The 144,179-nt window shown below is 39.0% G+C and overlaps 3 protein-coding genes across 3 annotated transcripts in view; all 3 read right to left on the bottom strand.

The window, feature by feature from the left end:
• ppfibp2a (PPFIA binding protein 2a) overlaps nt 1–11,021 on the bottom strand; it is a 21,975-nt gene extending 10,954 nt beyond the window's left edge. The window contains exons 1-7 of the mRNA XM_059324045.1: nt 10,958–11,021; nt 9,134–9,381; nt 6,180–6,266; nt 4,969–5,082; nt 3,088–3,219; nt 427–714; nt 13–105 (exon numbers count right to left, since the gene is read on the bottom strand). Of these exons, the coding sequence (XP_059180028.1) occupies nt 13–105; nt 427–714; nt 3,088–3,219; nt 4,969–5,082; nt 6,180–6,266; nt 9,134–9,381; nt 10,958–11,021 (1,026 nt within the window). The remainder of the gene's footprint in view (nt 1–12; nt 106–426; nt 715–3,087; nt 3,220–4,968; nt 5,083–6,179; nt 6,267–9,133; nt 9,382–10,957) is intronic.
• A 4,615-nt stretch (nt 11,022–15,636) lies between these two features.
• Nucleotides 15,637–40,056, bottom strand: syt9a (synaptotagmin IXa). Its single transcript, XM_059359286.1, has 7 exons — nt 39,370–40,056; nt 30,333–30,801; nt 29,116–29,671; nt 19,908–20,028; nt 19,646–19,817; nt 19,260–19,389; nt 15,637–16,348 (listed from the first exon to the last, which is right to left on the bottom strand). Exons 1-7 carry the CDS (start codon nt 39,515–39,517, stop codon nt 16,280–16,282), a joined length of 1,665 nt encoding a protein of 554 aa, XP_059215269.1. The 5' UTR covers nt 39,518–40,056; the 3' UTR covers nt 15,637–16,279.
• Nucleotides 40,057–66,404: 26,348 nt separating this feature from the next.
• On the bottom strand, nt 66,405–143,953 carry spon1a (spondin 1a). The gene is made up of 16 exons (XM_059354293.1): nt 143,553–143,953; nt 142,406–142,512; nt 137,548–137,681; nt 128,488–128,561; nt 127,936–128,058; nt 121,788–121,936; nt 90,899–90,963; nt 82,684–82,885; nt 78,547–78,687; nt 76,156–76,231; nt 75,863–76,045; nt 70,315–70,485; nt 70,043–70,210; nt 69,485–69,649; nt 67,415–67,681; nt 66,405–67,321 (listed from the first exon to the last, which is right to left on the bottom strand). Exons 1-16 carry the CDS (start codon nt 143,785–143,787, stop codon nt 67,158–67,160), a joined length of 2,424 nt encoding a protein of 807 aa, XP_059210276.1. The 5' UTR covers nt 143,788–143,953; the 3' UTR covers nt 66,405–67,157.
• Nucleotides 143,954–144,179: the final 226 nt, after the last annotated feature.

Here is a 144,179-nt window from a genome sequence, read left to right as displayed (position 1 = left end):
ACTTTCTCTTACCTTTGTTGCTTTGAGTTTCTTCTCATACTGTAACTTCTGGTCCTCCAGATGCTCCACTTTGTCTTTGAGAATCCTGAGCTCTTTCAATAAGCCCTGAAACAGAATAATAAGAACACTGAGCTAACTTTAAATATTCAGGTGATAGCAAAGCTGCACATTGTTCTTTCAAAGCACACAATATTAAATAATACATTAAATGCATTCATTAGTGGTGTCACACACTGATGCATAACTGATAAATGCAATTATTTTTCCAAACAGATCGACCAAGTTGCTCAGTGACATTTCGCACTGCTGAGGGTATTAAGTAAATGCCTGTTTCATTAACATTTGAAGCTAAGGATTCCACACAATGAAGTGAGACAACCCATGCTGAACACAACATTAGAAGACATGCAGGCAGGCTGTGCCTACACTTTCGTCTCCACAGTGGTTCTGCTGCTCTGCATCTGAGCTACCCTCTTCCAGGCTGTGTGTGTTCCCATCAGGCCCATCTGGAGCCTCTTCTAGTTTGTGCATCACCCCCGAGGGTCTGTCACAAGACGGCCCGGGGTTTGAGTCCTCGTCCTCAGTGGGGCACGCCACTGGAGAGCTGCTGTCAGCTGGGATCTCCAAGGCCTTTTTCTCCTGGATCTTGCTATTGATCTCCTCCTGAAACCTACACATCTGCTCCTGCAGCTCACTAATGAAATTCACTACAGTCTGACAGATGCAGATGCATGGGGGGGGGGGATAATTGAGAGAAATGTTTAGAAAGATAAGAGGAAATACTATGGAGTAGGTGTGTACTATAGAGTAGGTGTGTATGTGTTTCTCCTCCACCTCATGTCTACACGTTTGGTTTTGAACCTGAATACATAAATATGCTAGTGGGTACAGACATCTGGGCAGGTTACTCCCAGGTTTTGTTGGTCACAATAATCCTGCTCCCAGCCCTCCCCTGGTGTAAGCGCTTTGTGGTTCAAGACCAGCTAAGAGTTGGTGCTTCTCTTGAAACCAGTTTCCCGGTTCTTTGTCTGTCTAAAAGTTAACTGGTACAAGATTAGGCATTGGCTCCAAACCAGCCATGGAACTGCTTTGGCTGAAAAGGGGTACATGAGAGGATAGGAATGAATAATGTGGTTCTATGCTTGGGAGGACTTGTTGTATTATTTTGTATTCATTCATGGACCTGAATCCTTTCTTTGACCATAACTATATTAACATTATGCTGTGCCATATTCCTGATTTCAAGCATATCCAGTTTAGATAGTTTGCATTGGTAAACTGTAGGATGGGTCAGTCGGTTTGTCATCTTTTAGAGTTGATCCGTGTCCATGTTCCTTCAGAAACAGTGTAAACAGCAGCAGAGTTATGCTCGGACTGTGGACAGAGGAAGTCTCACTTGGGGTCCGGTACAGCGGATATGACAGATGATATGGAGTGCCTGCACGGCTAAATTTAACTGTGCGCTTACTGGCTCCACAGCAAGGAGCTCCACATGCTGTGTGTGTGTGTGTGTGTGTGTGTGTGTGTGCGTGTGTGCGTGTGCGTGTGCGCACAGACATACATAAGTGTGGCCATGTTTGTGTAGTGGAGGCAGCACGTGGGAGGCCAGTAAAGTGTTCAAAGCAGATTTTTTCCTGTTTAAGTCCTGCTTAAGTCCAAGCAGCTGTTGTAGGGAAAGTTGGGTTTGAGCACATGATGAAAGCAAGATTAAGAAGGTCTGAAACATTGCTGTCGACTAGATCACACAAACAGTATGCCGTTACTTTCCGATTAGAAATATAAATCAAAACAATCAAGCATATAATAAATCCTTTTCTTCATGTACTTCAGGGGTGTCAAACTCAAAAACCCACAATGGGCCAAAATTTAAAACTTGAATAAAATCGCGGGCCAACATTGAACAAATAAACCTTTTAATATATACCAAACATGTTTTGCTTTAACATTAAATATGGAACCAGCAACGCTTATAAACATACAATATATAACTAAATAGTGCAGACATGCAAAATCAAATTTCAAATAAAAAACACATCAATGTCATTAATTTACAATACTAATATAATAATTTGGTATTGCCTCGCAGGCCAAATAAAATTACACTGCGGGCCAAATTTGGCCCGCGGGCCAGAGTTTGACACCCCTGATGTACTTTATATGGGTCAAATGTTTTTGACATGCCTCCACTAAGGAAGAGGATTCTTTTTTCAGAATCCAAAGTGAACCTTTAACCACCACCAAGAACAAAATTCTCTGGGCTGAAGCCTACACACACTCATATTTGGCCCACCATCCATCATGCCAGCTCTGCAATGCAGGAACTCTTTTAACCTGAGGACACAAAGGCTCTTTGACCAGCAGTGTTTTGACAGTAACTACATACATTACAGTATCCTGCCTGGTACCAGTGCTGCTTTCTCTGCTTCCCCTTTATCCGATTCATACGGTCACTGAGTGCCCTGGATGTCTGCTGGTAACCCAACACATCTGTCTTAAGCAAATACATGATTCAGTTTGAACTGACAAAAAAAAAATTAAACCCCTTGGAGACTTTTTTCCTGTGGACTTTGCCCAGGAACAACAAGAGCCAGGGTTTGGGTGAATGTTCCCCTCCATCCGTCCAGAAAGTGTTTATGATCTTCCATAAAATCAGCAGCTGACTTCAAGGTTAGATCCATCAGAACACAAGGCAGAGATTTGTGTGTACCCTCTTCATTCCTGGCAGGGCTAGCTTCAAATTTCCGAGGACTAAAGTAAAATATTCATTCTGGATGATTTTAGAGAAACTTATTACTCTTTGCAAACAGTCCTCAGTGAAACAACCTGTAATGTTATAAGTTAAGAGGCATTCATATTTACAAAGCTAAGAATAGGAACTTGCAAAATTATCATCAGCATGAAATGATCTATCCTGCAAACTTTGGAAACTTTGCTTAAATAGAGACATGTGTCAAGTCCATCTGTACTCAACATGGCAAGTGTGTTTTACTGGCTCTAAATAAGTTCTGACAAACACCACAACCACACGTTCTGTATATAAAAATTAAAACACCACAAGAAATATTTAGCTCGATGAAAAAGCCCTACCTCTGCTTTCTGCTGCCTTTCAGCCCCCTGGCCCTGTTTTCCCTCCATGTCTGCCAGCTTTAGTTTCAGGTAGGACACCTCCCCCATAAGATTCAGCTTCTGGGTCTCCAGTGACGTCCTATGCAGGAGCTCCTGTCATCAACAACATACAATGAGAGCATGAGGCAACACAAACAGACATACAGGTACAAACAACAATACCTAAATACATAATCCCTTCAATGATATGCAGTGCTCAATACTTACTGAACAAAGGCAACATTTAGAATGAGGCAGAGCAAGCTTCCAGTTCAGTAATGACAGTCCCCTCAGACAAACCCACTGGTTTCAGACGCTGTTTGAGTGGCTAAATATACACAACCCATGACCACTATTTATAATGCCTATTTCACAGCTCACTCAAAGTACACAGCAGAGGGGGAGAGAGAGTGAGAGAGAGAAAGATACCAAGAGCATGCAAAACATTCATAGAAAGAACATTAAAATAACTTTGACAGGTGCATTTTCCTGTCACTGTGAACGGCTGCCAATCAAACCTGGTGCGGAGGGAGACTATGGGTCTGCTACACACTTCTGTGACTATCTGTTCTAAATGGCTGTCAGTCTTGAGAATTATTAAGCCTGGCTATGCAGGCAGACGCATTACTAATTTGGTTGATGTCAAGCAGGTGCTAAATCACTTAAAGTCCAGAAATGAGCATTGGAGGAAGGCAAACAGTACATATGGATACATCCATTTAAAACTCCAGCTTCGGAAAAATCTCTGGGCTTCTTCTGCAGTGTACACATGGAAAATATTAGAGCTTTGTCACTAGGAAGAGATTTACGGCTCAGGTCCAAAGCCTCATAATGACCATGTCTCCAAGAAACCAGCCCTGGCTGCCCTTTGATACACTGCACACATATAGCACTGTGCATACACACTGAGCATTAAGTTCACAACTCATCAGATAGTTAAAAGACACATTCCTGACACTCGAAACTTAGTCTGAATATGTTGCTTTAAATGGAAAGTTCACAAGAGCAGCGTCATAAGAATGAGATTGATTCTGTGTAATACCTTGTTCATCTCAGTCCAGTGTCAGCCTGCAGCAAAGGAAGAATAAGTGTGTTTCCCTCATAGACGCAATGGTTTCTAGTGTCTTGTAGTTTCAGTAGATTAGTTTCATGCATCCATTCAGTTTCTGTTGTAGATTTCAAGGCTAAAGCAAACAACTGAAAGTTGCACACACACATCTAGCTCTTAAAGGAGCACCACCCCTATTCTTTCTCCCTCCCATCTCTCCACCTTTTTCAGCTGTTTCTCCCTTACTCATTTGTCCCTCTCTCCTTTCCTCTGTTGTCCTCCCTCTCTCTCTCTCTCTCTCTCTCTCTCTCTCTGTATGTGTGTGCATATGTGTGTGAGGGAGAGAGCACGCTGGGTTGTGGTGGTTACAGGTTGGAGGTGTGGCTATCGGAGCTGTAATCACCTGCCCAGACAGAGCAGTCTGGCCCTGCATAAACCAGAAAAACACTCTGAGACACCGCCATGGAATGAGTCTGAGCGTCCTAAATATTTTGGTTGTCAAGGTAATCCGCAGCTAGAAACACTGGAATCTTAGCAAGGAATGTGTTCCCAGGAAGCCAAACTCATCCTGAGTTACATTCTACTGCTTATGAGAAAAGATTGAATCTGCAGAAGAGATATTTAAAAAGAGAGATGGACAGACTGGAGCTTTGTCACATCTCATTAAATGGAAGAACAATATTGATATAAAAGCCTTGGATGTCTTCTTATGGAAGTCAGACTTTCCTGATTTTGGTCCAGTAATACATCAAGCATTTGCTGATGGGAAAGTTCAGCGTAGGATATTTTTACACACATTCTTTAAAGCTGTGTACCTGCTGTAGCATCTCCTCTGTGGAGTTGAGTTTGTGCTGATGCTCCACCAAAGAAATCTGAAGATCGCTGATCTTGGCTCCTTGAGCTTCCACCTGGTCCGTCAGCACGCTCACCTGTGTGTATTTGTGTGTGTGGACAGAAAGTTAATAGAGATTAAAGCATGTTTTTGTAACACCAAAACATAACAATAAAACTGTTTTCCCATCATTTATTTCCACATATCATGCAGTTACTGCCATGCCTAGCAAAATTGTAAAGGCCCAGATGCCCTCCTGTACTACACAGCAGAGTTTCTCACAATACACACTAATATCAGCTATTTCCATTTAATTGCTACGCTCAATTATGTTGAGATTTCTACATCTGTGCCAGATCAAACAGTGCAAAAATTTCCTCTGAGAAGAAATGAATGAGTCTTTGTGCCTCAGTAAGTGCATGCAACACTTCAGTGACTCCAGTGATGTCAGCAACTTAAATGTAAATCTCCAGAAAAACTATTAAGTCACATAATAGCTAATCACATGCTAAAAGGATGGTCGGACCAGCAGAGTGGAGCCGATTTTCTAAAGGAATGTTTTATAAAAAGGCCTGAAGAAACAAACGCACCTGCTCTCTCACACACACCTACACGCTACAGTACATAATGGTGCTAGCCTCAACCTGTCTGAGATAAGCACTTGTTCAGCAGTGCTCATAACTGCACACACCTACACATACACAGATGAAGATATTACACAAAACAAGACATTCTAGTGTTGTAACCGCACCAAACCCAGCTTTATAACTGTTGCTTCGCCCATGCAAGAGAAATACAGCAATTACGCAACATTTACAACTCTGCTCTACCTTTGCCCTTCCTTTCCTCGTCTCTCTCCTCTCACGCTGTTATGTGATATGGGCTGTTTACAATCAGTTCCCACTGACAGTGTGGTGTTATATGTCTTCTTATATTTCAGCACTCTCATATCCAGTTGATTCACCTTTATTAACAATTTTCTTGAGCATTGTGTTTCTTCCTTTCTCTTGTTTTTGTGAATGCATACTTTATACTGTTGAGGCTCAGTACAAAAAAGAGGTTGAATAAATAATAAACGAATGTCAAAGCATGCTAGGGTAATACCTTTTTAAAGGTCACACAAATCTTACACAATAAAGACGAAGAGAGAGCACACTGTTTTGAGTTTTGAATTTTAGGAGTGACTAATCTCACCTGCAGGATAAGTGACTCTTTGTCTCCCTCCAGACGTGATAACCGGTCCTGGTACGACTCACTATTGCCAGTTGAATGGAGGTTTACCTTCAGAATAAAGGTCAGCTATTAAGGTCAGTTACAGCGCTGTTAATACAAAACAAAGTTGCCCAGTGGGTCAGCACACACACACACACACACACACACACACACACACGCACACACACACACGCACACACACCTCAAACTTTGTTGTGTCACTGGATCATGTGTGGAAAAGTCTGTAAGAGGTTTACAGGTCTTTATCCAGTATTAAAATTTGTTTACAACATTTTATACCTGGCTGATTAGTGGAAAGAAAATGTAGGGTGTAAGTCTGAGCTCGGGGCTGCCTGTGCAGAGCCATCAGTGTGCAGGGGAAGCAAAGTGCAACCAAATGGGCTCAAATTTCTCAGAAATCCAGGCTTTCAACCACAATCATGGAAACAGTATGTAGACCAGCTTCCATCATCCTGCGCCAACAAGTGGTTTGCAATAATAAAAAAATACCATTAAGCCTTTAATGCACTCTTTGCATCAGAATACATCTGTTTTTTGCAGTATACTATTTGAAAGTACACTATGTATGCTTTAAGTGTTATTAAAATGTTTGTTTACTTAACTTTTTTTGTGATAAGTAGCATTTGTGTCCCACGGAGTCCCATGATATTTCTTCTTCAGTTCTGGCAATAAAAGTCTGTATCTTATTTTTAGTTTCCTTAGGTCTTGCTGTGTGCTTTAATTGTTTTCAGCCAACTTGGGAAAAAAAATCCAGACCTCAGCTTGTCCCAACTACAGACACACTGTTTATCCAAACTATCTTTTACTTCGAAAAAAAAAACATGGTGAGTCGCAAGTGCTTCACAAACTTGGACAATAATACTTTACTACACTTTTATTAATACAATCATTTGCATTGGGTGTATGCTTTACACTCAGCACTGACCTTTAAGAGTTAAATGGAGAGGCCACCATTATGATCATTTGTAAAAGATCCTTACAATCCAAAACAATAGTCCAGACTTCCTTTGTGAAATAAGATCATAATCCATATGCATATTTGACTTGAACAGTGCTTTAAAATGTCTACTTACTATCCCTACTTATTTACGATCTGAAAACATTCCAAACATTGTCTTGTCATTAGTCAGATCCATGATTCATTTTGCCAGTGTAACATATCCATGAATACATCATGAACCCAAGCCTCAAAATTGTATGTAACAATGATTGACAAGTACATGAATGAAACTGCTTCCTCTATGGATTTAACATTCAGTAAGAATTATAACCTAATGGAGGCAGTGAGGACTAATGCCTTCTTAATGGTAGCAAGATGGTATGTGCTGTCCAAAGAGTCCCTGTGGGTTCAAGTGGCAGGAAATGATCTCAGCTAACATGCATATCCATTTATCTTCCACCTCAAACACTTTCACCTTGTGACCAGTTAAGCGGAACTGTTGTGCATTCACCAATTCACCCATGTGGTGATCTCTAGCATGCATTTCTGTATAGCAACTTCTTTTCTCATATAACTTTATCCAGTCCACAAGGAGCTTGTATAGCAGAGTGAATGTGCTACCTCTTCAACACACAATCAAAATCTTCCTCCGAAATTATCTACCATGGCAACCGTAATTATGCTGTAAAAGCAACAACACTGCAAGGGCAAAATAAACAACCCAGATCCGTTGTGCAAACTGTGGTGCAGTATAAAGGCATGAAGAGCAGACATGCAAGTGGAGAAAGTCTTACCTTCCTAAGCCAGGCAAAATGTTTGTAGAAGTCAATATCATACTCCATTCTGCAGGCCCATTGTACTGTAGGTCTGGTTGGATACTAACAGAATTGAGCCTCTGCTATAAAGCAACAATGAGGATGAACAGAAAATCCACATTGAGACAAAACAATGGCTTTTAACTGTGCTGCACTGTCGATCTCCCTAAATCCAACTGTCCTTTTACAGAGCCTCCATATTGCAGTTGTAGAACGAGCACAGAGGACCTCAGTCCGTGTGGTTTGGAGTCTGGGCAGCCTGAGACTTTTAGAGCTGAGGCGAATAACTCAAACTCTGCCAGTTGGCTGTACTCCCTTTCTTTCTTCTCTTCACTTTTTTTTCTACCTCTGTCTAACTCCCTTTTGCTTTCTCCTGCCTTCTCGCGCAAGCACACTCAAACTGCTTCAGTATTTCTGCTGTACCTCATGATCTCCCGTCTTTTTCTGTCCCCCCTTTCTTTCTCCCGTACCTCTCTCTGTCTGTCTCCAGCCCTGTCTCGCTCCGTCTGAACTACCTCTCGCTCTGGCTAATTTTGTGGGTCTTCCTAAAGGGGTACAGGGGAGAGGAAACTTTCTGCAGCACATGCTTGTCAGATGTGGTGCAGAGCAAGAAGTCAGTAAAGAGGACGCAGAAGGGGAGGAGGAGGAGGCGGTGGAGGAGACTGACAGCGAAGTGTAATGTTGAAATACCAAATTTAAGTAGAGTAGAAGAGAGAATACTGGTGCTGACTAACCTGGACCAGACGGCAAACTGTTGTTGGAGAAACGGGAGGGCAGGAGTAATGTAGGGGTATGAGAATGAAGGAAATAAGCGAGTGAAAGGGGGAGCAACTGCTTGTACTTTAAACAGGAGCTCTGGATCTCATTACCGGTGCAGTTTGCAGTGCATCCAGCTTCCAGCTCACTACTGCTCAGCAGACAGGAAAAAGCCCTCCAGATGTGATGGCCAGGATCAAAGACCACCATATCACGCCACTAATGAAACCCATGGACCCATTGAGAAGCAGAATCTATATGCCTTTGTGCATTTCTCTTACATAACCCTTCCTTCAATATTTCAGATTGTGTATTGCATTTGCATACTGGGTGTTATATAATGCTGTTCTGGTCTGTCAACCATCCCTGTGTGAGTGTCTTCAGATGTGAGACACAGCACTCACCTCATCTCTCTCAAGCCATTTTAGTATGGTATGTGCCGTATCAGTGGAGACTTGTTTCCTGAGGGAGTCCTGTTTTTCCTCACTCCCCTGCCCCTCCAGCACTGCCCTGAGGGCCTCAGTCAGCTGGAGAGCCTTGAGGGCGGGGTCCACGAGCGGGGCAAGGGTCAACTGTGAGGTACATTCTGTGGCTTGGCAGTCCTGCCCCCCTAACCGCATAAGAGCACCAAGGAGCCCTTCACCCATTTTGCCTAGAGGTAAGGAAAACAGAGAATCAATAAAACAAACTGAGGAAAAAACAAATAACAGCATCTTAATTACTTATTTTATTTATCATTTATTAAGCCAGGAAAATCCCATTGATTTACAAGGTATCTTCTTCTTGGTCAGTTTCACATAAATTACAATTTAACATTTTAAAACCTATACAATACATAAAAGCAACACAAGGGAGACAGTAGAAGAGCATCGGCATACAGGCGTTACCAACGATATCCATAGCACATTCCACTGAGTCATGGATTATGTGAAACAGCAACAAGTTTCCTTCAGGGCAGTTTGTAATAAACCTTTAAAAAGTATTCAGAGAAGGCAGTACTTCTAAGGATATTATATTTTGCAGACCATTCCATGCCCAGGGTGCATAACAAGAGAAAGCAGTTTTGTCGAGCTCGGAGCGCACCCTGGGGACATTGGAAAGAATCTGATTTGTGGATCCAGCGCTGTTGTTGACTGTATGAGAGGATAAAAGGCTGGCCATATAACTAGGTAGTTAACAATGTATTGACAATAAATAGTAACATAATATAGAGAGGACGGATGGAAGGCATTTTTAGACAGAAAAAGGCTAGTTCAAGCCTAAGATTTATAAAAAATTATCAATATGTGCAGTAAAAGTAAAACTTTTCATCAAACCATATGCTACAGGTATTTGTGGGAATTATTAAGAGCTGACTGGCAAGCTGCAGTACAATAAGGGTAGTTCCTAAAATAACCTCTAGAGGGTGGTATTGTGCTCCAGTGAGGTTCCACTGGATGTAAATAGCATCAAATGGCTGTACACTTTGGATTCTGAACCCCACAAATTAGAGGTTCAGCTTGTAGGTTTCTGTAATCATCATGTCTTAGCTGCAGAAAGAGCTTTTCATATCTGAAGCTGAATTAAAAGTACAGCAATGCAGTCAAGACACAATGTGGACGAATGCATAGTTTTGTAACATACAGTGACAGTGTGAGATTATTAGTTGTCATCTGTGTTGTAGTTTGTCACTAGAGTGTGCTAATGGTGGGACTGTCACCTCTATTAATAGAACATTGTCTTGTGACCCTGTGCAAAAACACACAGCTGAGGTTGTGACAAACAGCCCTGACTAAAATGTATCACCTCTGCATGAAAATACAGAAGTGAAAACTCTGGAAAGTAACTTGGAGTTGATGCAATAAGTGCACAGCGAGATTTAGCAGCACAAGGAGAGCAATAAAAGTACACAAGCGTTTAATTAAGTGAGTGCCTGATTGAAGAATACGAAGGAGAAAGATTACAGAAAAATACTCGTCTAATCAAAAACAAGCTCACTTCTTTTTCAATTAAACCTTTCCAACGGAAACAAACTGATCTCTCATCCTCAACAGATGCTTTACTAACTATTTTCTGTTCTGGCTCTTGTTTGTAACTCATCCATGAAAAAAAACCTTCAAATGTTTTTTTTTCTTCTGTGTACTATAAGACTATGTGAAAATAATGTGGGTAGGGCCAGTTATGTGGAGGCCCGCAATTATAAACCGGTCAGTCTATTGAAGGTCTTATAAAGAAACAGAAACTCTTACCAGCAATAATGTCATCCATTTGCTCCAAGGCAGCCTCCAACATGTGGCTGGCATTTGACGCCATGGCAACAAAGTGTTCTATAAAAGCAGCGTTAATAGATCTGCATTCACTGGCATGAAGAAGAGTGTCAGCCAGTGGAATGAAAGCGAGAAATGAGAAAGATCTTACACAGAAAGGCAGAGTGTTGCAGACTACTCCCCTTTCTTGTCGCACTTAGATCCTTTTAGAGTAAAGCTACAACAGCTGTCCTGACATCTGAGTGACTTCCAAGTAAATAACCTCCTGAGTGTGGCTTTTGGGTTTAAACTCCCCTTTCATTTTGTGGCAAGAGCCATACTCATTGTCAGCGATGCTATCCACATGAGGCCAAAGCTCATATTTAGAATAGTTTGTTTGTTTCCTTCTTTTAGTGGACATTGTTTGTTTGTATACACTCACTGCACATCAGCTACATCTGTGAATTAATTTTGACCAATGCTGTGCAAAAGACAAAGTGGAAGAAGTGATAACCATGTATTTAGGTCAAAACCAACAGTTTTGGTGGAGCCACAGAGGTCACATCAGCACATTGGACCGTAGTAACCTTATCTTGATTGACACTGATGACAGAGAGCTCACTTCATAATGATAAGCAGTGCACAATGAAGCTAGAAAAAGCATCAGCTGACTGAGCAGTTTGGTGTTTGGTAATATTTCATTCATTGATTTCATATTAGAGTTAGAGTGTTTTGACATGCATAAGATAAAAACAGTCCTGGCAAATTTTCTGATTATGCTCCTTGTAATGCATTACTAACCTTTATAGGGAAACTTTATTTGAACTGTACGCTTATACTTATATGTACTTATATGTAGACTTTTTTCTCTTTAAATAAAACTACTTTAATATTATAAATGTGTCCCCTATTAAAAAATTACATTGAATTGAATTGAGTTGAGTTGAGTTGAATTGAACTGAATTTAATTTAATTTAATTTAATTTAATTTAATTTAATTTAATTTAATTTAATTTAATTTAATTTAATTTAATTTAATTTAATTTAATTTGAAAAAATATATAATGAGAATTAGTCCTAGATAGATTTTGTGGGGTTTTTTCATAACATCTTTATTAAGACTATTGGAAAGAAAACATTTCAATACACATTAAGATGTTTATTTTACTAAGTCTATTTACGTCATGGATTTCTCCTCATCTCATCAAAAGTTAGCATTAAATAATGTCTCATTTGCATATTTAAACATAACATATCAGAAAACTTGTAACACAAAAAAAAAATGTCTGAATATAACTCACCAACTAGGGAAGCTTCAAAGTGATATCTACTAATTAAATTTTAGTTTGAGGTCATAAACTGTGCTGTTATATACAGTACGGCCAACAGGGTGCATCACTAGCCAAGAAAAAATGTCTTCATAGAGAGATCTCTCATAAATTAAGATAACTTTAAAAGAGCATAACTATGCTGCTGAAATATAAAAAAAATATGGACTTACTTCATATGAAAAATATGATTTTAAGAATATACTGCAGGTTTCCAGCATATAGCTAAATGTGAGATAGTTTAATAGCTGTTGGGACAATACACATTGGGGATGCAAGAACAAAAATGATTTGCACGGCTTCTATAACTTTTATCTTATTGACAGATATATTATGAGAATGTGCATGTATTTAAATAAATAAGTCAAATATACTATGTATATACCATTCATTTGATAAATGCATATTATCTATTTGCCCACAATATCAGTCCTTGCAGCAATGTCTTGGCTAAGCACCGTGTGAAAGTGCACAAAACTGTTGTTCTACCACATTCACACTGCTTTGCTACTTGGTGTTTAAATTCCCAGAGCCCAGATGTTAGATGCCAGGAGGTCAGAGTCATGCCTTGTGGTTTGTTAAGGGTCACTCTCTTGGTCAAAAATAGAAATATATTTCATTGTTTAAAATAACAGACCAGAAAACATATGTATACACTGCCATTCAAATTATAAAGCATTATTCCTTATGAACTTCTTCTGAATATAAAACATTGAAAATGAATAAAAAATAGAAATCCCACAGTTTCTGCTATAAATGCATAGAAAACACTATATTGTAATAATTGTATTTGTGCTGTATGTTTGATCAGAATTTCCTATTCACTGTGAGTTATTCTCTTTCTTTTCCTTAAACTATTAGTTTGTCTGTGTGCTTTGGCAGCTCGAAGGTTTTTATATCTTGCCAATGAAGCAAGGGGAAAAAAACAGAATCTGCATTTGTGTGCTAGTGCGTGTCAGTGAATGGCAGACAGAGAGACAGTGTGAGAGATACCTGAGGCAATGTGGTCAGGTGTGTGTTCAAGTTTTGAATAATATGTGATGAGTTCTGTTCCAGTTCTCAGCAGAACTGTGACATGATTTCAGACTGTAATCTTGGATCACCGCAGGGTGTGTTGCAGTGACTTATTTCATTTTCCCCTTTGAAGAGCATTTGCTAAACTGTGAAGACAGTCATTCCCAAGTGTTGTTGCACCAGTGTCAAACTTTATACGGAATAAAATGTAATTCAGCCATGATCATACCAATTATTTAGCCAGTTGTAAGCCAGGTGGTTTAATGGCAGAAAATGAGAGCAAACCCACAGTCCTGTATGTGCACTGTGTATAGAGGATACTGGGAGATCTTGGTCTCACCAGTATGTTCAGGCTAATGTAGTTCCCACAGAGGAGAATCGATCGTCCTGAGGATCAACTACAAAGCCATCGTCAGTTTAAGGATCGCTTGAAGCAGATCCTGTCCCAGCTGATGGGAGCAATTAGTGCGGCAAGTGTGGAAGGAGGAGGGAAATGCACAGTATGAGAGGTTACGCTAGTGCTGTGTTTATATTCATCACAGTCACACAACACTAACAAGACAACATAAAATGGAAAAGACAGTTCTTCCTGAGGATGAGATATTCTTTTTCTGTCTCCCTAATCTCCCTCTTCTATCTTTTTGTTCTCTTTCTGTTAGCTCCTTTCATCTTTGTCTCTCTAAATTAATTACTTAGAAGTAGTGCAGTTATGATTAAGTAAAAGGATTAGGGTCAGAAACTGTGATACAACTATTTTTTTAATTTAAGTTTCCATGTATAGATTGACCTGGGTACAGAAAGAATATGGAAATTGTGTAATTTTAATGCTTGGTCCACTCTATATTGTTTTAATAACACACAATCCAGCACTTAGTATTACTTCATGAACAGTCAACCACAAATGCCTTATAGACCACATGGGCAGAGGGAAAACAGACCAGGCACTATATAGTCCCGTATAGTGCAATGAAATGTTTTACTGAAGTGAAAGAGCACATTAATAGTGCGGTATAAAACCAGCCTTGAAGAAGCCTAAGATGTGATCCTACCTCAGTGTATTATATGTGAATGTAGGACACTGGAATACATAACGAGAGGGACTCACATCAGGAGATGACAACCCGTCTTCTGCATAACATTTGCATCCAAGAGAAGATATTTCTGAGATTTTTGACAGTTTTTCATTTAACTGTGAACCAGCAGCATAAATAAAGAATATGTTTTGTGAGATATGGATTCTTACAGTGTTGCTGTATCATTTATAGATTAATTATTGTACTATAAGTGTTCATGGTCTCCATTTCTCAAAAGTAACTAGACACCATTAGCATAATTAGACCAACATACCACAACATGGCATTGAAATTCTAATCACCAACAAGAAACCAAAAACCTCATCAAAATGTAAAATAGTAAAACAGACCGACCTAGCATGCAGCCCAAATTGCAATATACTGTCACATCTATTATAGATTTGCAGTGAATAGTTAATCACATTATTGAAAGTTCACCCTTTGCACTGCAAAATCTCATTTTGTTTTCTTTCTTATCTATGTCACAGGTTTTGAAAATAGCTGATAGTTGAAATATTTTAGTTCTCCTCTAGGAATTTTGTTAAATTAAATCAGGGAAGCCATTGAGTTCTGCAATGACTTTGTTTTTCTTCATAATGACTTTGCTTTATTTATGTGTTCCCCTGGCTGTTATAGTCTACAACACACAAGATTAACAGACCAGTCACTGTTGCATCAACAGCATGGGGACCAATCTCGACATAAGCAGCATTACTAGAGACATATGGCTGCTGCAGCTCAGACATATTTATGTTTTATACCATAAGAGCTAATTTGGCAAAGGTTCATTTCAGAGCTGTGCCTACAGACATTCATAATCTTCTCAAAACAGCCTTTTTCACAAATCCTCTAGGTTGTCTTTTTATGGATTGCAGTTCTAATAAGACTAATCTTAGACAGCAATAAATTGACATGCTACAAAATAAACTTTACCAACGTTATTCAAACTATTTTAATTTTATTTCTCTAGTCATTCACCATGTAGAACTCCAGCCAGCCAGAAAAATATGTTCATGAATGAGTCATTTGAATGAATCATATCTGACAAATGCTATTGTGAAGGAAATATAATCAAAAATAGTGATTATTTTCCTTTTCTCTTTTAAAGTTTTGTCAAATATAAACTGTTTGCACTAACTAGATCCTGTAAAAACATTGAATTCTGCTCTTCTCAGTGCAATTGGGATGTGACGCTCAGCTTAGACAAACAAAAATCTGCAAAAAAATCCTCTACTGAACCGCAGGGTTTTTACAAAGCAGAGAGGAGAGTGCAAGAAACGTACTAATGCAAACACAAATTGAACTGGCAAAGATCAACACTGTTGTTTTTTAATGGAATAATATTTATTGATAACATTTAACATATTTTTCCTACAGATACTTTGTCTAGAAATCAACCATCACTATACATCAACCGACAGAACGACACATCTTATTCCCAAAATTAGAACGGAAACAAACAAACGAGGAGAAGATATCCCATCGAATCATGACCTCATGCACCGATTCACCACCAAATTAAAAAACATTATGGCAGTTCAACTGGTTGTAAGTACATTGTGCAAATACAGACTCACCTCATTAAAACAAGTAACAAGACTATGTAAAAAACAGGTACTACTGTATAAACCCAGGAATAGCACAGACTTAAAATGTCTGCATACGCCTGTTTTTTTTATTATGGAACATTATAGAAAAGAAAACATCCATCTTTGTGGTCATTCAACATGCAACTGATCCAACTGAGCGGGGCTCTAGACAGTTTGTGTCTCTCTTTTCCACAGTAGTTTATCGATGTCTGCATTCTTCTTTTAGGACCATATGTGTGCAGCACCCAGCAGCACTACTGTCCAAACGTACAGCCAAGGCTTCAGGTTGACTCGTGCTCTTTTGTGAAGTGTTGCTCAAGGCTACGGAGAAGGAGGTGTCTTCAGAGAATTACAGGATCCACCCTGGCTACTACCTGCATTCCCCTGGTACTGCAAGGAAGAGTAAAACAGAAACAATGTAAAAATAGTTTGAATATTGTCTCTCACACAGTCATAGAAACAGATGTACAGTCAAATCAAATAAAACCAGAGCCAATTTTTCAAAATCCCAGCTTTCCCTATTGGAACCGACAAACTAACCACCTACAGTTATGAATTGGGCAGTAAAACAAACAATGGATGCCTCCCATTTGATTTTTGTACAGTCAGTTTATTTATGTATCCAGTCAGTTTTATTGGATTAAGCTGCGCTACTGTGACTTTTGTTTTCCAACTGCAAGCAAAAATATTAAAGTGGCTTACTTGGCAAGTAAGCATGTAAATACACCTGCGTCTGAAAGCTATTGGCATGTTGGGACCACAGTGTTTTACAGTTTCGAGAGTGCTGTTGGGATAAGGGGCTTGTGAAGGCAGAACAACTTTGAATAGTGAGGAAGTAAATAATAAATGGAGTTTCTTGAGGCTCCAATGAAGATTTCAAAGTACCACATACTCGAAAGAAACTTAACAAGCTCAATTTCCTCCGACTCTCACTGTCTCTTTGTATTTCGGAAGACGCAGGCCTTTGATGTGAACACAAATACACACAAAAGAGCCAATTTTCCAAGCTGAGTGCACAGGTCAGAGAAGCCATCCTTCAACTTCTCAGCAAGACTTCTTCTCCGCTGTCAGAGTTTCGGTTCTATAGTCCCTCTTATCTCTGCATCAGCCACTCTTCTGCAAATTCCCAGTAAATCTTTAATGTATACTATGTAGGAAAACAAAATATAGACTCATACAAAAAGAATCCCTCTTAATCATTACTTATGACCTATTGGACTGTGTGGCGGTAGAGACCCTACCATCTGCCTGTATTTTCTCTTCTCTTGTCATTTCGCTGTGTTCAGGACCTTTTTGAGCATCATCCTTTGGGCATGAAGCTACAAAAATAGCGGTCACAGTGCAGAAAAAAATGCAAATATAGTGAGGAAAAATGCCAAGTGGATAAATCTGGTGTTTGCTGTCACTTTGTTAACCCAGGGAGATGTTTGAGTGTTGTTTTTAGAAACAGTAAGCAATGATTGCAAGACTTTTATAAGAGTAGATAATAGATTAACTGCATTTATTTGATTCACCACATATTAAAAACATGAACTGCCCATGCATTCGTCTATAAAAACATGTACCCCCATGTCATCATGTCAGAGCTCTGTCTACTTTGTCTCCCTTGCTAGTTGAATCTGAACAAAGAATGAAGATACAGACAAAGACTGAGTGAACTGACAAACACTCTAGACCTACTAAATTAAACCTGCTTAAACCTGCTTAAACCTGGCCTTTTGGTTTAAAAAAAAAAAAAAAAAGATGTTTCCACTACTGTGCATGGTAACTTTAGCACAAGATGTGATGTCTTCTAGAGTCAGTAATGTTTCTGCCATCAAATCCAGATATGTTCTTTCAGTTCTTTCATGTTCAGGTTTTCAGCTTACTTTTACCAACTGATCAAAATGGCTTCTCTCAAAAGACAGATTTCCCCCCTTTTTTTTTACTTTTTTCTTTCATGTTCAGTAGCTTGCAGCCATATTCCTATAACAGCTGACCAAAAATCTTTTCACAGCCTCATTGTAACAACACACTACTGTATCAGTGCATACTAATGAGCCCACTGTGCCTTAATGACTGGGCAGTGATAAGCTTAATCACTTGTTCATTTACACTTGCTGCAGATTGTCATCCAACAGGCCTCACCAGCCTGGCTGTAAAATACTTGTGTTGCTCATTTCTTTAAAATAGTTTGTTTTTCATAAATGTCAGTGATCCATTTATTTGACTTGAGTAATCTTGTGTATTTACTTTATTTTTAACATGCAATGTGCCAAATATCGTCCCCTGGAAAGCATTTTTCACTCACTTTGCAACACACTTTTTGTTTGAAAATATGCCTCCAAAAGTTAAGAAACTTAACAACAAACATAAAAACTATTTTACATTGACTGTCTCTTGACTAGGGCAATTTACTGAATTGGGCACAGGTCTGAGAGTCTGGTAATAGCACATTGTAAGCATCTACTTCATTTCATTTAGTTTGTTCTTTTGTTGTGAAAAGAGAATAATATGAAAACTCAAAAAACTTTCCTAACCATCTAGATTTGCACTTATCAGGGTGTGCTAAATAATAAATCCCACGTAATCATTATATACTTTTTAAGGACAGGTGTTGTGCTGTATGCAAATACTCTGGGACATGCCCAACATTTGGAGAACAAAAAAAGAGCTGTTAGAAGAAGAATTTCAGCAGTAGCGAAACTGACATACTTTTAAATCAACCTAAATAAGGTAAAAATGTGATCTTCCAGAACGTCAGTGCTGCTGTTACAGGAAAATCAAAAACCCAGCTGAAACATGGAATAATCTAATATATAAATATAAGAATAAATAATCAAAATATGATTTTACGATAAGGTGTGTTTTTTTATGTTCAAATCTCAAATCTAAAATGTTTGTTCCCTTGCATGGGACAAACAACTTGTGGACTATAAGAATGAAATGTTATTTTCTTATCTTGGCTAGAGTGGAGAAAACAAAGGGTACTAACAAAACTATAAAATTGTATTTAATTCAAAAACAACATTCTTGAAAACAGGGTTTTGTATCTGTAAGGAATGTGTTTTGTAAACTTGTACATTTATGTTTGTATCTGTAACAAAAAAAGAAAATGTGTACGTTGGTTCCTGCATGAGACTCATAGTTAGGCTTTGCTCTAATATTTTATCAGCTGCAACAATATTCCTGCCTGAGGGTTTAAACCAACATGTGTAAGAGCAGTTGTGACAGTTTTCATAGCAAATTAGGTTTAGCAGGAGCAAGTCCTCGTGCATGCATGGAAACACATGTCGCACCCATCACAGTAAAGTCAACTCACCTCAACGAGAGGATGCCAGTGGGCGACAGGTTTTCGAGGACATGTGAGCATTTCACTCCAGTGGTCTCGACCGAGGCTGTCTGCATCGTTGCCAACTCGACACACACCGATGACCTCATTATGACCCACACTGTAGGTGCAGAGGGGAGAGAGGGGAACAGTTTTTTTATAATGACCTACAGCACCAGCTGCTCCAAAAATAATGATGGATTACATCTTGAGTGTGAAAACTGAAACTGTGAGAGAAAGCGTCAGAGTTCACTAAATCATTCCACTAAAATACTTCATCCTTTTTGTCCTTCGGCAAGTTTTAATTAAAAATGACTCATGGAAAAGTAATGCAAAATACTGTGTGACTTATATAAAGCTTTGTAAACATTCCTTACCGGTCATAGTCCATCACTGCAATCAAAAGGCTGATCTGCTCTATATTTTCTGGAGGGACATCAAAGACTATGGCCTCATTATAGACTGGATTCAGTGTGTTCCTCTTCGTCGATGTCTTCCTCTTTTTCAGTCTGCGACCTTCACACATTAGTGAAACTTTCACGTACGGATCTATGAAAGAGGGATAAACAGAAAATGTTCATTTTCATTCAGGATACCAGTGAGGCTCTTAAGTAATAGACAGCATCAGAATTTAATTACCAGATGCACCAGTGATATCCATGGCCTTGAGATTGCGGGCCTTTATCATCGTAATGGTCAGTCGGCCAGCAGTGGGCAAGTAACAGAGTGAAAACATCAGATCCCCGAGGTCCACATTGTCCTGCAAGATAGCACAAAGACACACTTACTCTACCATAAGCCTCATAATTTATACTGATATTATAGGATATATTACTATTTTTTAAGTATCTATTGCTTTTATATTGATAAAAGAAACTTGACAGCCACCCTTTAAACGATATTAATGGCACTATTTCTGCTGCTTTTCATCACTGTAACCTACACCAGCTGAAGGTGAAGAATAATGGCATGGCTATCTGACATTTGGTTGCAGAGTTGAAACCTATCTTTCTACCCTCCTCTGTCAAATACAAGCCTCCCACATTTTGCCCGACATGGAGACTTCTGTTGAGCTGCAGAAAAGCAGAAGCTCGCTTATCACTTGCTCTCAAAATAACTCCACCAGAGAAGTGAGAACCAGGAAAGCGCACAAACATGTCTGGTGAAGACAGCTCCTCCTACAGCAGAATCTCTCGCTGATCTGGTGGTGTGTTGGGAAGATTGGTATTTTGAATCAGGTGTCATCTGTTATTAACTTCCAGTGTAATCAATCTGAAAGAAAAGCTCAGTGTGTTTGATTTGTGTGTGAACATAAAACCTGAGAACTAAGCATCAATGGTGTCACATTGCTATTCAGAGCTGCTCCATTAACTGTGATTGAGATAATGAGATGATCACATCTAATTTCTCAAATATACTGGGAGATGAAAGTAGATTGAACAAGCCTCAAATTGTTATAAAACCCTGAATTATAAAGAACAAATAGGAACCTTTTTGTAAATAATGTCAAGCAGGCTTTCACATTTGTAAAATAGTTCCATTTGTATGCTAGGCTAGTCACGTTTGCAACACACACTTTGCAGTGCCCTCTGCTGGAGCTGTTTAGTATAGCCAGATGTTTTTTTTAGCTAGAGTACAATGTGTGTTAAGTACTAACTGCAGTTGACCACTTAGCTAGTGCACTGAAAGGGAGGGGACAGAATTGTAATTGCTGTCCACTAATGAAGAGAGACAGGTCTATTGGATATCTGCTAGAAGGAGGGATCAATGGTCATGGCATTTCATTTTTGCAGAAGAGTGTATTAGGTAATGGGTCTCGGTTGATTGGACTTCATTGTGTGAAAAAAAATCGTTTCTGAAAAAAGGTATACTACTTATGATTGGAGCCTAATACAAGAAAGGGGGTGGATTCGTTTTCAAAATAAATATTAGGTTGTTTTTTTTTAAATAGAGAGCATGGGATACAGCACAGTAATATGCTTAATAACACATAAGTCTTTTGGCTTAGCAGGGTATGAAGAAGTTTAATTAAATTGTAATTTAATTATGAAAATAGGTCAGGATTTAAAAAAAGACATAATATTTAATGTCCTTTTCTCTCTCTTTCTGAAAAAACTGTGTCTCACACACTTCTTTCTTCTTAAAAGGGAATCAGCCCCTTTATTCGAAGTGTCAGCATTGCTCGGCATGAATGTCCTTTTTTGTGATATGGCACTTGTTTTTATCTGCAATCTGTAAGTGTGTGTGTGAGAGAGAGTGAGTTTGAGAAAAAGAAAGCTAGGCAGAGAATAAAAAAGAGTTTAAGACTTCCCCTCCTGAGAGCTGAATCGCCTTGTATCTTGACATGGATCTTTTATTACAATCAGGATCAAGTATTCATCAAGACCATGGTATAAGACATTTTAATTTGCAGGATTGGTTAAGTGACAATCTCTCAAGAAAATGCCTTCCACATCCCAGAAGGATCCTGTGGGCTTTACACGCTTCACAGCCCATGGTCTTTGTGCACACTCAAGATACAGGTGTGGGAAGAGAGCGATTAGGGCTGTGTTTCATGCGCTGCAGAATCCCTCTGAGGCAACAAATGGCATTTAATGCCTGCAGGTCGAATGTCACACTGCAAGTCTCAGATGATCAAGCTTTATCCCTTATGTCACAATTTGCATGCGCTGTACTGTTTTATGTTCCAGCACTTTCAAAATTATCAATCAGAATGATAAATAAAACCAAATATAAGTCACACTTAATAGTAAGACACTTGTTTGTATTGCCATTGTTCTTTTCAAAAGCATAAAACAAATACATACATTATATTAATATTAGTATATTAACAACATGACAGTTCTCCTTAAGTGAAACCAAAATGTGATATGGGCCAAACCAAAAAAATCAAGGTTTACGTAATAAAAATAAATATTAAGTATTTCATATCTTGCTGATGTTTGTTAAAAATTTATTTTTTCTGCTCAGTTTGGTTTTATTAAGCATTTGGTGCTACAAATTGGGGGTGTAATGTCATGATTGACAGCAGTGATTGACCAATGATTGGTCGGGGAAGTGTAAAGGCGGGACCTTGATACCACAGCTTCACCATCCAATCACGACTGCACAGACTGGGACCAAATGACGCCACCAGTACAAAATGGCAGCACCCGTATCCTGATTTTTTTGGCTTCACTTTCGTAGAGTGGGAGTTAAATGGAAGCACATCGTCCATCTGTCTATGATAGAGCCAAACAAGCCGAAAATAGCAGTGAAGCAAACCATATGGCCAATCCCATTAGCAATCATGACTTAATGATAATCCTATCATATCAATTAAGTCAATGAATCAGTGAGGTGGCTATGACAAATGGGCTCCACAGTATCAGATATAAAACGCCCTACTGCACCTCTGTGGTGTCCAAAGATCGTTATCTTGTTTATGAGGGTATTTCTGCAAATGTCTGAGATTAAGCAATGTAACTGTGTGTGTGTGTGTGTGTGTGTGTGTGTGTGTGTGTGTGTGTGTGTGCACGCTAAGCAAAGCTAATGAAAAAACTGAAAATGTGAGAACGGTGTGAGAATGCACTCCTACTGTGAATCTCTGGTCCCCATCGCCACCTGTCACATACCATTCTATTCCAACTGGGTAACAGTGATGAACAATCAATCATAAAGAATAGAAGTGTCAGCACTGCCCCACAAAAGCAGAGGTTGAGATTTTACACTAAAAAATATCAATAATTTTGTCAATATCAATTTCCCTCAAGTTTGTATCTGACACACTGACAGACCAAACATCTTCATGTCATATTCTCTAGACTCCAGATCAGCTAAGTTAATAAATTAATACCTACTTAGAACTGAAAGCCATGTACCAAATGTGCAATTTGTAATTTTCTGCCCTTAGGGAGCTCAATCAAAACATAACAAAAGACGCAGCAATGTTGTCATTGCAGTCAGTTTCTCCTGCAGAATTCCGTCAGTGGTTGTTGTTCAGTATTGTTCTTTGATAACTTAAGATCCAGATGTTCAGGAGGTTTTTACTGGGAGCTGAATTATGCACAGAGGTCTCCTCCTCGCCGAAACAAATGGACCCAGTGATTTAAACTGCCATTTCACTTTAATGATCTCTGTTTCTCCAGCGGTCTCTGGCTTGCCAGCAGCTGCCGCTAATGTCGGCTCAGCTTGTTTCTCTGATAACTGAAGATCAAGACATCCAGTGACTAAAACCCTTCATGCCTATGACACATTTGTCATTTATTTTCTCTTTTAGATAACTTTGTTTTGATTAAATCCAATGTCAATGTTAGAAACAATGTTGTTTCTTTTCATTGTCTTCATATAGGCCTTAGCTTTCAAGGTAAGTGTTAGTTTAGTGGGGAAAAGCACTGTTGCTATATTTTGTTTTACGAGATGTCAAATAGATTGTATTTGAGCATGCCTCTCTACCTTTCAAACCACAATACTGAGTGTGCTGGAACAGCAAACACTCACCCACTCCTACATGACCCGTTATGTGCCTATTAATCTGTCAAACTGGTGTTAAGGTGGTGTAATTGCCCCTGTGAACTTACAGAGCTCATTAGAGACTAAAGCCTGAAAGAAAAAGAATTCTTACACTTTGTGACCTTAGAACTACAAGCACAGGGAGAGCACTCAAAATGTGTCATCCTTCTGCTCCTCAAGCTGTTAATGACTCCATTACATACTACACAGTAACACCACATACTGACACTATACAGAAGCATAGTTTGCCATTTTTTGCAGTTAGTTTACCAGAAACTGGTGCACTTCATCTGTTTGTACAAATATGGCATTTTATCATGATCAAATCATTTTTTTAATTTTAGTTTTTCTTTTCCTTTTCCAACTGTGTTTAAAGAGCTGTGTCAATAAAGTTGAGCCAAGCTGAGTTCAGTTGGGATCAGAACATAACACAAGATGAGTGCTAAAAACCATCAATCAAACAACAACAGCTGCAACTAAAAGTAACATTTTTAACTGCTTCTCCAAAGTTTTTTCCCCCCCAAAAATCTTAATGCAGTTGGCTCTAAAGTCATTCAGGTTGTGAGTATCTGCTCCATTTCCTGTGAGCACTTTGATAAAAGGCCATGAACTATTGATTATTGATGTAATTAACTATTTATAAATTATATAATTACAAATTTGTCTCTTTTATATACTCAAAACCCAGTTAAACTTTTTATGCATCATGAAAGTGGGACACAGCTGCTGACTTTATGGATGCCAAATGTGGATATGATGATCATATATATGGACTGTGTACTGTGTGACATGGCCTACATGGTATTTCAGTGAAGTGTAGCGATCTCCAAGGCTGAAAAATGAAGCCAAATTAGAAGTGTCAGAATCTCTACTGAATCACCATTTGAGGTTGGCTGCAAAAGCGAATCACTCCCAATAGACTGTCATGTTAAAATGTCCAACTTTACAGCAGAAATAAGTATGTTTCCAGGCTTCATTCGGCCTGCTTCAGCTCACCCACACTGCACCTCTTTGCCCACCTCTTTTTTGGATTAGCCGGGGGTTTGGAGGAGTCAGGCACTGCCAAGATGGCAACAGCCGGAGCCGCCCACATTGATCTTCACATCGGCTATCCGAAACTGATGGGTGATGTCACGGAGACAGTGTCCATAATTCATACAGTCTATGGCAGAGAATCTTGGAGCGATCCATGTAACCTGCTTTCAGCATTCACTGGTTGTTGGTGTGTGTGTGTGTGTGTGTGTGTGTGTGTGTGTGTGCGTGTGTTCGTGTGTGTGTGTGTGTGTGTGTGTGTGTGTGTGTGTGTGTGTGTGAGCGAGAGAGAGAGAAATATTCTGGCCACAAGTATTTTTAGAGGCCATGAGTAGGAAGCTGTTAATGGTCTTGAGCACACTATACAGGCTGATATTTGCTGCAACCAGTGGTCTACAGAATAGAAGATATGCACCATGCCACAAATGACAAATTAAGCTCAACAGTGAAGTCACTTACATTTAAAAAACAACAACAAAAACATCCAAATTCAAGATCAATAAGAAGGAAAAAATTACCAAAAAGGCATTATTTCAACGACCTGTTCTCTTTCCCAACCTGTCACATACGGACTGCCGTCACTTTTTAATGCACTGGTTGCTGTACACGTCAAACTTCACTCCACTACAGTCACAGTTTTAAGCATGTGGAGCTAGTGGTTAACCTTGTGAATCCAAACCAAATTACTTGGTTATGCTTAAGCAAGAAAACTACTTGGTTATCGTTAGAAAAAAAGATCATAGTTGGGTTTAAAATGACTGTTAAAGTAATCAACGTAAATACCTCCACTGGTGAAACAAAAATACACTATGATGATATATATATAAATTCCTAGTAGCCAAATGGCCAAGACTATTTCTACTTGGCTGTCTGGTTCTTCATAGTATCACATAGCCACACTTTTCTGGTCTGGCTGCACCTATTCTCATTCTGGGACAAGGGAAACACTGTGGTGTGTTTGTATTTCTTTAAATCAATTAAAGAAAGGTTTTGGATGGCTCTAAGCCAAGGATGCAGAGACAGTGCCCCTGAAGAATAGATAGGGGAGATTGTGGGAGGGGAGGAGAATGCCAGACTTCTACCAACAGACTACATCTGTTGAGTCAGACTAGGTTCTTCATAACTAGCGGCCTGACAGACGACTCCTGCGTTGCTTTGCTTCCTGTCAGACATTTGCCATTATCTGTGGCTGCCTTGCAGCTGCCTGTTTTTGCTTTGCTTCGTTAGATATTATTTTTCTAGGACTGTCAGGAGAGCTCTACTTACAACTGGGCAGAGACATGCAAGTATGACCAAAGGCAGAGTACCTATCTTTATTATAAAGTTTACTATACTATACACTACTTTCTTGGAACAAAAGAATACTGACAACATGTCATACTGCCTTTTCCAAGTTTTGCCTCTAGCAGGTTTACTTGCTTGCATTATGTGTGTGTAGCCAAGTATAACTCTATGGATGTGTTCCTTTTGTGAGCCCTCTTGTGGTTTGTAGCACTGCAAACATATACATATATATATATATATATATATATATATATAATATATATGTGTGTGTGTGTGTGTGTGTGTGTGTGTGTGTGTGTGTGTGTATAAATTGTGTATACACACACACACACACACACACACACACACACACACACACACACACATATTTTCCCTTCCCCTTCAAATTTTCAATTGCAAAATTTAATTTCAGGTTTGATAAAGGGAATCAATTTTAACTACATGTTACTAACAGCGATTTTGAAACTGTATTATTAAAAAGTCCAGTTTTAAACTATGATGATGACATTAGAATACAAGGAAATTGTTTAAATATGTCAGTATTGCACAACTTTATCCCACAGAATACCCGTGTACAATTATATTGCATTTTCTTTATGATCTGAATGTGACTGATTCACATTCACATTTTGGTTGAGGCTGTCTTGTAGAATATGATCTGTTCTTTTTGGTAAAAGAACAAGATGCGCAAGATCTGCTCAGTTAAGTAATTCTAGATGATTATGCAGCTGCTACGTAAATTTACTACTATCAAAACATGTTCAACAGATGCCATTCAGATGTATTTCTGCTCTGTAAAGTAAAACTACCATCTGGCATAAAGATTCATGCACAAAAATTATACACAGTGGAGCAGTTATTCTGAATGAATGAAAATGAAAATTACATGATGTAGCTATTCTACACTGTATGAAAGAACAAGTTTAAAGGGTTCTTTTACTGGCTAAATTACATACATCACATTTCTACGGTGGGTAGCCTAGATTGACAGGTGGACCAGTACGGCACAAGAAAATCAGGTTATTAAAATGAAATGGCTGCAGTGCAGACCATTTATTTGCATATGCAGAGAGAGAAAGAGCAGAAGGGCACTCAGAAAACAGTGGAAGTAGAGGACGATTTGCTTATTAGATCCACAAGAGCCAGACACACAGCTGCTCATGATATGTAGTACCATGATGTTTTTTATACTGGAGAACTGACTCATGTTTTGCTAAATTGTGCCAGGTAGATGACATTGCAGTTCAGCAAGAACCAAAGTGTTCTCTTTCAGAAACCCTGCAGTACTAAATTAAAACTTCTGGTTTCTTATCTGGGCTCGACAAATTGTGATTACATTATAACAGATATAACAGCTGTTGCTCACATTTCTGTATGCTTGAACATTTCTAAAAATAGATCCAACAGGGAAACAAACACGAGCAGTCAACAAACCCCACAAACTTATTTGGAAGAGAAACAAAGGTGAAAGATGAGCCAAACTGTCTATCGTTAACATCTATAACAGTTTACAGTCTAACTGACTGTTTGTTGCCTCACAGGAACTATATTTAGCATGGTCGCCATGTTTCAATCAAGATTCCAGCTATTACTTTGGCACGTAAAATGTTACTAGATATAACTGGGCGCAGGAACCTAACCCACCACAACACCTGCGCCTCATTGATCGTACTTCACTGACCTCCCTGGGATGATTTGTCTGCAGCAATCAATGGCAAGGAGTCTTATTAATGCCACTTAAGCATGCCATGAGGAAAGGGATCAATTGCACATTACAGCACACACACTGAGATGCCTGTCAATGAAGCAATCACTGGAAACATATAATCATAAATATTGATGCATATTCTCAATAACACAATAGATTTGTCAGCTATATTCCAGCTGTACAAGGCCTTGCTAACAGGAAACAGTAAAAAACATAAAGAGTTCTGACTTGTGTGGGAGTGACAAAAGCATAGAAATAGTCGCATTGATGACCTCACCTTAAAGTATGTACTTCTATACTTGTGAGGACCCTCCCTGACATCACTGACACAATGCATTACAATGTGAGGTCCTCTCTCATAAACACACATAGTCAACAATGTAAGGGGCTTTAAATCCTGTTGACCTTAGGCAATCTCGCTCTGGATTTAATTTGCATATGTTTAAAAAATGGGTGGTCCCAACAGACTGTGCTGAATGTAGATAGAAGTAGTGGTGGTAGATGCAGTTAATGTTTTTCCTTATAAAAATGTCTCTCTGTAATTCACCTGTTTCAACTGGCTGTCATGTACAATGAGGAATATGTTTAATTTCAACACTGGGGGGAGACATATTAAATCAGGGGTCTTTGGGGCCTATTGAAGGGAAATATTAGCCTTAAACACCTGCATTCTGAAGAATTATTATGCACCAATTTGTGGCTTATGGACTGGTATAAAATACTAAAACATGCTTACATAACAGGCAGGCTTTGTCTTGCTTATTAATGGCTGTATTAGCCTCAACATCTCTTCCTCTTCCTTCCATTTTATTGCAGATGGCAAACATTGCCTTTGAGGTTGCATACTAAGAACATCAATACATGTTTTTAATATTGAGGAGGGGTATTAAACATATATAAAAGTCATTACGAGTACAGATGCCTGAGATGTATTGATGGTAATGGCTACTGTAGTGCAGTAAAATACTGGGGAAGGAAGCTATGTCCTGTATTGAACAGATACTATACTCACAGCGACAAGACTCTCCATCTCACCAGCAGCGAGAGACACAGAAATCCTCTTCTTCAAAGTGAGACCTATCGACCTTACCTACCAACTAATTATTTTCTTGTTTCTTTTCCGAGCTGACGGCCCAGTGTGTTTAAACAAGCAGTTGACTTTATTTTATACTTTTTACTGTCAGTGAGAGACAGAGTGTGCTGGAATGAAGGAGTTAAATGTTAGCCGAATATGAAGCTCTCCAAAAAGTTTCAGCAAATCTATCAGACTTCATAAAAACATGGCATATCTAAATGAACATGACAGCATATTGAGCATAAGTGCTGACTTACCGAAGAGACGTATTGGATTTCCCGGCAGAGTTTGGTCTCCCTGGGGAAATCTGCCAGATCCAGGAAGTTGTCCACAACCACTTGGCCAATGATGTCATGGCGTGAAAAGCGGTCGAAGTCATAGACACTGAAGTGCAGCTTCCGTGTGGGAAGCTCAGAGTACGCCACGGGAAACAGGAAGACCTCATCAAACACAGGGTTCAGCGTCTTGCGGTGCACCTTGGTCTGGTGCTTGGTCTTACGATCGGGGAGCAGGTAGATCTTAACATAAGGGTCAGAGGTACCAGAGAAGTCCTTGGCCGGAAGATCCTCTGCTTTGTGGATCTTAACTATTAACTGTTCCAGGTCACAGTCAAATTTGAGAATAAAGTGGAGGCACCCACAGCCCCCACCTCTGCGACTGCCTTCATCTCCCTCAAGGGAGCGCTGTTTGTAGAGCTCAGGTTTCAGGCGACCAAGACCCAGCCCCATTCCAGTGAGGGAGTCCTGCCTTTGGAACTGGGCCACATTGAAGTCTGGGTTTGACCGGTTCATATGTCTGCGAATAGACCCTTGTCTGTTGGCAGCGGAAAACAACATTACAATACAACATCAATGGATTGAATGAAAGGCACTTTGGCATTTACAATACTGGATGATTCTGCACCTCACAATTTACACCCAGTGCCAACATAGCATGCCAATGCAGGACAAAGTGTGCCCCATGTATTGAATATAACAAAGCAGAAAGCTGTGTGTGACAAGCTCTCGTGCAGGAGAGCAGATTTTACGTTTCTATCACAGACCTGCAAATTATGTTTGCTTTTTCATGACCTAAAGCAAGTGTTTCACATGTGCTTGCCAAGTTATTGCAGCAACCAGAATCTAAATCAGGCCATTGGACATATCAAAATGCTGTGTGAATTGTCTCTGAAATGCTGGACACCTCAATGGTCCAAAAAAAAATACCACTATAATGTAGTCAGATAGAAGATATTAATGGGTTAATTCATTAGTTTCAATTGAATTATTGCTAATATGCCATGATGTCCACACCTGACTATCACCACCTGATCCCTCAGCTTCCATTAAGGGCATAACGGCCATGCACACAACCCTGTTGTCAAAATATATACAACACTCAGGTATACTACATGGAACTGTACTAACAGAAGTATCTGAACTGAGACACAGTATAGTCGTTCTTACTAAGACAACATCAAAAATCTTATACTGACCCAATTTCAGAGGGTGGGGGTTCGGTGGTCTGTCTCTGAATACGAGGGTTGGTGTGAACCCCATTTTCCCGACTCTTAGTCTGGGCGTCCAGTGGGATATCTGGAGATGTGTGACTGATCTTCATAGCTGCCTCTGGTGTGGCCATGACCACAGGTGGTGGTGACACGGCCTCCACTGACACCACCGACGCCACAGGAGTGGGCTCTCTGGCGATGGAGCATTGTGACGACTCACGGCGGGTGTGCACCGGGGGGTCCACGGCTGTGTAAACTGGCTGCCTGGGTGCCAGCTGCGAGGGCAGAGGGCTCAGGGTGGGGTTGAGGTGCCCATGGGCCTCCTTGGTGGTGGGGGAGAGACCCCGTTCCCTCCATGGTATCCAGCAGAGCTTCCAGGAAACGAACAGGGAGACCCCAAACAGTGCCAAGCCACAGGCAGTCACTACCAGTGACAACAGACTCACCGATATATCTGAGAAGGTAACAAGAGAGACAGGAAATAAGGATCTGACAGTGAATTCAGTTTGCTTCCTGCATGCTCAGGGCTATACCTTTACCACATTATCACCATCAATAGCAGCTGTTATCATTAGGTGATGTATATTTCATCATAGTTTTACTACAATAACAGTAACGCTAGGCTGGTTTCTCATTCACCAGTGGTGTCACAGTAGAAGAATGTCTTTCTACAAATAATGCTTGGTAAAAAATCATTTTTCTTTATCTTTCCATAACAGTGGAGTTTCTATGAGGTTTTCTTAACTGTGACAAAGAATCCCTGACAAGATTAATTAGGATTAACTAAATTTATTTAATTATCCTCTGCAGCCTCGTGTCTGCCCCGTTAGTGAAGAGTACCCCATGTTGTAATTTTCAGTCCTTTTGCTGATAACAGAGTATTCAAACACTGTGTTGAAACAACAGCAGAAGTAAATGCCTGTTACTACAAGCAGTTGAGCTATTTTTTTATTCACAACCATTTAAAAATATTGACTAGTTTTTAAGTGATTAAGCAAACTTAGTTTAAAACCTCTTTATAGGCTATCTATCCTTACAGCTGTGTATTATTGTAAAAAAAAAAAATTAACACTGAGTGAAAAACTGCCAGCTTGTCAGAATGAACACTGAGCAACTTGTTTTATTTGTCAAGTAGATAGGAAAGGTTAGGTTGATTTTATCACATAATTGACACAAACCAAAAAATGAATGCTGAAAGAAGAAAATTGACAAAGTCACACCAGTTGATTTTAGCTCAACAGACAACACAATCACTATATAAAGCATATACCAGCAAATTGGATGTCTGTGTAAAGATAACAGTTTGGTCAAATTAAGGTTGTGTTATTTAACTGTTTTATAAAGCCCAATCAGACCCATGCACTAAACCTTCTGCGGCAGTAGTTACATAGTACAGTATGTTAATGTAGGCTACTTGTGGGCAGGAGTAAAAGCAGTGGGAGTATAAAAACTTTTCAGGAGTATCCCACCAGTTTGCAGTCTGTCAGGTGAGAGTTTATGGTTTCAAAGCATGACGCTGAATGTTTCTGCAGTGCACTTGTTTACACCAACACAGGGTGTGCGAGTCACCATGGCAAAGGAGACAAGGTGTGAACCAACAGTCATCAAGGGCTTTCTGAACCATCTCTGTTTTCAAGTAGTGGGTGACTTTTCCAAAAATAATTCTTGTTTGACTGATAAATCACAGAAACTGCTGCAACACAACAGTTATCAGGTCCGTTTTTTGACTCTTTGCAATAACAGGAAATTTGTAAACTTTTTTTAACCAAAAGAATTTATATCTCCATGATATGTCCAAGAGAGAAAAGGAAAACATGTAACCCTGGTTTTGTTTAATTGTTCTTTACTTCCTTATTGTTTGATATCCCACTGACTCCAGGGCTGTATATTTAAAAGTTGGAAGATTGCTGTTTTTTCCTTTGAGCAATTTTTTTTTTTTTTTTAAACTAAAACTCAATATGTAGGAAAGTATTGAAGTGATAATAACCATAGACCCCAGAGAGATGTAAATCCCTATTGTGCACCCCTTCTGAATAAATTGGCATAAAACTTCAATAACAGAAAACAAAATTAACTTATTTAGGATTCAGGAGGGGTCGTGTTGTGTAATAAAGTACCGGCAACATAAATTACAGTTATAGGACATATGAAAACCTACTGTATTGAAACCCCAAAGAAAAACAGAAGTAATGTCTCGTTTCTTTACAAACTTGAGAAATGAGTTTAAGATCATATTACATGGAAGGCATAAAGTTCGAGGCTGATAAAACATTAAGTAAACTAGAGGGCCCTGAGAAAAACTCACTGTTCTGTTACTAAACACACAGAACCTTAAAGGGATTGATGTTAAATACAAATAAATGGATTTCTAAATGGTGCCACAAAATAATGCCAAGTCAAATGAAGTGTACTTTGATGTGAAATAAAGGTGTAGTAAAGATAGTAAAGAGTAGTGAAGATATAGAGCTCCGGACATCATGTGTCTCTTGTTTTCGCCACCAATTTGACTGGAAAAGTATCAGTAATATCATATATCATATATCATATATGCCACTCATGTTAATTTCAAGCCTTTGGAGTTTACTGTGCACTATAAGTCATTGGACATTGAACGCTGTTGGGATTTTGATAGAGCTGGAAACAGCCGGTTACGTTACAGACCTTCAGTATTCAGACAGTTATCCTATCAACTTTCCCTCATCCTACTCTGGAGAGTCCGTGAACACCTACAAAGGTTTGGAGGGGTTTAAACGGACGAAATCTGTATCTGTGAATTATATTCGGCGTTGGAGTCTAGCAGCTGAAGTTGCCTGGGTAAGTGTTGCTGAAGTAAATGTCGGCATAGCAACAGGCAGTATAACGTTAATGTCACATCACCTCATATATGAAATTAAATGATATTATAATCTGGAGAGAGGCATGGGAGTGTTTAACAGGTTAAACGACCTTCAGTTGAAGTCATAACAGGTGGTCAGGAATGACCAGAATAAAAGTATGTTGACTTAATAAATTGACAAGATATAAATTTCAGTAAGCTTTGTATTCTGTAGCTGATATGAAGTGGTCACTATACATTCCAAATCCGCTGCTTGTGAGGTCCCGTCTCTCAGTTTTTTGTTTGTTTCCAACTCGTTTTGCTACAGTAAATTAATCGATTTGCAGTCAGCAGATGAAGAAACTAGCTGCGGGCAGCAAGATCTTTCCTATATGACACTGTTTTGTTGTTGGTTGCAGTCCATGTTTGATATTTGTATTCCTGAGGTTTCTTATGAAGGCAAAGATTCAGAAGCAGTCCACAATAGTCTTTTCATTAATTACTCCTATCAGCTAAGTTTTTTTTTTTTTTAAATGACTATCTGTCCATGTAATTTTTAAAGGAGTACACATTCTGCTGTAAGTTTTAATGAGGTAAAAAAATAATAATTATTAAGTGCTGATTATTGTATGACAGTAGAACTGAATGCAGTTCACATGATTTGATATAGTGTCTGAACATTGCATCTTAAATAAATCTAATCTGAAGCAGTACCTTTCATTCACAAACATACACTGGAGGGTAAAGTAAAACAGACTGTATCTTTGCAATAACGATGGGTAGTGAAAAAATAACTAGCATTATACATATTGTTCTGAACCTTAATAAGCTTCAGTACCAGCCCAGCCCATTTGGACATCAGGAGCAAGGGGTACAGTTATTGCCATACAATTTGTGCACACTGTATGTCTTGAATTAATTTGCACCTATGGTTTGCACCTAGTTTTGCCATCTGCTTTTCTGAATGGATAGGGCCAGATATTGTTTTTTTATTCTACCTAAACACAATACCCACACATCCATTAAACGAGTAAGAGACTGTTGGTCACTGTAATAATTTATTTTCTCCTAACTGGCTGAATAGTGATCCCTTCCACTTACTGTATAAAATGTGGGCAATGTATGAAGGATTCTTTTACAAAAAGCTGATCGCTGTGATTCATTTTCCTAAATTATGTTTTTTTGTTGTTGTTGGGCCTGCTTTTTCTTTTGTTGCAAGGAATATCAATACGTTCCATAAGATATTTTAAACTTTATTAATTTTCCTAATTCATGTTTTTTTATCGTGCACTCAAGGGAAGATCAATAAAAAAATGCTGTTTCTTTATTCAGCTTAAGAATGCCTTTTATCTGTTTTTGCAAATAAACTCTTGATCAGCCAAAGATAAAATGAGGCTTCAGCAGTTTGAGTTAGACAAATGCTTCTCTGGACAAGCATAATTAGCCTATTCTTTGATAATATAATACTGTCATTTTGATATTTAGGTGCAAAAGTGAACTACAGCCTTGCAACAACTGTGGGAGTTTAAACCTGGTAGGACAGAAATTGTAGGTAAAGGTACACCTTGTTTAAGTAGAAAAACCCATTTAGTAGCAATTTATGCATTGTTCATTGTTGTTAATGAACCACATCTGTTATCATGGCACATGCTAGTAAGATTCAGTATATTCAGAGACACTTTTTTTGCAGTATAGTCTGGGCTTACCATTCTGTGTGTAATAGTGCGCTGATTAATTGCTATAATATTAACTTTGATTCACAGTATTGAGATATTGAAAAGTCCAGCCTCCTGCACAGTGTGTTTTTAATAGCATCAGTCTGCTGTATCATCCTTACCATGTCTATTATTGGCTAAGCCTCGTTCTGTGCGAGGGCAGTGATACAGACTTGCGCCCAGTTTATGTGCTGACTGTGCAACAGGCTATTAGTTGCCTGCAGTAATATAGCAAAGGGATTTGGCGAATGTCAATGTTGATAAAGTTTTCTAAGGATAAAAAAACCCTCAAAATAAAAGTAATAGTTGTATGATTAGTGTAATTATTTTAATCACAGTAATGACGAACATTATCGCATTTCAATTTAGGGACACTAATGATTGATTTCCCGGTAGCAATGCACACATTGTATAGCACAGTGGGTCACTTTATTGGGCAAAAAACTGCAGGATTTCTAAATAAATGAAGGCTGATATAAAGAAATATAATAATCATAACAAAAATAATGAGCACGATAACAAGTAAATGTTCCCCGCACGATTACCAGACTAGAGAATGCAAATAAAAGTATTTTTCATATAGGCGACAAATTTACCATGAATGTTTCCAGTGACAATTATGGTAAGTGAGACAACCAGCGGCTTGAAATAATCACCAATATTTTGTATTTATATAGTGTTAGTGACAGGTAGTGTCTGAAACAGCACGATGATTAACATCAGTGTTTTACAATAAAATCAAATGCATAATTTTTTACTTGGCAGTGCTGTTATTTTGAATAAATACATTAAAATAGTACAGAAGATATTACCATTATGTGTTCTGGAGCTGGAGCTATGCCCTCACTGGCATGACGAATTTGTTACAAGTGAACAATTTTCTATGGTCATCATATATTTCATCTTTGTTCTTTTTTCTAATTCCTGCTCGCAATATGAATAGAATATCCTTGATATCAAGATATTCCACTCCATTTTCAACTGCAAGAGCTTGTTGTTTGCAATTATGCTGTTTAGTCTTTATTTATTTTTTGAAACATCTAATCTCTTTCCACTCACAGCGTTGTTTGCCATTTCCGTGGTGTTTCTGGTTTGAGTCTTTCATGTTGCTTTATCTGATTGATATCAGACACAGGGTTGCTCACCAAGAGAAAAACACATGTTTTTTTCAAGTGTAACTAAAATCAAAGAACATCTTGCAACCAGGAACTCATCTTGAACTCAGTTTTGCTTGGCAAGCTCTACTACACTGATTTATAGCAAACATTTAAGATTGAAACATTTACTAAGGAATTTTGTTAAACTTTGTTAGCTTTCATATTTTGTAAGACCATTAACATGCATGTTGGTTGACAGTAAATGAGACTATATGTTTCACCAGATTTAAAGGCTATCTGTCACAACAAATCTCAAAAGATTTTGACAGTAATAGTTTTGCATTACCTATTTTCCAAATCCAACAGCACTGCCTAATACAGGACTGGTTCTGTGTGTGTGTGGGCGCTGTCATAAGGCCTTGCACAGGAACTCAGACAAACTGTCCTTTCTGTGCTCTGGAGATTCTGTGAATACCAGAGTATGTGTGATTTGGGAGAATAATGTGGAGAAATTGAGGGACTTGCCATCTGAGGACACTGAGCCTACAGTCAGCTTGGCAGGCCGCCTGCAGAGGGCTGCTTGGCGGAGGAGAATCTATAGACATCTGGAAGGATTCAGAGACTGCATCGCAAGAAAGAGGGTGGACCGATTTTATAGCACAGGACCTTTTAAAGGTGCAATAGTGTAGGAGGCAAGCAAGTGCTGAAAAAGCAATATATGAACTTTTACCTCCTGAGATGTTGTTGTTTGCATTAAACATATATCTTTGAGTACAAACTGCATTTCTACAGCTGAACACAACATAGCATACAGTGTGAATGGTTCTGATTGGTTGACCTCAAGGCCCTGACTACTGCTGGTTTTAAGCCTCACAAAGTGTTAGTTGCATTGACCTGATGGTCCGTGTCTAGCTAATTAGATGGCTACAATTAACGGCCGTAGTGCTTTAGATCCTTCTGTGGCAACTGTGAAATGTTGTGCACATCCCCCTTCTTGCCAAGTAGTACAAAGATACCACACACAGGTCTATAGAGTAATTTTGAAGCTATACAGCCAGCAGTTAGTTAGCTTAGCTTAGCCCAAACAGCTGAAATAGGAGGAAACGGCTAGCTTGGCTCTGTACCAAAGGTAACAAAATCAGCCAATCAGAACCCCTGAAGCTCAATAATGAACATATTAGATCTCATGTGTGTGACCCAAAGTATAAAAATTACCAAAAAAAGGTATGTGCTGGGCTAATAATGCATTCAAATTGTAAAAAAAAGTTTCCCATGTTGTCGACTTGTGACCATTCACATCATTGGATGACTCAGGAGGTTAAATTTTGGTTTATTCCTTTGACCGACAGAATTTTACTGATGTTAGGCCTCCATGTTTGTTTGACAATATCCTAGCTTTCAGAAAAAAATCAGATTTCCCAGTGGATATTGACATAAACATTATTTACAACTCAGAAACGTGTCATTTCTGTAACTCTGATGTGACATGAACGCAGTCTAAATCTTGGCCCAGGAACAATGACTTCCTGGACTCTTGTGATTTCCAAAAATGTGCCAGGCAACCTGCAGAATTTGCTGAAAGTCTGACGAAGAAATAATCCTGCCCCTGTTAACCCACAACTTTTTTGTTTTTACACCTTGGACAGAGCCTGGCTAGCAGTTTCCCCCAGTCTTTATGCTAAGCTAAGCTAATTGACTAGTGGCTCCAGCTTTGCATTTAACAGACAGATATGAGATTGGCATAGGCTGAGCTTCTCATCCAACTCTCAATAACAAACATGTTCCCAGATTGTCCAAACATTAATTTCAAGCTTACATTCATTTTGATTATCATCTGAGAGATATACTGATTCATCTTTACACTGCATGGTCATATTACTTGTTAATATATCACTCTGAGTATCCTTCTGCTACCAGACATGTTTGAGTTTTCATTACATCTCCATTATAAGGAACTTTAACCACAAACTACAAAATAGATGGATTGGATTAGAATGTAGTCTGGTTTATTTTAGATTTAAAAATGTAAGTATTTGTTGAACTATAAAGTTTTTTTAATGAATAAATCTTAATACATCCCTATTTGAGTATCACTGACCATGTCAAAAAAAAACATATGTCATGTCCAAAATGTTTGTCAAAAATTGCAGCCCATCCTAAGCCCTACTCACTTGGTGTTGAGGGCTTGATCTTTGATTTACTTTTTTCCTTCTGTAATGCTGGGTAAGGGTTAAACTGGAACTGAGATTGAACCTTATAGGCAAGCCACCCTGATATGTAACTCCACTATAGCAATTCCCCTTTTTTCCAAACTGTCAGTGCAGTGGAAAAGACAAGACAGACCGGGCCTACAGTATATGATGAATGAGGGAGAGAGAGGAGAGAGCTGGGAGATTAGGGAATAGAGGAAATTAGGAGGAAATAAGAAAGGAAAGGGGTGAAGAGAGAGACAGTACAAGGAAGGAGTTGGAATTCATAAAGGGCTTTCATGTGCTGACGAATGATTAATGATAATGCAAACTGATGAAAGCAGAATGAATTGAGTATGTGGAGGGCTGCAGTTACTGTGCTGTCTCGCTCCACTTTATCTCCCTCGTTTTTCCCTCTGTCTTTCGCGCGCACACACAGACACACAGACACACACACACACACACACACACACGCTGACACACTCACACATGCACGCAAACCATTCCGATAAAGATGGTAGGTGTTGGTAATGATGAAACGTGACTCTGGTCACGTTAATTTTTCACATGTGACTGAATGTTTCAAAAACGACACCCTTTTCCCCCCTTGCAAAACAGTTCTATTCAAAGTTCAGTGCATCCATTTAATAAATGCTGTACGTTGTCTGCATGCTTCAGGCAGGAAACTGACTAAAATGTGTTAAACTTTCACAGAAGTAGCTTACTGTGAGTCTGCACGATAGTAACTGCTGCCGGTGAGCGCAGGAACAGGCGCAACTCAGAGCCCCTAGAGGCTACAGCTCTATATGATGTGTCGTTCTGTGACTCCACCACACCACTGCCGGCATCTGTGCACGTGTTAAACATGAACTGGACTAATGCCACACATTTTGAATCGTGCAGAATATCAGCCTGACGTGAATGTAGATTGGCAATAAGTGCAAATTGCAGACCTATAATTTGGCTCTCACTGAAAATGAGAGGCTGTCACCGTCTTTCGTTGCAAGAAAAAAAGGGATAATTGGTAACGTGAGAAAAAAACGGTGCAGAAATAATTTCCAAGCCTATTGGTTGTGAAAGCACTCTCGCTTCGACAACCTATTGACTTTTAGGTGCATGGATTTTAAGTGAAAGAAGTGGCGTGCGCGTTCACTTCAGTTCAATTAAATGCAAATCTTTGAATCGAGCGTGCATATGATGCCTCACCTGAATCCGTATACCGTGGCCTGGCAAGATCTCGGAAATAGTAGATAAAATCCAGGCAGTGTTCGTTCTGCACTTCCCCCTTCGAACAAAGATCTGACAGGAGTTCAAGTGCCTTTTGACAAATCTCGTCATCTCTGTCTCCAGGCATTTCCCACCAGCATCCTTATAAATGGAGGGTCTCTTAGGCACCACCACCACCACCCCAACAACACTCCGCCCGCCTGACAGTCAGCTATTCCACGCTACTCAACACGGCTCCTGGAGTCTACCACGCATCCAGAGGCACGCCTACCCACACGATGGAGTCGACGGACTCTGTGTTACAAAGAACAAAAGAAAACACTAGTCCAAGTGATCCAGAAAGCAAGAACCGTTCCCCACATGTAGAACACAAGGAGGTCTTTATGTAACATTCAGTCAAACGGTCTCCTCACACTGCTGCTCTGCTTGAAAGCCACCGGTTGAATCCACGCATCGCCACTGCGGCGCCGTGCGCTGTCCAGGGTGCTGAAATGTGTGCGCGCTTCAGAACCGGACTCTCGCCACAGTGAATCTTTGCACCAAGCGGCCAGTTAATATCTTTACGCCTTCAAGCGGCAAGAAGCTCAAGAAAAGTTGAGCAGCATCTGACTATAGGGAGAAAAGGGTGGCTTTGAGAGCGGTACTACCTGTAGCAAAAGCCGATCACTTCTCCGCTACGGCGAACCTGGTGTGGTTTTACGTGCCTGCACGTGGCCAATCAGAGGATGACATGCTTTTTTTTCCTCTCGTTTTGTGAAATCAGTCTGTTTTTCAACGACGGAAAGCGAGATAGCAATCAGAAGCCGCGCATGTGATGTTGCATGGGCAAGTTTTGTGTAAATTAATTTAAAGGAACCGCACCATTAAAACTAGTAGAATTGCTGTCACCCTCCAGCTGAGAGAATTTTATTTATTTATTTTTCAGGGAGCTCTTCACATCGTGGTCCTGCCAAGACAGCCGCAGCTATGGTTTCATCTGCAATGACACCCATGATTTGTCTTGCCATACCCTGAGCTGATTAGAAATTAGGGACAGGCGGAGACACACACACACACACACACACACACACACACACACACACACAGACGATTATTTATCTTCCTGTCTTTATTCTTTTATTGTTCCTAATCGTTTCTGGATTGCTCAGGGCATAATTATAATTAACAGCTTCACATATTTCTCATGGGACAATCAATGTCAATATTTCAAAGACTGCTCATTGTTGTCCTGTCATTCCTGCTATGCATTTACTCAACCGATCAGTAAGTAGTCTTTCTGAATGCATACAGTCAATTTCACCTTCGCTGAGTTCATTTCAGTGACTGACAAGCCCAGTAATTACGGCATAGACTTTATGTGGTTTCAGGATGCATACCATAACACTTGAGTGAAGAAAGTAATAGTCTGTGTGTGTGCACCACACCATAACTGTGGAACCATGCAGTCTGAAACTTGCACCATACAATGACATAATATGCTGTAGGCTAGTTTATAATGTTCACTGCGATATAATCTCTTGTATGGTGTAAAATGGTTCTTTTGATGTAATGGAGATGTATAGGAATCATTAATGGTGTAACTGGAAGAAAGAAAGTTCAAAGAGGATGCCAACAAAGGGAAGCGTGTGACTGAATTTCCTCATGTAAATACTTTTTATTAATGTATCAGAGCTCCAGGATGTCTCACATTTTCTGGTAATTTTGAAAGCCAAAAAAAGAAAGAGAAACTAAGAGAAAGGGTTGATGGGATGAAGACATTACAGAAAAATTGGAATGCTGTGCTGGTAATTTTCACGTCTGTTCCAACAACAAAATGCCCAGAAGTCATCTCCCATCAAAGATAAACACTTGCTTTAATGAGCTGTGCCCTGTGTGTGTTTATCTCTTTGCTCTGCTGTCTTACAAATGGCGTATTGTGCTCTCCTACCTTGCCATAATGAGAGCCTAGCAGGCATCTGAAAATACTTTATATGCACAGAAGAGACATTTTAATGTGGTTAGCATGCAAGCTATGTAAAATTCATTTATCCTCTTTGAACAGTAAAGGAGGTGGGATTTTTGTGAGTGGATAGAGAAGTAGGTGATGGTGTTCATGATGGCAGTAAATGTGTGGTAATGGTTTGTGTGTGCATGTGTGTGTGTGTCTTTTCCATTCAAAAAAATCTTCACACAGCAGTAAGTCAGCTTTCTTGGTGTCCATGGCAACTGTAAAAGACAGAAGGCACTCCTCGCCCATTTCTTCTCTTCAACTCTCATTCTGTCAACCACTCTACTCCGCACCATCCATTAATGTTCCAGCATTTTTTTCTGCTCAACCTCCTCCCCATTTAAAAAAATATTTTTTTTGTCCTTTTCTCCCCTTGCTGTCATCTTTCATTGTAACCCTCTTCCTAATATTTCCTAGGTTCCATAGCTCCCACTGTCTCTTCACATTTCCAACTCTATCTCTCTAACTCATTTTCTTTTGCTCATGGACTAATGTATTTTTTGGTTAAAGAGCTAGTGGCTCAACAGAGCAAAAACAGACACTGCATTGACTGCATCCCAACAGGCTTTCTTTGAGCTCAGAGTGGACTGCCACTTGCTCTTCTGTGGTTAAAAGCTATAAGGAGAGTGATCCAAATGATCCACCTTCAGCTCAACCTCTATAACACTGAGCTTCTTGTCTTCCCGGCTCATCAAGCAAATTAATATTCAGTTTGGATCCATGCAACTTGTGCCCATAAGTTCTGCCCGGAGCTTGGGTGTTATGATTGATGACCAACTGACCTTTACGGTTAATGTGGCCACAATTGCCCGATCATTTTGATTCTCCCTATACAACATCGATCAGACCCTACCTGAATGAGCAATCAGCGCTGGTTCAGGCCCTTGTGACTTTACGTTTAGACTATTGCAACTCTCTACTGGCAGCACTTCTCGCATGCACCTATAAGGCTCTGCAGATGATTCCGAACATGTCAGCGCGTCTGGTCGTCAATCATTGCAAAAGAGCATGTCACTCTGTTACTCATCACTCTATACTGGCTCCCAGTTGCAGCCTACATCAAATTCAAAACCTTGTCTCTTGCCTACAAACAGCAACTGGTACAGCTCCTGCCTACTTGGACTCCTTTATTCAGGTCCACAAACCCTCCTGTTCACTATGCTCTTCCAGTGAAAGGCTTCTGGCTGCTCCATCGCTACGTCTCAAACTAGACTCTTCTCCTCTGAGTAATGGTGTCCTGAGCAAAGAATGAAGGCTACCTACTTGTATTTTGTATTGCAAACATCTCTGTTTGTTGTTGTGGTAGCCATCCAGCTGGGCCAATTCTATTGGTCCATTTCATTCTGACTTTACCAGGGCACTGCCTTTTTCCTATCTTTGGACAAAATAGTGCAGTGGAGCAAGATGGATAAAAAAAATGTAAAGGTGGTGCTGAAGAGCTGAAAGAGGAAAGTTTGCAGTGTCCCTGGGATCGCAGCAAACTGAAAATTAAGAAAACACATGTACATAGACACAAAAAAGAATCATCACATGCACAGCATCTGGAAAAAGTGCTGCAAGAAGCTCACAACAATGAGAGTGAGCTGGGTACGTGCTGCTTGTTGCGGATAATGAAATTATTGAACTTGGCTATGCATCAGAGGTGGCGAAAAATGACCTAAATTGTATTTTTTTGGTTTATTCAACATTGCAGTTGCATGATTCAGATATTATTGTAGATATCTATTATTTTTTATTATATTATAAAGATTTTTTCTTTCCCTGGCGGTCCCTGCCAGACATGCAGACACTTAAGTTGGCATCTTCAAAGGGAGAGGAAAAATAGCCTGATTGTCATCAGCATATGGATGGAAAACCATGTGACATGATTACATCACCAAGATAATCTGTGTACTGGGACAAAAGGAGGGGTCCCACCATTGAAACTTGTGGGACAGCCTTTTTTTTGAGGCTGCACATTGTGTTCCTTTCTACATCACTTCTAAGAAACAACTGATGATGGAGGACTGGAACCAGTGCCATGCTGATTCCCATTTATGTTAGCACAGAGAGAAATATCTGATTGTTCATTATGCCAAAGGCAGCAGTGATATCAGTCGGTATCAGGACTGAAAACGGGCCAGCTGTTCTGGGAGAGTAAAGAACCTCTGTGATTGGCCTATTTTGTGAGTGTGCTGTTTTGAACCATGATGGGCTTGGACTGTTGAGGCTGTGTTTGGATTTTCAAGCTTCACGACTCAAGTGTATACACCCATGCAAATGATACACAAGACAAAGCATGCAGTTTGTTATGTAATATAATCCAAAATCTTTTTTATATTTAAATATGTATGAATATGGATTTTATTTTAAATATTCTATTCAGGTTTGCAAAACCATACATATTTTGTCAAGTTTCGTATACACAAAGCAAAATACATGTGCATAATATATACACAGTAAACTAATATTTAATTAATGAGATGTGATGTCAGAGATATGTTTGTGAATTATCATTATATGTCCGATTTGACTTAACATGATGCTTTGTTTCAATAGGGTTTGGTGACCTCTTTCCCATTTTGTATTAGTGTTCGTTTAAATGCAAATGGGCCAGTTCCCTTGGCTTGTCCCTACATAAATTCTGATTGATTTTGTTGGGATGAGGGCCTTCTGTAATGAGATGTATTTATTGTTTTATGGATCCCTTTTTCATTCCATGTTTCCTGTGGTCACAGAAATGGTGGGAGTTTCTGCCTCTGGCTTTGGAAAGCTGAGCAGATAATCTCAATAAAACTGTGGCTTGCTTTTGCTGCCGCAGAATTTGATTCATTCGTTTCAGGGCTTTGGTGTGTTGGTGGTAATGATCTCCTAAACATGTGTTCCACACTGAGTGACTCCTTGAGATGGAGATATCAAAATGTTAACTTTGATTCAACACATAGAGGATCCCCATCACGCAAAATAAAGCTCCCAGTTTCATTTTTAATCAGTAGCTTATCAGATTGTGTGTGAATAGAATTAATTTTAAGATACAAAGTCAAATGGTTTCTAAAAGTGAAGAATGCTGGATAACAATAGTGAAAGGCATAGATGGAGATTTCTGAATGTTCCTTTTAAGTGCAGGCATGAGAGTGAGAATAGGAAGCACTGCTTTGACAAATGGATCCATCAGCCACAGGCAAGAGAGAACAGCATATATGTGACTACATGAGTGTTGAAGAGATTCATTACCCGTTATTTTCCACGAAATCTCACATCTGCTGCCCAAGCCTCTCACAATTCTTTGAATCAAACAAAGTGTGGTTGGGAGAGGAGCTGTGCAGAGAAGAGGAGGAGGATGGGATGATTTTTTTTTCTCATCTCAATTGCTCTTTCTCTGCCTCTATTTTCTCTTTGGCTAAAAGAGAGGCCTTGAGGGTTTGAGCAACGGGTCTCAAAAAAAAAAACAAAAGGCACAAAGGCAGAGCCAATTCAAGATATTTTGGTATGTGTGTGTGAGAGACAGTGGGCAAGTGAGATCATGCTGTGTACTGTATATGAAGAACAGAATAATGGAGGGAGTTCTTGGTTTGGGGGGAGGGGATCAGAAGGAAAAACTAAGTAAGAGGAAAAAAATACACTCAGGCAGTACACAGAGACATTTGGGATTTGTGTGCCATACATTTATTATCCATGGATGACAACACTGCTCCAATAAATTTAAATTTATGGAATAAAAATTTTAAATTTGGATTTATATAGTAAAGTATGCCGGAAACCAGTAATTGGTTTAGTGGTTTCACATTATTTAACTGTTCATCACCTGTATGGCAGGGTTTTTGACAATTGATGACAATGCTTTGGTGTTAAGTGGTAAGTTTATTCATTTGGTCCTTAAACCACAAAATCTTTTTGTTGCTGTTTTTTGTGTTGTATATATACTGATAATAAGACCTTCAATCACTGCCTTATGATTGATTGAAATGTGTTGAATTAGACTTCTGAAAGATCATCATTGAGGCATTATTTAAATCCCCAGTACTAACACATCCACTAATACATCCTCTCTTTTCTTAGAAGTTTAATGCCAACAGAAGCCATCTCTTGCATAACTATACAGTTATGTTTGTACATACAGGCAAACTGACAGATGGAGCTCTTTCAGCTTTCAGAACAACATAAAGTCAAGAATTCGGCGAAACATTGTCTTATGTATATATGAATTATGTTGAAGCCATAAAGGTGTTAAAAGGGTGACACACATTTACAAAACAAAACAAAAAGCTAAACCGCACTTCACTCTACTGTATCTGGGTTATAGGTAATGGGTGGGCAGTATCAGGCCAACATAATCTAGTTTTAGAAAGAACAAAAATGACTCTTCTGCTGTGAACGTTGTGAAACAGAACTTATTTAGGTTTAGCCACGAAAATATCTTGGTTTGGTTAGGAAACAAATGGGCATAGACAGATGTATTATAGAACTAGATATGGGCCACCAATTTTGCCTTGTGGACACTCACGATATTCAGATGCGCCACATTCCACAGTAGTTAACCTGGAAGCCACAAAACTTTTAAGCGTAGCCAGGTGAGCAATTGTCATTTGACTGAATAGGCACAATGTTCTGGGTTTGTATCGCTCCCTACCCACTCTGAACAAACATTCATTGTAAATACCTCACCTAACTTCCTCAATTCCTTTCTTCCTGTTATAATTACAATGACCAATTACACAAGTTATCTGTAAAATACAGTGCATTACTTTTCATAGGTGTAAGTTTGAACACTGAATGAGAACAGCCTGATCAGACAAATATAGCTCAGCTTAGAAAAGCTCAGCTCAGCTCAGAAAAGTAGAACATAGAAAACATGCAATCACATCAGCAGATAACATGCATGGTAATTAGAATGGCTTGAACACTAACACAGCCTAGCTTATGTGACAAGTCCCCCTGGAGAGAGGCACCTGTATATCGTTACAAGTAACATAATGAGTCAGTGGGGGACAGCTGTGCAGGCAGGTAGCAGGGTCACAAGGGTAATCAGCTGATTGGAAGCAGGTGTGCAGGAGCAGGAAGCTCTCCAAAGGGGCCTAGTGGGCAGGTGAGGTACAGCGAGGACAACACAAAATAACATGACACATGCGTAAGCAAAGGGGGAGGATGCAGGAGTTGTCATTGGCAGTTTGGTATTTTTAACCTCAAGAGATTGGCGGGTATCACACTTTGTACGACGCCGTTCTGTGTGCCACACACTCACTTTATCAAATGTACATCAGGAAAACATGTCACAGCTGACTAACTGGCCTGTTTACTCCATAAACAATTCAGTCAGTCCCCAAATGCATATTTATTTATTCATAATCTCATACAGAGTATATGCTTCAAAACATTCATAGCAATCATTTACAAGACAACACTTGGAAGTGAAAAGTACGAAAACACACGACTCACAATTTCCCATAAGACACTGACACCACATTAGTAGATAAACAGGAAGGATCCCAGGTGAGCCAACAAATGCTTCAAAACTGTGATGGCTGTCCATAGGGAGGAAGAGAAGAACACACAAACCAGCTGTGATGGGAAAAGAGGACAGCATTTAACAGGAACCATTCAGTGTAAAGTAATGTTGAGTTTCAACAACTTTAATTATACTGATAGAGTTTATCAGCATCCCCAGTGCTTTCACTCCAACGCTTGTGGAGTTAATGCCCTATGCTTTATAATTATTCCCTTTTCAATTTGACTGAGGCCAATACATTTAATGCACAATGGCTTACCCATTAAATGAGGTGAAACTGGACAGTTAAGACAAAACATTGCTCGCTCTCACAGTATAATCAAGGTTTTTTAATCCATATTATTGCCGCTTTTTCATGCAGATACAACATTAATTCAGTCTCACTTTAGCATGAGCTGGTATAAATGCCTCAAGGGAAAACAGTCAGTTGCCATAATTATGAACATGCTCATGTTGTTTCATTGCTTTTGACTTGGCGATGCTCTATTCCCTATGACCTGGATGAAGATAAAAAACAGTACCTGAAAAATGTGAGGCAACAGTTGTGTGTCCTCACTATCTTGCATACATTAAACTGGTCAGCATGTAATATTCAGATTTGACTTTTTGAAGTGGTATAATAATCTCTGGAATTGTTGCTGCATCTGTGGTTGTTTCACAAAGATACTGGAGTTATACTTTCTCCTTAACAAAGGGGCTTTCCACTATCGCTGCTATGTGATATGATCAGTCGTACACTTAGCCCAGAGGTATCAGCTCAGTATTCACTGGCTCTGTTGCTCTGCTTAGACAAAAAGTCTCTGTTTCTCTCTTGGTTTTTCGGCTTGCTAGACCTGCAAAGAGAGAAAACTGAAGTATAACGCTGAATTCAGCTTCTTCTTGCATTTAGTCTACTGTTTGTATCCGAGTTGTACAGGCCAAAACATAAAGACATACATTTCTCTGTGAGAATTAGGGCTGCTCCAGAATAGCATACAGTGCTGCCACATAATGACTCCTGACATTACAGGAGCAAAATACAGTAATAAACTATTTTACAATATAGATATCCCAGATGTGTGTATAATGTTACTGCTAACTTCACCACCATACACACACACAAGTACTTTTGCTATTAGCCAAGCTAGCATAAAACATAGCAGCAGTGGATGAGAGACTGCAGACAGAGCCGATTGACATATCACTTTCAACATGTTTATGCTTGTTTACATGTATTGGCATTTCACCTGCAAAGGTTTGTTCCACATACAGCAATAAGCATAGTTCAAGGAGGTCAGCATGGGAATAAATTACACAAAAATATGTCAGAACCCTTGTTTTATACCAGGCTGATGCATGCTGTTTTTGCACAGTGGTCACACAAGGGCCTGTCTATTATTAAGGATCACCAAAATAATAACTGTTTTGCATCTTTCGCTAAAATTCAGATAAAATTAAATCTCCCCTCCGGTCATTTCTTTAGTCATCTGCAAATCAGACAGTTTGTCAGGCAGTCTATTCCTCACTTTGAGACAGAGCCCAATCAACACAACTATTATGATCAAATGGATAAAACCCCAACCTCAATTCATTCTCTTTGGCAACCTGCTCCCTCCACCTCCGCTTAGCAACTTATTATATTTAAGTCATCCATTGGTTGCAATTTTCAAAGTACAAATTTAATGGGATCTTTCCCTCAGTCTCTGCTACATGTGATATATCCAAATCCAGCTTCGAGACTCTCTGTCATCTTTTCTGGGCCTGCCCCAAGCTCAATAGTTTTGGGGTTGACATTTAACATCTGTACAGCACAATTAACAATAGACAACTAATGCTCCACCTACTCGATGACTCATCCTGTAGCTTTGCAACAGGCCCTCATGTTTGACATGGTTGTAGCAAAAAGAGTTATCCTAAAGTAGTGAAAGTCAGTTTCCCCTCATTGCTATGGAGAATGGCTAAATGACATGGTTTCCTGCCTATATCTTGAAGAAATTTGTTACATCCTGTCTGATGTCCACCTCAAGTTCCTTAACATCTTGGGGGCATTTATTGAACATATCCGGCAAGAGAGGTCCCAACCTGAGAATTAGATTTGTCAACCTGAATTTTACTGCCTGCTCTGTGTTGTATTGTTTATAAAAAAATTTTTTTAAAGTTTTGCTTTATTCACAACAATTTTACGTTGTCTAATTTGTTTGTAGGGTCTTTCTAGGCTTCACATGGTCAATGCTCGGGGGGTCCTATTCCTTTTTCGTATTACCTTACTTGTTTACATTATATATGCTGTGTAGACTAAATTTTACATGCACTTTCTTTGTGAACTGATTTAAAATGTTTTTTTATGATTATATTTTTCTTTGTACTGTTTGTACTGTTTGTACTGTTTGTTTGTTTGTTTGTTTGTTTTTCATGCTGGAAAAAATATTTTTTCTGAAATAAAGTACAGCTTTAAAAACACTCAATTATTGGTATAGAGGAGTTACATTGCTGAGATTTTTCATATTCTGATCTTAAATAATTCAGATCTTTGGTTCATTTAAAGGTTTCGGTACCCATCCATACTAAGATGTCAAATATATACTCAACCAGTGACAACAGATGTTTTGCAGTAGTGAGCTGGGTAATTGACTGTTTAAAATGTCTTTCACTATTTTCTTTTGGTCATCATATGATTTCTAATGAAAAATGTAAATGAGATAAATAGCCACAGGCATTTAGACTTGACTCAGTGTTGCAGTACTAATGGCTTCAGTGAATAGGTGTCAAGCAGAAGACCACTAGACTGTTTCGATCAATCCCTTTCAGGAGTTTGCGTTGACAGCATGTAATTATAGTAACCCTGAAAATGAATATATATTCATCATTTGACTAATAATTATTGCAAATGTTTCAGTACCAATTAAAATGTAATCAAACTGTATTTTTATAATGTATGACACAACAAATTCACTGTGGATATTCTCATGGTCTCTGTCATATTAACAACTTTTTATCCCACAAGAGTTATGGATGTACAGTAATGATGCCGGCACACTGTCACATTGGCTGCTGTAGTAGCAGCACAGCCAGTAGTGCACTAATGGTATGGAAAATGCCGACTTGTCAAACAGGCTGAGAGTTGTCAAAGCAGCACCTACCACACCACTGAATCATTTTCCACAACTTTTACAGCTCTGTGTCATTATGTGTACAACAATCATACCTGCGTATTCCCAAGCGTGCTGCAACTTGGCTATTTCAAAATGTAATCTAATCTGGAGATAAGAAAGAGTGGTGAGGCTTGCTAATTAAAAAATAGGCAGTTAATTTCAGTCATGAAAGCATTTACTCTGAAAGGTTCAGTGTTGAACTGAATGGAAGCATGGCCACAAACCTCTCTGCAAGCCTGAATGCAAAATAATGTGTGAATGATGCTAAAAATAACCACAGAGGCACATGCTATTCTCTGTAACCAGAGAGAATTGGATTAGATAGAATTAGATATTAGATATTACTCTCCCTCGCGTGTGCTTGCTTTCGAATTTCATTAACTGCTTGGGATGCACAAAATCTCCCAGATTTTTATCATTATATATTTTTTTTTACCATAGGTTGATTGTGTAGCATCAAGTCTGCTGAGATAACTCAACAGCATGTAGGTCCATGTACTTCGACTCAATAAGATGGGGAAAAATCAATAACTTTTATATCAAATTAGATGCTTCTGTCTATCGACGTGTGTGTGTGTGTGTGTGTGGATTGCAGTCTACTGTATGTTTCTTTAACTCAAGAGAACACAGGAGCTTGCTACATTCATAGTTTGTGGGTGTGTTCCAATACCCATACTACCATACTAAGCCGTAATATTTAGCATGCCTGAAATAGATTTAGTATGTCCCATTACAAAGTATTTCAAATGCAGTATGTCAAAAATACCAGGATGTCCTACCACATCTGGTTGCATTTTGCAGGATACAAGCCAGCATGCTTATCTGGCTATTCTGACCCACAATCCTCTGTGCAGCAAAACATAGGTCACATCGACTGAGCCGCCAAGAGAGCATACAGGAGACAGCCTGGTGACAGCTCACTGACAGCTCACTGCTACAAATATATGAGCAATAGGCTCAAAGTTCAAGGAGCAATGTTAGTCATACGTCCCAATTGTATTCATGCTACTGCATGCAACTGTGCATACTTTGTAACTGCAGTATGTGCTAAAATTAAAAGGAAAATATGCAACTCAGCACTAGTGCATGTACATCAAGCTGAAGTTCCAGTGTTTACTTTCTAGTTTAAATCTATTATAGCCACAAATTTAGACCTTACCAAATCTCCAGAGCTGCATTGTGTCGGTGATTTTATATCATTTTCCTGTATGTTGACATGAGATTAGATGTGGAAAGATTTGAGCCGCCTCTCTCATAGTACTGATTTGTTTTACTGTCTGAGCAGCAGGCACTTTCTGAAAATTAGGACAAACTTTCCAAGACTGCCAAGACAGTGGCCAGAGGTAAGAATGTCACTCCACTATAATTAACCATCATTACTGCAGTTGTCAGACGTTGACAAGATAGAGAGCTGACACAGTTAAGGCCAAAATATGCTTTTGATACCCAAAAATTAACACAGAGACATCTAATATGGGGTAAGTATAGGTAGTTTCAAAAATTAGGTCACTTTAAAATTTCTTGTCACATTATCAGGCTTTAAATAGGCAAACCTCCTATGAATAGTTATGCACTCATGGGGAACAAAATGACGAGTGCTTTGCAATATATTGTAATATAGCCTCCCAATTGCTTGTGGGAAGGGAAGTGTTTTCAAGTCAAAAGGCTCAAATCCAAATTAAGTAATTGGTGTTAAGGTCCAAGTTGAGTTACAAGTCTTGAAGTCTTGATCCAAGTTGAATCTTCAGTCATTAAATTTGTGGCTGGAGTCCAAGTCATGTCACTGCTAAGACTATATCCTGTATGGCAAAGACACATTTAGAGCTTTTTACATTACATTACATGTCATTTAGCTGACGCTTTTGTCCAAAGCGACTTACAATAAGTGCATTCAACCTGAGGGTACTAGACATAGACCACAGGAATCAAGTAAGTACATAACTTTAAGAGCCAACTGTAATCGCTATGGGAGTGCTATACGTTAAAGAAGAAAAGAAGAGAAAAGAAGAAGAGCATTTTTTTATTTATTATTATATTAGGTGACCATGACTTAACCGAGGTATTGTTGGAAGAGGTAGGTCTTCAGCCTGCGGCGGAAGATGTCTAGGCTGTCTGGTGTCCTGATGCCGGTGCATGGGGAGCTCGTTCCACCATTTGGGTGCTAGGACAGAGACAAGTCTGGAAGTGGTTTTGAGGCTAGTTGAGCCTCTCAGGGTGGGATGGCTCCAAGCATCACATGACATGTTTTGATTACATTGCAGGAAAATGAGTGAGTAAAAATGAATGTCTCCAGCATCAATGCCAAACAACTGAAACAGCAGCCTGCAATATCCAGACATCTATAATTACCTGATCAACTTTGGGGAATATGGGGATTTTTTTTTTTTTAGCTCCTTTATTATCAAAATACTCTCCCTTTTTAATTGTCCCTGAGTGTTCTGGCATCCTGGCACACAATACCCAAGGAGGGTCAAAAGAGTAGAAGTCACAGGGTCAAATTGTTTCATATCATAGGTGTACACTGCATCTGCACTGCATCAAGGCTCAATAGGTGGTGCATGATTATAGAGCACCATGATTGTGTCAGACTGAGTGCACCCGATGAGCACCTGAGCAGAAATCATCCCTTTATTTTTAGCACTGTCAGCTGTAACTTTCCAACATTGCACCTCCTGTTTCACTGCACATGTGTTGTACAACCAGTGACGGCATATCAACCTGTCACTTCTCCTCTTTTTTACCCTTTGGACATTAACTATCCACCACGTTCACTCTGTATAAATACAGCATGTAAGAGAGAATCTGCTAGGAGTTATTTGCACAGCAATACTCCCATTTCCTCAACTTTTGAATGTGGCATTTTTTTTTATGTTTTAAAATGCATCTTGGGCAATCAGATCACAAGTGGACAGTTGACCACTAGTGTTGAGATTTCGTTACTACCTACGCCATTTCTGCTAGAAGGTGAAATTGCCATGCACCTATTTATTACGTCAGATAACAACAACAACCCGAGTGGCTTGTTCCTATCTTGCTAGCAATACTCTCAGAAACGTCCCAGTTATGATGTGAGTCGTCAAGTTTTCTTTTGACTGAATCTTCTGCCCAAGTCGAGATGTCATCTGGTTTCACACCAACCATCTACATTAGTGCTCCTGTTAATTTTTCGTCCGTTGGCACTCTTTAACCAAAATGACCACTTCACATCCTGCATTGATGATGTATTTTCCTTGTCGGTGATTCATCAGATCATCAAATGCATTCTAGACCACATCTGCAAGTGGTTTGAGTGATCCGATCACAATGTGTCTTGGTGATTGTTTACACTTGTATTTAACACTGACCACTTGTGATCCGATCACCCAAGATGCATTTTAAAACCAGGTGTAAACGGGGTCTCCATGTGGACTTGTGACAACATGCAAATTAATTAAACCTGGTGGTGTTTGAGAAAGATAATGTATTTTATTGAATTACATGGATGGATGACTACATAACAAAAGAGAATACAAAATGGATAAAAAAGTGATTTAATAAACAAATTGTTGTCGAGCCGCCTTATGAACTTACTGAAAAGACAGTGTGGGTTTTTCTGAACAGGAGCAGAAAGTAATATTACTCTGGGACTGAGGGAGACTCATCTGCCCGTCCGTCATCTCCACCTGTGTGATTGGCAGACTGCAAGCTGCTAAGGGAATGAGAAGCGTTGCTCTGCTAGACTGTGTGTTGCCTCAGGAGGGAGCCTCCCAAAGAGAGGTTAACACCTGCTAAACCTACTGAGGCTCGTGGGAGGACGCTCCTATAAAAAGGATTTAGTTGGGAGGGTGGATGATAAACACACACAGCTTGCAGCACCAGGTGACATTTCTACTTTACTGGGCAGGATACATGAAATTGGTATTTGTATGAAATCAAGCATTCAGGGTATTTGACTTACCTAACTTGCTCTTTTCATAGATCTTTTGGACCAAGTTGACAATAAATCTTCAGCAATGTAACTCCTCTATAGCAATACAGTGTAAAATATGTACCTCAGATTTCCACATTATACCTGTTGCTTGTAGAATATAAAATTGCATACAGTAATTACTTTAAAAGTGCAAATATTTTGCCCTCATATTAGCACTGTATTTGTATATATTACTGGTGCTTCTACACACCCCCAGAGCTATGAAATGAAATTCCTTTATTTGTAGACAATAAATTAAATTAACATTTGAAAGGATAGGACCATTTTGCAATGCTTAGTGCTTAGTCGCTCCCTGTTTCATTTAGCCACAAGGCACAAGGGAATGCTGTGCTTTGCTAATCATTATTGCAATTTGAATTACTTGGAAAACACAAAATTGCTAGTAGTCACACTGTCTTTAGCAGACTCCCAGATGCTCCATACTTGGTCATGGTGCATTATAGCAATTAGAAAGAAAATAATTAGCATAAACATGAGGAAACAATGGAGCTGACATTACTGAAATCAATTTGTTACAGTTTGATGAAACAATCAAGGAATGATTAAAATGTTATTTAACATGATTTCCTTTGTGGAGAAGAAAAAAAACACTTTTACTGATGATTGTGTCACTTTATCTTGTTAATATCTAATAAAACACATGTTGAAATGGGATTTGTCCCGCAAAGATGTATTTAAATAGAAAATACTGTAAGATAGGGTTGGGTGAATATGGAGAAAATCAAATTTCACAATATTTTTTGACCAAATACCTCAATAGTGATATTGTGTGGTTGACTATTGGTGCTTTCACAAAATATATACCCAATGACATTTTTGATAAATAATCATCAGTAATATGGATATAATGACAAAGTGGGTAAAAGAAAATAGAAAAACAGTCTGGTAAGTAAGAAAATAACAGCAGCCTCATACATTAGGACTGCCAATGGCTAAAAGTACCAAACTTTCAATAAAATATTCAAGTCCCTCAGTCTGTGACTTTTCCTAAAAGTCTCTCATGTAGCACTCTGTTTTGTTTAAATTGTCAAGATAAAGCCAGACGTAAAAAAAAAAAAAAAAAAAGCCTTTCATACCTTTTAAGTGCAAGCGTGTAAAATGCAGTCCTGTTCTTACATTAATGTGTTTAGATAAACATTTTATGTTGTTATGGGAATGCCCTTTGCCTACTGCTGTGCTTAATAAAGCTACATCATAAATCATAGGATAATCTTCTCTGAACAAGAGAAATAGATTTATGAATGCACATCAACATCATGCAAAAAGCACACTTAGTCTCATTTCTGAATATCGATATCGTATCAACATATTGCCCAGCCAAACTGTAAGCACATAGAGGTGTTGCATTCAGTAGGAGAATGGTTTCACCTTATTATTAGTGTGCAAGGACACTCGTCAACCACACACACACACGTTGAATTGTTTTATGTGCCCACATCCTTTGATTGATTATCTTTTGAGTGATATCCGTACGAGGGTGGCTATCATTGTGACCAATGTAATAACTATTCTCTCAGTTAGTCTCACACATTCCCAGAGCATCAGCAGGTTCACAGCATTTTAGTGAGAGAGCTCTGTAAATAGACTCAGGGGAGCATTGCAGGGCAGGGTTCACAGTTGTGTGTTGCTTGTGTGTACGTGCAAGGATTCATCTGTTTGTGTTAACGTGTGTACTTACATGCACTGCATAATGCATGTGAAGAAGAAGCTCTGGAAACGTGCCCGTTCTCAAGCCAATTAATCAATATAGCAATGCCAGTCCAGGCTGGCTCCAGAAATCCCCTATAAAAAGAACTTTATCCAACTAAACCTTACTGTACGAGTTGTGTGTGTAGATAAGTAGGCTCTTCAGTTAACTGTTGCAGAAACTATTATGTGGTTCTATAAATTCAAGTCCTGTCTCTGTATCCTGCCCCAACAGCCCATATTGGTGAAGCCCACCTGAGACTGCTAAATCCTTCATGTTTTCCGTGCTCATGTTATATTGAACATACAGTATGCACCTAGGGACAGCAAGCTATCTCATGTTTTTGACTGCGTTACCATGTCGCTAATAATTTATCAGATATGCGAGGTTGGATGTGTATATTGCACATGTGTCCCGTGGGTTCAGTACAGTGAGAGATACACAGCTGAATGTTCCAGACATGACAGTGGTGCAATTAGGGAACATACAACTATATGCAAATAAAAATAAATATTTAATTTGTTGTTTTTCATACTATGATTTGCTATACATTTATTATCACATTTATCATTGAAAGTAAAATGCCAAACAACTTTTGACCCTTCCATCAAGTGTAGTAAAAAAAAAAAAAAAAAAAATGTTAAAAAAAAAAAATATATATATAAAATATGAGATTTGTGACACAATGAATGAATAGCTTCTTTAATGGTAAATTCTGATATGGCTTTTATGTTATTGTAACAGGAATGTTTCGCTTCAAGCTCCATGTAATTAGCCCAGACTTTCAGCTGTCAGATCTATAGTTTTTCCCACCTTTGCATCATAAATCTTCCACCAGATCAAGGTTGATTGAAAACCAGTGAACCACTTTCTGTGTCTCTGGGAGGGAAGAACAGCCAACTAGGCTGAACCATTGCACCAAACCACCAACAGCCAATGTCAGAGAGCCGATGATGATGCCCCCCCTCACGGCCTGTTGCCGTGGTAACAGTGCTGCAAGTACCTCTATAGCTCCTATGTATCTGGTTATGGCTGTCCGTTTCCATTCTTGGGTAAAGGGATTGATCACTATTCTGCTCACCAATTCTAGAATCAGGGTTCCACTGATGCAGAACAGCTGGGGATTGCATGAACTAAGGCTGACTACCTGTTTCCTACTGGACAAGCACATGACAGGGAAAACCTAATGAAAACACTGATTCATTCAGGGTGAAATCTGTTCCATCCACATGGAAATGTGCCATGTTAACTTGAGGGTTAACAGACCAGTCTCTTTGGGACTGCTATCACTACAAAGTTACACATTTTTGTTTCATTTTTTATTCTGAATAATACACATTTCCAAATCTCAGGCTGAATGCTTCACTCAGGGAATGTTGTGGAAACACAGATCTTCTAAAGCCAATCTGTCCGACTGTGGTGGATGTATCAATCAAAAATGAACATTTTATGTCTTTTGTATCTGCTGGCACAGTTGATATTGCTTAGCAACACAGACGTGAGCTAATTAGGAAACAGTGTGTTTGGGGTATGGCTGTGAAAAGCACAATGTTATCATATGATAACAGTGTTAGACAAAAAGGCGGGAGAACCTGTTTGGATGCAAATAACCATGAAAAACAGCACAACTGAGCCTCATAACAAGAAAGAATAGCTGCCACAATACATCACTTTGACATGAAGCATTATATGAGCAGTATTGAGCATGTTATCACATGAGTTCATTGCATTACTTAATCAATATTCCACACATCCCTTCAACTTCACTGTAGCATTGTAGCTGCAAACTAGTGAGGAAGCATTCTTCATACATTGTATGGGAGCATTTCTGTTGCAGTGATCAGAGACTTGCTGCTTGTGTGGTTTACACTTGAAAAAGCATCTTTTTGACAGCAACAAAAGACTTCTTATAAGTATGAACAATCTGTTGTATGAGTTTAGATGCATATGCTCAGAAGATGTTCCAATAATTAATAATTAATGCCATGGTCTGTGAATCCATAGCAATCAATAACATAGTATTGACTTGCATATTTCTATTGATCTTTGAAGCACTCTGTTTCATTTTATTGAAATTGGTGGTAGATGGAGCAAATTGTATGTGCATAAGAGCTGGATTTATAGACGCTTGTTTGCTGATGACTCTCCTTAACCCAGTTGCTTTGTCTTTCTGTCTGTTTATCCTGTATATGACTAACCTAACACTGTATGTACATGCTTCCCACATCCATTGCGAGCCTACAATGTCAAGTGATAACCAAGCCAGAAAATAAAAATAGCTTGAAGGCTTTTGGTTAAAGGGAATAACACTTGAGCCAATTCAGGAGAAATAAACAGGATTTGAAGAAGCAAGAGTTATATTGCCTACAATAAAGAATTCCTTGGTGAAAGAGAGTCAGAGAGAGAGAGAGCCAGAGAGAGAGAGAGATTAAACGATGTGAGAAAACATTATTAGGAACCATTACATGCTCTGGCGCTGCACTGGGGGCCATTAGCTTGTATAAACAGGTCATTCCTCCACTGAGCTCTACTCATTGATTCGCAGATCATCTGTCTTTGCTCCTTCTTCTCACACTAACTTAGCGCAGTCACAGGCACTACAGTACATGTTGGTGCTGCCAAAAATGTTACCGGTCTGTCATATTATTTAGCACTTTTAATGAATTCTTATTGCTACAGCATGTCCATCATTGCGAACTTGTATTAATGAAGGTATCTATTGCAGAGAATCAGTTTGGACAATTACATCCCCTATTGGTGAAAGGAAAAAAGATCCGTTGCTGCTGCAACAATAACATTTTCACACCTCTGGAGTCCTGTCTGTTGTTGTGTTCTAAAGCACAACCTGTAAGGTGTATGATGCCTTTGTGAAACTGACCACATTTAGTGTGATAAAATCTTCCAGAAGCCATGCTTCATCCATGCTAAAGAAGGTGAATAGAACAGCTGGAAACGTGGGAATTGTTCTAATTAGTAAGAATGTCATTAAAACGAAGTGTAAAATGTGTGTAGAGTAAGTACAATCTGTGTAGTAGGTGTGTGGAATCTATAGTATATGCATTATGTGTGTATATCATTATAGTATGTATTGTTTGTATGTGTAGTATGCATGTACAGTATGAACCCGCATACTACACATACATACCATACATACTACATAAGTGTACATGCTGTTCACTTCTACTATACATAATATACATACTGTACACATAAAAAAACCATACTGCAATTGCATACTACACATACTTTACACACAGAGAGAGCATGCAAACTCACATCAAAAGTTGATACATTTAATAGTATATAATAGTATAAACTATACTATTTTCTCCTTCTGATGAAGGGCAACTAAATCTGACTTAAATGGAAAAAGCACACCTAAGCAAGATGTCAACATCTTTAGGTCAATGGGCTCCAGTCAATCAGAGAGAAGTGTGAGGGGTGACTGTCAAGTAGTTTGAAAGAGAATAATTTCTTAGGAGCACCACAAAAGCACACACACATATATAACTGTGTGTTATTTCTGTCCTTTTTGTCCGTCCTTCACAAAAACCCACAAAAATAATTAACCTGTGAGGAGATCATGTTTTGTGTCTGATAAAATGATGAAATTCAGTCGACAGATAGTCCTCAGGCCATGGAATAATTGATTCTGTCTTGGTGGTGATCTGGTTTATCCTGAGACAATTACCCTATTTAGCCATGACCATCAGACTGGTTGTTTTCAGAAATCTGTCCTCAGTTAGAAAACTACCATACACAATATTTTTTTAAATAACTATTTTCTGTTGGCGCAGCCTCAAGTTCGAGAATTGTCCAGCGTTGGCGGAGCTTTTTGCTCTTGTGGTGTCTCCTAATTACCAGATTTTATGTTCGAATTATTTGGCTGACAATAATAAGAAAAGACATGAGAGCAGATGGATGTGTGGTGGTTTTCTCTGCACCTCCCTCTGATTCATTGTGACCCAGGACAGGTCAATCTGGATGGAGAGAAGGAATTAGCAGTGACAGAGGCAGCTTCAAGGTCTCTGAAGATGTAGCCACAGAAATATTGTATACACACCCACATATAGCCACAGCAACAACCAACAGTCTAATCTCTGCTTAGAAACACAAGATTTAATTAGATTCTGTAGTGGATTATAAAATAAAAATGTATTCCTGATATAACATTTACTGGCATTATATTTTAATAAACATAATACTACACCATTATCTGTTACAGTCAGGGTTTAAATTGTTATTTTTAATGACCATAATAGAAATTATTGTAGCCGTCAGAGTAAATACATCCATTTTTAATGTGGTGTGAGGCAAGGTCTAAATGCTTAGAAGTTTAATTTGAATATTAAATTGAAACTGTAGAGTTTGATTTCAGTTATTCTACTTTCTTTTTACTTATGTTTTTCAAGTTTTAATGTTAAGCAATACTGATAGCACTGATCTCATTTTGAGGAAGATTATCCATTGGCAACAGAGAAAATTTTACTTTGGTTAAAAAAATGTGTGAGCGATCCTTTTAAAGTTTGTCACAAAAATCAACATTGATATCTCAACTCAGTCGGCAGAATAAATGTTGTTGTATTTTCCACCATCAGTGACCTCTTCAGTCTGTTCGCATCTGACATGATGTTCGTAGAAGATGCTGAACGTGCTCACCTGGCTCCTGATCAGGCACGACACAGATGCTGCACAACGGCAACATTTTCTTCTGAAAATCTGAAATTTAAGACCATTTTGCATTGGAAGATGTTTTAGCATTTTGCTGGTATTTGTCATCCTTATTTATAATGAACATTTTACCAACACAAAAGCAGCACTTCTCAGTTGGAACCGGTTTTAGATTCCAATCCTTACCCATCAGTGAAGAGGATTTATTACAATCCACCATGCAACACCCTTGCAGCTAATATAGATTCTGCCTTGCAAAGGGTGAAAAACTATCCGCCTACCTAAGTTTTCAGCTTGTCTCATGGGGCATTAAAGCAATTCAAAAATAGAGTTCATCCCAGACTTTTCTCTTGTAGAGATTATTGCTCACAAAGACAAAGTGAGACAAGTACTACAGTGAAGTCAAGGGAGTATCAGCAGATTATAATTCTGATGTAATTTGGGGATATAGTCCAAGGTTACAACAAGGTACATTTTTTCAACACAGGTGCACAATGCAACGTATATATATATATATATATATATATATATATATATATATATATATATATATATATATATATATAATTACCACAGAATGAAATTAAATGAGATAAAATACAAGATTATAGTTACTTATCAACAAATCCATACATATACTGTATACCTACGGTGGTAATGAGGTGCTTAACTATTTGGCATGTCTGACAATAATCTTACATTCTTGAATGTTCAGTTATTTCTTTTGTGTTGTCACCCACTCAAGCTTTAATTTACAATAACAATCAGGCTCTACAGGAGCCTCGTCGTGAGTCTCTGTAGCGTTACTGTGGAATGCCAGTCAATTTCAGATTAGTGCTCTGTGAATCCCTGCAAAATGTGTTCCCTCAGCAACAGAAAGATAACACGACAGGAAAATCATCTTGTGCTATCGCTGTAAAAGGGTTTTCCTACATTTTGCCAGCACTAGAAAGGGGTGATAGTAAATGAAAGAAAGAGAAAAAAATGAGCAGGACAATAAGCAGAATAGCCATTTCAGTTTTGAAATTAAACATGCATAACACTGGAGCCAGATAATGAGCCATGCCCTCAGGGAGCCAATCTGCAGCCTGGGGCTGCAAACTTCACACAGAAAAGCCCCGACTGTTCCTTTCAGACTATAATTGTTTATTTAACTAAATATTCCAAAGACGCTGTAATGCTAACTGACATTTCACAGATTCCTTCTGTTCCAACTCTGAACAGGTTATAAACTCAGGACATTGATTGTTGCTGTGGTCTATAAATTTGTGGAAAAGAGCCTTTGCAGGGCTAGCAAACATATTGATTTTCCCTCTGAGGTTTATTAGTTTATGAAATCCTATATTTCCTGTCTCTCTGTCCATGCTGAGAAACTGGCTGCCAGGCCAATAAAGGAGAGCCTGCATTTCATTTCTCGTTAAAAAAAACCTGAAATGCCACTGTATTTATTTCTTCCTTTCTTTTGTATGTTTTGTCAATGAATAGACTGACCCAGTCACATTCAAAAAGGCTCAGAGGCAATTCAAACCAAAGTGAGCAGAATTTGTCAATTCAATTACCCACCATCCAAGTTCCACAAAGCTTTTTCCACTCATGCCTCACTGCCTTTACAAAGCTAAACAAAATGTCTGCTGTCAAAATGAAAGAAAACAATAATAATCCACTTTATATAACCAATCCCTATTCAGTTGAGGTTTTCCCCTGTCATTCGGAGTCATTTAAAGGGAGAAAATTGATTGTTTAAACTGCTCAACCAAAATTAGAGCTTGTCACATCATGAGACAGATGTCATACCAGTATGGGGCAGGCCTGCAATATGTGTCATGCAACGATTTGAAGACAAGGCTTTGTTTCTATGTAAAATGTTTAATAAAGAGATATAATTAAGTGAGAAAATATGGCTGATATATTAAGCTTGATTACCATGTATATTATCATGTAGATTACCAAAGAGGAAGGGGGCAGTTATGTATCATTATTAATAGCTTAAATTCTTAAATTGCTTAATAATGATATGAGGTAATGGTTGTGTAATCACTCTGATGAGTGGGCAGACATATTCCCTAACTTATGGCATTTCATCAGATTTAGTTATAGAGTCCTTGTAGGAGATTTTATACAGTGGTGAACACCGGCTGTCAGAGGGGCGAGGGCAACAAATAAATAAATAAGGAACCAGCTGCATGTGGTGGGGCAACAACATGCAACATGTAGGGCAGCCTATAGACTATTTGGAGTCACATCACAGCCACGTCACTGGCAGTTACGTACGCAGACTGGTGTCAAAAAACTTGCAATCTATAATTACAATAATGAAACAGAGGAAAACAGACAAGTTTCAGGGGTAACAATGTCTTGCTGTGCCGTTGGATGTCGGAACAGAAAAAGTTTTTAAAAAACTGGCGTTTATTCAAATGATGACAACACTTTTTGGCTCGTCCAAAGATGACCCCCTCAAAAACAGTCATACTACAGTATGTTGATTTTTGTACACATGGTCAAATTCTAAAATGCCTTAAAATGCCTCAAATGGGTCCATTTTAGTCCGTTGATAAATATCTTTTGCCGATTTTGTCGAAAATAGTCAAATTTTAAAATAGCTAAAAATGCTTCAAATGGGTCAGTTATAGTCTGTTCTGAAAAACACCATTTTGTCACTTTATCCCACCAGTTAGGCTCCGCCCACAAAATATGTCATCATTGTTGGTAAACAGTAAATTGGTCTATAGAGGAGACTAAATCTCTCGTTTGTACAGCAGCTTATTACAACTCATATTCACGCTTGTGGTTGGATGGATGAATGGTTGGAAATGACATTACCAAACACAGGTGGAAGTGAGGATATGTAATATAAAGGTCCACTTTATATTACCTTTGTTTGTGTCTTGCATGAAGCCAAACGTAAATGATCCCATTTATAATAATTTAATGCAACGTAACTTAACTTGCGTGCTTGGGATACACTTATGTGTGTGTTGTTTCTTTATTTTAAGTCATGCTAATACCTGACGTGGGAAGTCATTGTTTTATATTTCAAATCAGTCTCAAGTCTTTGCACCCAAGTCAAAACGCACTAGTCCAAAAATACATTGAGTGATTCCTAAATAAGTCATAATGTGCAGTATTTTCAAGTCAAAAGGCTCCAGTCCAAGTAAATTCATAAGTCATTGATGTTAAAGTCCAAGTCGAGTTGAAAGTCTTATTTTGTTTCATCAAGCCTCAAGTCATCAGATTTGAGAGTCTACACCTGTCTCTAGGACTGTCGAGGTCAGTAGGTTGGCTGGTTGTTTGGTTGGTCAGTCATTGGATGAGCTGACATGACATTCTGTACAGACATTCATGGTCCCTGAAGGGTAATAACGTTTGTGGACCCCTGATTTTTCCTCCAGCACCGGCAGAAGGTCAAAGCTTTCACTCATCCTACAAAATATACTGAATGGATTGGTACAACATTTGACACTAACCACATGATGAATCCTGAAGACTTTGCTTCATCCCCTGGCTTTCCCTCTAGCGCCACCATGAGGTTGACTTCTGGTTTTGAGTGAGTTGTTGGACGGATTGCCATGAACTTTGACTCAGACCTTCATATCCACCTCAGGATGATTTATAACAGTTTTAGTGACTTTGTATCCAGGTTTCTGGATACTTAGTTTGGTGAATAGTTTGTTTATGGTTGATGACATTCTCAATAGCCTCAGCTGGACTCTGTGCTTAATACTAATTAGAAAGTGTTAGCATGCTAACACACTAACACCTTGCTGAACATTAACATATAACTGTTGTCTTTATGAGCATATTAGCAATAAACTCAAAGAACCACTGTGCCTAAGAACTGTGTAGCTCACATGGCTGTCGAGTCATGTTGAACAAATGAAGTCCCTGTTCCTTTTGCAGGTGAATCTATTTATAGCTTCAGTACATTGTTAGATGTGCACACAGCCAGTTTAAAAATGCTAATTGCATCTCTGTTACAATTTTTGTACACAGTGTGGTCTGAAATGGACAAATTTGTGTTTGTGACCAAAATATAAGGATTTGAAAATGCTGAATAGGAAATGACTTTATACAAAAATAAAAAGGAGACTGAAAATCCATGTTGAATGAGTTTTATAGATACTGTAAAACCTCTTATACATAAACCCACTCTGCACTGCTTTCACTACACAGTGTTGAGCCTGAGGCATTTTGTAAATAAGTGGGGTGCTGCAGTAACCTACAGTACATGGAACTTGCCTCAAAAAAACATTTTTGAAGCACAAAAATAAAACAAATGTAACAAAAGGGTCCCTCTATCCTCACATTATGGACCTGAATTTTGCTTCCAGTTACTGAAACCTTTGAAGCTTAGTGAGAAACGGGCTAAATGAGGAAGAGGTTGGAGAGTTCAGTTTTTATGTCAGCAGTGTGGCCTGCCCCCAGAATATAAATATTCATCAATGTGTCCACAGACAGAGGAAACTCATTATAATATCACAGGGACATGGAAGGTCTACAGGCATAACAGCATCTTTGAGTTGATTTCCAGTCTGATCTCAACCTGAACCGCACTATACCGGATGAGGTCTATGAGGGGTTTCCAACCAGATCACACAGATAGACAAACCCACAGCCTTTGTCCATTCCTATCTTTTTTAAAAAAAAATCATGCACCTCTTGTCACAGCTCCTGCAGCAATTTCTGTTTCAACAGCTCAATCACGACCGTAATAATTCCCCATCCATGTTTCCAAAGCTTGTGAAGTGTGTAGGCTTCCCCCATGTGTGGTTGTGTTGGCATGGAAACAAGAATGGCATTGTGATGTGTATTGAATTTTCCACCCCTGTCCCCACAGTGAGGAAAGCCTGTCACCATCCCCTCCCCCCACCAATTGCACCAGAGAGTAGGGGGGCAGATTCTCTCAAGATCTCAGCCAGCACATAACAAGTACAAAAAAAACTCATTGCACTCCAACCTCTTTATTCCTGGAGTATAAGAGTAACCCGTCTCTCTATGGCCACAACAATCTCTGAATGCACCTCAATTTCTGTCTTGAAGGTCTTAAATTCTGATGTAACCATTGACATGAAATTATTCAGTGAATTTATATTTTAAGTATTATCAATATTATTAATAATATCAAATGGGCATTCTGCATAATGAGTATTTTCACTTTTGGTATTTTATATATTGTATAGTTTGATGCTTTTACTTTTACTTAAAGGAACATTAGTTATATGTATTGATTTAAAGATTAAATATTGATTTAATCTCTGACTTTTTATTAAGATTAAAATAGAAAATAATTGAATCTTTAATGTCATTGCACATCAGGTACACAAGGAAACTGCAGTGCTTCTCCAGCCAGTGCATAATAAATATAAAAAAAGGGATAAATTTGTTAATTTGGCGAAAAAATGAGAGAAATAAGCAAAATATACATCATTTACACGTCACTACACAGCTACCGAATTCATTATTAATTATCATTATTATTTTATCTTTATTAATTATATAAAATGGACCATTCTGCATAATGAGTAATGTTGATGCTACTTCATGTACTGAAATGAGCAGTAGTGCTATTTATCTAGTTGCAGTGTTGGCAATATTTCATGCAGGAACTATAGTCATTGTGGTTGAGTTTTTGCTTTTTTTTTTTGAGTGCCATTTAATTCCATTATATTTGACAGAAGGCAGACATCTCTATAGCCAACATTCTGCAACTCACACTAAAATAATCTATATTGATAAATAGCACTCAGGTAAGAGGAGAAATATTTATTTTAATTTTGGGGTAAACTTTTATACTTAGGTAAAGGAACTAAAGAATAACTTCAACCACTGACCACATTACATTATAAAAATGAATAAAATACCCTCCCGTAATTTTGAATGTCTTCCATTCATCACACTGCCCCCTTGTGGCTGTTATATCTATTGAGGGATGGTACAAGTCAGTTGGTACCGAATGACATTAGAACTAGCAGCCTCAGGAATGAGCAGTTTCCTATGAAAGGCAAAGATTGTAAGCTAGTTATTGCCATCTAGTGGCAGCAGAAGTGTAAACCATCCCCCAGAAATAAAAGGACAGAGCCAGGTGACAAGTTGTCACATTTACTTTTATTGTAAAGGTGATATTATTCCAAAATATTAATATGTTAGAGGAACAGAGATAAAGAAAAGGAGGAGGAGACATCTAGAAAACATCTACACAAGACTTTGGTAAGAATCTTGGGACACATTCTTATCAAAAAATTCCACAGCAAAAAAATAACAAAATCTTCTAATAATGCTCAAAATCATATAGATCTCAATCGTGGTGCATCTACATGTACAACAGTATAGCTGGGTAAAAAGCCAACTGGGCATTTTGTGTCCTAGAAACAACTGAACAATTGAAGGCGTATAAAACACTGGAATGGCTGGGCACCTGTGCTTTAAAGTCTGGAATATACTGTACTACATAAGGATACCACAAGATATAACAGTTCTTTATCTTCTTATTAAATCAATTTATATTTCATAATTATATTTTTCAAGATATATTATACCACAACATGTTTACAGTAATCTTGCAAAAGAGTCGTATGTTTGTAAGAGCTAGTTTGAAAGCACAGAAGGATCAGCCGAGTTTAAATCTAGAGTTTTCCAGTGAGATCTTTAAGTTCATCTTCTATTAATGACAACTGACCTGAGCTCAGGATTTAACCACGACAGATTCAAGCGTGTGCCATTTCAGCCCTAAACAGAGTGCATTGGATCATTGTGCGACAGTGTGCCATGCCCTGTCCCGTTCCCAGCCCCACTGTCATCCCTCCCTCCCTTCCACACCTCCCACGTCCCCCCACTCCTTCCTAGCAGGGGTGCACGTTACAAGCCCTGATCTCCTTCCTGTCCTTGCAGCTGGACAGCTGGGCAGTCTTAAACCTCTGCTTAACTGTCATGAGCCGTTCTTGAATACCTCCGCCGCACAGCTTGGTACATTCTGTCCAACTCGACCACGGCCTCATTTTACACCCTGAAGATAGAAATAAAGAATAAATATTGCTTTTCTTCAAACTTTTTTATCATCTGTGTTGTATGTCGTACTGTACCGAGAGTCAATACCAACCCGGATGCTCAGAGGCGACCTCAGCTCTGCCCTGTTTGCTCCTTCTCTTCTCGCGCTGTTCCTTACGTCGTTTCTTCTCGTCACTGTTAGCTTGTCCCCGGTTGCACTTCCTGATCTTACACTTCTTCCTCTGGATGGTTTCAGGACACGTGTCTCCTCCAAACTGAGGCTCCAGCTTCACCATGCGTGTCCGGATCGTATGACCCTTCCCACAGGACTTATTGCACTCTGACCACTCAGTCCACTCTGACATTATGCAGTCAATGGCTGAGGAGACAGAATTGGACAAAAACAAAGTGTTCTTACAGGAAGTTTTGACATGACAGGAGTAACTGATGAGGAGGGCGATAGATAGGGTTTGATTCAATCTTCTGCAAATATAAGCCATGGATTATAAATCCACCTTGAGGCAATACAGTTTGTTTTATTTTAAATTACACAGTGACACCGCAGAGAATACTTTTCTGTTTTGCCAGGAGGTGTGATTTGTTTTCACATGGCTCTGATGCAGCATCCTCACCACGGCTGCAAACTAATAAGCACTGACATCAAAGATAAATTTGTTTTCTGAGCTGTAAACTAAATTATATAACTGTATCATGAAACACATCAATGCTGCCGTTAATATTGACAATCCTTCTGTTAGCATTGTCCTTGCAAGGTCCAGGGCTTTAAATGATCATAGAGTCGACTGGTTGGAATCAACGTATCAATGTCATCAAGTTTATAAAAATAATGTTGACATGTTACACACCAAAGCCACCCACTCAGCCCCCTACTCAGTCCCTCCCTGCCCCCCTCGGAGTCTCTTGCCCACTTTTAGCACTTATAAAATGTTGCTTTTTTGTTAGGCTCAGACTTGGGGGTGCAGCTGCACAACTATGTTCTTAAACAGCAACGTTGATTTATACATCAGTTTAGGGATGTCCCAATGTGATCTCATAGACTCAGTATTGGCCGATTAAGATAATTTCTTTCCCTGCTCAGTATCAGCTAATTAGCTTTATTAATGTGCATATAACACTTTGTTTTGATCTTTTTACTTGCAAAGCTTTCATACACAGTAACACAATGAGTGCAGCCACCTCTATAAAACAGCAAAGCACATTATGACACTATTATTTTATGTGTTTTACCTAATTTATGTGCACTTTATTCATCTCAGTTCAGCGCAAGAGTCTCTTGCGTTTTGTTATCATCTCTGGTGCATTTTTGTGTTTCACCGTGGGTGTAACCCAGCAGCTGCTCTGAGGAGAGACAGACAGCGTTGCAACAAAAGCCCTGTGAGCAAAAAGCCAATAAGTTACAATTCTTTTGGGGGACATATTGATAGATTGTGTTTCTCCTGGCAGGCTCATGGTTTTGGCTGTTTTGGCAACAGCTTTTCTTGCTTCAAGTATAATTTATCTCAAGATAGCAGATATAAATGCTGACAGATTTCTTTTATTAAAATATTCCTCTGTTTTAATAACCACACACATCATGATGGAGGTACAACCAATACTAGAATTTTTAAGCCAATATTATTATTTACCATGGACACAACATGGACAAAGATTTTAATATGGATCCCTTGAATTTGGTTTTTGAGTAATTGGGAGCAAACTATTCACTGAGCGAGACTTTTTATATTTGTAAAATAAAGTTGTCTATGTACATTTTTTTCTAAATTACCTCAAACAAGCTCTGACTTAACTCAGAATCTTTGCTTTTTTTGTCATGTTTTTTGTAATTCCTTCCTTATATTAGACCTGTCACTACAGTGCAAGTCATTTAATGGTATTCACAGTAGTTTTAATTTGAGCTTGAAAGTGAATATAACACATAAACTCATCTTTTATTTCTCATATATACCAGCAAGGACCAAATGAATTGAAATGTAGAATAGGTACATAGCACAGAGGTAGTTGACTTCCTTTCTCTGCACTGTATCCTGTGAAGTAACCCCCATCCGTAGCAGTGCATGTATCTGCATCAAGGCACCAAGTTGCATAACAAAGATGGAATTATCATAAATTACCATAAATTATACATTGTACAGTACGTGGGTGTGTAGACAGAAATACTTACGACACTCTGGTAGCATGCACTTCTCCACCTGTTCTAACTCTTCTGTACACTCTCCCAGCTCCACAGGGGACTTGAGCGTGCGCTGTCGTGTCCTTGTACCCTTTCCGCAAGTCACACTGCAGTCACTCCAGTCAGACCATGGAGTCAGCATGCAGGGGATGGTGTCTAAACACAACAGGAGTCACTCGATTACACATACAGCCAGTGTTCAAATGTATATTTTAACACCAAACATGTACAGGTGTGAAATATTTTAAATGCAACTGAAAAGAGCACTTAAAAGAAAAACAATCACAAACAGTAGCAGCATCTGGCAATTAAATCATGAAGGTACAAGGGGACACACGCTGATTCAAAAGTGTTTTTCTGAATTAATTGTTTGGGTTTAATCTAAAAGAAAGTTCAGTTTCTACAGGGAAATTAAATGTTAGATTGTCTCATCAGTGCTCCTGACATGGATCTAGAGTAAGGCTACCAGCTCCTGTGGCTAGCTGGTTAATGAGGCTAAAGTGTAAGAGGTATCAGGATATTTGTGGTCCTGAAAATGCTGTTACTCACGGCATTCTGGCATCATGCACTTCTCCACCTCTAGCACCTCTGCCCCACAAATGGAGCCATCTGCAGGAGGCATCTTTACCATGCGCTCTCTCCTCTTCATGCCAAGACCGCAAGTGGCACTGCAGACATCCCATTCACCCCACTCTGTGACCAGACAGCTGCTGGGAGCTAAGGCCAAGAGGGAAACACGAGGTAGAGTAAACCTACAGCACCACTTACATTAGATCTATAGGATGAGCTCATACACATAGCAGGGGAAATGGAGAACTCACAGCATTCCTCATTGACCACACAGTTTTCTGTCTCCTCTGTGGGCAGGGTGCAGACTGAGCCATCATCAGGAAACTGCTTCACATAACGCTCCCGGGAACGTGTGCCCATCCCGCAGGTTAAACTACAGGGAGACCAGGTGATCCACTCTGACAACATACAGGTGGAAGCATCTAAAGAGTCAAATGACAAAGAGGAAGAGGTCAGCAAGCTTCAGGAGAGGTCAGTGATAAATGACAGATAAATGACGGTAAATGACAAAATTATTTAAGGGCACAGGGTACTCAAAACTGTGAATTTGTTGTTTCTTTACCAACATTTTAACATTTTTCCTCCCAGAGAGAATATAAACACTGCTCTACCTGGGCATCTCCTTTCATGTGTGATTGACAGTCATTAGTGGAAATAATATTGACAGGAGGTGACTTCTGTGAAGTGTTGGACAGTGTACGACTATTACAGGTGAAACATCAACATTTGGAGGATTTTTCACCATAAAACATCCACAGAGCTTATTCCAAGTGACAAAGAAAAAGGATATTCGTGTTCATCTTGCACCTCAGCCAGAACTGGATCCAAAACAAACTGAGCTGTAAACTGTTTAGTCCAAGGAGGCAAATCTCTGTATAATTAATCAAGTAATCAAGTAATACTTGACACAATTTTCATTTGGCTTCCTGTTGTGTTGAGCTTGGTGAAGCTACTCTGTAGTAGTAGTAAGATGAGTTATTTGCCCATAATGCCCATTTTGAGATCATCTGCATCATCCTATGTCGGCACATATGAAGCCAATTATTTATTTATTATAGTATTTCACTGACCAGGGATGGCAACTAGACTAACATTGTCTATTTGTCGGCATTTATTTAATTGAACTACAGCCAGAGTGCAAATATACATAGCAGATAGAGCAATAATTGTGTTCAGCAATTTTATGTCTCATTTCTTCTTCTTCTTACATAATTGTATTTTATCAGATTCAAAAATAAACAAACCCAACAAACAAAAATCATGATAGCATTATGTGTCCATCGGCCGCCCTGCTCTCTAAATATCAACATTGGCCATTGAAAATATAGGTCAACCACTTGTCTCTAGTGTTTACAGTCCTGGGGCCGGATTCACAAAGCATTCTTAAGAAGTGCCATTTTTTTCTTAACTCCGCTCTTAAAATTTTAATCTTAATCACAGGCTGATATATAGAGTTTATGGCTCTGGGATGCTTCTCTTACCTTTGTAGTCAGTGCTATGTTTTTGTGTTGCAGTACTGTGGTTTTTTTGGGGTTGTGATGATTTTATTTGCATCAAACTAAAATTCTAAATTGTATCAAATACATACATTGCTGTTGCTTAAAATAAACGTAGCTGCCCTCTCATTTAAACTTTCAAATAAATACCTAATTGACAAAAGACAATTGCAACTTGCTTTTCTTTGCTACTGGTTTCATATGCAACTATGTGAGCCTCATTTTTTTTGATTTTACATACACAGGCATTTGAGCAGAAGAGTGAAATGTAAAGTGGTGATACACAAGTGCAGTCCAGTGTGTGAATGTATAATGCATAATGGACAAGAGGTTTGTTATTAAACTCTTCAAGATGGATTATATATCATTTTCTGACACCCAATAGCAATTAACTTTGCTTCAAAAGGAACAATACTTTCTGCTCAATAAAGCAGTGGTGACTGAATTGGAAACAGAGGTTTTAGTTTTTAGTCTCAGAGCACAAGGGAAGTAACTTTCCTTAAAATTAACCACACTTAGAAGATTACACAGCAGGACAGAAATTAGGATGGTATTATGCGCACTGTTGAGTCTGATCTGACTTTGCACATTAGGAATCTAACTAAAACAGCATGTTATCATTTATAAACATTAAAAAATGACCACTATCTGAGATACAGAGAAGCTCATGCATGCTGTGGTTACAAATGGGCCTAATTAATGCTGTGAATTACTCTCAGGTCTGTGCACAAAAAGTCTAGAAATCCATCACAGTTTGTGCAAAATGCTGCTTACAGATTTAACCGGACCAAGTTCTTGAATTATCGTCCAGTGAGTCTTAGGATAGATCCCACTACTTGTCTATAAATCTATTATACTATTCATAGACTTGTCCCCTGGGTACAATGCTTATATGCTCCTAGATGAGTCTCTGATGGAGCCATCAGATCTTTTTCTCTACTGTTCAGCGTACCAAACAGTGGGAGACAGAACAGAGACCTATAGTGAAACTGCCGCTGGGACCAGTCTCCTTTTAGATCTAAGGACATAAAATAGGCTTTAAAGTGACTGCTAATAAACTCACCATCCTACTGCCTTTATTATTACCTACTTTTGCCAGAATAATTTCTTTTTTGACATATATAGGTGAAATGTGTAAATCACTTTGAGATGCATTTTTTGTATAAAAGTCAGTGAATCCAAACAGCTCATTAGTTTATTTTGAATGATCTAATACTTTCTATGCTCCGGCAATCATTCTATGTTAAAACATCATTGAAACAACAAACACTCACAACTAAAAGACGGCAGGAATGCTGTAAATCTACGCTCATTAAAAAGTGTCCGGGTTCCACGCCACACATATCAACTGATTTTCTTTCATGTCAAAATAAATTTGTAGTCATTTGTTTTCAAAGGCAGGTGACAGACAGATAACATGAATAAGAAGTCTTAGATGTAGTAGATCATTTATGCTTGTTATTTTAGATTAGTGAACACATGCAACTATAATTGGATGTCACTGGCAGCTCTGCTTCATTTTTCTGTTTGTGAGTATACAAGTAAGTAGCTCGACCAGCAAGAATTATTCAGTGTATTTAGAAGTTAGTATTCCAGTGTAGATCAGAAAAGCATGTGCTTTTTTTCACATAGTGGAGATGAGTTAATGACATAGTTACATCAACGTCAATTGAATTAAAGGAAAAATGAACTATTTATTCAAGAAGCTGCTGCTGCATATAATAACCAACAGCCAGGGTCCACTAGTGTGTTACTGTATGCAGGTTTTATATCCAGGGGAATAATATAAAGATTATAGGCACAAACAGTGAAATTCTACTTTCCCAGAAAATTAATATTTATTTTTTTTGAGCATGAAATTGAATGTTTGTAAGACTTTATCATTGTTAGATCAGTCAAAACTAATCTTGAAGAAGATAGCACTCAGCAACAGCAAAAGTGCATCTTTCAATCTATGCTATAATTGGAAATTGTCAAATTGTCACCCAAACACAGTTCCTCATAATAATCCACAGATTTTAGTGTACAGACTCCACACGCCAGCTGTCCATCCCTGTGCAGAAATGCCAGAATATAATTACAAGATGAACATTTGTGATGACAAAGTGGTATGTTTAAAAAAGTGATGTCAACATACACATTTGAAAACATACCACTGCTGTTATCACACATCAGATTGTGATAGGCATCAAATAATATTTCTGCACCCCTTTTTCACCCTATTGCCTCATCCGTCTACTGTAAAAAAGTCAAGTAAGGATAAAAAATTAAATATTATGATAACTGTTAATATTATAATTGGCTGTTATTAATGGACTGCATTTATATAGTGCTTTTATCCAAAGCGATTTACACTACAGACTGCGCTCATTCACCCATTCACACACACATTCATATTGGTGGCCGAGGCTACAAGGGCACACTGGTGCCACCTGCCACCATTGGGAGTTCATTCATACACTGACAAACGCAGCATCGGGAGCCCATACATCTCATAATTATTCAAGTGGGGCATGTGGTCAAATAGCATTTGGTCTTGGGTATGGAGATACAGCAGAGGCTAAATATTAGAACTGTGACATTTTCTTGTTGTGTACTCTGGCAACTTTAAGATGTAATTTCAAAGTGCTAACATTCACATTAGAAGAACCATGTAATAATGATTTTATACAAAGTCTCTCCAGGATGTTATTTTCATGCCATTGATAATGTGTGTAGGCTGTCAGCCAGGCTACGCTGAAGAAGGATACCTGTGTGCATGTGTTATGTGCAGCCACAGGAGGAAGCAGGAGCTACTTTCAGCACAGTTCATTTGAATAAATGAGCAATTTCATTATGACATAGTTTATTTCATTTTCTGTATTTCTTACCAGCCAATAGCATGTGGCTGGTATTGTTTCACCTTGTCTGCCTACAAAATGCCTACATTTCCGTCTATGGACAGATTCTGTCAATGCAACAGAGTCACAACTGTGAAGGTGCAGTCTGTACTTGTTCCTACTCACTAGCCTGATCGGGCAAGTGGTATAAAATAATTAAACACATTTTTTTCAGGAGCTGATGATGGAAGTAGGTAGGGGGTCTAGGGCCTTCTAATGTCCTTGTCATCTCTGTTGAAAGTTACAAATGCACTGTTCCAGGAGGTAAAACATGACAATTTACTTTAATCTACTAATCTATAATCTCTAACTGATAATAAATAACACATTTGTATTGGGGTACGTAAAAACTGATTTTTGGTAGTTTTCACTTGCCCAGTCCAATTGAGAAACATTTGTTTTTTGTAAATATATACACTCATATACATTCTGAATTTAATGCATTCTGTTATCATTTACGTTTTACACAGCGTCCTATCCCTGGAATCAGGATTGTAGTCTTTTCTCCCTGTAAAACACTTTGTAATTTAGTTTTAAAAGGAGCTACATCAATAAGGTTTACTATATTATCATAAGTTAGGGTCCTTGCATATTTAGCATTCAAGGTGTAAAACATGGCACAGATCATTAAACTCTAAAAGCACAATCTGTCTGCCATTAAACCAGCAATAAAGAGTTTCTTTTGCTGATAGAAAACTCCAGCCTATTGATCATCCTTAATGGGCAGCCACTTTTGGTTGCATCATTTAATTATCTATGTAAAATGATTAATATAAATGATTCATACTAGTCATACAGTGTTGGAAAGTAAGGAAAGTTTTACTTGGTGGTGGTGCTTGGCAAAAGGTCATGGGGTCATCCCATTATATTTTATTAGTCATTAGACTAGACCAAACTGTTTAACTCAAAGAGTGACAGACTGACTGATCTACATGGATACCCAGACTGCTGCCTCTGGGGCAAACACTATTGCAGGGAGCGGAGATTTAGAAATAGAGAGGATAAAAAAATGAACTACCAGCAGACATAATTTCTTTTTGCCTTAACATCTTACAAAATATATTTAATGGCCTCATGCAATTTAATTTGACTTGCTATAAAAAATTTAAAAGCCTGCCATATAAACAAAGTGCTCTCCTTCTGTTCCCACTTCATTGCTGCAGCAGACTGGTACCCTGGGTATTATTGATGGCCTACAACAATAAAGTTTTTGAAAATGCAATCACTTTACAAAATGTCAAAATATTAATGGAACAATAATCGTAACACTGCCATAGAAGCTATCAAAGAGATAAAAAGGTTCTCGGGAGAGGCTGAACCGTTGGAAAACTTTACTTACTTGAGATGTCTTTAACATCATCAAATATGTGGACTTTTTTCCCTCTTGGAACACATAAACCTTCAGTCTATAGTCAGGTACTCACCCTCATCACTACATCCAGGCCCCATGCAAGGCTCAAAATCCTGGGTGTGTGGGCAGGGCACACTAAGGTCCAACTGGGCCTTTAGCATCCTCTGCCTCATTCGCTTGCCTTTTTCACAAGTGGCCGAGCTGCAGGCAGACCATGGAGACCAGTTGGAGTAGATACATGTCTCAGGGGTGTCATCTGCAACATGGTAAAGGGAATAAAGATACTATAATAGCCTGACACTGTCAACTTTGCTTTTAATCTTGTATAAGAGAGGGATAGGGAGAGAATGTGAGCAGGCTCCATACCTTCTTCTTTCTCCTCCTGGGCAATATCTGCTACAATGTCATCCACATTGTCCGGCACAATGTTGCACTGTTCACCCTGTGGACACACAGACATACAGTAATGTTGGGAACACACTCCAGCACTGTGTAGGTGCTCTGTTGCTTCGTTTTTCTGTTTGCTCTGGATAAATCCCTGTGTTTGTTTGTGATAGTTATCAGAAACAGTGGCAGCATGCAAATGGGAAGGCCAGCATAAGCTTACACATTATTTTAATACAATACACAAGGACAATGCGTACTGTAGAAGAATCAAAGTCAGTTATTTCTGCAATTCTGCAAGTGTAAACTGAGTGTGTGTGCATGTGTTTTTAAGTAAGTGATGAGAAATGTTCTATGGCAAAAGGATCATAGAATAAACTCCCCTCAGCTGCCTCTAGATGCCACTGAAGGACCGCTAACCTTTTATCGCTTTCTGGTTTACAGCCAGAATTCCCAGGGAACGTGTTTCACCGCCCATCAAATTATAATTAGAAAAAGGTTATATTTCACAGAGTGAATTTTAATACCTGCCATAAATGTTTTAATTAACTTTTTTTCAATGCTTTGTGTCATTTTTATTGGCTGAAGTTTTTTAGGAGCTGCATCACAACACAGTTAAGGTATTATATGATTTATTGTTCTTGATATAAATTAAGATTAATTGACACTGCTGGTGATTTTGGTCGAACTATTGCCCATCATAATCATCATCATTCATATAATGATTGATGAAATATCACATTCATATCTTGTTAATTACACCTTACCTCATTTATTATATTTTATTAAGCTTATATTTCATTTTTGTTTAATTAGGAAAGCAGCAAACAAAACTTGTTGAAGGTGTTCCGGTGACTTTTTTTCACCTTGTGAAACATTACTTCCACAAGTACAGGAAGTACATCCAGCACTGATCTGTATTGATGGACAGGACTGAACTCACTTTGGTACCTGCTGAGCAGTGATGAAGAAAAAGAAAGGTGTCTCTCTCCTCGTCTTTGTCTCTGCTTTGAAGCTCTAAAAGACATCTATACTTCACAATGATGGCAGATAGTAAAGGATGCCAGTTCTACTTTCATGTTTATTTATTTTATTTTAATTTGATTTACCAGTGCAGCATAGAATCAAGAGTGACAACAGTGAATTAATTACAGTACCAGTTCAAAGTTCGGACACACCATCTCATTAAATTTTTTTATTTATATTTATTTAGTCTTCTACAGTGTAGATTAATATTAAAGACATCAAAAGGACACACATGAAATTATGTACTAAACAAAAAAAAATGTTTAACAAAGCAGAATATGTTTAATTTTCTTTAAAGTAGCCACATTTTGCTTATTAATGTGTTTGATCTCAAACACATTAAAAAGGCAAGGAATTCCATAAATTAACTCTTGACATGCCACGGCTGTTAACTAAAAACCAGTCCAGGTGAACACCTCATGGAGCTGACTGAGAGAAGAACAGAAGTGTACAACGATGTCATCAAAACAAGAGGTGGCTGCTTCAAAGAATCTAAAATATAAAACACATTCTGGTTTGTTAAACACTCTTTTTTAAAAACTCAATTCCATATGTGTTCTTTCACAGTTTTGATGTCTTCAGTATTAATCTATAATGTTTAAAACAATTTTATAATAACATGATTTTTTTTTTTTTAAAACATGAAAACCGTTGAATGAGAAGATGTCCAAACATAGAGGATATGTAGAGGATAACCTCAAATGCAGCAACAAAGCAAGAGTACCACTAATTATGAAGATTTAAAAAACTTGCAGAGTTGCAATCAAAGAGAACAGACCAACCGAGGACCTCTTCTTTTTCTTTTTGCTGTGAAACCAAAGGGCTAATTATCACTGTACTGCCTAACTCTCGAAACAAAAAATGGGCAAAGAGGTGGAGCATGGGGGAGCTGAGGCGGGTCAAATGAAGCCTGGCTGCTGGAACACACCAGTTGAGACACCACCCACCTGTCACTCAGAGCGGCTACACCTTTAAGTATTCATAACTTCAAGCCTTTATATATTTTAAATGGGTGACTTATATAAAAATGCACATCCTGTACGTAGGCATTAATGGGGAGATTAGCTATAAAGAATAAAATAATTTTTTGCATCCAGCTATAAACAACACTTCTGTTGTAAAGTTTGGCATTTTAGCGTGGGGGTCTATGGGGATTGACTAAGTTTTTGAAGCCAGTGTCAAGTGGCCATTCCAGGAACTGCAGTTTTTGGGACTTAACAATTTGAGGTCTGACGGTCTGAATGTTGACCTATATCTGATAATTGCCTGCATTATGATTATTATCCTAAAAGAGATACCAAGCATTTTATTTCCATCAAGAGTTGACTGGTATGAAAACAGACAGACCTTTCTGGCGATTCGTTCCACCACCACCCTGGCCACTGGGACGATGGCCCCCCCTTCAGGGTCATAGAAAGGGCTCTGTGGATGATCCAGACTGGTCAGGGGGCGGATCTTGTCCTGGGTCTCAATCGGCTTGTTGGGAGACTAAAAGAAGCACACAGAAAGACAAAGAGAGAGAGAAAAACACAACGCCATGGATCTTTGGGATTTCAAAAATAACACACTGTCAGGATTTGTTTGAAAAATACATTACAATGAACACAAAGTCACTCAAAGTTACACAAAGCATGAGTCACACAAAGGACAAGCCAAAGAGTTAGAGAGCAGCTGTGGAGAAGCGCTGTAGTTTATATGGGAGATGCTCTTATTAGTCAACAGTAAAGGTCTGCCAGCATGGGGTTGATAGAAGTACCACCGCCAGAGGCTGTCTGGAGGCAGAAGACCAGCTCATCCTTCACCCCCCCACTGAGGCCAAACTGAAAAAAAACAGGCAAAGAGCAGTTGTGTTTGTGTTTGTGAGAGAAAGGGAGATAGGGAGAAGGGTAATGACTGGCCACTAATTAAAAGATACAGTAAAACTAATGGCACAGAGAATGGGTCCATTACTCTGTTACAGGCCCGTGCCTTTAACAATTTTGTAACAGTGAACCAAAGTCCCACTCCACATCCAGAATAGCCTCTGGTCCACTATATTCTGCTGCACAATGTATTAATGGGTAGAAAGTGTCTTTTATTGATCTTTCTGAAAATCGTAAACATGATATGTGTGTGTTCTGTCCCTAGATACAGATGTCATTTACACAAAAAGATGCCAATATTTGTTAAGCTTCAGTGGAGAAAAAGGTTAAGCCTGCACTAACTCCATGCCACAAAAGTTTAATAAAGACGTTTTGATCCTACTTGAATCTTTGTCAAGTCAGAGTGATCTGTCAAAAAACCAAGGATCAAAATGTTGAGAGTGACCTCATGAAGATTCACGTAGCATCCAGACTTTATTGAATGTGCAGGCGTTATCTCCACTGACACTGTCCTCTAATAGCGTTGCACCTATGTGAAGTGTGTATAATTACACTTCAAGCGTCTTTGAGTGTCTAGAAAAGCGCTATACAAATTGAATGCATTTGTGTAGCTGGCATTTAATATCTACACAGGTTTAAGTGGTGCAAAGCTCATAAGAGCCTTTCATTTTAAAAGAGTGAATGGATACCTGAGATTAGGATTATTATATAGCAGCTGCTACAGCCGACTATCACTCAATAACCTTGATCCTGAAGAAAAGGGTTAATTTTTGGGAAGGTTCTGGTGTTATAAGCAGCATCTTTTTTTATGACTTATATGTAGATTTATCAATGATAATTTGGATTGGAGATAAATTTATCCCAGATTAAAGAAATAAAATGTGTCATGTCTGTGTGCTCAGATTTCACTGAGTTGCGAATTCCTAAAACGCTAAATGCAACAGTCACATCCAAGTGTTTAAGTACCTTAATGATCTAAGTGTCATGTCCACTGCTGCAGCTCCAACTGCTGATGACCAAAACAACTGGTCTAAATAAACTTGTTTTTTTTCCTATTATTATTTCCTGTGGCATATGTTTGCCTGTCCAAAACTGTGTGCATCAAAATAGTGTGCAAATGGTGTTTGCTATGAACAGACTTTTTGAGATTTGCTTTCAGTCTCCTAACAGAGGAAACAGTCAAGTCATAGTAGTCAGAGATAAAAATAAGTAAATAACACAAACTGAAAATGTGTGTGTGTGTAAGAGAGAGAAAGAAGACAGAGAATGCAGAGAGGAAGATGAAGAGAAAGGGGAAATTATTCCAGAGGCTGGCCAAAACAAGCAAGAGAGCACAGTTCAGTGGATTCATCTGTGAGCTCCGCAGGATCAGCCAAAGGTTTCACACATGTCGTCATAGAGTTTGGTCAAACATGCGCATGCACAGCCTAATCTGTTAGTACTGACTGGAGACACTGAGCATGCAGGAGACAGCACCACAGCATGAGGGCGATGGGGGAAGATGTTCAAGGCTGTTAAAGGAGAATTGGATGGGTGATGACACTTGAATTGTTGCAGATTGGCAGTATGTGAGGAGGTGGGAGAGGGTGATTGTGAATGTGAGCAGACAGGCAGATGAAGAGGAAGATGTTGGCGTAATGACAAGGTCAAAATGCGAGTGAAGGGAAGACTCAGCTGGTGATGAGAGTCAGGAGGAAGGTTATCCAGGGGGTAAGAGGTGGAGAGAAAAGCAGTTTGCACAAGGCTGTGATTGCTCTGGGAGTGTGGGCTTGTAACCTGTATTGAGTCACACATTCAGAGGGACTCTGCTGTTTTCGTTGTATGATGATAGGGAGTGTCTTTTCCCCATGGTTTCCAATTAAAATAATAATCACTGGTAAATTTTCAAATGTTTTACCAAATATCTCAACTGACGAGTAATGTGTCAAATCTTTAAAAAAAAGTGACTTAAGTTTGCACTTGGGCTGTGAAACAATAAAAATATCTAACTGTAATTATTCACATGGTTGTCTATAGTTAATTGCAAATTAATCACACATTTTTATGATCAAATTGTATATTAAAGAGAGATTTTTTTCAAGAATTTAATAATCTTATCAACGTGGGAGTAGACAAATATGATTACATTATGCAAATGCATATACATGTATTGTTGAAAATAAATTAACACAGCAGTTGGTGGCTTTGCACATATTCATGGAACTGGAGTTATATTCGGTAACTACTTTTTCCAAGTGCTGGTTTAAAATAATGCGCTGTCACCCCGAGGTCACTTTTCTGTTTACTGGTTTGATAAAATGAAATGGCTAAACTCAAGGGACTGGCCTTTTTTAATATACAACGTGAACAACTGCAGATGAATTATACTTCATGAAGGGACTTCAAGGTTAGTGTGATTGCTGATGGAACTCTCTGATGAATGCAACCGTCTTAACTTGTCCTAACTCCTCTGCTGCTTGTGCTTTCTGGTCTGAATACAAGTTGTGTATCTCTGATAGGGTGATGCCTCTCGAAGGCAATTCAAGGGTAGTAGTTGGATGCAATTCAAATTATTCATGGCACGCAGACTCTCCAGAGCTAGATGTTTCAGGGCTAACGGGACTGTCTGCATTAGCTGTGCTTAACAAATGCTATTTAAGAGTAGATGTAATCTAGTGGTAACTCACTTCACATCGACAGTAACTGCAAAGAACTTTGGTTTTGCCAACAGATACATAACAGATACATTTGAAAAGGCTTTGTAGCTGAACTTGTCATTCAAAATACCCTTTTCTGTAACGACTTACAAACACTTCCTTGATCTAGTATGGTTTTAACTATTCTCCCTCCCGCCTAGTAAAATATTATGCACATTTATTCTCCTCAGTGGTAAAATCTTCTGATCCCTGACTTTAGGGCCTCTGTTGCTCTCTTGATACATTGTTATCACAAACACACCATAGCTGTGATTAGGTCTGTTATGTAGCCAACCACCAATTGTCTTCCCGCCACCTTTTATTTCTGTGGATTTATTCTTCATAATTTTTTTTAAATAATTTGATCTCTTTTGTTTTTTAGTTTTCTCTACCTTGTTCCCCTTACTGTATGTTTAAATGTACTTGCTTATGATTTGTGTTCTTGTGATGTATTTGAATGCCTGTTTTGTCAAGGGATGGGGATTGGTTGAGGGGGTGGGACTTTATGCTCTTTGAGCTTCATATAACATTTGTAATGTAAACCTCACATTTGTGCTTTAAAATTGAATTTAAAGAAAAACCTTGATAAAAAAAATCCCCTTTTCTTAATCCATTGTTTGCTATACAGGTTATTATAACACAACCTGTGTTAGTTCATCAAAACTATTAATGGTATTAAAAAGTTCTTATCACTTTAACTTTGACAGCCCTATTATGTAGTGCACAATAGCAATTCATAGTTTATAAAAATGTAAATTAAAAAAAAGAGGGAGATATCTTATCAGAATCACAAAACATCACAATTACTGTGAAAAGACAGATTTTCCCTAACACAAGCACGTGCAACACAATAAGAAAAAATAAGTGAGGAAACAAAATGCTTTACTTAAATAAAATTTTTTAACGTTGAGTAATTAATAATAAAATACCTGAGTGTTCTCACTGACCTCATATGTCACACCACTGTCAGTGCCTGCATCCCAGGGGATCAAATCCTGGACCACCCGCTGGACCCAACCACACTCCTTGGTACACAAGTCCTCAGCAGAAAGACCCACATTCCAGTCTGGACTGGGCCCCATCATGGTCAGGAAAGACATGAGGTGACGGGTCTGGTCCACTGAGAATTCAGCAGAGGGGGCGGCCCGCCTGAGAAACAGAAAGAGAGAGAAGTCTGTGTTATTCAAGCACTTTGTAAGTGTGAGTCAGGAAGAGAAAGAGACATTAGCTGAATCCCAACTGGTAATGGTATGTCTCTCATAAGACCTGAGGTAAGGCTGCCTTAAATGAGATGTCCAGCCCAAACAGAAGCAAACTTTATGATGCATTTGGTTGCTCCTCATGAAGTTTTCTAATTGTGGCACCAGCAAGTTGCTCTCAATAGGCCAACAGAATGCAAATGAAAAACTAGTTTCTGAGTTTTCTGATATCTAAGTTAACAAGTTATGGCATTTTAGCGACAGTGTACCAGGATAACAGTAATCAACAATCAAACCAGGATGGTCACATTACAATCAACTTAACCCGGCTCTAAATGGGAGGCTGCAAGAGTCAGACAGTGAGGGAGTTTATATAATCGATCTACTAGTCTGGTACATACAAGAGATACAGAGATCAAGTTTTTTGGCCATGAGTCCAATAATAATTGGAATGTGCTGATACCAAAGCCAATCTGCTACAACCTGAAAATGAGATAAGGTTGAAATGATATAACCCTGGAAAAGAAAATTGCACAAGATGCTCAGGATATATATTTCAAATGAATAAATATACAATAGCAAAATATTTGAAATGCTGACTGATGATGTATCTGCATTCATTCATTTTGTAGCCTGCACTGAGCTTGGCAGACCTTATTTTTCATTGGCAACTTAGGGCGTTTTCACACCTGAAAGTCCAAACCAAGGTCAGTGTTCTGTTACATTGTATACATTTGGTCCTGTTGGTTTTGGTTTCACACTGCAAAAGGAATAACGGACTTTACAAGACAATTCTACTGGACATGTCATCTCCCTGTGTATTTCCGCGGCTAATTTTGTTTTGGTTACTCTGCGTTGTTAGGCCGGCCAGCATCTTACGTCAGTGTTACTTCCTTAACGTGTTTACACAAAATGAATCCAGCGAGCCACCTTTTACCTGTGGTAGTACTTTTGCTGGTCTTTTGCTACCAGCAGCACCAGCTTAATGAGCAATATGTGAGAGTGCTTGGTATTCGCAAGATGAGCCTCCTCATCATGCCAAAACTGTATCGCCGTCGACAGGAGAGGAGGAGAAAACGGCTCGCAATCCTGCGAGTTACTGCAAAGTCTTTTCCTGTTCCTTAATTCGAGAGCAGAAGAAGAAAAAAACTTCCTGTCATTGATACGAAGGTCCCAACTATAAAAAAAAAGTTGTTTTCACACTGCAAAAGGTTCGGAACTTGGTTCATTTGGTCCGGACCGAGACCACCTCTTTCACCAAACTTTGGTCCTTTGGTGCGGAGCGTGGTCCGCGGCACTTTTCACACCTGGAATTTAGGTTTGGATCAAACTGAAAAGACATAAAGTCCGGACCAAACGAGATAGGTGTGAAAGCGCCCTTAGTTCTGCAAGTCCTGGTCCAAAACTATTAAGAACATAAGTCTAAATGTTTTGATATGATATGGATGAATGTTTAAAATTTGATTCCAAAAACACATTTGTTAGCGTTGAAGATTAGAGAATCAGCGTTGGAATTCAAAGTCACTCAGTCCAGTGCAAGCTCGCAAAGAAGTGGGAAAGTTTGACCTTAGAGAGGGGGCAGAAAGGTACTTACACTGCCTACAAATTGTAGTGACTGACAAATATTTATTCAAATATTCTACACTCACATAACTGGACCACATTCATCTCCACACCACATTAGCTCTGTTCCAGCACAGGACACACACACACACACACACACACACACACACAGCTCTGGCCATCTGTCTTGACCAATGATTGACAACTAAACTAATTAAGAATTTTTCCAGCCAATGCAAGATTAATTAGGAGTGGGAAGATTCTTGTTGTAACCAGCTTTTCACCTGTCATCATGCCCATATAAATCCATTTGACTTCAGCCAACTCAGTCCTGCCCTTGCACTCTACTAATGATGGTCTCTGAGGATGTGCAATAGCCCTTATCCCCAGGGGACATACAACTTCACTCGACTCACCTGGGCCTCTGCTTAGTGTGTGCTGCAAGTCTGAGGTTTATCTCCGACAGCTCGACAAAAAAGGTAAAGTGTAATTGACAGAAAACGGGAGACAGAGTATGTCTGGTAGTAAACAAGGAAGGGATTAATTACCCCAGATAACCCAAGTAAAAGTGCTGTTGTAATTATAAAAAATGATTCTGTTATGAAATGTATGCATATTTTTCTGAGAGGTGCTGATATGAACGTTGATGTCATGCTGTTGCAACACGGATATTTGGACATGAGCTTGATTGGATCATGGTGTTGTCTTGCTACCTAACAACAATGGTGTAACAGCAGCAGACATTTTAGTAGTTTGTGGTCAACAATTACTAAAACAGTATGAGTAACTTAAATGTTAACTTCATTCAATATTATTTTCTAGTATGCAAAAATGCTTGGTTGCAGTGTAGCTAGTAGAATAGAGGCTCAGTACACTACTATACCACACTACACACACCCACACCAAAAAGCAGCTCTGAGAGTGACAGAAATAAAGATGGTATCTCATTAACGGCTATAGTCTCGTCTTCAAAAGCTCCTTATTTCACACCGCTGACAACCAGCATATTTTTTAAAGCTGCTAATCAAATGAAACCCACAGAACACCAACCAGTCCTCTAGTTATTAGAAAGATACCTGACAAGAGAGAGCAGGAGTGGGGGGATGACTGAGGGTCATGGAGACACTAGCTGTCATAGATGCAACCATTTCAATCCAGTATAAAGTGATTTGGAAGGGAGTTGGAGGATATAGTTCAGATATATAGTTCAGTTAAGAGAGTCAGAGGTAGCTAAGTATTTTGGTTAGGGAGAATTTTTTTAAACTCAAATTGTGACTTAGGTAACCACTGCTTTACAAAAAGGTGACACCTAACAGACATGCAGTGTGTCGAGAGTCAAAACAGTCCGTTTCACTTGCAGTAGATCTCATTCTGAAGCTACAGCAGCTAGACTGGCATGATTATTGCACACCTATCTCAGTGCCTGCCTACTGATATATTCTAAGTTTTTATCTGTGTAGGTAGTCAGTGACATAACTAACATTTAAATGTCAACTTCTGAATAAAATTTTCTTCCCTCCTTTCAACAAATGCAACTCCATGCTATTACTTAAACATAGAAATGAACTGACTTCAGCCTCTCTGCCTTATCTCCGATGGTACAGAGCAGTTTAGACAGCCATCGTACCACACCACGCTTTATTTCAGCCTGAAGCGAGCTGAGGCAGGGTGACCAAAATGACCTGACTTATGAAGATTTCCCAATTACCCCAAATTATTGGTGAAAATTTAAGGTTTTTCTGAATTTTGCTAATGTTTTTTTTTTTTTTTACTGTACACAGCCAGTTCATATTCTGAGAAATAAGTATTGTCAATGAAATATTTCAAATTTATGCTTCCAGATTATATGATGTATTTTTTCAGGACAAAAGTTTCACTAGTTTTGTTGAGATTTTCAGAAGTGTGCACATCAGCTCCTCTGCAAGCCTCTGCCAACTACTGTTACCCATAACACCCTGCTTTGTGGAAGTCGGCAGGGAGGTTTATGAGTTTCTTTGGAGAAGCATAATTCCAGCATTACCTGTTCCCACCACAGTCAGCAGCAAAAATAACTGCTTCAGACACCTATGTGATCATGAAGTTGTGATGACTTATGAAATCAGTTGGTTGCCTGACCTATTTGATAATTACTGACTTTTAAGGCTGCAGACTGAGTCAATTGCATGGGCTGACTCAGATCAGATGGAAAATATTAGCAATAAAAAAATACAAGTGCTTTAGAAAGCCATATAATATCTTATGATTATTGTCATAAAGCCTTATGAATGTTAATAACTAGTTATAACTACTTCTACAGTGTTATAAGCAGGTTACAAGACATTCTAAGTATGACAATGCTTAATAGACATTATAGGGTTGTTTTGTTCTGCACTTGCTGACAACATTACTACATTAGTACACATTTGCGAAATCGTCTACTCAGGCTACTGTAAAAGTGACTCATTATTCGAAATTTACACCATGCTTAGTGTTCTAACCTATTCTATTTAATTGTTTTAAATTATCTTTTTACTTTGTGTTTAATAGTTTTTACTTTACATTTCAAATAGGTATTGTTTTTTATGGTCTTTTATTGCCTATTACTGACATAAAGTTCTATTGATTTGCTTTTATCCCTTATTGGAGACGATTTATTTATCAAAAGCCTGGTGACCCTGATATCTGAGCTGGTGTGAAATCCTGCTGGAAGCAACCATTAGAATACATCACCTCATGGCTTATGGTATACTGGACAGGATATGTCTAGTATACCATATTTTCCAGGAAATAAATTGTTTTCTATTATGTCTCAGGAGAGCCACTGCTGTAGACATACTGCTGCAATATGTGTGGTCACTTATTCAGCCTCATTCCTCCTCTCCCACCTCTCCTCTCCTTCCACAGCTCTGCTGCTTTGCCCTTTGTTCCAATCACTCGTTATAGCCAAATGCAAGTGAAAGCTTGGTTTAAGAAGAGGCACTAACCTAAAAAAAAGAAGCACTACTATGTAATTAAACCCCAGTCTTCACTAAAGCTTAATTTAATCACTTCCTTATTCTCTATGGTTGCTGTTCTCCTTTTTCCTCACTCTTTCTTTCTCTTCCTGTCTCTCATTCTCACTTTTGTCAAAGCAAAGAATGTTGGGAGCTTTAATTGGCAATCACCATTTAAAAAAAACTGAAAGGGGATGGGGAGATAATTAACTCTAATTTAGAGGAAAAAAATGTTTCGAATTACAGCAAAATTCCCTCTTAATATAGACATGCATATATACATACACCCCCAAAAAGTGCAAACATGAATATTTACACTATTTTACTGGCACTGAAACGCTCACAAACAACTACGAAACATGCTGACACAAATATGCATCTATGCATTTTTCATGCAGCTCATATATGTAAAGCTAATGAACTCTCTAAAGACTCTTTTAAGACTTAACAAGGTGCGTCTCCAAATTGGTTGAGTAAAACGTTTCTTTGGCCTACTTCTATAGTGAGACATGTAGTTATCAACACAAAACATCCTTCCTTTGTCTTGCTCCAGAGCAACACAATTGATCCGATGTGCTGTACACAATACCAGTGAAACAATTAATTGGTTGCCTGTACAGCACAAAGTACGCTAATTAGCGGATATCATTTCTTCTATTCCTGTGTTCTTCCCTTCGGAGAGTAAACTCATGGCCCTGGCTGAGGCCCCGTGGTTTAGGAAACAACACTGCACAGGCCTTTACCACTGAAGTTCTTCTGAGCCAGCTGAGCCAACAAGCTTCTTGTTTTTCTCATGAATAAGAGATTAAATGACTCCTATGAATTTAGGAGTAAACGAGCACGCACACTGTAAGCATGGTGTAGCTGGCAGTTTCAGGGCACCTTTGAGCTGGTTTTTCACTGATCAGCAAGCTCTGGGTCCAAGTTTGGATATTAACTTCTTACTGTATGCAGTTTTTGGGGAAGGTTACTTTTTAAATAGATTACAGACTACTTATTGTGTCCTCTGGTGTGGCATGGGTTATTTTTGACAGTTTTTTTCACTGCTGGTTAACAAGGTTTTCACTGTACAGTAATGTTAGAGCCCTTTTCTGATTTCAGGAGGGAAGTATTATTGAATTTCCTGCACTAGAAGGAGTTTCTTGTCTGAAAACTTGACCACCGCGCCTTTGCATGGTCGACGTCACAGGCACGGCAGAGTCAAAATGCTTTCAGCAATGTGCACTGATTTGATTGACAGAGTAGAGGCGGAGCAAGTTCAAAATTTGACAATCAGCAAACTGCCAAAGAAATGGAGCGTGTCTGGATGTATAGACAGCTCCTTGTAAGCCACCATACTCATGATGCAATTTTCCCAATGGCTTTACTGACCTAGGGTGTCTATATACATATAAATCTTTTACCAAAAATAATATATTCTGATGTAACCCCTTTTACTCAATAATATTTTTACATATTTTTTCTTAACTGTAACCGATTACAAGTATATTTATTACATTTATTTTGTAATGCCATAACTTTTAACTTACTCTCCAACACGGGTTATAGAACACATTAAGCCTTGAAATCATAGGGCCTCATGTAACATATATGTGAATTAATTTCTATTAAGTGGTTTACTAGTGGTTAGTAAAATGTTGTCCCCTTAACTACAAAGTGTGGAATGCTTTACATACAGTAAAGGTTGGTTATCATTATTATTTTTTATTTCTTGCCTTGTAGTCACTTTAATATGGTATGACTTGCAAACTGCAAGATAATCCATCACAGTGAACACTTCTACTAAGGAGCATGCTGAATGTTCCCTACATTTTAATGAGTGCATCTGCCTCCAGATAAGAGACCGATTTACTATGACCTCAAATTCAAAACATGTCAAACTCTATTGTCAAATTAAAATAGCGGAGCCACTTATTTTTTACATGGACCCATTACAGACACTAAGAGTCATTAAAGCATATTACACATTCACAGCAGGGTTGAGACAAGAACTGGAGGAACTTCAGAATGAGTAGTAAAACTGTCTGTTAAAGGTCTGCTGTCAATCAATGGCTCATTTTCCTACAAACTACTTAAAGGCACTTATGTTTCTACCTATGCATTACTTCAGAGATGTAAGAGTGATGTAACAATTCTGATTTAAGAGAGAGAAAGACAAAAACAGAGGATGACTTTTTACCTGTTCCCTACCCCATTAGTGTACAGTCAAAAAAAAATATCTACCCTTGTTTTCTTCAATGTCTTGTTTGTTTTAATGCCTGGTATGACCAAAGGTACGTTTGTTTGGACAAATATAATGGTAACAATAATTATAGCTCATACAAGTTTAATTTAAGAGTTGATATCTAGACATTTTCCATGGTTTCCGTGATCATAACCAAAATCATTATCAAGAAAACCATGGAAAATGGCTAGATACAGTAACAGCACTTAAATTCTTATGAGCTATTTTTGTTGTTATCATTATATTTGTCCAAACAAATGTACCAGGCATTAAACGAATAAGGCATTGAAGAAAATAATGGTGATCTAATAATTTTTTCCATGACTGTATATGTTAGCCTGTCCAATGTATTTTGCCTTTTCATCTCCAAGACACTAAAGGCTAGACATGGGAGTTAGAGAATAACACATTCCTATGTTCTTTTGTGCTGTCCAATCCATGATGACTTTATGTATATATTAAGTTTGCTATCTTTGTCTCAAAAGCCTGAAAAACAGGGTAAAATGGATTATTGAATCACTGTTTATTCTCAATAGTACTACATGGTGAATGTTTCTGTGATTCATGAATTTTAATATAGATTTGATTGTGAGAAATTATTTAGTTGGTTTTCTATATTTTATTGTAACATTGTTCAGGAAATGTAAATGGAGCACAGTGACCTGGCTCATATGAATGCATTGTGTTGTACTGTAAGCCTATGTGGGTTGGGAATAGTTGTAGGCCTGACACAATAATTAATACTTCATTAAATTATGCATTCATTCATGGTACAATATGTACTATTCATCAGCTATGGGAACTCACTGTTTGTGAACACCAGATGTTTCTATATTAGAGTGATAAGGTCTCTGGTCTTTATGGTTTTAAATATCATGGCAGCATATTGATATAAAGTAGACGATCTATCTATGATAGCTTTAATAAGATCAATGAGGACAGAGGTAAACCTCGGAATCTGCGATGGATTTCTTTGACGGATCTCTAGAAAAGTTTTACATGTTGACTTTTTATTGTAGTTTAAATTCTAATTATTGGAAACCACTGGGTGCGTGGGATTGTATAATGGTGAAAATATAATAATGAAAAGTAATGTAGATGATTTGCAATTTGTATTACATTTTTCATTAAACTTGCTAAAGCAGCAGCACAGTCAGTAGCAGATGTGTGGTGAGCATTATGATAATCAGGGCATATTACTTACACATTAAGTGGTTGCCAGGCTGGCCACTGCGCTTTCATTTTGATGACTGTCAGGACATCATCACCCTACAGCAGAGAGACAGACAAAAAGACACAAAAGCTCAATCAGTCTCCTGAAATAATTGACAATTCACTCCTGAACCATCACGCTTCACAGGTGAATGATTAAATAGCATGAATGGATTTTTTTATTTTTCATTTCTGCACTTTAATCCATAAAGTCATGATAGTAGATTGGTCAAGATGGCCTGCGTGGTCAAAAGATTCCACCTATTGACATTTTTCTACTTTTTGGATTGGGCTCTGCTTAAGTTTATCAGCCTCAATGTGGATTTGCATGCAGTGAGAGGTCGTTTTAACATCTCTAAAGGAATATTTTTGCCTCATCATTGTTGCCTTGAATTCTTGAACAAAGCGTGTTTTTCTCTCTCAAGCTTCCATGGTGAACATAGAATGGAAAAACACACACAAAAAAATAGGCTCTCGAGTAGCACCCCTGCACAAGTGTGAGACTGTTTGGGTGGAAGTGTAAAGGTTTAAGTGAAAATGCATGCAGAAAATAAGACTATGTGAGTTGTATGAGAGATTCTAAATAAATGTTTTGATAAAGTTTGTTGCAGTTAAACTCAGCCTCTATTTTCTTCAATTCATCAAGGATTTACTCCATATTCAGATTATTTATTCACTGTGGAGGCATTCAATAAAAACAAAATTAACTACGTAGATTCAAGGTAACAAACAGTGAGTAATTGATGAACAAATGATCATTTTGGGGATGAGCACGACAATCTATCGCAGTGAAAATGAATCCTGCCGGTGTGGGGATCCATCAAGCTTGCAACCTTCGAGTTAAAAGCCCACAGAGGTGCAGAAGACAAAATGTTCTCTTCAGACAATGTGTTTACTTTTCATGCAAATTACTTCTTCTCATTGAAAAAGGTGTGTAAGTATCTTCACAATGTGCTAAGTTGTTGCGATGATGTCAGTAACCCTACTTCCTGTGGTCAGAAACTAATGTTTGCTCCAGTAATCGAAATGACAGCACCCCATCTCTTGTTCCGTGTTATTGAATTTCATTGCAGCAAATCTGACAGGCTGATAATAAGCACAGCGGTCTAATCCTATTTCAGATTCAAGGATGTTACTGATGGGCTGTGCCTGTGCTAAGGATCCAAACATTATAAACTTATGCTTTTTTGTATGTTCCCAAAGCCTAGCACAGTTTTCAATTCAAAAGCAAAGCTTTACACTTTTGAGTAAACATTTCAGTCACCATTAAATCATATTCAGAGAAACACTTGCAAACTTCAAATGAATAGCAGTTGACAAGTGTGAAAAAAGGTGCTACTTTTGGTTCAGGCTCTCAGGTGAATTCAACAGTGAGAAATGTTTGGTTTGTTCTTTTGCACAACATGTTTATCTCTTTTGAAGATACACTAGAGCTGTGACAGTAATGCAGCTTCTAAAGCTGCTGCAGATAAATATAAAGAAAAAGAGAATTTTGTTTTTTATCACACCATCTTTCTCTTAAATGTGATAGAGGTTTTCACTATCCAATTTCCTTGGCTGAAGGTGAAAAGAAAGGAAGTTTGAAAAGCAGGTCTGATGAGGAATAGAGCGAGTTAATATTACTGCGAGACCTTTAGAGAAACAGATATCTCACAACCGGCAGCATCCAAGACAGTGACAAGGATAGGGAGTGAGCCAAAAAAAGACCTTCGCCCACAATTTAGTCTTTTGGCAGTCATTTGCAGAACAAATTGAACTGTCAAGATGTGACTCATAACTGCTGAAAAGGACACATTTCATGTTCTGCACCTGCAACCCCAGAAACAACACAACGGTTTCTTTTTCTTTCACCTTTCCTTGAACATCCCCAAATAACTATACCCGAATAGCCATGTATACAATGGGATTTTTGAATCCGCCTAGCTTTCTAAAATTGGCATGATTCTGCTTTGAAGGTGAGAAAATGTGAGAAAAATGCATTTCTTCACAATATAGAGATTATAAAATATCAAAGTGGAGACCAGTGTGTGGATTTAAAAGTAGTGCAATTCTGTAGCACTCTGATAAGAATATTTGTTTCTTCTTAGGAGAGGACAGTCCGGACTCTGCTCCTTTTCCTAACGTGTCAGTAAATCATGCTGGTGAAGGCACCACTTTCAACAGGGCTCGGAGGAGCTGACATGATTGGGTGAAATTGATGCCAGCTTTTAGCCATTCACGAGCTATCAGCTGGAACACGGTAGGCCTCCGGTCTCAAACGATCACTCTCATAAGCTACATGAATGTGAATGTGTACACGTCTGTGTATCAAAGTAATAACAATAACATAAACTGTATGAAGGAGTCACACATATGAAACCTCTGCTGACATCCTCACTCCAGCATCAAACAAAATAGAAGTCCAAAAAAGTAAACACATTTTCCCTCGACACTGGACAATAAAAAATTGTCACGTTCCCTCACAAGAAAAGGACTTTCCAACATCAGGTTCAGTTCAGTTCAGACTCTCAGCACAAGAGTAGACCTATCTATAGAGCACCACAGGAATGAGTTCCTAAACCTGAAAGTAAGTTAGCATTTTAGTTCCATGGGGTCTAACCTCTCAAATTCAATCAGCATTTTTAACTTTTTTTTTTCGGTTAAATGCTGGAAGTTAGGTCCGTAGTTAACGCAAACTTAAGAGATGTACTTTGTTGTACAACGTTTTTACAAGTCCGTAAAAATGCGGTTGCTAACAAGTGGCTAAATGAGACTACAGTGGTTGTCGGGGATGTTAAACTTCATCACGCTGACGGAAACTCTCTCATTAGTCTGCCTCACAGACTCTAGCCATATCTTTCTGTGCTCTTGCAAACTCTTGTAGATTGTAAATTATGTCAATAAACAATTTATTAGGCTACGGATTCGCTAGCTTGTCAAAATGGCTGGCTAGCTTGTTGCAGGCCATCTTAAGGATAACAGTAGTGTTGTTGAAGTCAGCTTTTTAGCTTTTTACTTTCGTTGGCTGCATTAACGCTTCAAACATAATAAAAATGTTAATGTATTTAATTTAATTTGTGGAGATTAGAAAAGTGTGCCACAGAACTTATTTCCTGCCATGATCCAAAATTCTCAGTAAACCCCACAGTGATGGGTTGGCCTACCTATTGGTGGGTGACACAGTCACGAAGTATGATCATCTTGTGACACCAAGGAAAATGGACACTCAAAACATGTTGAACCTTTTTTGATGATTTTAGAAAAAAACAACAACAACTAAGTTATCAATTTCCTCCGCACTAAACTGAATCATCTTCAAGTTTACCCACCAGTTACATTCACATGTCCAAACACAGATCCCGGATTTTCACATAATTAAGTACATTTTTCCACAGTTTTCACCTTAAGTAACTGTCATATGAATAAATTAATGTGGCCTTTGTTACTTCACAGACTTTCATGAGAATAGCTGTATCAACAGATTGATGATGTTATTGAAACTGCGGCTCATCATATTCAGGTTCCCCAACACATCCTACCATTGAGCCAAACTTTCCCTATATGTGTATAAAACAAGGTAAATCGAATCTAACTGTTGGCTCTCGTTCCCTTCTGCCATAATTGAGTTTTCAGTCAAATGTAGAAAGTCTCTGTAGGACCAATATGGAGGATGTGATCCAATATTTCCCATCATTACTTACTAATTACCAGAAACCCATCACTTAGTATCTCCCTAGACATTTTGATGGAATGGATACGTTTTATAATTAATTGCAGACTTGTCAGTGCCTTGTCTGCAAGCCATGCTGTAGCCAGAGGCTCATCTGCCTCTCAGGACAGTACTATTCATTTTTTATTTCCTTATAATTGACATCATCATGTATTTGCAGTATCAAAATGTATTTTTTACATTGAATGCAAAATGTACCAGTTTTCTCACATAACCGTTTTATTACATGCTGCATAGTTATGAACACACTAGCAAAAGATAACTTCACATATATTGGGTTCAGAATCACTCAGTTTGTGTGGCAAAGGCCTTTTGCATTTGGAATTTATTTTTTTGTGCTTACGTTGCTTGAGCTGAGTGCTCAGATTTTTTATCTTAGTCACTAAAAGATTCATGCAAATCAAGATCATTACACAAGCAAGCAGCCTCCTTCATCACCAAAAGCACAAGTTGCAAACTTCAGCTGGAATATTAATCTACCAAGTCGGGGACCCCTGCATCCTAATGGACTGCTTTTGACACTGATATGAATTGCTCTGAAAGCAATACAAATCCTCCTTTATCTTTCTTGGCATTGTTCTAGTAGAAAGCACCCATGATGTTTATTATGTTATTTACTCCATTTGAAAATGATAATTCTGTTTACATAATTCAAGAAGGCCAATATTGCAGCTGTCTTGGAAGGCTACAGGCACTTTGTGTCTGCAGAACGATACAGTATGTTGACAACTCAGCAGATAACCATGACATTGGTTAAGACATGCATTGTCTCCATTCAACAATTCCTAATGGCTCTGGTGTCCCCTGACCTTATATCTAGCAACACTTTTGGTTCAGAGCTCCCCCTTGATCACTGACATGGTGACAGGGAAAATACTGAAAATATTAGGTTTTTATATCACTAGCAACAATAGCATATGGCTAAAGTAATAATATTGAATCATAGTACAATAAAAATACTTCTTTCATACTTTCATATTATTATTATATTATAATATATTCTCATGAATAGGTTCATATTCTATGTTACAAAACTTTGTGCAATTATAATTGCAAGCACAATATTGCTGAAATAGATGCAAAAACATTACAATTCGTCAGAGGCAGAGACGTTTTCGCATTTCTTCCGGCTGGATTATCTTGTGTAATCCTTTTTTAAATTTTTTTTTATTTTTATCCCACAATTTTTGTAACCCAGTTTGTCCTATTTCATGATCCTGGGCGCTACCTCGTCCGTGTCGGTCTGGGGAGAGCCCTGAACTCCTCTGATAGAGCAGACCACTGCTTGACACCTGACGGGGAGATTCCGCAGTGGGACGTATCGCATGGGAGGATCACTTTATTCCCACCGGTTACTCTCCCCCCATCAGGCACCCTGACCGACCAGAGGGAGGCTCTATAGCGACCAGGATCAATGCATGTTTTTGTGAGAGGTCCCTGTAAGGGGATCCTCGGGGGACATGGAGGGACATGGAGGTGGGCGTCATGGCGGGAATCGAACCCAGGACCTTTTAGCTGTGAGGCGAGAGCTTGTGTAATCCTAAAATGCTGACAATAAAAAAAAAATTGCGCATCACATGTTTTGTTACACTGATTGGCTAAAGTTGTTGGCCAGACTTTCATGTAGAGCCAACAGAAATGTTAAACTCACATGACAGGATGGTCTTACTATGCTATGTTAAATACTTTCTCACTTCCTAGGTGACGTAGAAGATGCTGCAGGATGTGATGTATCTATGTAAGAAAGCTAATTTACAAGTTAACTTAAAATACCAACCTTGACTTTTAGTTTTAAGCAGGACTCGAACACCTGTCTCTTGGGTCACAGTCCGTTTTATTGACCCATCCACCTCCCCTGGTTCCCTCTCCCCTAAACAGTCTTTATCAGTCTTTATACTGCGTCACCTCATTTCCTATCCCATACTAACTATGGCTGCTAGAGGTCACCAAGGCCTCCTGGCTCACAATTATGTGGGTTATCTAGTGCATTACTTTAAGCAATATTGAGCTGTGCTGTTTCTCTCTCGGGTATGCCATGCAAACGTGTTTCTTTTGGACTTCGGAGAGAAAGCAGAAAAGTTTTGGTGAGGAAATTATCAAAGTATGCTGCCATAAATAAACTCACTTTTATCACTTCACACAACTTTGCTGTTGGGTTTAATGACTAGTAAAACAGAAAATTATTGGCCTAATGACAAAATGTGGAACAGATCATTACCTTAGCAAAGAAACCCAAGACTGCATGCATTTCTCAATTAACAAGTATGACTGCACTTGCATCCATTCATTCAGTAAAACCATTAGTATGCCAGAAATAACGATGGAAGAAACTTGCTGCTTGACTTTTTAAGAGTGACAAAGAGCACCCAAGAGTTGTAGGAGAAGACAGAAAATTTCACACATGGAACACTTTGACTAGATGTCAAGTTACATGCACTTTCCCAACTTCAGCCAAACATTTTATTTGACTCTAATAGATAAAGTTGACGGTCTCTCATTAAAAACAGATAGGGATTGGGCAGGATTGGGCGATTGTTCACATTTTTCATATTGTCCAATCATGGTTACTCCAGATCCAGCCGATCTGATCAGCAGGGGTCAGAGGGCGTAGAGATGCGTTTTCTCCTGCAGCTTTAAATAAATCTTCGCCTGCAGAAATATATGAATATTTAACAAGTTAATCCTTTGTTCTAACTGCTATCATAGCTCCAGGATAGGTCATAGCCCACTAACTGCCAAAAACCTCTTATCAATTTAGTTTCCCAACACCCAAAACAGTTTGACAAACATTGTGACAACTACCTCAACAACCAACTAAAGGACAATATATGGCTTCAGATCGCTCCGGAAAGCTGAGAAACAATGAAGATGCTAAAGTAGTTCACGTTAACTACACAGTACAAAAACCAATGGGACCATGCATTTGATGCTAATGCTATCCGTTGTGGCTAGTCTCATTCAACAATAAATTCATTATATTTGCAAGTGTCCATCAGCTACACAAACATCTGCATCCTACCCAAGCTGCTGGTCATTCAAGTTGTACATTTTGCCTGGATAGGTTTTTATTGTGAAATTTGCATTCAGATTTTTGGTATTCTCTCATAGGTAAAATTAGCTGTTTTGATACTAAAACATAACCTCTTTTCTACATTCATTTTAAGTATGCTTTGGATTTCTTAAAGCAAGTAGCCTAATAAAGTTACCTGCTATCTTTCAATATTGTAAACTGTTTATGGGTGAAAAACATATTTTATACTGCAAAAGTACACTTATTTTTTAATAGTAGAAAAAAACATATTTTCCTTTGGAGTGCACCTGTTATGGTTTCACATGCTGTACTGGTGAAGTCACAACTGCATGGCTCATCTTTTCTTCATTTCAAAACCACAAAGGCTGGTTGGCTACATTATAATTAGATCCTGGAACCATGTCCCTGCCTGCAGATGCGACATGACTGCCTCCCGTGCGTAAATAATGAAACATGTTGAAAACACATTTTCCAAATATTTCTAATTCGCTGTTGTAAATATTATATTTTTGCTTAATTAATTAGCTTTATTGAATGTTTTGGGACCTTAGGGCCACTGTATTTTTTCCTATTTTTAGAACAGTTACTGCGGGATCTTTTGATTGGCTGTAAATTGGACATCTTATGCCACTAATTAAAGTCTTCCTACTGGCAGAATTATTTCTAAATCCACTCCCTGCTTTATGTCAAAGGCAGACAGAGAGGGATATAATTTCAAAGATTACGTGTAAGTAGACCTTCTGCTGCTCAACTGGAGTATATTTCCACTAATGACAGGGATGTCTAAAGCTGAACCCTATTAGCAATGTAACTTGTCCCTTGCCTCTCCTGCACAACACACACAGTAGTTAGCTTTTCATAGAGCCTGTCATTTCCCTCTACTAATTTAATATTGAGCAAAAGCAAATCTATAATTCTCATCCTACAGGGTGGCAGCTAAGGGACAACATCTCAGAAACTCATTAGAATGGGCTCAAGATGTGAATTTTCAATTTTTATGCTTTAGTCCAGCAAGCCATTAGTTACTAATAAACCTGCATACTGCTTCTGTCTGCTTTCACGTCAAGGTTCCGAATTCACCTTTTATTTTTTTTATTTATTTATTATTTTATTATTGTTTTTGCTGACTAAGTTTTATGACCCAGAGTCCCTCAAACTCCTTCAAAACCTGTGCTACTTCAGTCAAAAAACTAATGCTGATTTATTGCCGTTTGAATAGATGCATTTAGGGAATATGGTGCTTTCATTACTTGTGCTGCACCACAAAATCCACAGAATAAATGAATACTGATGAATTACAGTTCAACTTTCTCTCCTATTGTGTTCAGTTTCCCTCTAAACACTCCTCGTGTTACCTTTGACATTCTTTTTGTCATTCCACGGAGAATTACCATCACTCTCACAATTTCTCTAAACATATCCAAAAGGAATGCAAATCAGTTTTTGTAATCAATCATATCGTGTTGGTGCATCATCTTGTGCATCCCAATCCCTGTGTCATTAATCACTGTCAGACCACAGAAGCCGGACACATCTGCTCAACTGGACAAACACTGTGGCTCAAATCACAGAGTACAAAGTATGACTTAAAATATTCTATACATTAACACAACATCTGCTCCAAGTCAATTATCTCACCATCGTCCAGTGAAGATAGGGCACATTTATCAACGTCAGGCAGGTGATTCACTCTTTTTAGGTTTATTTGTTCCTTTAAACTGGGTGTTATTTGGCTGCAAATTTAAAGACCATTATTTTTAATAATAACCTAAATTTCAAATAATTCGGCAGAGGACTGTACTGAATTAATTACTAACCAGATGTTATAAAATCTTGAAAAAGAAAGCTATAATATTTCACATTATTTATTATTTCATAGTATTAGTATTAAGTTAAAAAAAAACAAAGCTCTGTTCAGTAGCCACATCAGAGGTCTTCAAAGGCTCTTGCTGTTCTTCTAAACACATTTTTTTGAATTACAGCGGCACAAAAGAACAATTACATTTATTTGGTGGATTTTTTTAAACATCAATGGGCGAGGTAGGTAAAAAGCATGACTCTTTTTAGAAAGAACATTGTGTAAAACATACACATATATACAAGTACCACTGTTATGGGATTAATTGACCATTGATCCCACATCGCCATCCCACCCTCAGACCCCTTAAATGTCTCAACACGGGTTTCCATGTCTTATCAAACACTCTCCAGCCTCTTGCAATCTTTAATCTAAGCTTCTCCAAATGGAGGCTCTCATCTAGCTCGCTCAGCCAAATCCTAAATGAAGGCACAGTCTCAGACTCTCAGTATCGCAAAAAAGCTTTTCAGCCAGTACAGTACAGTACCCAGATACATCGGCCATCTGTTCTTCTGAGCAGGGTCACCTGAAGACCCCAGAATGGTCAAAAGGGGGTCTGGCACCTAGTTCGTGCTATTTTCCATTGAGACAATTTAATGGGTGATATGCCCAAAATCTTCCATTAAATATCAATGGCAATATATGTCACAATATAGCATACTTAAATAGTCTTTAAAAAAATAACCAAATGGTAAAGCCTATTCTTAAATATTTCGTACTCCATGTTAGGGCTGGGCGATATATCGATATAAAAAAATGACCAATATATTTTTAAATGTGATATGGAATTAGACCATATTGCATATATCGATATAGTTCAATTTATTTTTCTTAAATTCTGCCCTTACTAGGGTTTGTCATATTTAGTTATTTTGTAATGTTCGTTATTCTTTTCCCATATAAAAATATATTTATTTCAGAAAAAGTTCTGCCTATTTAATTTCATAGGCTATTTTTATTATATATTTTTTTATTTAAATGTGCACTTTATGGAGCTTTGATTTAAAAAAAAAAAAAGGTACTCCTGTTGTTACAGTACTTATGTTCACCTAAAAAGTTTCAATAAAACTATTTGTGACATGTCATATTTGGCTTTGACTTTGACTGAACATTTGCTCTCACGTTGCGATAAAAATATCGGGATATATATCGCATATCGATATTCAGCCTACATATATCGGGATATGACTTTTGGTCCATATCGCCCAGCCCTACTCCATGCTAGCAAAACAGCGCCTAATGGTTCACCCTAGCTTCATTCAAGGACCAAAACGAGCAATATTTATGTCCAAATTAAAAGAAAAATAGAAAAACATATAAATATATTTATGATAAAGATTTTCAAATGGTTTTATATGTATCTCCTACCAACCTGCTCTACTTTAAACTATATTAAAAATATATGAAAAACTGTACTGTTTCATATTATTCCCACTGAATTGGTTTGACTTTAATTTTAAGGAGAGATCCATAGTAGATCAGACTTTGTCCATGGGTGCATCTCAGTTCCCTTAATTGATTGCTTCTTTCTTGCATGAACTGGAAATTGTTCCATTTCACCATCATGAAGGCCATTCCAGTGCTCTTTGTTGTGCTCTATGGAGCGAGGAGGGATCTCTGAGGAGACATGAGCGAGGATACAAAATAGTATTGCAGAGGTCTTTCAACGGGTCAACACACCACGTTATGGGAAATCTGTAATTTGACACAACAGCTGATTGAGCTGATCTGAAACACACACCAGCACTACAGGTTTATACCCAAATGGACAGACAAATTACAGAACAAACTCAAGACTTTCTTTCTGAGTCACCATCTAGTTAAAGAAGGATGGAGCCAGTATTCTAGGTCTGATTACCAAAAAGAACACAAACAACTATCAAGAGCCCATTGCATGTTCTTAATAATATTTGGACTGTCCATACATGGACAAATACATCTCTAATACTTCAAAACATCAAATGTCCTGATCTGATCTCAAAGTCTTCATATTGGTGCTCATCCTGACATTTTTAAATAATTAGTATCAGCTATTGAACCTTGTTGAGCCCATCCAGTCCTTTGTTAGCTGTCACAAAGATCTTTTTACCCGCAGAGTTTTAATGCACATGAAACGAGTGCAGCCACGTCTCTCAACTCTCAACTCCGCTGTTTGCATATCCTCCCCTCTGCGGAACTCCGTGTTTGTGTGTGTGTGTGAGAGAGAGAGAGAGAGCGGGAGCTGATGTGGCGGAACACCACATGCAATAAACGACAGCAAAAACGCAGCATGAGACTGTTTATTTGTTATTTACCTAATTTGTGTGCACTCGTTTCATTTCAGCTCAGTGTCTGTTGTTATTTACGGTGCATGGTGTTTTACCAAGACTGCAGAACAGCCCCACAAGCAAAAAGCCAATAAGAGTAATTTGTGATTTGTGCAACTGATGTACAGACAAAAATAAACCCTCAATGGAATACAGTTTATTCAGGTAACTGTACCAAAGCAACAAACACTGGAAGACAGGGAGAAAGCAGGAGAGAGAAATTCCCTTGAGATAGAGACAGAAAGGCCAAAGAGAGGGGTTGTTATTTTACACTCTGTTAATCTGTAAAAAAAAAAAATAATAATAATAATAATAATAATAATAATAATAAAGAAAGAAAAAAGAATTAAGGAACAACTTGGATGCTGACATTTCTTGTAAAGGGCAGCAAAGCAGAACTATTTAGTAGTCAAACGTATACATTGGACTGATTTTAATCACTTTAATGCACATGAAGTGTTCACTGTGCTGCTGTTCTATCTAGGAACATAGAAGTATCTGATTGGGACTCTATCGGCAGATACCACAATATTTAATGACTCAGATTCTGGATCAGGGTGTGAAAATTTTTATTGGGATGTCCCTAATTATTTTTTATTTTTCTACTGTGATTCCAACCCAAATGGTGCTTCTCAAAGACTATTTGTTTTCATCAACTTCGAGTAGTTTAACTTCTTAATGTTTGCTTTATCTTGTTATTTAATGTTTACTTCTGTATTTCAGTAATTACCATATGGTTTTCAAGCATTCAGCTAACTCACGAGGGAAGCTATTTACACCTGTGCATTAAAGTAAAATTAGGCACTCCTTAATCTGTATTTGCTTTTACTCTAGACCTGTTAAATAGAGACACTATGTGCTGGAAGTGAGCCCATTGTCAGAGGCCTCTGAACCCCCCAAGGCCAAGTCTATCCTGCTGGGGTGGAATTGCCCTGTCGAAGTCCCTCACACTGAGGAGATCAGCCATGAAATTGGCTCAAGGCGGGCTGAGGGTGTAGTCTGTAAATACTGCCACAGTGAGATAATACCGGAGTAGTGCATGGTTCTCTCATTGGCACAGAAAACCTTAGCAACCTTCACATGTTTTTCCTTTCTTCCATTACCAGGACAACTGTGCAGTGGTGGTTGTTCTTCATGCCCGCAGGAACTCGTGTGCTTCTCAGGCAAAACCTTGCTTCACAGCGATACGTCATGAAGCATGTAGGGTTTATCACAGGACACATTTTAGTGCCATTACTTTTACTATCTCTGCAAGTTCCATCCATGACCCCTGGCTTGGCTCTGGTTGTATCCTCTCCTGCTTTATTTAGTTATTATGAGTAACTGGTCTTGTTGAGATATTCATAGTGACACTCAATGGAAGTTCTCTGTGACACGTGTTAAAAACTTTGCATGAAATTAAAGGACAAAGTGTGGATTACTTGAAATACCTTTCCAAAAATGGCACAATAATATAGGGCAAATTACTGTGATTGCCAATGAATGCAATGCTATGTGGCATTCACCCCTTAGGTGCCAGCTTTCAGAGCCTAGACCACCAAAAATAAACCCAACAAACACTGACACACGTGTTGTATTGTCTCTGGCGCAGGTGCTGTCTGGGAGAAAAGGCTGTGCATCTGGGGAATATATTCTCGTCCGTGTGCATGTTAAGCAATGTGTGTGCATGCATTTCCATATGTGGGATTCTTGTCGGCGTAAATGTTGATCTGTGCTACACCTGAGCTTTTTATTGACAGGGTGGCGTGATTAAATGCCTGCTCATGCATTAATTGGCTTTCAAATGCCAACCTGGTCATACACTGTAAGGGATCCTGAACACCTGTTCATGTCTATGTTTGCGCATGTGCTTGTGTTTGTGTGACCAGTGCTGACACCAACGCAAACCGTTCTGCTAGCTGCAAATTACTGCAATGGATGACAGAAGGTTGACGGCCGCTGTCAGGGAAATGGGCGTTTTTTTTTAGGTGAGGCATTAAGCATTATCCGCTGCGATCTTGATATCACTGTGTGGCCATATGATTCTCTATTGGTTTATGATCATTTTAGTGGTTTAAAATGAAGCTTCTGCTTTCATGTTGTAAAATTTAAACCTCAATCTAGAGACCTACAGATATATCGGTAGACAGATATTTTCGGCCTATATCAAATCGGTATTGGTGTTTATGGTATCTGATATGTGCCGTTATGAAACTTTTTTACACCATATATAATGCAGAATATGTTGCTTGCTGTTATTTAGAAATGTTGTTAGCTATTCATTTTTTTATTCATTTTTTTAAAGTCAACAATTGACTGAAACTGAACAGTAAAGATGATTATTTAGCTATTTATTTATTCCTATTTATTATTTATTTTCACAGTTATTAGTAGAATTGGCTGATAATGTAAAACATTGTTTGTATAATGTATAATAGTTTTGAATATTAAAGTATTAATATTAAAGTTTTATGTTTGAGAAAATGGCTCTCTGGGTTCATTTGCAGGGTGGTGAAAAATCTGTGCACGATCCACATAAAAAAGGTCTATTTTCATTTCAGCTCAAAAAATTACTGTATCGGCCAGCATATTGGTTATCGATGAATTTCCCCCCTCTAAAATATTAGTATTGGCATCGGTCTCAAAAATCCCATATCAGTCAGGCTCTACCTCAAACAAGTCTATTATATATCAGAATTAGAATCATGTTTTCGATTTATACGTGAATGACAGATGTATCTGGTATTGGTAAATGTTTAATCGAATCTAATAAAACAGCCCTACAATAAATCTTATCTTTGTGAAGTTCTGAATTATTTCCATCATATCCAAGGTGTTGATTGAACACCTCTTCATCTTAACATCATTAAGCCATGTGACAGAATGTGTTGTGAGTGAACAATACGGTATTTTAGCAGTATGACAACAAAGAGAGACAGTAAAATATTGACTATAAAACATAAACTGACCAATATAAGCAGTGAAGATTATTTATTAGTGTAACAGTACCATTAAAGTACCAGTACAGTACCATTTCTCAGTATCCACCATGAAAACACAGAAACAAAGAAGTGAAAAATAGCTCCCACCCCCCTATTTTTCTTTCTATTGATCAAAAATATTTTCGTGGAAATCATTACAGACCGCACATGAAAGCTTCCTTTTGTGAATACACTATGTGTTTCTGTACAGGGAGTACTCTGTCATCAGTGTTAAAAGGAGCCTAATTCTCTCACTGTGGAGATGCCTCTCTATGGGGTGAACAGTGTCACAGTGTGCATTTCATTATATTTTGGCTTGCTTGTTAGGAATTTGTTTAGCTGCAGCAGCTTGGTATAAGGATTAATAAAGGTCATCAAAAGATATGTTATTGTTAAATGCTTGTTATTTTCCACCGTATAGTATAATCTGCGATAGTGGCTATGCCCCCTAGCAATCATCATTTCATACATTCACATAAAGACTTGCACATCTTAGTTCTCAGTCCTTGATATTTGTGTGTGAATGTGAGTTTTGCCCATATTTACTGCTGAAGCAAAAGCGCAAGTGGGAGAAATGAAGTAATTCTGGTGTGCTTAGAAGCCATTATCATCTTCAAAAACGACAGATAATGTCATAATTTTACGTTTCCAGTGGTTCTGAATGTGACATTGAGGGACACTGGTAGTTAAGATAAGACTGCAAACAGACAGAGATGGGAAAACAGTGGACTATCAAATAAACAAGTGCCTTAGGCAGCAAGAGATGACAGTTTTCTTTTATGCTTTTGTCTTCTTAAGAGAGTCATTAGTATCAAAAGTCTAGTATGATCATTGGAATTACTGGAAGCAGTTTTCCCCCTCTGGAAAAATAACTTGGGTGTCATTCTGATTTACATTATCAAGCCTCATCTTTCCATTCCTGTAAATGCCCGAGATGTGGTGATAGAGCCGACTTCCCTGAGGATGAGTATGTACCTGCTAGAGCGGAAAATAATTAAGCTAAAGAGCATAGTTAGTTTTATTTACCACTTGCAGTTACTGGTGAGAGAAAACAGCCTGCAGAGAGACTGATCCGTCTTAAAGCTGCTGGCAAAAATCAATTGGACATGAGAAAAGGAAGGCTGGTACAACGATCATAGGTATTGAGTAAATACTCATTAATACAGTCACATTCATGCACATTTCAGATAAGAAATTAGTTTTGAAGATGGCAGGCCGAAAAATTAAATGTAGCCCCGTATGCACTGCAGTCATTAAGTTCAACATTACATTGATGCATATCCATGTTGTAGTTGGTGACACAATCTTGTCCATCTCTTTGGAAAGACTCCACTCTAAAGGCCACTGTACTTCCACTCCAACAGTCTACTATCTATCCACTATCTGGTCATCATTAGGCAGACCTTAACAAGGTTTTATGTGGCTAAAAAGACTTTCCAGACAACAGAAAAATAGATGAACGCAATAAAAGGATAAGAGCTTGAGCTGAAGAAAAATTTCGCATTTTAGACACAATGAACACCACACAAGTAAATAAGCTTTGAGAATGTTTTTAACAATGTTTAAAAGCAGATGCCGTCAAAGGAAAGTCATAATATATCTGAGGGACCTTGTGGTATTGTAGGGGATCTGGAGTTCAGCCGTGCACCTGGCAACACTACATCATTTTTGACGTGAAGTAAAATTGCAAATGACTCTGTGTCAGGACTAAATAATTCTCTTCTTATGAATGAATTCTTAAAGCCTCATCAAATGCATATTTGATGCATGTGTCACTTCTGACTGCAGCAACATATTAACAAAGCAGTCATTTGTGAAAGGCAAATATTATGATTTCAAGGTTGATTTTCAAGGTGATTTTGCGCAACTTGTAAATCTTTTGTAAGCGACTCTCCATGGAAATTGCCTTCAAAATAAATTCATTTTTATATATAAATAAAGTCATTTTAGTTTTTCTATAACAAGAGCAAATTTTTCTGTTGTAAATATGAGGACACTGAGCCGATGATCAAAAACAAAACACATAAGCATTACACTAAAATCACCAATAATTCTCGTTTGGAGAAATGTGTCTCTGTCATGAAGGAGTAAATAGATTTGTGTTGATGACCAGAATGCAAAATGTAAGTTCTTCAAAGGGATGAAGGAGAGGGCTTTAACTGTTAAACAGCCCTTTGAGGAGCACATTTTACCAAAGGTATCGTTCTGACATTTGTGGTATTAGCTGTGTGCTTTTTATTTAATTAGATGTAAATGTAGACAAAATGCACAAGTCAAAGTCAACAAGGGTACAAAGGCAATTCACCTCTCACTTTTATTCCACAAAGCAAGTCAAAATATACCTAACATTAGAGTTGGGCTGATTTCTGGCTCTTCTACCTCGCTGAATCACCGTTTGACATTATGACACATTCTGGCAAAGCATTTATTGGTGTTTCTCATTTTTCCGTCCGAGAATGGTGGCATCCGCGAGAATCACAGGATAACATATCGTGCAAATCCATTTTGTGAGGCTTTGCACAACCAGTGGTTCAGCAAACCAGCATCCTGTGAGGAGCTACTAACACGGAGAGGTGACAGTTTGTTCAAAACAACAATGGCAGCTCCTTAAGAGGTTAGTTTAGAGGCTGCAATAGCATCAGTCACATCAGAACCGGAGAGCAGAGGACAACACTGAAGGCTGAATCTGGCATTGTCAGGTTTGGCCCGAAGGCTCCCACTATGACACTGTGAACCTGGACAGGTTTCTTTCCCACCTGTTAGTTCTGGAAGTGAATGAGTTCAGCATACTCCTGTTAGTTCCTGTGTAATCTAGCTTGAACATGTTTCTACTTTTTAATATGTTTGCTCACTCAAACAAACCGGCTTATGTTGTGAAAAAAAGATTATTGTATTAAAAAAACCCAGTGGAGTCATTTCCAGAACAGAGAACTGCCTGTATCCATTAGAGAAGACACATCATGCAGTGCAGATGACATACTCTCTCATCTTGGAAGGAAAAGATTCATATTGCATGAATAATTTCCATCTAGTCCTGACAAGCGCAGTGAACCTTCATTTGCAATGCTTGATTTGGCATTTGTAATTCCCTGTTAGGCAAGAAACGGCATTTAAACTGGCATTGTAGCAAATAAGAAATGGTTAGGAACAGAGTCACAGTGTTAATATGGTTTAATATTGCCAGCTTGCTCCACTGACATTTGTAAGGGTTTAATATGAGTATGGGTGGGAAGGCAGCCATACAGCAATACATCTGCTAAAGAAAAAATGTTTCAAGCAGTTAAGCCTTTCTGTTACGACAATAATATTTATAATATACGTGTTTGCAAAAACGGTACACAGACAGTGTTGAGAAATACCTGAAGATTAAATACTTAAACGTTTCATTATGGACTGGGACTTAAGTCATGAGTACAGATTTGGGTGTAAGAGGGTAACATTGATTATACATTTAAGATGAACAAAATTATGTTACTGGGGATTTCCCAAGCTGATACGTAAAAGCAGAGCCAGGGGAAATCACAGCATTTTCTAATCATTTGATATTGATCTCATCTATGTACATAAAACACAACAACAGTGGAGAGGAAAACTAAATAAGTTTCACTTAAATTAACTATATCCATGCTGACAGTTAGCATCATGTGTCAGTGTTTCTACAAGAGACAACTAACATGCAGTATGCGTTAAGGGGACAGACAGTCAAACAGAAATGGCTCTTCGATGTTGGATGGACTGAACAAAATCAGAGGAAAAACCTTCAAGTTAAAGGGATGTTGTGTTGGAAAAGAAAATGTGTGAGTAACCTGACTTGAGCTGGTCTATAAACACCTGGAAAGACATTCTGTCCACTGAATATTAATCAGCTTTTAACACCCAATAATCTCTGGAGGAGGTTACCTGAGATAAATATGAATAACCAGCTGGCTCAAAGTATGATGAAAGTATTATCGGACAATAAATGCATATCCGCCCACCTGTTTTCGATATTCTGCTGAATAAAACCTTAATGGAAACGTGAAAGAATCTGGAAAAATGAATGGGAACACAAATTTATATTTTCTTTTTCTGAAATGAAAATGTGGTACAAATATGGTGCTACATTTGGATGAATGCCTGGCTAGTGTACATTATATCCGATACAGTAAATCCTCCTTCATTACCAGGAAGACATTGGTACTTCAAGTATGTTCTCTCCCTATCTTGACATAGATAATTATAACACCACTCAGAATTGATGCCCGATCATCAAATTTGCAAATGATGCAACACTGTTTGGAGTGATGCGAAACAACAATAAAGCCAGACACAGATGTGCAGTCAACTTCTTTTTGCCCTGGTATGGAAAAAAAACAGATTTTAAAGCCCAACAAGATAAAATGCATGGCCATAAACTTAATATTTAAATAAATCACAACTTCAGAACACTAATAAATTGACCTAGAAATCCAAACACCCATGCAGATACAACACCACAATAAAGCTCATAAGACCTCTACTGATTCAACATACCAGTTGAGGAGGAAAGAACAAACTCAACACAGCACGAGCAAAAGCTCCAACATTTGCTCCCAATATCACGCAGCTTTCAGAACACCACACTGCATCTCTGGTGAAAGAAATCATTGCTGATCCATCTCAACCCTTCCACAGTGAATACACCATCCTGCCCTCAGGCTGCCATTTGCAGCTTTCACTGTTGAAAACAAAAAAGGCTGTCACATCATTTATTCCGACAAGGATCCACCTGCTAAACAGTGAATAATCAATGAACGCTTAAACAGATGACAGGGATTGTTCACTTCTGTGTTTTTATGATGCATATTGTTCGACTGCTTTACATTGTATGTCTTCCAGTTGCACTTTGACTACTAACTGCACAATGCCAACATGTGTATGTGCAAAATCAATGCTCCCAGGACCAAATATAGACACACAATCCATTGTCAAGCTGTATGACTCATACTTTCTGGGACTCTGTGAGAACATGCACAGTATATGTGTGTATGTGCATCAAATTTTGAATTAATCCACATTAACAAGGTCCCTTTAATGCACCTGCTATCCATGAAATAAAAACAGAGTCTCTACAGAGTTTTCATTAAACAGTAATGATGATTCCCCCGGGTCTTGCTATAGAAAACGGATGAGGTAGCGCAGATGACCAGGTTCCCAATTGCGAATAAAACCTTATTAGCATCCTTCAAGGCAACAAAGCCAGCCTGACAAAAGCAGAGATGAGACCATTGTTGAAATTGCTTATATCACTCACAGAGTTTCTGGAGAAAAATGATACTAATGGCTGTTCCCAGCTCCTGGTGGCTATGCCTACAACATGAGGCAGGTATCATCCCTTCACTCTCTGCAATATCAGAAAGACATCCACAAGAACAGCTGGAGCATCTGGCTTTTTCAGATCCCTTTGGAATATCAGCCGCAGCACATACTTGTATAATCACCATGCTAAAAAGATCATTAATGCTAATTACCATGCAAATACCTCTGTTGTTTTTTCACCTCATTAATATTATTGGAAACGCTAATTTCCTTGGAGTGTAAAACTATGCAGATAAGTCATTCATATGCTTTGTCACCACTATGACATATCAAAGACTGTGGCATGGAAAAATCCAATCTGTAGCAGGAGCATGGATTTCTACTTTATCTCCTTAACTAAATGTGGAAGAATAAGAACATAAATGGTTTCTTTGCTTATTACCTTATTGCTTTACTTTGTCAGTATTAGCTGTGTGAGACGGGTTTCTGCTCAGCTTGAAGATGGCAGAATACTTGATTCTGTATTCAAACTGGTCAAACTATTCCCTAGGAGACCACAATTACGTCAAATTAAGAGCTGTGAGCCAAAGCCCCACTTGGTCTAAAGGAGCCTTTTCCCTGGGTGAGATAGAAACTCCTCTGATGTGGTAATCAAAGTTCTGCCCAGAAATATCTGATCTGTCTGTCCCAGCACGTACTCCAAACTATTAATAGACATAAAAAATTGCTTCAAAATTCCAATGGGATGCAGGCTGGCTGTTATCAGCACACAGCGTAAAGGCTTACACAGCCTTCAGGTGTTAATTAAATCTCCACTGACATACCCATATCCTGCCCTGCAGAATAAGCAGCAGTTCAGATACTGCATAGGTGAAGTCACTTCAGTCACACCGATCCCGCTGAAAACAGGACAGGAGAACATCCCGCGGCCTCATGAGGGAACGTGGTGACAAGAGAATCGTCTGTGCTTAAGGCAGATGAGTTTGTAAGCGCTGACTACTTCTCTAGAGAGCTGTGAATTGATTTGCTGACCGTGGTTGTCCTCGGTGGCAATCTCTGAGCTTTGCAGCACAGTCTGGAAGCCTATAGTGCTGCCTGGCACAGTCATTCATCAAGCAGCCTGAGCCATTATACAGGCAACTCCAGCAGACCTGGGCCCAGGGCTAGGGGATATTATTAGAGATGAATCGAGGTAACTGCCTTTGATGACCCAGTTCAGGCTGTCTGTCGCTCTCTAAGCTTTTCTTCCGTTTTGCTAACTTTCATTCTTACTTCCAGATTCCTTGCTCTGTAAGGAGGTCAGTGGCCATTGAGGCTACATGTACTGCACTGCAGAGCGTGTGCTCAGTGCTGATCCTGAAACAGCCCACCACTTGTAAAAAGAAAACACCATTCTCAGGCTGACCCCTGAAGTTTCAAATTAAAGCCATACATAATCTGTCCATGGGTTTATCATACAAACAACCCCACAGACATTTTATACATCCTTATTGAAGCACTGTATCACGCAGCTCTGCACCAGAATACATAATTCAGTCCAAAACTCACAAGAGACATTAACTCTGCGCTACCTCCAAGGGGAAAAACAAAACAAAAACATTTGCTAAAGGCCAAACATAAACATTACTTTACATAGCTACACTGTATGCAAGACTACAGAAGAGCTATATCTCTTTGCAGAATATTTAATGTGTGTGTACATGTGCCCTAAGAGACACTATATACAAGAACGTATATCTGTAGTATGCACATTTTTAAAGGAGAATTATACCAAAACTCTAGCATTTAAATACAAATTCTCGAAACAGAAATATCATTAAGGCTGCTTCAATTAATCTATGGACTATTTGATCCATTACTCAATTTATCTAACAAATAATTTTCCTCCAAAAACATTTATATGGAACATTCGTTTGACATTCTGCATGTATGTCATTGTATAATGCAGCACAATACTAACTGGAGGAGCACCAAAATTAGTTACTTAGTCTTTACAGATTAAAGTACAGTACACACTACATGACTGGTTTCAACACTTAACATCTGCGTCTGATGTTTGCCAATAAAACTTTAAGAAGAAGAAGAAGAGGAGGAAGAAGTAAACAAACATGGACGACAATCAGCTCGCTGCTGTTACAGCGCAGCTATCTGCTCGGGGGGAAAAAAAACAGGTTCAGGTCAATATATTCCTGCTACTTCCCATCATCTTCTGACACTATTTAATGTGTCCCACCCTCTCTTTTTCATTTGCTGTTGGCAACATGTTTTTGCACTTGGGTCAGTAATCAGTTCACACTACCTGATTGCATCCAGATTCAGGTAAAAACATTCAAACATGTTTGATTGACTGTGACTGAGGTCAGATCGGGTCTGTCCCCCTCACACAGGTCACAGTTTTTGTGCCGACTGTCCCCAACTAGTGCAGACTGGTGAAGACTTCGCCCAATTGGGAATCATGGGTAAAATCTGGCAAAAAATGTTGTATTGTGTCCTCAGCTTTAAGTTACCCGAGGCTGAAGTTGTTGAAGCTAACTTCACTTTAATCAGCAAATGGCAGCAAGACACAGGAACTTGGCTGACTAGGAGTTTTAGCATTTGCAGCAACAACATTATCGATTACGCTGACTTATCGCAGCAGCCCTATTTTACATGCAGGTAAGTAATGCACAGAGTTGTAGGCAGTCTCAAAGCAAAACAAAAGATGGTGTAGATGCCATAGTCAGCCCTGATAAATCAAACAGAAACCAAAATGCAGTATTTACAACTGACAGGTCAACTTTTCAATCCACCGCAACAATAAAAAAAAACAGCTTCACTGCCCTTAACTTCTGTCATTCAAGACCGCCTGAGCTGAAAACATAAATGCCTTGTTTGTGTTAGTTCTTCCTACAAGCAGAGAAGAATCATAAACACAGAGTAGCTATTATTACTGTTCGTGTGCTCACACAGAGAGAGAAAGTGGGAGAGACAGAGGGAGAGTAATGAGCTTTTTAATGCATTTGAGGCAAAATAATGCAACATTAGACATGAAAGATGCTGCACTTAAAGTAATGGAATAAGCAATAACCTGGAATTAGCAAAAGCTGTAGCGGTACAAACAGTGTGTCTGGATAATAAATCTGTGTCTTCTTCTCGACTCTTATGAAAAGCTGTTTTAGGCTGATAATAGTGATGGTAAACAGTTTATAATAGTGTTTACAATCAAAATGTTGGTTTGATAGTGCTTATATATCAAACTATGACATCAAGACAACTCTTATAAAACTGTATTTTTGTGGTCGTGTCTAGATGCTTCACTATGTCCTCCACTGTCAGTCACATTCTGTCTCCTTCATCTGTTTGACCGCTCGCTAGGAAGACAGACTGCAGGTCCCCAACCTACCAAATGATATGGAGATTGCAGTGAATGGAGGGCCTCAGAGCCATGGTCTCATTTACATAGGGACAACATAACAGGTAGAACCATTACTGGAAGCAGATTTGTCGGGGCCACCTCATGAATAAAAGATCACAACGATTTATAATGAGGGTTTATTGTATTTAGCCGGCCTTGATCTTATGGAGATCTTCAAAAGGATAAGGGAAGTCTCCAGTCCATATCCCAAAACCTCATTGAGATGATTCAGCTCAATACAGGTTAAGTTGTGACCTCTAAATATGTCTCCTTGAGTTGCCACTGCATAAACCTGTAAGAAGAGTATTTGTGTTGTAATGTGCGATGGACACACCAAATGTTAATGTGGAGTAAATCACAGTGGCTGCAGTTCCTAACAGATGGGATGAAAATGAAATGAGTAAGATTTTATTTCATCTCACACAGCCTGTTTACAGTTGAGGAAGCATGTGAGAGGCATATGGTGTCGTACATATGTCTCATTAACCATATCAAAACCGTGCGTTCTGTACAACGTTTTATATTTCCCTTTCTCTGACACTGTTTTCTGACCCCTGTCCACAACTTGTCCACTTCCTTCTGTGTGTTTGCAAGCTGTAGCAGTCTTGGCATCAACAGAACAAACAAATAGTGACACATCAAGTATGACATCCCCACTTCAATTCACAGATAAATAAACAACTCAAAAATATAAAAAGATAAACACATGAAGCACCACAAGAGATGTATTCATTTGATTAATAACTGATAAAAGGGAGGAGAATTTTCCCTCAGAGACTTTAGATACAAAGCTAACTCATAACAACCCAATGTTTAGCATTAATTAGAATTTTAATTTCCCTGAACTGTGTCATCTCACACTCACAGGAGCTGACAAATATTCACAGAAAACTTCTGGCATAGCGAAACAAGGCAAATGTCTAATCCTTGAATTCTATGAGACACTAAACGAAAGGGACTGGAGCAGTGTCTGGTCTTCTGTCCTTGGCCTGCTACTACTCACTTATTCCACTGAGTTCTCTGGACACTGGTATGGCTTTATCAAAGCTGCCTGCGGCCAAGATGTCTGAGATTCCTGAATAATCCCGTTTTTATCCCTGTGACTGTGTATGAAGCCCTGAGCCAGCCAGCTGCACTGAGAGGACCGGTTAAGTCAACATTAAGGGCCGTACACACACCACACACAAATGGAGGAGACATGCAAACAGACCTGCACCAACACACAAATCATACATATTCACCAAAACACATCTACATAAAACAAAAAAAACCCTACATGGGAAGCTATTATGCCCTGTGTCTGTATAATGTGTGTCTAATTATAAAGTAACATGTTTTTCTGACTTCATTATGAGAGAAATAAAGAGCCCTCTCATATGCCCCAAACTACGTGCATGTGCACACTAAGGCACACACGTACACAAAGCACATATTGGCTAACTCTACCCCGCTGCATTTCAAAATGTGCTTGCCTCCGGCTGTACTGCTCGATTTCAACAATCATAATAACAGTCCTGGGAACCAAGGCAGGCATTAAGGTTTTTGAGAGCTTTGTTTTCCCAAACATGGATATCTCTGCCGGGCTCATAAAGCTGACTTGACAGGCCGAAGGAAAATTGCCAGCTGAAATTAAAGAATTACTGTCTCTAAAACTTTTGCTCCTCTGTTTTTAAACAAACATTCAAGAAGATAACCAGAAAACAAAATGTTCAGCAAACACAAGAGCAGTGTAGCAAATGAGAAGTGGCCGCGGGGGGTTGGTGGTGATGAGCTGGGGAATTTCTGCATGCTCTTACACCCACTGGGGTTTGGCATGGTGCACAGTGGCTTGGCAAGGTTGGATACGGAGGTGGGGTCAAGACTTCACCCTCTGGTAGGCCCCTTTATAGCTAATTGCTATCCCACTGTGGTAAACCTGACCTCATGCAGCAGCATGCGTACAGAAAGATACATGAGGACTGAGAGGACATGACAAATGGTATATTGAGAGAGAAGAGAGTGAAGACGATAACGGACACATAGAGCGGTAGAAATACAGCCCATAGCTCAGTAGTGTAAATTATCTTCTGCATTCCACTCTTAGGGCAGAAGTAGCTAAGCATTTTGTATCCATCTGAAAAATTCATCTAAATAATTAATTCGAGACAAATATTATCAGTGTTGAATTTCGAAAGAGAAAGATACAGCTGAACAAAATTATTTAGGCTTCAGCCGATTGGAAATGGGATCATATATTGACAATTGAATGGATAACTGGCAATTGTTTTTTCCTATCTAAAGTTTCTCTAGAATCTGCATTTAGAGATGTTTCTGGTGCAGCCCTGTTAACTGAGTTGTAGTGGGACAGCTGACTGGAGCTGTACGTTAGGGTAAACACGGTGTTGTAGCAGCCGCTCCATGAGCAGTCTGCGTGTGGTACGTAACTCCCAAAATCCACTGGGCCCAACCCAGGCGTAACATGCAAACATGATAGTCAATGTATCAATCTCCAGCGGCTCCGTACTGCTACGTTTCAGACACGTCCCGGACGTGTCTCGACGCTCAGCCATGCATTAATTCTATTTTTGCCACGTTGTAGCACATGTCAAGCTGGACAGAGTGCGGATTGTTCTGACAGGAAGTCAGACAGAAATTGCAGAGCGAATCCTGTCGTTTTTCAAAATAAAATGCCATGAGCAGACTCTGGGTCGTATTTCACATCGCAACATTACGTCACAACTTGTGGCACTAGGCCAGAAGTCAGTTGGAGGCAGGTCACAAGGAGAGATGGATGATGAGAGATTCATTACTGAAGTGAAAAAGTATAATTTCTTATATGATATCACCAATCCTTTTTACAAGAAGAATACAGCGAAGGAGAAGGCCTTACTCATGGTAGAAGAGCAAGCATCGTTAACGCTGCGCAGCTTTTTAAGCGCTCCCGGTGGGCGCTGACTCCGCGTGGAGGACGACCAAATACTCAAGCAATTCGCTGCAGATAGGCCTGGTGGATTTTTGGTGTTAGACCTATTGGCAGTCTTGAGTAACCACTTTTGGACGATATGAAAATAGAAAGGATTTCCCTACCCTGAAATCACCCTCTCCAAACTCAACATATAGTATTATGTGCATAAAAATACAACTTTCACTGTTTGTGGAGTACCAAATATAATAAATGTCACCTTTTTGGCATCACTTAATCTATATTCAAATTGAAAGATTAATACATTTTTCGCAAAGATTCAGCACACGTTTCCCTTCTCTATGCTATGATTTAGCTCAGAGGCACTCGATCTGAAAAATCTGAAGCACTGTGAATCCTAAAAGCTTTTAAACCCCTAGCCCTTACACTGCTTGACCCCTTTCAGCAAGCCTCTTGTTTTAAGCCCACTTGAATTCAGCACAATGGTGTACTGTATGAGTATACGGTTTCACAAACACAGCTCTACAGTCATAATAATCTCAAGTACAAATGTGTTGCAAATATCTTCTGAATGAGTTATCATGAACTAGACCCTTTCATGGAAGATAAAAGGGAGTGAATGTCATTGATGTTTGCATGCTGCACGGACATCCACATGTTCTCTCGTACAGTAAACCCCGGGTACAAGATAATTAGTTGGCCAAGGAATACATCAAATGCGGGGGCTGGAATACTCATTTTGAATGACATCAAGGTGAAGACTCATTTCATCTTTTGTTGTTTGAAGAGAGACTGGATCTCAAAAAGACATTAAGAAAACTTAATGATGCAAGAAAATAACTGGATCCAAGTCACTGAGTCTTCACTAATCTGTTGGCCTTGTTCAGGTATTATAGGAGGCATGTGCAGAGGAAGAAAGGAAAAGTTCCCAATGGCTCATTATAAAAAATGTCAGCTATCAGTGTTGACTTAATTAGGCGAGAGTGTGCTCTTTCTAGTGTGTGTTTCAATTGTGCTCATGTCATGAGTGTTACTCATTGTAATGGGTGGAGTAAAACTTGTACATGTGTGTGTGAACACTTTCCAAGACTGTGTTAAGTGTGCTTTTGGTTAAACAATGGCAAAAATTTAACACAGCTCTGACACGTGGTAATGGTCTGAAAGCACTGTAGGATGCATTCCTCTGGCAGAAATAACAGAATAGAGAATCAGCAGACAATAACAGTTGATTGGTATGATTAAATAATATAAAATAACTTCACTTTATCCTTCCCACTAACGCCCTCAATCTCAGAAGATCAATACAGTACACATAGTTCTTCTCGCTGAGCAGCTACTAAAATAGTTACATAATCTCTCCTGACATAAACTATGAAAAAAAATGTATGTCTGGTCAATGCCAATACAAGAGGCAATTAAAAGTGTGCCAAAGGACACATGGGGAATACAGATTCTTGTGCAGTGAAATGTGTTCCTGAAGTTATTCTCTGTGTACAAAGAGAAACACACACCTGCTAATTCAGTGAGAGTCAAGGACCCAAAGGAACCTGCATATCTATTATTCTCTGCCCACGCTCCTGACTGCAGGCCTCCCACTTACAGATGGCTTACCTTACTGTTCTCACGACAACTGAACTGTAAAATTATCATTTGAATCCTTGTAAAGTGAACAGAAATAGGAGCAGGAGGAGAAAGATTAACAGAGAGCTTAAATTTTGTTGTTCTTTTGGTTATCGTGCAAACTAAATGTGCAATCAAAAAGCTCCTTGCTTTAATCAACCTGCCAATTTGACTGTGATAAATGAGTAGCAATTGACATTAAACGTTATTTTCTAAAGAAATCCAAGATCTGCACATGCATCCTTGTAAAAAAAAAAAAAAAAAAAAAGGTGTGTCAAGTGACATGGATCTGTATTCCCTGTCACGAATCTGTAATGTCTCTTTTTGGCTCCAGCCTGAGATGTGTTGTCACTGCTCTGTTGCCCAGCTGTGGAACTCAGTATAATAGAGGATTCCGTAAGCGTCCGTACTGTGCAATAATGAAATACGCCCCATGCTGCGAGAGGAAATAGAAGATTTCATAATCCGTCTGAGGCCTTGGCCCTGGTTGCTGGTCCATGGAGAGAGTCTCATTAAACTTCTCATTAGTGACACACTGAGCTTCTGTAATGATTGAATGCATATACAAATCACCTCAGACATGAAAGGAGGGACAACAACAATGGACCCAGGCTGCATCCCTGTGCTTCCAAGTCCTCTGATAACAGCATTTGTATTTGGCAAATGGAACAGTGGCACACATCTGTTTACAGTCAGGAAATATGTAAAGATTGGATCCCCCATTATATTCTGTAACTCACCTCCTCCAACTACAGTGTGCACTAAGCCCCAAGACATATCACCTATTTAACATTATGCACTTACTAACACAGATTAAATTTGATATGCATCTCTGGTGGAAAGCTATCATAAATCAAGTCAAAGTGCCTTGTCCACTGCACTGTAAATGTATGCTGTTCATTTCAATATATGAATTCTTAAAAGCCAGTAATGGTCACACGTATCATCTCAGGCCATTTCAAATGATGAGTGGCATGGTGTCATGATTGCTTATGTGCAGTGCAGAGGTTCTGAGACTGTTTGGGTGAAGGCTTGTTTTGAAGAGGCTCTAACATGCAATCATATTTTTTTTTATTAACACTCGGTCACATAGTAAGGACTGAACTGAGCGGGCCGAGCAGCATGCTCATATGGGTTGGATAAATTAAATTAGGCCTTGTGCATTTTGCAAATAAAACCCTTACCTTTTGAAAGGGAAATTCTAAAATCACACAAAATACTACCACTGTCATCTGTAGTATTGCAATAAAACTCAGCTTTAAAAGATGCATTTAATCCCAGATGACAGGAACATGTACCACACAGCTGATGAGCAGTATTAGCAAGACAGATGGTGCAGCACGCTATTGTTCAAGCTCTGAAAGGGTGACAAACTCAGAAATAAAATAAAGCCATCTTTTGAAATTGACACGAGCAGGAATAAGAGGGCTCTGTGTGTGTGTGTGTGTGTGTGTGTGTGTGTGTGTGTGTGTGTGTGTGTGTGTGTGTGTGAGCGCGCACATGTTTGCATCGTGTGCATGCCTGCTTGGCTCTGCAAATGAAACTTTGTATGAACACTCTGATCAGTGCACCCCTTGGCTGGAGTGGAGCCTGGCTATGAATATCAATTTTGCATTCATCGCTAGTTGCTCCCCCTGACGCCTCCACCTGACACAAAAGAGAATCAGCTTTCTGTTTGTGTCAGCGTTTACCAAGAAGCAGTGCACGGCTCAAAAGAGGGAGCCTCCTTCACTCAGCCTCCTTACCTCAAGGGCATCGACAGAGTCTATGTGTTGTCTAAAGTTGTATAAAAGTGGATACAATGAAAATGTGCAGTAGTTGTCTAAGGCAACAAAAGATTTTTTAGCTTCCAGGTATCAATGCAGCTGTGAACATCAAGCAAAAAGATGTCATATGTGACATAATCACACGACAAAAGCTCAGTGCTATCACCTGTTTACAGTACGATCGTGCAGCTCGGCTGCACACACACAGGCAACAAACACACTAAAATGGCACTACTTAAAGCGTGTACTGGAAAGGCTGATTTCTCATTGTTTTTTTTCAGGCAGTGAAGAACAGCATGCAGCTTGCTATAATCAGACTAATCAGGCTTTTTATTGATCGCCTGGGTAATCATCACCCTTTATTCATGTGTCAGCCAGCCCCACTTGAATATTGAGAAATTATTCTCGAAAACCACAGCTTGAGCCATGGCACACCAGGTGATGATATGATCGCGGGAAAAAGGCCTGATTTCTTCCGCTTCAATAATTTCACCCTATAGGCTGATAGGGAAAGGACCATATACTGTACAGTGGAACTGTATGTTTGTCCTGTACATAATTCTCAATCCACCTATAGTTTTCCCTCTTGGTTTATGTAACTGATGTCTGGGTTGGTGTAAATGATCGATTGTGTGGGTAAATTAATTCACAATCTTTATGTGCTCCAGAAATAATTGTAAACTGTAAATAGTAAACTACAAACACAACAACAATCATAAAGAACCAACAGAACTGATTTTTTTCAAACACATCTAGTGCCACTTCCCTCTCACCTCTAAGACTGGAGGAAATTATTCTAATGATCCAGGCTCAGAGATGAGAATAATACAAAAAAGAGTGTACTGTATTATCAGTGGGAAGGCAGCAATGACACAGAGACCCCATTGCTCACACTATGCACTCATTATCTGCTGTGACTCCAGGTCTTCAATATTAGCCAGCAATAAGCACTCTGCAGGACCATCTGCTCTACCAGCACGGGTTTTCTAAGAGTGAGAGAGGCAGCCATGGAGAAGAAGGAAAGAAGGAAGATATACCATGCATGTTTGTGGAAATAATAATGAGAAAAGAGGTGAAGGAGGGAGAAAGAACATGAGCAGTGGAGCACATGGCATATATAAAAATAACAACGTAATATGTAAAAATAAGGTGAAAGCTCATAGAGACAGTTCAAAAATGAAAGCAGAGAAAATTTCCCTCGGGCACAGTAGGGGAGACATAACTCAGCGTAGTTGGAATCGATTACTAATTAACACCGAGTTGATGACAGAAGTAACAGCTACTTCCTGAGGATGCTACTTCCAAAGCACCTCCTGCACATTATGAGGGTTATGTCAAGACCCAGTCTGATCAAAGATGAACTGAGAATTGAATGCTGAGTCTTTTGGAGGTATGTATAATTGGCCTCATTTCATGACACACCAGAAAGTTGCGCTCTTCCAATGAACGGCGCCTGGCTCTGCCACCCGTTCGTTCAAGGCAATCCAAACTCCACACAGCAATTCTACTCCTTAAAGAATTGTCACTAGCACTTATTGCTGCACTAATGGCTCTTATCCCACTATTCCTTGTTTGTTTCCCTTTTTCTGTAGGTCGATTTGGATAAAAGCGTCTGCTAAATGACTAAATGTGAATGTAAGTGATATTTCCTTCTAACCTTTTCTTTCAAGATACAAAGTAGGTCCTTCAGAGGAACTCCCCCTAGATCCAGTGTATTGGTTATGTTTACGCAGTAGATGCAGAGGCAGGCTAAGAATAGCGTTGATGCTTGAAAGCACTAATCAATCTGGACAACAATGTCAAAGCAATCCATCCCATGCTGAACTCAGGTGTACACACCCGAGAACATCCTGAGGCCCCTGCGGTGTTATACCACTCATCTCTCACTAGCTTTGGCTGAGACACAATATTCCAAGAAAAAGCAAAGAATAAATCTGTGCATTTCTTAAATAAGATGACTGTTATCGTGGAAAAAGTAAATCCATGTTTTTGTTTTGGACTTTCCTTTTTTATTGTACTTTATAAACAACATGTCGGTGATTTCTTGGAGAGTCTTACCTTCTGTCTGATCTCCTCCTCCATTTTGACGGGGGAACCCAGCTCTGCTACCTGTTTAACTCCGTCGCTGGAAAAGCCACCGTATTCCCACAGCACATATTTCTTAGAGTGGGAGGCACCAATGATGGCTGACCAGTGATTGGCACGACCTGGTGAAATAACACAATAAAACATCTCATTAGTTGGACATCCCAACTTGATTCCTAAAGTTATCGCTTAATCATTCAATTAGCACTTCATTTCGCCACTTTCGAGGCGCAGCCCTAGAGATACCCATGATTTATCCATCACTTGATTGGTCCATTAGTCTGTTGATTAAAAGACCAAACACCTCATATTTACTGGCAAACTGATTTTTTTCAGTCTAAAAAAATAATCCTTGTTGCTGCAAACCACCTACAGTATATTACTTTCATTTGATGCTCCCTCATAATCCTTTCATACCTTCTCTCTATCCCTCTCACTCGGCGCAAAGGTGTATGACATATGGAAAAATGAACAGTGGAGCTCTATATACGCCCTGTACCTGTGAGCACAGAGAAAATGCAGCAGTGCCAGTGGTATTATATATGATGATCCATCAAGAGGTGACAGCCCATGCTGAAGCAAACCTGAGCCTTACACATACTAAGAGATGGTGAAATTAAAGCCCAGCTGTAACCTCCTCTGTTGTATGAGGCATAATAAGGCAAAGAGTACAGCTGTTCATCTGGTATTGATGTTTACGTGTCATTTTGGGTTATCTTTACTATCTCACTGTGAGCTCTCAGCGGCCTAATATTTTTTGCCTCAACAGCACAGAAACTGGATGTATTATATCCCTTCATTATTCCCCCTGCTGTCATATTATCCCCTATCTAGTATGTTATTATGTACATGGACTGGAATGACACCGAGCTGCATCACCCTGAGAGAACAATGATGGCTTTACAGCCCCAATCGACATAAAATCTTTGCTTGAGTCGTGGTGGGTCTGCTATCCCCGGTTTCAAGACAAACAATCACCAAACTGAGAGATGATTGTTGTTATCTGTAAACGACCAGCTTCATCATTTGTCTGAACACTATTATACCAACTTATTTAGTGGAGGTGAGGTTCACTCAAATAGGTCATAGGTCTGCCTGTCATCTTTATGCCCTAAATAGAGCCCTTACGCTGCAGTTCTGTAAGTCACCCTTTCTGCCTTCTGTTGGTTCCCAGTGTGAGTCTGAACAAAGATGAATCACTGTGATAATCTAATCTCTGTGTTTGCACTATCCTTGTAATAGTATTTTGTGGAAACGTCAACAGTTCTTCATTTGATGCTGCAGGCACAGCAAATGTTAATGTAGGACCACTGTCCAGTTATTTTTCTTGACTTTTAGTTAGTTTAGTTATTTCTAACTTTATGGAGATCTGGGTTAACACTTGTAAGCACAGATAGATGGATGATCTGTCCCCGGAAGATGATTGTTTCAACTATCATAGTTGTCCATAGTGTTGGACCAGCTGTTGCATATAAGTCAGGTAGATGTAGCACTTTGGTGACCAACACTTTTTGCAGTTCTCAGGACTCTGATATTTTTTTGTCTATTATCTTCTTCCAGCTTGGCATGACCTTGATTTACAACTTACTACTCTACCCTTGCACTGAAAATTTGCTTTGACACATTTTGCTTTCTTGTTATTAATGCGTTATCTTCTAACATAAATTTTCATGTTCAGTACACTCTTCTCCTTCCTATAACACTGAGCATAGTCAGTGAAGGATGGTTCTTGTTCTTTCTAAAGTTCTGATGTCTCAAAGACTCAGTGTAAAACCTTTTTCCCCTTTTTGATGAAGTAAGGGTTTGGGTAATGATTTTGATTCATACAGAGTTTCTGCTGACTTTGAATGGGTTTGCTCCTTACAGCCTTGGTTTAGATGTAGTGCTTCAAGGTTCAATACTTGGTCTATTATATCAAAATTTGATGCCATTTCCCCTTTTCCTATTCTTATGGTTATTACACACTTACAATCAGCCAAGTTAACTAACTAAATTGTACTCTACACAACACTGTAGCCAATCTTAACAACAGTAAGTATAAAATGGGTACTAATTAAAAACTATTTATAATATATTTAAAATTATTTATTTAAAAAATCTAATTCTGAAAAACTAGATTGTTATTATGTTATTAGCTATATTCAACCTGACCTGTGAGGAACTTACAGTAAGTGACATACATGTTCTGTTCAATTTAAGGAATAACAATTAAATGCTTCTATATACTAGATACTATACATCATACCAGGAAGAAGATAAATACAATTTGATATTCTATGACACAAACAGGGTTAAAATGGAATCATTCCATCATGCTGGGACAGTGTGAGGTGTGTCAGTTTTCATGTTCTAACCAAAGTGATTACAGCAGCTGGAGAGTGTGTCAATTGCTGCAGCAAAGGTTTTTACTTTGACAGAAACTGGAAAATATGTTTCTTTTTTAGCACCTTTTCACTGGTTACTTTAAAGTTCATATGTCCTGGCCTTTTTTAATATTTCTAGAAGGACTCTTTTAACTCTTCTGGTGTCCCGGTTAAGGACTAATGATGACAACGACTTGGGACGACCTGCCAGAGGAACTCTGGCACTAGCAATATCAATATCATCTCTTAGGGCCTGACATAGGGCCTGTTGTTTTTAGCAGTGAAAGGTGCCCTTTTCTTATTGCTGCCAATGGGTTTGTTAAATGCTTGTGTGCTCCAGGTGCATGCCATTTATCTACCTTGCAGTTAATGGGGAAGGACCTTGGGAGCTCCAACCTGAAAAATGGTCATCTGAGGGAAGGTTAGCTGTGGCTGTTTCTGCTCAGGCTGTTAAAGACTATCAAAATGCAGAAACAGTTTTAGAGTTCTGCTACTCAAATGCATGGTTTGGTTCTTCATTAGTCAGTAATAGCTAATGTCATTAGCTTCGGTACACAAGCTGAGTGATTGATAGCAGGTGCCTGTTGTTGTTTTTCCCATTCATACATAATGAGCACAAATCAAAGCAGATTGTTTGGGGAACTTCTTCAGTTAAAAAGTTTAAAAATGTAGTCTTTAGCTAGGAAATTAATTCAAAAAAGTTTAGAAACCCACAAGGTTTTTCTTTTTCAAGTACCTGAATGATTATGTGAAGTAGACGAAACATTCAACAAGGTTGAAGTGTGCTTTAAGAGTTTTGTATGTCTGTAGTCTGACAAAGTGAAAATGGTTGGTGTCTTGCAAGTAGCAAGGACAAATTTGTAGGGCTATATTTCTTTTTAGATTATATTGAAAGACCCTTCAGTCAAAGTATGGAAGCAATAATACCCACCACAAATCCATATTTGTCCAGACTGTCATGATTATTTAAAAAACATTGGTGCTTTTATTATTTAAGTTGATGGCTCTTTATGAAATTTTAAGACCATTTGTGCCCCAAGCTTTCATAAATGCCTGACCCTGGCAGGCAGGGAGTCATTGCCAATAACTAAATTGCTTGAACATTATGGCTTTGGTTCACCGTTTTATATCCATCATCAGGTCCTTTTGCCTCAGGTTGAGGCAGTATTAGTTTACTATAAAGGTAGGTATACCTTGGGGCCAGTCTCCTCCTATTTAATGCACTTTTAGTAGAGAAGAGTGCTTGTGATAAGTGCTTTGGCTGGTTTCTGTCTTCAATTTGTGGAAATGTTTTTCATAGGAGAGAAATAGAGCAGTGACATGATATGTGCTGAGCTGCAAAGTGTCTTTTAATGACCTGCCAACATTTTACAGGGCTGTGCTAAGAATATGGCGCCTCATAAGGATATAACTGGCCCCTTTGACCTCTCTCTACAGGTTAATAGGACTCTGTGATGCATGGTGCATTGCTTGGCTTCAGAGCAACACTTGCAGGCTTAGCAGAGACTTTCAATAGACTCCCGATTGAGTTGTGATACACCTGGAAAAAGGTCAACAGGATTGTTGTGTAGACAGAGGTAAACTGTGCTTTCCAGCATCATTCATTTGGCTTCAACAATGGACACTGGACATCACTGCTCCAACTCAACTAATGTTACTCTTTGCGTTTCCAGATGTCTGTAAATATAGAGAGACGTTTTGGACATGATATCCTACACAGATGATTCCGGGTTGTAGTGTGGTAATCCTTGAAATACATAATTGTTTGATGTATCATTTTGTTGTTGATTTATAAAGGACAAAGTGTGAACAAAATTGATTGATTCAACAGTTATTAAACCACTTGTGGACGCTTGGATTTGAGGGGCTAGAATGTAGCTGTGGTTTTCAAGAGCTTTGATGGGGCTTGGTTAGAAGTACATTTTGTTTACTGCATAGCAATGAGAAATTTCCTCACATTTGTGAATGCATCATATGAAACCACACAAAACCAACTTTATATTCTATCAAAGGGAAGAAGGTGTTGGCTTTGCTAAGTATACAGGAGATGGAAGGCAGCTATTATTTTGGTATATAAGTTTTCAGCCTGGACTTCAATATATTGCTTCCCTTGTGCAGGAAATTGACTATGATGGGGTACTTCTTTATTTGTTCAATAAATGACTGTAAAACTCTCTCTCCTCCTTTCTCTCTCTCTCTCTCTATTCATCTCCCGCTCATCCCATAAAAAAAAACCCTTTGTTGACAAGCAGGCATTCTCCATCTCGATATACTCCCTGTGTCCGAGCGAGCTGCCGTGCTTGGGTTGAATAGTCATGCTCTGCTGCAAGACTTACAATGGGGACAAGAGGGAGAAAGAAAATAGAACTGTCAAGGTTATCATGTCATCATGAAAAAAAAAACAGCCCTGTTGGCCTGTTTTACAGTGAATTTTGGTCGTGAATTTGTGTCACCACAATGGTCTAAGGCTCCTGCACTTGAAGGACATATGTTAAAAATAGAGGGATGACATGTGGCATAGTGGTATCAGATAGCAGAAAATGCCTGGCTACTACTTGCAGGAAAAAAACAGAGAAACTTTCCTTATGGCTCTATTTTTGTTTGTTTAAGTATCATCAGAACATAAATATGGACAAATCATCATGTGCTTACTGCATGGTACTCAGTCAATAATGTTGTCCAGTACAAAATGTGCAGTGTGTTATAATAACTGGTTACCTAGGATATGACTTTGTGCAAGGAGGAATCCAACAGTAGCATCCTAAGAGTGAAACAGACACCACAAAGCTTGCCCTATCCTCTTTTAAGATGATCTATCTGTGAGGTGTGTGTTTGCATATCTGTGTGTGAGAGTGAGTCACACACCAACTACTCCTTCCGTAAGACAGTAAATTAGGGCTGCTTTCGATCTCAGGGTTTATCTTATTCCACTCTAATCAGTATATTGATCTGACCGGCGAGAGCCTGACTTAGACAAGAGAGGAGGTGTAATCCTTAAGTCCATTCACATCCTGATAGTGTGGCTCAAGGTTATACACACACATCGCTCTCAACCATGGCATCATACTGTAGCAAATCACACTCATCACTATTGAGAGCCATGTACCGGGGCTAAACCACCCACATGTCTGGAAAATATCCTGGAGTTTTTGGGGCTACAGTTCTGCCATCAAGATTAAAGGATAACGCTAAAGATTGTATTATTTCTTTCAATGTCATCAAATCCTGTTAAAGAAAAAAAATCAGCAATGCATTAGTCCGTTTCGACTTCCTTTGTCAGATTCTGGCACTCATCCAAAGCTTAATCATTCATATTCAAGACTTAAATCATTTAAAAAGAAATAGTAATACTTTCACTTTGAAAAAGGCTACAAAGTTTCCTTAAGCAGCTGGTAGTTTTGGGTAAAAGATACTCAAACAGAAGTAATGGTGCATTATTTGGGGACTAATTTTAGCTGCAGATGTGATGAGCTAGTGATTATGTGGAGCAGCAGGATGGTGTATGTAGAATCAGCTGAAAATAAACTGCAAAACCGACGTTCACCGTAATAAAGGGACGTGTCAGCTAGTGAAACGGTGTTCAATGATAAAACAATGGGAGTGCTATGGTGGTCTATGGAGTAAACAATAACAGGCTTTGGAAATGCTTACCAGCATGATGAATAAACTGCCGGTTTAGGTATTTTCATTAAAAAAAATTGAATATCAGCAAACATCAAATGTGTGATGGGGCTGAGAACAGAGGATTTTGTGCTTACGTGGATAGTCTTTGGGATGACTCTTCTCTGACCAGTTGCCATAAAAGGTGACTCTGTACTTTGCTGTTCCACAGGCACAACAGTCGAGCAGAGGCCTATCTGTAGTCTCTCCATACATGGATTCTGTACAGTAATGAGGGGAAAAAGTACAACAGCCAGAGAGAGATAAAGAAGACAATGAGATAGGCGTACAGAGATTGCTCATTAGTATAAGGAGCAGATGAGAGTGCTGCCCATCATACAAGAGGTGGATAGTTTCAGAAGGTGGAAGGAAGAGAGGAAAAGGATGTGCAGCATGGTTCTTTTGATCTGTTGCATAGTATGACATCCAATGTCATGCACCATCAGGGGGTCACACTCATTTACAGTCATTCACATGCCAGAGAGGACAGTCCCTGTATCGAAAATATGAAGAAAAGAAAACAGGGTAAAAGAAGACGGACAAATAAGAGACTATAAGTGCTGAGGGATATAGAGTGACAGCGTGGGAGATTGAAGGAACAAGAAATTCATGGTAATTTTTTTTAGTCCATGTCAGTAAAAGAAGCCTACCTTTCTCACACATCCGCTTGACGAGTGAGCCTTCATCCTGGAAATGGATTATCCTCTTCTGCACAATGCTTGCCCTGCACAGAAAGAACAAGAAGAGACGGAGGCAGTGAGGAGTGACGTTTGTTGCGGCCTGCACTGAGTGTGAATGTAAGCACAAGGGGCAAAAGTATGAGTCTCACAACGGGGAAATCTGTGGTGATGCTTTAAAAATGAAGAGAAAACAACAGACAGCGAGACATTTGGAAAGTCCTGTCTTTTATGATGTGATGGAGTTTGAACAGAGGATTGTGGCAGATGGAACAGGTGCAGCATTATTCATAATCATATTCCTGTTTTTTTTAGAAGAACTAAAGAACTAAAAGCAGGTATCAGAGCCTACAGGGAAATTGCAAAATCAGGCTGTCTTTTAGACGGAGGCATCGAATGTCTCATACAAAGACCACAAAAAGCATGCATCAGCATTATGATATGGCAGACATAGAGATGACAGGCTGAAAGGCAGAAGGAAAAACTGAAAAAGAGAGAAAGACATCAACTAAAAGAGAATTTTTGCATTGAAGAAAGTCCCAGCAGGAGTTTGTAAGGAAAATTTGCAGAAATGCACAGACGTACTATGTAGAAAGCTATGCACTGTGTCGATAAGAACTGATTGACAGGCCAACAGTAATGCTCCCCAAAATGTGAGGCCTGGCAAAGGGGAGCTTCTCTAGATTGAGCTGTCTAAGAGGCTTGTTCCACCGGCTGGTGGGGAACACAGGTCTGAGAGGGGCCTTGACATGTAAATCAGCCACAAACACATCTTTTCAGAGGCCAACAGACTTGAGAAAACAACAACAGAAAACAAGCCTCCAGGCATCTAACTTCCTCACAAACACCAGCCTTTTACACCAGCCATGGCTGTAGGAAGGTTTCCATGGGGATAAGACCCAACAATGAGGTGCTCGATGGAGGTGCTGGGGGATCCAGGTGGGCCTCGTCCAGCTGGACTGTTTAGATACCATTTATTCTGGAGTATCAGACTAAGCTGAGCTGTGTTGGGCTCTATTGAGCTGATCTGATCCCAGAACCAGTCCTTCACGGCAAGAAATGCAAAGAGTGACTCGGGACAGGAACCTACAAGATATTAAATATTCATTCACCCAAAAATGCAGGACACAGCTTAATCCCACTGATATGAGCCAGCTGTGTAAGTAATCAGACCCCATACATTTCCCCAAGCTGGCTTTCAAAAGAAATAAACAATGATTTATTGGTTTGGGGATAGATTTTCGTACAACCCACATCTCTGTAGTATCAATGAATGACAGTAACTTTCATTTTTTTTACATAATGATGGGCCTCACGCACATATTCTAAGGGCGTCATGCACATATTCTAAGGGCGTCATGCACATATTCTAAGGGCGTCACAATTTTCTTTCCAAATGGATTGATCCATTGAAATTATCTTTTAATTTGGTCATCATATCAAAAGCAGGATTTGCCGATTCCCCTATGATCCTGACTTGCGTAAAAAGCTTACACAGCTTAGCTTACACATGCACTTTTCCAGACACCATGGCCAATACCAAACATCCTCCTGGTTCCCTAAAGTCGGCGGTGTGAAACATTTTGTCTTCCCTGTGAGTGATGTAAACAACAATCGGTCATTGAGGTAAAAACTATTGTTTGTTGACTATGCTATGCAGCTACTGCTACTGGCATATTTGTAGGACTCATACACAAATAGATTTGTCAGGAAAAAACATTGGCACAGGAAACTATTCTGTCTTCCAAAATTTGTTGGCTTTGTGCAGTTGAGGAAACTCAAGTTGTTGTTGTAAAGTACCCTCCTGTCATCTGGTGGCTTTTCTCGTTTTTGTGTTTTTGCTTACAAGTTTTGATTTTGTTATTTCACTTCAAATTAATTATAAAACATATAATTAATAAAACACATGGCCTTCATTGGGTACAACAGAAAATGTGGCAGTGCTCGCCAACATAATCTTTTTTAAAGAACAGTTTGAAAATGTAAATGAAATTTGATCTGTTGATCTTTAAGAATCAATACTTAATAGTCTATCAATATCATAGCCTTTGTTAGACTATTGAGTATTTTAGATATATATTTATTGAGTCCCTTTTAAATATTCATGTCCTTAAGCTCTCTGACATTTTTCTTTGTGGTATGCTCGCAAATGTGCTAATTTCAAAGCTTCATTTACCCTTTTAATGTTAGCAGTGTGAATGAGAGATGGACAAACAGAAAATAACAAAAGAGCAAAGAGCAGAAGATCAGTCTTCTATAAAATGGAAGAAACAAGAGGTAATCATTGCAAAACCTCAATTTCGAACAGAGATGGTCAGCACAGGTCATATCCTGCACACTGATTGGAGGAACATGATGGACTTAAACGCTGTTTAGAGAGGCAGCTCTGCCTCGGTATATGAGAGGTAGGTCATAAATCACACAAAGGTCTCATACATACTACTGTATCCTGATACCACTATCTTGTACTCATCATCATACTCTCCTACATACACTACTACTACTCACAGCAGAGAAAAACAACAGCAAATACATGAGACAGTGACAGGTGTGTGTGAGACAGTTGGATCGAAATGGTAAAAATAGTCCAATTTTCATTTTGTGACAGGCTTTTACGCCAAGAATATGATGGGGAAAGAACTAAAAGTACTGCCTCTGGGTTGTATGCCTCCACCAAACCAGTTGCATTTAACATCCGTGTCTGTCTAGATTCATTACAGTCTCTTACATGTCATGGCTCTGTGTTCTGTTTCACAGAAAATCACAAAAACACACATAATTATACTCTTTCACATCCAGCACACCATCAGTACACTCACCCTGTCTCACACACATTCAAATTCACACACTACTATTCTTTCTCACACATTATCATTTCTCTCTGTATTTTCAATCTCACTCAAACACACCATAATTCACTCTCATAAAATGTCCTTCCTTCTCTCATGCATACCATCGAGGGTATATTGGTGTATATGTGAGATTATGATGGTGTGTTCAGGAGCAAGTATGATTTATGGCCAAAACGGCCTCTCATAACGTGAATGAAACGATTCAAGGTAAGCGACACCACCAGCACATCTCTAATTGTTCACGCTTTAATTCAATCTCACCCCAATTTCACATATCTCCCTGAGAGAGAGGAGCACACTCTGCCTCACTGCTTGCCCACTTTCCCGGGCTGGCCAGACAATCAAGCGGAGTAATGCTTATTTAACATCCAATTTAAATTCTATCTCACTTTGCCGGATCCACACCGCCACCGATCCCAATCACCCCAAAAGTGCACTGATTTGAATGTGTGTGAGTGTGTGTGGGAGGGAGTATGGATGCATGTTTGAGAGCTTAACAAAAAGAGAAAAAGAAGAGTGGGGGAAGAGAATAAAAGCAGAAAGAAAAGAGTTAGATGGACTTTGTCTGTCTATGGCTACATTTTCATTTATATTCCCAGTAGATAAAGTAAATTCTCATTTTGTTCTACTTGCTCTTGTTACAGCAGGAGATTAAATTACTTAAATTGTTTCTATCTGCTGTTACAAACAGAATTTTCAGAAAAAAACAACTGACTGGCTAAATACATGGCCGCAGATCACACTTCAGGGATGTGCAGGATTTTTTTACCTGCCACACAGGCTCAAACTTTGCAGCGTATAGTTGTTGCCAGCTTCACTGTGTGCATATTGAGTTGTGCCAAGAGACAATGCCGTTGGTTATGCAGGATTTGGAAGCGTAGGCAATATTAACTGGTACTGAATTAATTATTATAAATTAACTGGATTGTTTTAATTACAGAATCACAAATACACATTGATTTAATTTATTTCAATGTGCAATGTAAAACGCCCACAAGTTTGTTTTGCTGCCTTACATTGTCTGTGGCACAATGAAGTCTTTATTTTTTCTCATTTTTAACCAGATTCTAGTCACTTTTCACACAGTTCTACATAGTTTCTACTGTTGGAGGGCTGCACGTAGAGAAAAAAAAAGACCATCCACGTAAAAATAGAGATGCCCGCTTGAGTGCACACGGTTTACATGGTCAGGGTAGCAAACTTGATTAAAATGGACAAGCTCGGCTGTTTATTATCACAACAAAGACAAAAAAGTGAATTTGTGGGAGTTGCATGGCTCAACTCTGAATGTTGCTGATAAGCGTTGTATGTAAGATGTGTAAGCAACCCTCAGTTAAAGTAGCATTAAGTTAGCTACCTAGCTAACGTGAATGTAGCTAACGCTCAGACAAAAACAAAACCCACGCACAGGATTTTAAAGCACTGGGAGAAAAGGGCTCCCCAGTACAATGCAAGCACTTTTCTGCAAAAGAAAATTCTGTATGGACACACACATTATGAGACATTACACAAATCCACTGCACCTGTATTTACATTTAATTTCTATGGGTCTGTTTGACTATAGTCGCCTGTCGAAGCCCTCCTTGATGCGTTCTATCATTTTGCTGAAAGAGATTAACAGACTCCGACAGCTGCATGTGGTTGTGACATTCATCTGATCACTGATACACTGTCTCACTCAGACAGCCCATCAGAACACATCGCACTACCCTCCATATTGCACGCCAGAGGGGGATGACAAATAAATTGCTTCCTACCTACAAATGGAAAGATAAAAGATAGTGGCAACTTCAATGGTGACTGCAATATATGGATTATATTTTGATGTGACTTACTCTGGCTCCAACCACAAGGATTCAGCTGTGACAATAGCTCCTGACTGGAGTTCCACTTTTTCTCATCGGCCAACTGCAGGTCATGTTCGATTTTATTATTAAGTGCCCCGTAATGAGCAGGATGGAAGCCAATTATTTTCAATCCAATTAGACACAAAGCTAAACATTTGATTAGAACAAGCCGAGTGAAAATCCCTCTTTGCTAGAACTTGTTATGAGGGACAGTAAGATCTGCTATCAGTCTGGATAAAAACTGGAAGAATCATGGGGACATTAAAAATGACAAATTTTTCCTGAAAGAGCATTTAGCTTTCATTCAAGCACCACTTCCAATCAACCAGCCGTGGAAAAAGCCCCAATACAAACATGTCATAACTCGGGGGGGAAAAAGGCCTTTCACTGGTTTCTTCAGGTCTAAATCTTTTAAGTCTATAGTGCCTATTACTAAGGTTTGCTGGTTATTGGTGGTTCAGTTGTAGATTGGTTTCCAGTTAGCAGAATACCTTCATTTGTTAAGCTCAGAGGCTCACAAAACTCTTTCTAAGAGTAATCTCTCTTCACTCACTGTTTCATTAGCAGTGTAAAAAAAAAGTCCAGCAGCTGCTTCTTATTTTAAGCCTTCACCGACGTCAATGCAGGCTCACTTTCTGAGTGTTCTTTTACTGACCAAAGATCCTTTGTAAGTGGAAAGACACATCATTCTGAGTGGGCTGCTTATTTCTGAAGTCAACAAGAGTAACAATTCCTCTTTCCTAGAGAAATCACCTGGGTGGTAACATCACACCAATATCAACACATTCTCCCATTAGAAGTTATATACATATCTATATATTAGGATTAACTCACCTAATTGTTACATTACATTACATTACATGTCATTTAGCAGATGCTTTTGTCCAAAGCGACTTACAATAAGTGCATTCAACCTGAAGGTACTAGACATAGACCACAGGAATCAAGTAGTTCTATAAGCTGAGGCAAGAAAAACAAGGTGCATTTTAAAATATATGATAGCTAGCTAGAAAGCTCAACTGAATTAGATCTAATACGAGTTAGATTCAATAAGCAGATTTGATAATGAACTTGAATTCAATAAAATGCTATTTAACCTCATCCCTACCAGCATTGTTACTGGGTGCTGTCAGGACCTGTATCCACACCTACCAGTGATGATAGAGTGTATGGAACAAACCCTGGACACAATGTCTGTATCATTGCAGAAAAAAAATTAAACCACTATAAGCCAGCAAAAGCAATATTTTAATCGTGTAAGGGTCCTTTCTACAACAATCAGCAAAACTTTGAAAACAAAACCTGAGTGGGATACCAGCAACAAGGAACACTGATGGAAACCTTGGCCTGATTTGATTCTAGCGTGTAAGAAAGCTGAAAATAACTGGATTGGATGGTAAGACTCAAAGTCAGTGCTCTGGGTTCAGGAGTCTGAACGATCATCCTTTCCTGAACCTATCATCACGAACCAACCTTAGACGGAACCAAACCACCAGGCTCAGTCTTTCCATCTAAAAGACAGCAACTGCCCAGCAATTATACTGCAGCAAACCACTCGGGAGGAGCAAGGAGTCACGGGAGCTTTATAACAGAAACACACATACCACACACACACTTCTAATTTCATGACCAGATGTTGTTTTTTCAAAATAACCATGATATTTTACAGGCACGCATTCAAACCGGGCTCTTCTGGGATACAAAATGAAATTAAAAACAAACATTTACCCTGCCTGTGGTGGTAATGAAAATGTCCACTCTGAGATCATCTATAATATTAGCCATCAGTTCACATTATGCCTCTTCTGTTTCTTTCTGTGTATATTTGTTAACTGGACAGTATGTGCTTGTTTGTGTACCCATGTTTCTCTGCTGGTATAGGCTGTATGATAACACAACCATAATGTACTATAATGTATCTACTTCTGAACAATTTTCACATGAACAGCCCCGCACTTGTCAGTTAGTTTTGAAGTTGAACCTCCTCAATCAATAGGACTTAATTAAGACTTGTTCTGTTACAGCACAGAAGCATACAAAAGCCTTGTCATCTTTATGAGTGGCAGGTACTGCAGGGGGAAGAACAGTGGCAAATACCCACTCCCAGCCTGTAATCATGATTTTTTAGAGGCATCTCTTTTGAACTTCTCACTCTCTCCCTCCCCTATTGTCTGCGCCCTGGTATTACTACATCCACATCTCAGCACTTTCAAGTATCTCTTTTTAGACTGTACGCTCTGTCACACTTTCAACTTTTTCCCTCTTTCCATGTGCCTAACTGAATACGATTGTGCCATCATCCCACTGGTCTCCATGAGGAGAGCAGAAGTGCCATCTGACATGACCTGCTGCGAGAAAAAACTACACCAACATCACAGTTAAGATGAAAACAAAGGGGACATGCATAAAAAAGAAGGGAGAAGAGAGCGAGGAGCAGAAAGTAGAGTTTCGGCAGCAGCGAGAGAGAGTAAAAAGGAAAGCTCATAGGTTATTATGAGGGCAGCTCATGGAGATACTCCAAAAAAGATAAGGACAAAGGAAATGGGAAGCACAGAGTCGCTGAAAAGGAAAACTCATCATACTCTGTATCAGTCACAAAATAACATGCATTAATAAAAATTCAACCTTTTCATCATCCCTTTGTATGTAGGAACAGCAGAGATTGGACCAGGCAGCAGAAAAAACTGACTAGGTACACACACAGTTAAATAATGCATTGATCAGAAGGCCTTGTGAGTCACAGTCCCTTTGTAACGTTCCACTTTCTGTACTTTATTTCCACACAGTGCTGGATTAATAAATGGATCTCAGCCATGATCTGTCTTCAGCTGAACATGACTACCATTCTGTATCCAAGCAAACCCAGAGGACACAGAATCGATTGGTGCCAATCAGCCGTCTAACTAATACAGGTAATGAATAGTTCATGAAGGAGTGAGAATGAAACTCTGACAAGACATACTATTGTATTTAACTCTGCTTAGCTTGGGGGAAGGAATGTAATGAAAGTGATTTACTGTACATGTGGACTGATATATTCTAGTAGCACAGCTCACAGTACCAGACTGCTGTAGTACTTTATATTAAAGAATTACATTTAACAGAATTAAATATAAAATGGGTAACCAATCTTTTAAAACATTTTGTTAATAAGTTGAAAATTCCATCCTACCATCCTACTATGGTACTTCAACCTTCCTCACATTAATACATTCAGTTGCCCTTACAGGAGTTCTAGTCTTTGCGACCACTCAAAGCACTTTAAACTGACAGACACATCCATACATTGACAAGGCTTCCCTATATATGCCACCTGCCACCATCAGGAATTCATTCACACACACCGATGAATGCAGCATCGGCACTTGGGGTTCTTGCCCAAGGATATTTCATGAAAGGATGCTGTTGTGGCTGCCTGAAAGCTAGTGAAAACATTTTAGATAGCATGCTTTGAAAAACACGGTAAACTGCTTATCAGTTTGAGATGGAAAGATTCCTATATATTTGTTTAAATTTGTTTATGGTAATCAAGTAGTCTGCTTACAGTGTTCTTTTTGGGTCTTTTCATGGGGAAACAAGATCAGTAGCGAAACTTTGTGCTCCAGCAACCTAGTCTACAGAAAATTAACACGCGGGGGGAAGCACCTATGGTTGATGCCCTTGTCAGTTGGATTGATAATGCCCTGTCACGAAATGTCCCCTTGAAGTGAAATTCTACCTAGGCTATGCAGATGAACAGCGGGTGTCTCCAGCGTTTTTGAAGTCCTCGCTCACCAGAAAAAGACCTTTTTCTCAGCAGTGAGCGAGGAGCTCCAGCAAAAGGGGCGCTACTGCCCACGCTGCAGTGACACAGAGCCTGGCCTTGGTGAGGAAAAACGCAAAGAATTGGAAGTGAAGCTGTTCATTTCATTACTTTATATTCATGTAATAAATATACAAATGTCAATTTAATACTAATTTGCTTGACAAAAAAATCGGTTATAATAATCATCCGCTTATAGAAATCAATTTGGACCTGAAGAGACACTGAGTCCTACTGCATTCTGCAGGAGATGATCACAAATCAAATCCGTCCTCTGGACTTGTAAACTGAGCTTGTATGTATTCTCTATTGATCTGCAGGCAGTGATGCAAGGAGAATATTTTGATAGAAAGGTGCAGCCCTACTCTCCACATTAGCAGACCTCTTGGAACATAATGAATTACAGTTTTCCATTTACAAGGACCTGTTCACCTGAAAGTTAATCCTCCATCAGTTGTGTGTAGTGTATATTTAAGCATTAAAGCTGAGGAGTTGTGCTCATCAGGCTCAGCATCAGTCACAGTATACATACTTAATGCTGACACAGCCGGAGCCACTGGGGGGCGCGGTCCAAAACACCTGGATGCTGGTCCGTCTACGGGGAGTGCTCTCTGTCACTGCAGGGGGGCAGTTGGTCATATACTGTGTTTCCTCCTCATCAATTATCTGTAGAACACACACAAAAATGGAGATTAGTGATGAAAAGATATGTACTGAGGCAAGACCTGCCTAAAAAGGACTTTAAACATCCACTTGTGATTTTATTCATTAGGCACTGGAGCATTTCACATTCATTTCCTCTCCATTGTCATAGCTCAAGTGCCTGTAAACACAATTACCAGCTGAAACTGACATTCATTTTACATTTTAAGGACATATCAGAAAATAAATCCAAGAAACAGAACATGAGAGTTGTTGGTACAACAAACACAACTGACTTTAGCAGCTATTATGTTAAAATGAATGTAATCCTCTTACATGCACTGGTTCAAACACCAGTGTTAAAGCTTCTTCGGGTTCAAGATTCCTCCAATTGGACACAAAATCACAGATATGTTTAACAGAAGAGGACAGAAGAAATAATATTCTGCCACATAAAACATATGTTGTATATAAGTAGATACTGCTTGCTTCTTTTTAAGGGGTCACAAGCCAAAATGTTTGCAACCACTGTGTCAGAATAGGAGAAACATGACGATTGATTTTCCCCATTCCATTACCTGAAAAAAATCTGTCATTGTCAGTCAGGAACAAGGACACAAGCTCCTTCTAGCAAAGCACAAAAAAGCTGGTGTAGGAATTTGACACCAAACAGCAAAGTAATTAATCTAGCACAGTGAGTGGGTGACACTTCTTCCACTTTCCATATTGTATGTCAGCTAACAAGGCAGAAGTATTGATATTGAGGGGATTATCCTGGTGAAATACAGTAAATTGAAAGGTCACAATCAATCAGAGTGTTAACAACTGGATGCCAAATCATGAACCTATCAGTGCAGACAGCGTTATGAAAAGTCCCCAGACTCTTTGGGTCAAACTGAAGAGTTCAAATGTATGCTGCCCTCTCCACACAGGTGCACACCTGAGACACTGAGCATCTCATTGATTTTAACTGGACAGGAAATTAGTAGAGCGGGTTGCATGAGGGAGCGCAGCCAGCGAGCTAATATTCTCTGCCCAGAGACCAAGGATCTGTTTGATAGGAAGTGACATCAGGGCAGTAAAGACGGGGAACTTTCTCACTCCATAAAGCTGTCAGCAGAGAATTTCCTTTGTCATGCCATGTTATGAATGAGTTCCCTTTTTAAGTGGATTGTGTGTGTGTGTGTGTGTGTGTGTGTGCGTGTGCGTGTGTGTGTGTGTGGGTGTGTGTGTGTGTGTGTGTGCGTGCATGCGTGCACGTCTGTGTGTGTGTATGCAGCCTATCTCTGTCTGAGGGATTATACAGCCCCCCCACTCCAAGTTCCCATGGTTTCTAACAGGCATCCTGGGGTGGCCTGACTGCACGACAACACATGTTTAAACCAGTGAGGTCTCATGGGAATGCAAAAGAAGAAGAGAAGAATTAAACACCATCTGCAAAAAGAAACTACCAATTTGCTGCTAACTGACCTATGACCTATTTCTTTTTGTACGTTTCCAATTCCAAATATTCAAATTCTCTACCAACAGACAGAATGATTGTTGGAAAAAGAAAAAACTTGGAAAAAATGTAAAAAATTGTTTCTGGGTTTATGCATGAGTTTGTGCAGTGTTATTGTTTGGGTCTGACCAGCAGCTACTGTAGAGCCAAGCACTGATCTAAAATAACATGGGGACATAGGTAAAGTGAATGCATATGGTTTGCATAGAGGTTACCCTGATATCAGATATTTCTTGTGGAATTATAACGTGAAGACAATGCATCTGTGTTACGAATACGCGTATGTCATACGTTGCACTCAGTGTTGCACAATTTCACCCCTCACACAGCCACGGTTGCCTTTTCTTGTTCTCTCACCTCACCCTGCTGAGAAGTAATGTCTAATCAGTCATCAGACACCGTCGCCAGCAATGCCCGCTGGTTTACGCTCTTGCCAACAAACACACACACACATATACCCACAGTGGCAGCTGACCTTCCCAGAAAGCTCAATAAAAGTGCTTTTCATCAAGTCGGGAGCTGTCCTGAGACGGCTGAGAAGGGGCACACCAACGGATTTCAAATGAGCTGTATGTTAAATAAAGCCTCACGTCTTCTGTTGCAGCTTCTTTTTTTCTTTCTTTTCGCTCAATGCCTGGAGGCCGGCCCACCCAAGGCTCTTTCAGAATGGAGGAATGGTGTGTGTGTTCAAGTGTGTGTGCTTTTTTGACATAAAAGACATAAAACATGAAAGACTAACTGAGCAGGTGATGATAGAGGGATATCGCTTTGGACAGCAGTTTATTTTTACTGCGCTGTCACATGGTGGTTGTAACGAAACAGGTGATCATCTGCAGCTGTGAAAGAGACCTTCAACTTCTAAAAGCCTAGCCGACGCCTAATCAAAGACAGGCCCCAGTAATGACATATATATTCCTTTTACTTTTGATGCCTACATCTAAAGACTGCAGTCACACATCTATCTCTCATTCTCTGTGCACTCAACGTTCAGTCTCATCTTTGTGTGGAGCGCAAAGTGACTGAACGTGACTCAATGATGTAGTGTTTCCCCTCTTTACTCCTGGAGTTTAGCGCCCTGTCACACCATGCCACACTCTGCCATACGGCTGAAGAGCACGCTCAAGGCTGGCACTAAATAACAACAGCGTGAAATCAATTGCAAGGACGAATAAAACTGAAAAAATCTTGCCAGTGTTAGCGCTGGGTAGTGACAGGACAAAAATAAAATGTTCCTGTTTTTATGTCCTCCCATACTCAAGGCTAAGGTTCACAGAGAGTGCCACAGCATGGCAGTAGCTGTGATCAGAGGAGCCTGAGGGCTGCTGGGCAAAAAACCTCCCTGTGTATTGTACCACAGGTTCAATAAAATAATAAGGTTTTATTTGTGAAATAAGTGAAACAGACAGCTTCACAAAAAGAGAACTCCACACATGCTGTTAAACCTATTAAACAACTGCTACTTTACAAGATCAGCCTGAAGAACACTTGACTTCAAGTTCTGGGAAGGGCTGGGAATTCAGCTTGAAACTTTATGTATGCCTTGCATTTTCTTACTAACAAATACACTTATATGGTATACTGGTTTTTCTAGGAGTGTCAATTCTCCAAATCCACAATTCAATTAGACTTTTGACTTTAACGTCAACATTTTGATAAAATTTTCGATTAAAACTCGTTTAAGTATTTTTTTATTTAGAATTGAAATCGGATACCCCTCATTTTTACTGCCGTGACTACGCGGTTGCCCATAAAGTTGGAATAAAATAATTTTTGAAAAATCTTTCCATGAAATGATTGTGACAATGCGATTTATTATTGACAGATAAAGGGTACATCTTCTCAAAACTTTATTTATTAATCTCTTCCAAACATATCACAATGAAAATGAAAATGCAAATGCAATTGAACTAAATTACACTTCAGTTGTGGTGCTCAAACCACCAAAAACAATTTTTAAAAACTCCAGAAATTATGACCGAGTTACTCAAGATAACCCACGGATCTTCTTTGTTGTGAGCAGTTTCAAGTGAAGGCAGACATCTCTACAGCTGATATCTAAAACACTTGGCAACTCACACGAAATCAGTCTTGATTAATAAAAAACACTGGTAAGAGAAAAATATGGATTTTTGATTTTTTTTTGGGTGTGAACTGTCTGTTGAAGTCCAGATTTCATAGACTTACAATGTAGTTCTACACTGTGAATTTTTTAACTACGTCTTTTATTTATTTTACTATGTTTATGCGTTTGATTTTATTGTTTTATTTATAGCATCATTTTAGATTTATACACTTATTATTTATTGCTGATTGTTATATGGAAATGTTTGTTTTATTGTTGATTCTATGTACAGCACTTTGGAGACGTTTTTGTTGTTTAAATGTGCTATACAAATAAAGTGGATTGGATTGGATTGGACTGAATGTGGTTTAATAGCATCTATGGACATTACATGACGCTATATGTAACACACTATATGTATGATGCATTCTAGATTCTAGCATTCTAAATAAAATAAATGTGTTTGGTGTATCATATGATTATATCCACTCTATCAACTCATTACTAATCAAGCAGTCTTTTCTTTGTCACTCGACTCCTCACACTGCATTACAATTACAAAAGCCTCACATATTTGGTCACTATCACGTGAGTAATAGCACCAGTTTCCTTGTCTTCTCTCTCTTGTCTTCGCACTCTTGGCCCCATTTAATTCTCTCCCTGCTTCCAACAGTACTCGAGCCCGGCCTGCCTATGTAAAATGCTTATTAGCCTCTCAACTGCACCAAATGTACACTTCCTACATACATGAACTCTATGCCTGCTGGTGGACACACCTCCTCGGATTCCACACACGTGCATTTCCACAGCCTCTGAGAAGCTGCGGCTGCATGGAGCTGAGCTGAGAGTATGCTCTTTTCATATGTTATATCAAGCCCATTAGAGGAGGTGAGGTGAGAATAATCACACTTCGACATGTGAAGACAGGAAGGCTGTGCAAAGAAAATCTGTCAAGACCCCCCATCCCCCCATTCTACAGTAAGATCTGCCTATTTCTCTCTCTTCACACCCGTCATGCACAGTGCTGGAGTCCAGAAGGATGAACATTCAGTACCAGGGTTTAACTACAGGTGTGGCATATTAGGAGGAGGAAATTAATTCACATGTACTTGCACTGTGATAATAGAAAAAAAGAGCTATTTTTACTGGTTGTTGAAGCAGTCATGTCATAAGCTGCTAGCTTACCTGGAAATTTCCAGTGTAGTCCTCGTCCTTCTCTCCCTGTGTGCCCTCCTTCAGGGCAATAAGGATGAACCCTCTGAAGTACGAAGGGGTGGATGCAGTCAGACTCACTGGATGCAATCAAACAAGAGTGACAACAAGAATCACTACCAAAAACAAAAATAAAGTGGGCTTAATTAACTGCCTGCTTGAGTAGTCTCAGAAATGATACTAAGTGTTGGACTCTGGTGGATGAAGGGTAATATATTCTGATATAATTCTAATCACTTCTTTATGCAAAATCAAACGTATCACAGGTTGCAGCACAGATAACGCTAATTATAATGGGTCGGTCTAAGCCAGGCAGTATTTCCATTGGACGTTTAAGATAGTGTTTTTATGCATTTTGCAGTCCAGCAGAACATAAAAGAATGTTCATTTACTTTGGAGAGAAAATTCAATTTGCTGTACTTGACATCTTTATCAGCACCTTGATAAGACTTTAAAACTTTAAAATGCCTCATTTCTAGTACAGGTGATTGCAAAAAGAAAAATGTCATTACCAACTTCACACTTCAAGTACATTCAGTCATTGGCTTTGAATGAAACTATTCATGACTACATCTGAAAATAATGAACAAAATCCAGTGCAACATATTGTCGAGTCCAGAGCAGCATGAGCCTTTGAGATTGAGAGAGCAGATGGCACATGCCCATTAACAGCTCCCAATAACTTATACTGTAGACAAAAGCTATGAAATCGGGGACTGCTGGCTCTTAAAAAATCTGTTTTAACTATGAAAGTGAATACCCGAAAAGCATGGAAGAGTTCGCAGAGGAATTCAACTTTATATAAACCTTTTAAAATTTTGATCATGAAGTAGCTTTCATATGCGATATTTCATATTGCGTATTATTTACCCAAGAGTGTCCAAAATGGGTTGAAAATAAATCCTTGTCACCTTTAGCTTTAATAGTTAAAATGCATGTTTCCTTATTGGATCATATACTAGCCAAATATTGTTTACTTTCAGGGCACATAGAAAGTAGACTCAGTAGAAACTTATTTTAAGTTTGCACAGTGCACTGATCGTACACTAGTGTTTATTTCACAGTGCGCACTTAGTGCCAACAAATGCAGTGTGCGTAAATCTCGCGGATAAACACCAACCTCTGTATGTGCTCCCTGGCTGATAGCTCTCCGGGTCTCCCTCAACGCGCAGGCGAAACTCGCTGTTGGCTTCCTTGCGATTGCTCGTTGCCCGTAATACCCGACTACAGTACCCGTCTCCCTTCCCGACTCTCTCAGAGGGCTCCTCGGTGAATGCAAACATATTGCACGCTGCGGTGGAGATGAAGCAGAGCAGGAGCATAAGGCGCGATTGTAGCCCGGTTGCTGTCATCATGTAGGCTTCCAAGTTGCTGCGCGGGGATGAAGGGAAATCTTTCGAAACGTTTGTTTCAGCTCCTGTTTGCACTCCTTAATGAGAGCACAACTTGCCAACTGCTGAAGTAGACTTGCTAGGAGGGTAGATCCATCCTGGTGTGAGTAGCAGAGAGCGAGGAGGAGGACTGACTGGGATGCGCTGTGCACTCTCTGCACACTGTGTGCCGCTGGTTACACTGAGCAGGAGGGTCCGAGGAAATGGCCAAGAGAGGAACGAGCGCTGTGTGGCTGTCTCCAGGGCCACATCTATTTACTAACAGACTGCGTGAAGAATACTCTGAAGCAACTGTCTGGGAACAAAGACAAACATTCCCACCAATGAGTGCTGAGAGAAGGCAACACGTTTGACAT

Source organism: Centropristis striata, chromosome 2 (genome assembly GCF_030273125.1).
Source record: "Centropristis striata isolate RG_2023a ecotype Rhode Island chromosome 2, C.striata_1.0, whole genome shotgun sequence".
Taxonomy (NCBI): Eukaryota; Metazoa; Chordata; class Actinopteri; order Perciformes; family Serranidae; genus Centropristis; species Centropristis striata.
The sequence above is the reverse complement of the archived record's forward strand: the minus strand, read 5'-3'. Positions and strand labels throughout refer to the sequence as shown.

Excerpts from the sequence above, each read along its gene's own strand:
- syt9a (XM_059359286.1), bottom strand. The coding sequence starts at position 39,517 with ATGCCTGGAGACAGAGATGACGAGATTTGTCAAAAGGCACTTGAACTC. Across the intron at positions 29,672-30,332 it reads CCCCCACCCTCTGAAATTGG|ACAAGGGTCTATTCGCAGAC; the intron begins GTCAGTATAAGA and ends CGCTGCCAACAG. Across the intron at positions 20,029-29,115 it reads AAATCCAATACGTCTCTTCG|GACAATGTGGACCTCGGGGA; the intron begins GTAAGTCAGCAC and ends GCTATCTTGCAG.
- spon1a (XM_059354293.1), bottom strand. The coding sequence starts at position 143,787 with ATGATGACAGCAACCGGGCTACAATCGCGCCTTATGCTCCTGCTCTGC. Across the intron at positions 142,513-143,552 it reads GCCAGGGAGCACATACAGAG|TGAGTCTGACTGCATCCACC; the intron begins GTTGGTGTTTAT and ends GATTGCATCCAG. Across the intron at positions 121,937-127,935 it reads TCATCCCAAAGACTATCCAC|GTCGTGCCAATCACTGGTCA; the intron begins GTAAGCACAAAA and ends TTATTTCACCAG.